This window comes from Felis catus, chromosome B1 (genome assembly GCF_018350175.1).
Source record: "Felis catus isolate Fca126 chromosome B1, F.catus_Fca126_mat1.0, whole genome shotgun sequence".
NCBI classification, from domain to species: domain Eukaryota; kingdom Metazoa; phylum Chordata; class Mammalia; order Carnivora; family Felidae; genus Felis; species Felis catus.
The window spans coordinates 128,925,482-129,069,660 of record NC_058371.1 but is presented as its reverse complement, the minus strand read 5'-3'; the positions used below and the strand labels follow the sequence as shown (position 1 = coordinate 129,069,660).

Here is a 144,179-nt window from a genome sequence, read left to right as displayed (position 1 = left end):
CTATACTGTAGGAATTGATGAGTCCATTCTACAGTTTACATGGAAATGTAAAGGACTAAAGTTAGCCAAAATAATTTTGAAAAAATAACTGAAGAACTTATGCTATATGATATCAAAATTTACTACAAATCTGCAGCAAAGAAGATTGTATGATATTGGCATTTAAAAAAACACCTAGATGAGTAGGAAAGAATAGCGTCAAGAAATTGGCCTCTACATATGTTGTCGTTGACTTTTGTCAAAGATGCCAGGCAAAGCATTGAAATAGACCATCTTTTTCAAAAAAATAATTCTGAAACAATTGGATGGCCATATGAACAAATAAATAAATGAGTAAATAAACACATATATACATGCTTAAATAAAAGAACATCTGGGGCGCCTGGGTGGCGCAGTCGGTTAAGCGTCCGACTTCAGCCAGGTCACGATCTCGCGGTCCGTGAGTTCGAGCCCCGCGTCAGGCTCTGGGCTGATGGCTCGGAGCCTGGAGCCTGTTTCCGATTCTGTGTCTCCCTCTCTCTCTGCCCCTCCCCCATTCATGCTCTGTCTCTCTCTGTCCCAAAAATAAATAAAAAACGTTGGAAAAAAAATCTGCTATTTCCTCACATTATTTATGAAAGTTAAATCAAAATGGATCATTGACGTAAATATTAAAGCTAAAACTCTCTTGAGGAAAAATGTTAACTAAGGAGTTTTAAAATAGCACACATAAAACATTGAAAGAGGTACTCAATGAAAGACAGAAAAGCATGAGGAGCAGATTGAAAAGAGCCTGTGGTATAAATGAAGGAGATTTATGACTAATCTTAGAATGTGTGCCAGGGGCAGGGATCTGCAAGAGAGTTACCTAGGCACAAAAGTGCTAAGGGCAATATTTCTGTACCCCTCCCTTAGGCCCCAGACTAGTTGGATGCTTGCAGGAGCCAGCGCTAACTTTCCCCCATCTACTTTGCTAGCACCATGTGCCCTGCTCAGAATTGCCCTGCAGACCCACTCCATCAACCAGCCCACTTCACCAGGCCTACTGCCAAAGTGGCTCTGCCTCCATTACACTCAGCAGGCAGCCCAAGCCAGGACATGTGCCACTCCAAAGTAACTCTTGCCCTGATCAGGTGGGCAGAGAGAGCAAGCCCCATCCTTTAAGGTGCCTACAGTTGTGGTAGAGAGGCTAATTACAGACAGCTAGGCTGAGTGCCAGCACCACCCACCAGGGAACCTGCTGTGGCCATAGCCAGGCCTCTCAATACAACCAAACCCAGGGACCAAACCCTGCCGAGTGCACCCACAGCAGGCAAATCAGGTCACTGCATCTGGCTGCACACAATTGTAGCTCAGTCACAACAGGAAGGCACACAAAGCCCACACAGGGGACACTTCTGGAGCACTTGGTTCTGGTGGCTGGGGTGTTTGGCCTATAGGACACCACAGGAAGGTGGTGTCCTATAAGGCTCTTTTGCATAAGGCTACTACTTTCAAGATAAGATGATGCACCTGACATAACTAATACATAGAAACAAACACAGAAAATTAGATAAATGAGCACACAAAGGATATACCTCAGAGGAAAGAATAAGACAAAATAAAAGTAAAAGAGCTAAATGAAATGGAAATAGGCAATATACCTTATAAAGTATTCAAAGTTATAAAGTTACTTGTTGGGCTTGAAGAAAGGGGATAAACTCAGTGAGGACATAAACAAAAGATATAAAATATAAAAAAGAACCTTTGAGAATTGAAGAATACAACATCTGAAATGAAAATACACTAAAGGAATCTATAACAGACTATAGGCTGCAGAAAAATAGATCAGTGATCTGGAAGACAGGGTAATAGAAAGCCATCAAGCTGAACAGAAAGATGAAAAAAAAGAAGAATAAAAATAATAGATTAGTGGAACTCTCTGACATCATCAAGATGAATAACATTTATATTATAGATCTTCCAAAAGACAAAGAAAGCGAGAAAGCAGAAGAAAACTTATGTGAAAAAGTAATAGCTGAAAACTTCCCTAATTTGAGGAAGGAAGAGGTATACAGGAATTACAGAGAGCCCCAAAAAAGATGAACCCACAGAAGTCTAAACTAAGACAATACAATAATTAAAATGACAAAAAGTAATGATAAGCAGAAAATCTTAAAAGCAACAAGTGAAAATAGAACAGTTACATACTGTTCTATGAAACCCCATAAGGCTCTTAGCTGATTTTTTAGCAGAAACTGTAATCCAAAATGGAGTAGCATGATGTTTTCAAAGTGCTGAAACAAACAAACAAACAAATAAACAAGAAAAAACCCTATAACAAAGAATACTCTACCCTGTAAGGTTATCGTTCAGAATTGAAGGAGAAACAGTTTATCAGACAATAAAGTGAAGGAAATTCATCACCATTAAACCATTTTTTCAAGAAATGTTAAAAGGAATTCATTAAGTGGAAAGGAAAGGCAATAAATTATGAAAAGCAAAAACTGTGCAGGCAAAAGCAAAATATACTAGAGGTAGGAGATTAAAGTGTAGAAGTTAAAACACAAAAGTAGTAAAATCGGGGTGCCTGGGTGGCGCAGTCGGTTAAGCGTCCGACTTCAGCCAGGTCACGATCTCGCGGTCTGTGAGTTCGAGCCCTGCGTCGGGCTCTGGGCTGATGGCTCAGAGCCTGGAGCTTGTTTCCGATTCTGTGTCTCCCTCTCTCTCTGCCCCTCCCCCGTTCATGCTCTGTCTCTCTCTGTCCCAAAAATAAATGTTGAAAATAAACATTAAAAAAAAAAAGTAGTAAAATCAATTATATCTATAAAAATTAGTCAAGCGATACACACATATACAAAAAAATATGTAAAATATAACATATCCATAAAGTGAGAAGAAGTAAAAATTTAGTGCTTTTAGAATGTGTTTGAACTTAAGCAACCATTAACCTCTAGACTACTATACACATTAGCAACCATACATGCTACTATGCATGGGATATTTATTATGAACCCAACAGTAATAACAAATCAAAACCTGTAATAGATAAGAGAGAGGAACCCAAGCATAATACTACAGAAAGCTGTGAAACCACAAGGGAGAGAGCTGGAAAACAAGTAAATAACAGAAAAAAAACCTACAAAAACAACTCCATAAAACAACTTATGTATTGACAATAATTACATACCTATCAATAATTACTTTAAATATAACTGGATTAAATGCTCCAGTGAAAAACATAGGATGACTGAATAGATAAAAAGTAAAATCAATCTATATGTTGCCTACCAGAGACTCACTTCAGACCTAAAGACACATGCAGACTGAAAGTAAAGGGATGTAAAATGATATTCAATGCAAATGAAACATACATACATACATACATACATACATACATAAATATTTTTTAAAAAAAAGTCCAGGATAGCAATACTCATATCAGACAAAATGGACTTTAAAACAAGCACTGTTAGAAGAGACAAAGAAAGTCATTACACAATGATAAAGGGGTCAATCTAACCAGAAAATATAACAATTGCAAATATCTATGCACTTAATATTGGAGCATATAACTCATAAAGCAAATATTAACATAAAAGAAGAAATAAAGAGAAAATGGACAGTAATGCAGTCATGGTAGGGAACTTTAATACCCCCACTTAAATCAATGGATAGATCATCCACACAGAAAACCAGCAAGAAACAGTGACTTTGAACAACCCAGTAGACCAAATGGAATCTAACATATACAGATATATAGAACATTCCATTCACAAACAGCAGAATACACATTTTTTTAATCAAATTCACATTAAATTTTTCCAGAACACATCACATGTTAGAATGCAAAATAAGTGTTCATAAATTTAAAAGATTAAAATAATGGCAAGCATATTTTCTGACCACAAAAATAAGTAATTAGAAATCAATTACAAGTAAAAAAAAATATAAGAAACTCAAACAGAGGGAAGCTAAAAAAAACAAACATGCTACTAAACAACCAATGGGTCAATGAAGAAACCAAGGAGAATTATTTTAAATACATGGAGATAAGGGGCACCTGGGTGGCTCAGTCAGTTGGGGGTCTGACTTCAGCTCAGGTCATGATTTCATAGTTTGTGAGTTCAAGCCCCAAATCAGGCTCTGTGAGGACAGCTCAAAGCCTGGAGCCTACTTCAGATTCTGTCTCTCCCTCTCTCTCTACCTTTCCCCCACTGTGCCCTCGCTCTCTCTCTCTCTCTCTCTCTCTCAAAAATAAATAAACATTTAAAAAATACATAGAGACAAATGAAAGTGAAAAGAGAGTAGCTCATAATCTTTACGATGCAGTAAAAGCAGTTCTAAGAGGGAACTTTAGGGGCGCCTGGCAGGCTCAGTTGGTTAAGGATCTGACTTCAGCTCAGGTCATGATCTCACAGTCTGTGAGTTTAAGCCCCGCATCAGGCCCTGTGCTGACAGCTCAGAGCCTGGAGCCTGCTTTGGATTCTGTGGCTCCCTTTCTCTCTGCCCCTCCCGCACTCATGCTCTGTCTCTCTCACTCTCAAAAATGAATAAATGTTAAAAAAAAAATTTAAAAAGAGGGAACTTTATAGCAGTACAACTCTGCCTCAAGAAACAGGAAATGTCTCAAATAAACAACCTAAACTTACACCTAAAGAAACTAGAAAAAAAAATTAGCTCAAAGCTAGTAAAAAGAAGGAAATATTAAAGATTAAAGCAGAAATAAATGGACATTTAAAAAATTTTTAAAAATCAATAAAAGCATGAGCTTGTTGCCTGAAAAGATAAACAAAATTTGTAAATCTTTAACCAGACTTATCAAGAAACAAAAGAGAGAAGTCAAATAAATATAATCAGAAATGAAAGCAAAAAAAAATCACAGGAATATAAGAAAATTTATAAAAAAGTACATGCTAACAAATTTAACCACTAGGAAGAAATGGATAAGTTTCTAGACACATACAATCTTTGAAAACTAAGTCACATAGAAATAGAACATTTGAACAGATTGGCTACTAGTAACAAAGTCGAATTGGTAATCAAAAAACTCCCAACAAACAAAAGTCCAGGACCAGATGGATTCACAGGTGAATTCTATTAAATATTTAAATAAGAATGAATACCTGTACATCTCAAATTATTCCAAAAAGTAGAAGTGGAAGGAAAACTTCCCAATTCATTCTTTGAGGTCAGTGTTACCTTGGTACCAAAACCAGACAAAGATACCACAAAACATAAAACTACAAGCCAATATCTCTGACAAGCAAAAATCCTTAAAATATTGGCAAACCAAATTCAATAATGCATTAAAAGAAAAATTCACCATTATCAACTGGTATTTATTACAAGCATGCAAGAGAGTTTCAATATTTCAAATCAATCAGTGTGATACATTACATTAAAAAAAGGAAAGTTTAAAAACCATATGATCATCTCAATAGATGCATAAAAAGTATTTGACAACACACAACATCAGCTCATGATAAAAATTCTTAACAAAGTGGGCTTAAAGCGAACATACCTCAACATAAAGAAGGCCATATATAAAAACCCACAGCTAATATCATCCTTACTGGGGAAAGACTGAGACATTTTCCTTTAAGATCAGGAACAAGTCAGGGATGTCCACAGTCATCACTTTTATTCAACAGAATAGTGAGAGTCCAAGCCATAGCAATCAGACAAGAAAAAGAAATAAAAGTTGTCCAAATCTGCAAGAAAGAAGTAAAACTTTATTTCCAGATGATATGAAACTATACATAGAGGGGCGCCTGGGTGGCGCAGTCGGTTAAGCGTCCGACTTCAGCCAGGTCACGATCTCGCGGTCCGTGAGTTCGAGCCCCGCGTCAGGCTCTGGGCTGATGGCTCAGAGCCTGGAGCCTGTTTCCAATTCTGTGTCTCCCTCTCTCTCTGCCCCTCCCCCGTTCATGCTCTGTCTCTCTCTGTCCCAAAAATAAATAAACGTTGAAAAAAAAATTAAAAAAAACCAAAACTATACATAGAAAACTCAAAGACTCCACCCTAAAACTGTTAGAACTGATACAAATTCAATAAAGTTGCAGATTACAATATCAGTCTACAGAAATCTGTAGCATTTCTTTACACCAATACTGAAGAAGCAAAAAGAGAAATTAAGAGATCAATCACATTTACAACTGCACCAAAATGAATAAGATACCTAGGAATAAACCTAACTAAAGATGTGAAAGACCTGTACTCTGAAAACTAGAAAACATTGATGAAAGAAGTTAATGATGACTCAAAGAAATGGAAAAATATTGCATGCTCATGGACTAGAATAACAAATATCATTAAAATGTCTATACTACCCAAAGCAACCTACATATTTAATGCAGTCCCTATCAAAATACCACCACCATTTTTCACAAATCTGGAAAAAACAATCCTAAAATTTGTATGGAATCACACACACACACACACACACACACACACACACACACACAAATCTTAACAGTTAAAGCACCTTGAAGAAGAAAAGTAAAGCTGGAAGCATCACAATTCTGGACTGAAAGCTATATTACAAAGCTGTAGTAATCAAGACAGTATGGTACTCGCATAACACCAGACTATTTTATCAATGGAACAGAATAAAAATGCCAAAAATAATCCCATGACTATATGGTGAATTAATCTTCAACAGAAGTGGAATTAATATCCAATGGCAAATAGTCTCTTCAACAAATGATGTTGGGAAAACTGGACAGCAACATGCAGAAAAATGAAACTGAACCACTTTCTTACACCATACATACAAAAAAAAATAAAAATAGATTAAATACCTAAATGTGAGATAGGAAACCATAAAAATTCTAGAGGAGAACACAGGCAGTAGCCCCTTTTATATTGGCCATAGCAACTTCTTACTAGAGATATCCCCCAAAGCAAGGGAATCAGAAGCAAAAATGAACTATTGGGATTTCATCAACATAAAAATTTCTGTACAGTGAAAGAAACAATCAACAAAACTAAAAGCCAACCTATGAAATTGGAGATATTTGCAAATGACATATCTGATAAAGGGTTAGTATCCAAACTATATAAGACTTTATCAAACTCCACACCCAAAACAATCCAGTTAAAAAATGGGAAGAAGACATGAATAGACCCTTTTCCAAAGAAGACATTCAGATGGCTACCAGACACATGAAAAGAGGCTCAACATTGCTCATCATAAGGGAAATACAAATCAAAACTACAATGAGATATGACAAGTGTGACACTTGTCAGAATGGCTAAAATTAACAACTCAGGAGACAACAGATGTTTACAAAGATGCAGAGAAAGGGGAACCCTCTTGCACTGTTGGTGGGAATGCAAACTGGTGCAGTCACTCTGGAGCACAGTATGGAAGTTTGTCAAAAAGTTAAAAATAGCTCCAGCAGTTGCACTATTAGGCATTTACCTAAAGAAGACAAAAACACTAATTCAAAATGATACACGCATTTTGTTTATAGCAGCATTATTTACAATAGACAAATTATGGAAACAGCTTAAGTATGCATCAACTGTTGAATGGATAAAGAAGATGTGGTATATATATGCAATAGAATATTGCTCAGGCATAAAAATGAATGAAATCTTGCCATTTGCAACAACATGGATAGAGCTAGAGAGCTTATGCTTAGTGAAATAAGTCACTCAGAGAAAAAAATACTATGTGATTTCACAAATGTGCAATTTAATAAACAAAACAAATGAACACAGAGGGGGAGAAACAGTGAGTCAAAACAAGAAAGACTTTTAACTATAGAGAACATACTAATGGTTACCAGAGGGGAAGTGGATGGGAAGATGGGTTAACCAGGTGATGGGGGATTGAGAAGTGCACTTGTGATGAGTACAGGATGTTGCATGGAAGTGCTAAATCACTACATTGTAAACCTGAAAGTAATATACTGTATGTTAACTAACTGGAATTTAAATAAAAACTTAAAAATTAAGCTAAAACTGTAAAAAAAAGTATAATCTTGATGAAAGAAATTAAAAATGACACAGATAAATGGACAAACATACAATATTCATGGATGGAAATAATTAATATTGTTACAATGTCCATCCTACCCAAAATAATCTAAAGATTTAATACAACACTTATCAAAATGCCAATAGTGTTTTTAACAAAACTACAAAAAATAATCCTAAAATTTGTATGAAACCCCCAAAGACTTTGAATAGCCAAAGAAATTTTGAAAAAGAAAAAAAAGCTGAGGTATCACAATCCCAGATTCAAGATATACTACAAAGCTCAGTAACCAAAACAGTATGCTACTGACACAAAAATAGACACAAAGATCAATCTAAAAGATAGAGACCCCAGAAATTAACCCATGCCTATACAGTCAATTAGCTTATGACCAAAAATGGAATAAAATACAATGGAGAAAATACAGTCTTTTCGTAAATGTTACTGGGAAAACTGGACAGCTATATGCGAAGGAATGAAACTGAACCAGTTTCTTACACCATACACCAAATTAAACTAAAAATAGATTAAAGACCTGCATGTGAGACCTGAAACTATAAAACACATAAAAGACAACATAGGCAGTGATCTCTAGAACATCAACCTCAGCAATATATTTATGGATATGACTCTTTAGGCAAGGGAAGGAAAAGCAAAATAAACTGTTGGGACTACACCAAAATAAAATGCTTTTGCACAATAAGGGAAAACATCAAAAAATAAAAAGGTAACCTAGTGAATCGGAGAAGGTATTTCTAAATGATATATTTCATAAGGGTTAATATCAAAAATATATAAAGAACTTACACAACTCAACACCAAAGAAACAAACATTCAGATTAAAAACTGGGTAGAGGACTTGGACAGTCATTTTTACAGATGTGAACATACATACGAAAAGATGTCCAACTTCACTAATCATCAGGGAAATTCAAATCAAAACCATAGTGAGACATCACTTCACACTAGTCAGAATAGTTAGTATCAAAAAGACAAGAAATAATAATTGTTAGTCAAGATGTGAAGAAAAGGTAACCACTGTGTATTGTTCACAGGAATATATATTGGTGCAACCACTTTGGAAAATAGTATGGAGTACCCTCAATAAATTAAAATAGAAATACAATATGATAAAATAATTGTATTTACACAAAGAGAAGGAAAACATTAATTTGAAAAGGTTTATGCACTCCAATGTTTATTACAGCATTACTTACAACAGCCAAGATATGGAAGCAACCCAAGTGTCTACTGATAGATGAATGGATAAAGAGGAAGTGGTATGTATACAATGAAATAATACCCAGCAATAAAAAGAATGATATCTTGCCATTTGCAAAAATATGGGTGTAGCTAGAGGATATCTTACTAAGTGAAATAAGTCAAAAGAGAAAGACAAACACCATATGATTTCACTTATATGTGAAATCTAAAAGTCAAAACAAACAAGCCAAAAAGCAGAGTCTTAAGTACAGAGAACAAACTGGTGGTTGCCAGAGGGGAGGTGGGTAGCATGATAGGTGAAGTAGATATAGGGGATTAAGAAGTACAAGCTTCTAGTTATATAAATAAATCATGGAAATGAAAAATACAGCATAGGGAAAACAGTCAATAATATTGTGGTAACATTGCATGGCAAAGGATGGTGACTACACTTACTATGGTGAGTACTTAGCAATGTATAGAATTGCTGAAATCAATATGTTGTACACTTGAAACTAATATAACATTGCATGGCAATTATACTTTAATATAAAAAAAACAGGTGGAAGCAAAAAGTCAAAAAAGAAAGAGTTCAAAAAAAGCATTAAAAAAAAGAATCACTAAATTAAACTTCACAAAATTTAAAAACTTTACTCCTAAGATTTTATAAAGAAAATAAAAAGACCAACTAAAGACTGCATAAAATATTATCTTATACTAACAAAGAACTTGTGTATAGGATATATTAATAACTTTTATAATCTTTATATAAATCTATATGTAAAAAATAACATAAAATAAAATAATACATGGGTTCAATAGACCCTTCACCAAAGAAGATATATTGATGACAATAAGTATATAAAAAGAAGCTAAATATCATTAGTTGCTGTGACTTTTTAAAATTAGTATTTGTTAATGAGAGCCCACAGAGTGTTGGATGGCGAGACTTGTTTCAACAAAAGACCACAGAGAATTGAAATAGAAACATGTACCACTCACAAGTCCTGGAGAAATTACACAGCATGACCACACGGGGAAGTCAAGGCAGTGTGCAGGCAGAAAGTGTGCCACAAGCTGGGGCACCTGCCTATATTAGGGACCATAGGTAGCATACTTTGGGGCTCTTGGACTAAAGTGGTCCCACTCCACATGGGTCTTATCTAAGGGGAAGGCCCTAGGTGGCAGAGGAGACTGTTTACCACAAGGGCCTGTTAAGTAGATCATGTTGGGAACCTACATTTACTTGTGACTCTATGGAATGACATCTAGTGCACATAGTTGCATGAGAAGCTACCGTCATTGCCAGGATCCTGCTGGCCTCTTGACAGAATAAGTGGATGCTGAGACAACAATACCATGAAGTAGCTTAACTAAACTCTCAACATTAGTTTTTAGGAAAATGCAAATTAAATATTATTTTATACCCACTGGAATGGCTAAACTAAAAAGACTGATCATTCAAAGTGTTGGTAATAATGTGGAGTATCTATTACTCTCATCCTTCCCTCCTGGTGCGAATGTGAAACTGTACAACCACTATGGCATTTTCTGAAAAAGTTAAACATATACTCAAGATGTATTTCAGTTATTCCACTCCTGAGTATTTACCCAAGATAAATAAACACATATATCCTACAAGTATTTGTTCGTGAGTGTTCACAGCAACTTGGTTTGTAACAGTGTAAAAACTGGAAACACCACAAAATTTTATCATAGGAGAATGGAAAAATAAATGTGTCAAATTCATGTAATAGAATACTTTTCAGAAATAACAGCAATTGAAATATGCAACATGGACTAATATAAAAATAATTATTCTCTGTGAAAAAGTCAAACAAAATTAAGTACGTGTTGTTTGATTCTTTTTATAAATAATTTGAGAATATGTAAATTAATCTTTGGTGACAGAAAGTGTACCAGTGATTGCTTAGGTTGGAGGGGATGGATCAAAGGAAGGGGCTTGACCTTGATGGTGGAAATGTTAATTATGATATGAAATACATTTATTTATATACAATAAATATATTATAGTTATATAATTATGCATATTATTATATATGTTATATAATATATATTTTACATAAAGAAATGTATTTCATATCATCACAATGTAAACACCAAATTGCAAACTTTAAATATTTTCATTTTATTGTACTATAATTATACTTCAATAAAGCTGTAAATATAAGAAGGTACTAATAATACAATCTCATATTAACTGGTAAAAAGTTTCAAACCACTGCTTTTCTCAATCTAATACTAGCCTAAAAAAGATAATTAAGCAAATTAAAATGAAAGATGAACCCAAGATAGCAGGTAGACTCTCCAGATATATCTATTTGCTCCCTGCCTTAGATTGATATAAAATATTATTATAATCCCTATTTCATAATGTAGACAACAGAGGCCAAAAGAGCCAAGTAACTGGCTTCAGTCATTCATTCAATTCTACATAAGTAGAGATTGAAAGTAAGACTTTAACCCATTTTCATTCATGCCCATGAGGTACACTTTTCAAAAACCATATCTCCAGTGACATCAAAATATCATATTATCAAACTAACATATCACACAAAAAAGTAGAAAACATTAAGCCATTTTTGAATAAATATGCAAATAATAGTAACAAAAAAAACCCAAAAAACAAAAATCAATTCACAACTCCGATGTATGCAATGACACTTCCATCTGTTCTTTTAAAGTTTCAATAAGAAAAAGAAGTCTTTTGTTGGATTCAATAAAGATATTCCCATTTAATAAAGGGAAGGTCTCTTTTATTAGGTAATATTTTCATAACAAGGCACAGAGAACACAACAAGGAGTATCTTACACTAAGTAGTCCAGGTAAAGGCAGTCACAGTTATGGAAAAAAAGTAAGACAGAGATGAATACTTGCATGGCATATTCTAGGCACAAGGAGGCTGGTGTGATCAGAATGAATAAAGTGGAGAATAGGAGTTGTAAAGGGGTAGGTTGTGAAGTCTGAAAGAGAGAAGATCATAAAAAGTTTGGTAAAGAATTTGGATTTTTGTATAAAAATAAATGCAATTTGCATTCAAAGAATCTCTGGTCTAAATGTCACTAGAAAATAAACGTCACTAGAAACATGACTAACATTAAAAGACAACTAATAGTTGCTTAAATGGAGCAATGAGCTATCTTCCTGAGATGTAACTCCTGAGACTGTTCTGCTCATGTCTTAACTACCTCCTATTCCCAATACATTATCCTTCAAATTGATTGATGGTAGAAAATGATATGGGTTTTCATCTTCTGACTATAATAATAATAATTATTATTTAGTAGGAGATGATACTTGAAATTCCAAGGGGGCATGTATTAATTAGCAGGATTAGAGATTTAAGCTCTTGATCACAAATGACAACACATGCCATTTGGAGAGATGTACACTTCTGTTTAAAAAGCTTTGTGTAATAAACCAAATTTACTTAATGTCTTCATTAATAATAGTTACAAAGTTACTGAAGCAAAGAGTATCAGATAGTTTGCTAAAAGGGACACAGGTGGAAGCAACTTGAGAATGATATAGAGGTACATGAATAGGAACTCATGAATCTTTAAAAACTTAATGCATACTTGTTACTATATATGTGAAACTAATGGATAACTTAATGAATTGGGGTCTTTTTAGTATATTCGAAATTACTAGCAAATTTGCTCATGTAATTCTAGGGTGACTAACCCTCTTAGCTTGCCTGTGACTGTCCTGATTTTATCACTGAAATATAGCGTTCTGGGAAACACTTCAGTTCAGGGCAAACAGGAATGGTTGATCACCCCATTTCTAGTAATACTAAAGTGTATGTGCTATACATGGCTATGAATCATCTTTTTCAATTTTGTTCAAATAGTGTGCGTTACAAAATAATACGTAACCTATCAGTAGTATATAGTGAATGAATGACACTGGGACCCCCACCAATTAAAATATTTGAAATAAATGCTCCCTTTAAAGTCTCCTGTATGTTTCCTGCCACTTTCCCATCTTCCAGCCTTGCTCTAAGGTTATTGCTTTGATGAAACACATAATTGCCTTTCTGCTTTATTTTTAGTTTTACCGTAAATTTTAGTATACTCAAACACTATCTTATTCGAATTATCACTGTTTTTGCAACTTTATATTAATGGTGTCATAATGTGTATATTTTTTCTGGCACATGTTTTTATTATTTAACATTATATTAAAGAATGTCATTCATTTTACCATGTGACCACCCATGAAACATGTTTATTTATTATCATCAGTGCACAAAAGCAATATGAAAATAACTAGTGCTACTATAAGACTTATTATCTTCCAGAAACTGTTCTAAATTCTTTGCATATACAAATTAATTCATTTCTACAAGAACTGTAAGTGCTGGAAATTCTCATTATCAATATTTTATGTATGAGCAAACTGAAATATAGAGAAGTGAAATAATTATAGAAAAATTGGTAGGATACCTGGGTTTCAAATCTATGAATTCTGACTCCAGAGGGCTCATTCTTAGTCACTAAAATAAGACATCACATTTTACTGTATAAATATGTGATAGATATATCCATTATATTATCATTGGATGTTTGGGTGCTTTTCACAATTTTTTTTTCTCCAATTACAAACAATAACTTTGTGAACATTCTTGTAACAGGTCTCCTCATTCAGACAAGTAAGATAAAGTATATTCCAAGAGTCACAAACTATATATGTTCTCAAATATGTCTGTATTTCAACCAAAACCAAATAAAAATGTTTCTTATCCCATATCTACTACTACATATCTACCTACTCTGTAGTCACGCATTTTAAGATTTTTGCCAAATTAGTTTTTGGCTCAATTTGCATTTCCAGATTACAAATGAGATTGAGCATATTTTAATTTTATTCATCAATTATATGTAAGTAAAATTCTTACTTGGCCCCTAGATATTTTTCCACTTGTTTTCATTTTACCGATTTTTAAAAACTTTAAAAATAATTTTAAATAACATAAAACCATATATTTTTGTTTCATCTGTTACATTTTATGTTTTATATACATGTCATATTTCACATAATATATAAGTATATATGTTCTTGTTATATGTGTTGCAAAAACACCTGTCAGTTTTCATGCATTTTCATTTCATAGATTTATGATAATGCAATTTAGTAACTTTCCAATATTGCCCTTTCTTTAAATCTCATTTAAGAAATCTTTTCCCAAACTATACTCATATTTGAGTCTTTAATCCTTCTAGAATTAAGTTTTTAATTTTGGTAAGAGAAGACCATTAAATTTCTTTGTTTTGTTCCCATATGGATTACAGTTTTTTCAACAGTGCTATGGATCATTGTTGCCTGTTGTGTCATATATTATATTTTCATAAATATGTGGATTTCTTGGATCTATTTGTCTAAATAGACATCAACACCAATTTCTTTTCTACAGTTTTACGTGATAGAACAAGACTCTACCCGATGTTCAATTTTTTTTCTTAGTTAGGCACCTGTAGAAATATGAGGATAGAAAGAACTCTCTGAGTAGGAAGGCATGGCAGCAGTGATTGAAGGAGGCAGGTGGGGAGACCCAGTATACACTGGGTCAACTGGCTCAGAAATTAAGAGCTGACTGCAAATGGTAAGGGTGATGAAATTAGATTTGAACAGTAATAGGTGGTGTTTATCACAATGAAATAATAATAAACCAGTAATGAAAGATACTAAACCTTAAATATTTTAAACCTCCTCAGAGGCTCTTTTCTTATATGTTGATTATTAATCACGATGCCTAATTTAAAAAATACATGCCCCTTGAGGAAGCTCTGAAATAAGGTTCTCTTCTTCATAACTCTTAAAAATTTCATGTGGTTTATTCTTTGAGATTAATTTTGGTACTTATTCGGCATTTTTTGAATCATTATAAAGAGTTTAAAACTTAGTGTGAAAAAGCTGTTTGGTTGTTGTAACTAGCCATGCTTTTAATTCTCAACTACATATTTCTATAAACTAAACTTGTAACCATTACTACTTGGTAAAACAATTGCATGGGGCCCTCTTTCCACTCCTGACATGTTTGGATGATATTATGACAGAAATGAGTAAAAATTTATGTCATAATTTATGTCCTGATCACTGCCATGTTTCACACTTTCATCATTCTTCATGGGTAGGTCTTTCTAACTAGTCCAGATTGCTTATGATCTGATTACAATCAAATTTGTGAGAAAGATAAAGTATTCTCTCTTAGTTCTTAAACATTAAAATCTGAAGCTCATAACTCTTAGATTATTTTCCCATATCCTGTAATCTTTGGGTTTGTAATTAAATGCTTTACTAATATATTGCACAATAGTAGACTCCTCTGGTAATCTAAATAAATAGGAACTTCAGGAAATGGCTCAAACACTCTGATTTATGTTGAAAGCAAAAGTCAAATTTGTTGTGATATTTCTTTCACTTTTACCTCAATGTGGAAGTAAATAAAGAGTTTCAAAAATAAAATAATAATTTGCTACAATTTTATTGTAATACAAGTGAATGTAGAGAATTTCTAAATGTATGATTATATAAAATTAAATGCCTGTTTTTTAATAAAATGCTACTTTATAAATTATACGTGTATAAATTTTGGATGAAGTGTTAAGAGTGCCTACAATTCCAAGAAGAAGAATGCTTTTGTAACTTCAATTATTTTATAGACTTTTTTTCTAACTTTACCAGGAAAATATTCTTGTTCTGAGAAGTAAAACTGCTAAAGAGAAAATATCATGTTTCAGTTAATTTTCAATTATTATTTTACTCTAATCAAAATGTTAGACTTCAGGGGCACCTGGGTGGCTCAGTTGGTTGAGCATCTGACTTTGACTGAGGTCATGATCTCACAGTTCATGGGTTCAAGCTCCACATCCAGCTCTGTGCTAACAGTTTGGAGCCTTTGATTTGTCATTAAAAGTATAAATACATGATAATAAATTGTTTTAAGATGACTACAAAGGAACAATTTCTATGGAGGATGGTTTATTCTAGATGTGAAATAACTTATGTGATGCTGGAAAGAAATAAAAACAGCTAAGAACACCTTTGTTTAAATTGTTTTATTATTTTGGTTAGTATTTTCTAGAGTACTTAATAGTATTACTAGTATTAATTTTTCCATTTCTAAAATTGACCTTAGCTGATATGAATATTTAACATACACATATATCTGTCTCTTATGGAAAACATCTTGCAACCTTGCATAAATGAACCGAGTTCAATACTGTTCTTCGATTATTACACAAACAAGCCCAAAGTCTTCTCTATTGGCTGAAATGTACTCAGAGCTATAGTAATCACTTATGAATGGCAAATTGGCAACTGCAAGATTAAACTATTGTGCTATTCTGTTTTTAATTTTTTTTTTAGTTTATATATTTTGAGAGAGAGAGCACATAAGAGACAGTGGGGGAGGGGCAGAGAGAGAAGGAGACAGAATCCCAAGCAAGTTCCACACTGTGAGCACAGAGCTCAATGCAGGGCTCAATCCCACAAACAGTGAGATCATGACCTAAGCTGAAACCAAGAGTCAGATGTTTAACCAACTGAGCCACCCAGGCAAGCCATGAAATTTTGTTTTGCATATTCCTTGGATGATGATGGTGATAATTAATGGGAATGAAAAAAAAAGTCTATGACACACTCAGAACCTAAATAACACAAGTATTTCAGATATTAAGTGTACTTGATATTATTTATTTTTTACAATAATTCTACTTAAGATACTATCTGGATTCTGCATGTGAGAACTATGGGATCATTAAATGACATAATGTAAGGAAAGTATATGTGCTTTCAGATTTCCTCTTGCCTGTAGGGTCTCCTTTGGAAACGAATACCTACTCTTTATTAAATAACCACTAATTACCAACTATGTTTTATATATTATTATAATAATTTTATAAACAAGATATGAGGCTCAGTGGAATAAATTATTAATTGGTTAGTAACACAGTTAAGAACTGGCATAAACAAGTCTGAAACTGAGATCAGTCTGTCTTTAGAATACAACATATAATCCATTCTGACATCAGAACAATCAAGATATACTATCTTGAAAACATAATGTCACAGGGAGGGGCATGTGGGTAGCTCAGTGTGTTAAGTATTTGACTTGATTTCAGCTCAGGTCATGATCTCACAGTCATGAGATGGAGCCCAACTTTGGCTCTGTGTTGGGCAGGGAGCCTACTTAATATTCTCTCCCTCTATCCATTCCCCACTCTCTCTCTCTCTCTCTCTCTCTCTCTCTCTCAAAAAAAAAAAATCACAGGGAAAAGTAAATGGCATATGAAAACAAACAAGCAAAAAAGGCTTATTTATTTTCTACATAGAGATCAGGAAGACAGGGTAATGAAAAACACCCAAGCTAAATACCAAATAAGCAAACAAACAAATAAATAATGATGATAGGTTAAAGGATCTCTGGGAGAACATCAAGTATAGTAACATTCACATTCACATTACAGAAGGTGGGCTGATGGCTCAGAGCCTGGAGCCTGTTTCCGATTCTGTGTCTCCCTCTCTCTCTGTCCCTCCCCCGTTCATGCTCTGTCTCTCTCTGTCCCAAAAATAAATAAACGTTGAAAAAAAAATTAAAAAAAAAAGCAGCTCTAAGAGGGAAGTTTATAGTGATATGGGCCTACATCAAGAAACCAAAAGAATATCAAGTAAACAATCTTACACTTAAAGAAACTAGAAAAAGAAAAAAAAAAAACAAACTAAAAGAAATCCCAAAGCTAATAGAAGGAAAGAAATAATAAAGATACAAACAGGAATAAATGAAATAAAGACTTAAAAGATCAGCGAAACCAAGACCTGGTTCTTTCAAAAAATAAATAAAATTCATAAAAGTTTAGCTAGACTAGTCAAAAAAAAAGAGAACTTCAAATAAAATCAGAAATAAAAGAGAACTGACTACTGACACCACAGAAATACAAATGTTTATGAGATTACTACGAAAAGTTATATGCCAAAAATTAGACAACTTAGAAGAAATGAATAAATTCCTACAAATATACAACCTTCCAAAACTGAATCAGGATGAATTAGAAAAGCTAAACAGACCAACTGCTAGTAATAAAATGGAATTGGTAATCAAAAATGTGCCAATAAACAAGTCTGGGAACAGATGGATTCACAGGTGAATTCTACTAAATATTTTTTTAATTTAAAATTTTTTCATTTATTTATTTTTGAGAGACAGAGCACAAGTGGGGGAGGAGCAGAGAGAGAGAAGGAGACACAGAACCCAAAGGAGGCTCCAGGTTCCGAGCTGTCAGGACAGAGCCCGACGCAGGGCTTGAATCCACGAATCATGAGATTATGACCTGAGCCAGTCAGACGCTTAACCAACTGAACCACCCAGGCACCCCAATTCTACCAAATATTTAAAGAAAAATTAATACCTATTCTTCTCAAACAACTCCAGAAAATAGAAGAGGAAGGAAAATTTCCAAAGTCATTCTATGAGGTCAGCATTACCCTGATGCAAAAACCAAAGACACACAAGAAGGAAGGAAGGAAGGAAGGAAGGAAGGAAGGAAGGAAGGAAGGAAGGAAAAAAGAAAGAAAGAAAGAAAGAAAGAAAGAAAGAAAGAAAGAAAGAAAGAAAGAAAGGAAGAAAGAAAGAAAGAAAGAAGAAAGAAAGAAAGAGAAAAAATGCCAAAGGTCAATAGGCCTAATACATAGATGAAAAAATCCTCAACAAAATATTAACAAACAAAATCAACAATACTTTATTTTTTATTTTTTTTAATGTTTTTATTTGTTTTTGAAGGAGAAAGAGAGACAGAGCATGAGCGGGGGAGGAACAGAGAGAGAGGGAGACAGAATTTGAAGCAGGCTCCAGGCTCTAAGCTGTCAGCACAGAGCCCGATGCGAGGCTCAAACTCACGAACTATGAGATCATGACCTGAACTGAAGTTGGACGCTTAACCGACTGAGCCACTCAGGTGCCCCTCAACAATACTTTAAAAGAATCATTCACCACAACCAAGTGGGATTTATTCCAGGGTTCAAAGAAGGTTAAATATCCACAAATCTATCAACATGATACATTGCATTTATAAAAGGAAGGATAAAAAATATATGATAATGTCAAAAAATGTAGAAACAGCATTTGATGGAGGAGTTAAGTTGGCAGAGAAATAGGGAGACTGGGATTCCCCTCATCCCTCACACACAGCTGTATTGAGGTCAGAACACTTGGAACACCCAGGAATACAGTCTGCAGAGCAACAAAACAATCTCCACAGGTAGACAGATACAGCTTGGTGGGACAGAGGTGCGTGTTTCGGAAATGGGAGAGATAAAACATGTGGCATAGGCACATGTTTGTGAAGAAACAAAAGGGAGAGAAAGAGAGGCTATGGAAGTGTGGTATTATATTTGGACAAGAGAAAAACCTTTCTAGACCATGGATTGGGGAATGAAAATATGAGCACCAGTTTCTACTTTGCAAATGACCTTAGGAGATAAAGATCAGAGTTTTCAGGGGTGCACAACTTTCTCTTGACCAGAGATGCTTCAATGTGCACATGCCTGGGGTGAGGAGGGGAGCCAGCTCTGGGGCCCGGTAGGGATCTCAGGGACACAGTGAGAGACAATAGTTCCTTCCCTCTAATACTGTGGGGAAAAGGTTTATTACTTCCCCACCCCAAGGACAAAAGGCACCAGCCAGAGCCAGGTCAGTGGGGAGGAGTGGTGCCACCCAAGAAAAGGTCCTTGTGGTGCAGGATCCTTTAAAACATCAGGTTTTGAATCCCAGTCAAGCAGGTAGGAGGTATGAGAGACTGTGGAGCATGACAGGCTGACATCCTGCACTATTCGGTGAGGTCTACCTGAACAGCATGGTTTGAGACACCTGGTCCCAGGGAGGAAAGATTGCGGTGTCACCATTTTTCTCCCTAACACAAACAGGGTGGGACTTCAGGGAGCAGGACAGCAGCCCTCAGTGGAGGCAGGACCTGCTTACACCAAACCCCACCCCTCAATGCTTGGCAACTGCTTATCCACTGGAGTAAAATTGACACTGATCCAACCAGAGGGCCTCCCCTCCAGACCAGCACAGTCACCACCCGTCCCAGGTACCAACAGACAACTGTCCTGCTGTTTTGTATGTTAGCCTGCTTTTTTTTTCCTCTTCTCCTTTCTTTCCTTTTGTTGTTTCCCTTCTTTTTCTTTTACCCTCCTCTTTCTTTTCTTTCCTTAGGAATTAGGCTCATAGTTTCTGATTTGATTTTTGGTCAATTCTTAGTGTGTGTGTAAATATATAGATATACCCATATATATATATTTTTTTCTGTTCTCATTTATTGTTTGTTTAATCAGGCATTTTTACTCTATTCCTTTTACACCTTTTTGGTATTTCCTTATTCTTTATTTTCCTCTCTCTCTCTCTCTCTCTCTCTCTCTCTAGATCAAGCCTATTAATTTCTTTGATGTGTCTGTGTGTGTGTGTGTGGTCTTTGTGTGTGTATGTGTCCCTTTCATTTCCCTCTTCATAAGGGATAAGGTACCCCTCTTTTTTCCTTTATTCCAGGGTTACTTCAATGAACAAATCAAAGGACACCTGGTGAAAGGTCCAAATAGTCCACCACTATGAGCAGTGGGATAGAACAGCCAAAGACACAACAACAGAGTACATGCAACATACTCCAAAAACACTTCCTGAAGTGCCAGGCCCTGGCAGTGTATGACCCTTTTTTACTACAGTAGTACTCACAGGTGCAGGACACATCTATTAAAACATGTAAAAGACAGAAACCTAACCAAAAAGACAAAATGGAAGAATTCTCCTCAAAAGAAATTCCAGGAAAAAATGATATCCAGAGAATAGTTCAAAACAGACATAAACAATATATCTGAACAAGAATTTCAAATATTAGTCTTCAGACTAATGGCAGGGATTGAAAAAAGCATAGAAGACAGCAGAGAATCTACTGCTACAGAGATCAAAGACCTAAGAAATAGTCTCAATGAATTAAGAAATGCCGTCATGAGATGCAAAAAAAACACTGACGGCAAAGATGGGAGATGCAGAGAAGAGAAGAGGTGAAATAAAAGATAAAATTATGGAAAGTGATGAAGCTGAGAAAGGGGAAAAGAAATTACTAGACCACCAGGGAGAACTAGAGACCTAAGTGATAAAGATCAGAGTTTTCAAGGGTGCACAACTTTCTTTCTTCAGAAGAAGAGAGAAAGAAAGGGGCAGCAAGTTTATCTGAACAACTTATAGCTGAGAACTTCCCTAAATTGGGGAAGGAAACAGACATCCAAGTCCAGAAGGCGCAGAGAACTCCTTTCAAAGTGAACAAAAACAAGTCAACACCATGACATATCATAGTGAAACTGGCAAAATACAAAGATAAAGAGAGAATTCTGAAAGCAGCTAGGGACAAATGGGACTTAACCTCCAAGGGTAGACACATAAGGGTAGTAGCTGACCTGCCCACTGAAAGTTGACAGTCCAGAGGGAGTGGCAGGAATATTCAATGTGCTGAACAGGAAAATATGCAGCCAAGAATTCTTTATCCAGCAAGGCTGTCATTCAGAATAGGAGAGATAAGGACTTACTCGGACAAAAAACCTTAAGGAATCCATGACCATTAAATCCTTTGGGATGCAGCAAAGGCAGTCCCTAAGAAGAAAATATATTGCAATTCAGGCCTATATCAAGAAGCAAGAAAGGTCCCAAATACAGAACCTAACCTCACACCTAAAGGAACTAGAGAGACAGTAGCAGAGAAAGCCCAAAGCCAGTAGAAAAAGAAAAATAATAAAGATTAGAGCAGAAATAAATAATATATAATTTTAAAAAACTAGAACACATCAGTGAATCTAAGAGGTGCTTTTTGAAAAGAATAAACAAGACTGTCTAGCCAGACTTATCAAAATGAAGAGAGGACCCAAATAGATGAAGTCACAAATGAGAGGAGAGATCACAACCAACACCCAAGCATTACAATTATTAGAGAAAAATATGAAAAATATATGGCAGCAAGCTGGACAATTTGGAATAAATGAACCAATTCCTAGATACCCACATACTCCTAAAACTCAAAAGGGAAGAAATAGAAAATTTGAACAGACCCATAACCAGCAAAGAAATTAAACCGCTTATCTAAAATCTCCCCAAAAAATAAGAGTCCTGGGTCAGATTATTACCCAGAGGAATTCTATCAGATATTTAAAACAGGGTTAATACCTAGTCTTCTCAAGCTGTTCCAAAAAATAGAAGGAAAACTTCCAGACTCATTTTATGAAGCCAGCATTACCTTAATTACCAAACCAGATAAAGACCCCACTAAAAAAGGAGAATTACAGGACAATATCCCTGATGAACATGGATGCAAAAATTCCCAACAAGATACTAGCAAATCAAATGTAACAGTATATTAAAAGAGTTATTCACCATGATCAAGAGGGATTCATTCCTGGGCTGTAGGTCTGGTTCAATATTTGCGAATCAATCAATGTGATACATCACATTAATAGAAGAAAGGATAAGAATCGTATGATCCTGTCAATAGATGCAGAAAAAGCATTTGATAAAATAGCATCCTTTCTTTGAAAACCCTCAAGAAAATGGATAGAAGGAACATACCTTGGGGAACCTGAGTAGCTCAGTCAGTTGAGCATCTGACTTCAGCTCAGGTCATGATCTCTCAACTTTTGGGTTCAAGCCCTGCATCGGATTCTGTGCTGACAGCTCAGAGCCTGGAGTCTGCTTTGGATTCTGTGTGTGTACCTCTCTCTGCCCCTCCCATGATCACTCTCTCTCTCTCCCTCAAAAATAAATAAACATTAAAAAAATTTAGAAGGAACATACATTAATATTATAAAAGCTATACATGAAAGGCCCACTGCTATATCATCCTCAATGGGGAAAAACTAAGACCTTTTCCCCTGAGATCAGGAACATGACAGGGATGTCCACTCTCATCACTGTTGTTTAACATAGTGTTGAATTCAGACAACAAAATGAAATAAAAGGCATCCAATTGGCAAAGAAGAAGTCAAGCAATCACTTTTCTCAGATGACATGATATTATACATGGAAAACCCGAATGACTCCACCAAAGAACTGCTAAAACAGATACATGAATTCAGAAAAGCAGAATATAAAATCAATGTACAGAAATTGGTTGCATTTCTACACACAAATAATGAAACAACAGAAAGAGAAATCAAGGAACTGATCCTATTTACAATTGCAGCAAGCTCCATGAAATACCTAGGAATAAACCTAACTAAAAAGGTAAAAGATCTGTATGCTGAAAACTATAGAAAGTTTATGAAAGAAATTGAAGACAAAAAGAAATGGAAACATCCCATGCTCATAGGTTGGAAGAAAAAATATTGTTAAAATGTCAATACTACCCAAAGCAATCTACACATTTAATGCAATCCCAATCAAAATAGCACTAGCATTCTTCACAGAGCTGGAACAAACAACCTTAACATTTGTATGGAATCACAAAAGACACTGAATAACCAAAGTAATGTTGGAAAAGAAACCAAAGCTGGAGTCTTCATTGTACTGGACTTTAGCCTGTATTACAAAGCTGTAATCATCAAGACAGTATGATATTGGCACAGAAACAGACACATAGACCAATGGAATAAAATACAGAACCCAGAAATGGACCCACAAATATATGGCCAACTAATCTTCAACAAAGCAGGAACAAATATCCAATGGAAAAAAGACAGTCTCTTTAGCAAATGGTGCTGGGAAAACTGGACAGCAACATATAGAAGAATGAACCTGGACCATTTTCTTACACCATACACAAACATAAATTCAAAATGGATGAAAGACCTACATGTGAGACAGGAAACCATCAAAATCCTCGAGGAGAAAGCAGGAAAAAACCTCTTTGACTTCGGTGACAACAGCTTTTAATTGATATGTCTCCAAAGGCGAGGGAAATAAAAGCAAAAACGAATTATTGGGAACTCTTCAAGATAAAAAGTTTCTGCACAGCAAAGGAAACAATTGACAAAACTAAAAGACAACTGATAGAATGTGAAAAATATTTCCAAATGTCATATTGGATAGAGGGTTAGTATCCAAAATCTATAAATAATTTACCAAATCAACACCCAAAAAAACAAATAATCCAGTGAAGAAATGAGCAGAAGACATGAATAGACACTTTGCCAAAGAAGACATTCAGATGGCAAACAGACACATGAAAAGATGCTCAACATCACTCATCATCAGATAAATACAAATCAAAACCACATTAAGATACCACCTCACACTGGTCAGAGTGGCTAAAATTAACAACTCAGGAAACATCAGATATTAGTGAGGATATGGAGAAAAATAACCCCTTATTCCCTGTTGGTGGGAATGCAAACTGGTGCAGCCACTCTGGAAAAGAATATGGAGGGTCCTAAAAAAAATTAAAAGTAGAACTACCCTGTGACCCATCAATAACACTACTAGGAATTTACCCAAGGATACAGAAGTGCTGATTCATAGGGGCACATGTACCTCAATGTTTATAGCAGTGCTATCAACAATAGCCAAATTATGGAAAGAATCTAAATGTCCATTAACTGAATAATGGATGGATGGATGAAGATGTGGTGTGTGTGCATGCGTGTGTGTGTGTGTGTGTGTGTGTGTGTGTATGCACACAGACATATATATATATATATATATGTATATATACACACATATGTATAAATACATATATACATATGTATATATACATGTGTATACATACACATATATAAATATGTATATATACACATATATATACATACAGACACACACACATATATATATATATGTGTCTGTATGTATACACACATATATATATAATGGAATACTACTTGGCAATGAAAAATGTGTGTATACACACAGACATATATATATATGTATATATACACACATAGGTATACATACATATATACACATATGTATATATATACATGTGTATACATACACATATATACATATGTATATATACACACATATGTATACATACAGACATATATATATCTGTATGTATACACAGATATATATATATATATATATATATATATATATATATATATATCTGTATGTATACACAGATATATATATATATATATATATATATATATATATGTATACACACATATATATAATGGAATACTACTTGGCAATGAAAAAGAATGAGATCTTGCCATTTGCAACAATGTGGAAGGAATTGGAGGGTATTATGCTAAGTGAAATAAGTCAGAGAAATACAGATATCATATGTTTTCACTCATATGATTAATTTGAGAAACTTAACAGAAGACCATAGGGGAAGGGAAGGAAATATATGTTGCAAACAGAGAGAGAGTCAAACCATAAGAGACTCTTAAATACAGAGAACACAATGAGGTTTGATGGGGGTTGGGAGTTAGGGAAGGTGGGGAAAGTGGGTGATGTGCATTAAGGAAGGCACTTGGAATGAGCACTGGGTATTGTATGTAAGTGAGGAATCACTAGAATCTACTCCTGAAGACAAGACTACACTGTATGTTAGCTAACTTGACAGTGAATTAAAAAAAATCAAATAGATATAGATCTGAATTTTGTAAATAGTTTGGTTGTATCAAATAAAGTTTTATATCATACTGTTATATGAAGGCTTTAAATGGTTTTAGAAGAAATGAAATAAACTATCATTATTTTTATATTGCAATAAAAATAAAGAAAAAGCATTTCACAAAGTTTAACATCTGTTCATGATAACCCTAAACAAACTGGGTATAGAGGGAACAAATCTCAACACAATAAAGGCTACATATAAAAATTCCCCAGCTAACATCATACTCAATCATGAAAAACTGGGAGCCTTCACAAACTAGATAAGGATGTCCACTTTCACCACTTTTATTCAACATGGCACAGCATGTACTAGACATGGCAATCAGACAAGAAAAAGAAAAGGCATCGAAAATGGTAAGAAATATGTAAAACTGTTTCTATTTTTAGCTGACATGATGAAATATATAGAAAGCCCTAAAGATTCCACCAAAAAAGTGCTACAAATCATAAATTAATTTGTTAAATTTGTAGGATACAAAATGAATGTCTAGTAATCTGTTGCAACTTCCATACACAAATAGCAAAGTAGTGGAAAGAGAAATTAAGAAAATAATCTCATTTACAACTTCACTAAAAAGAATAAATATAGGAGTGAAAGACCTATACTCTGAAAACTATATAACATTGATAAAAAAATTGAAGATGACACAAACAACAGAAAGATATACTATGTTAATGGATTACAATAATTAATATTTTTAAATTTATTTACTACCCAAAGAAATCTACAGATTCAATGTAATCCCTATCAAAATGTCAATAATATTTTTCACAGAACTACAACAAATAATCTTACAATTTGTATGGAAACACAAAGACCTTATGTAGCCAAAGCAATCTTGACAAGGAAACAAAGTTGGAGGTATCACAATCCCAGATTTCCAGATACACTACACAGATACAGTAATCAAAACACTATGGTACCGCACAAAAGTGCAGATATAGATGAATTGAATAGGATAGAAAGGCTAGAAATAAACCCATGCTTATATGATCAATTAACCTACTACAAAGAATGCAAGAATATACAATAGGGAAAGGACAGTCTTCAAAAAATGCTGCTGGGAAAACTGGGCAGCCCAAGCCACCCTCTTACAGCACACACACACACACACACACACACACACACAAATTCAAGATGGATTAAAGATCTAAATGTGAAATCTGAAACCATAAACCTCCTAAAATAAAACATAAGCAGTAATTTCTTGGATATCAACTTTTAGTGATGTGTTTATGGATATATTTCCTCAGGCAAGGGAAACCAAAACAAAATAAAGTATTTTGGGACCATGACAAAATAAAAAAACTTTTGCACAGTGAAAGAAATAATCACCAAAATAAAAAGGCAATCTACTGAATTGGAGAAGATATTTGAAAATTTTATGCCCAATAAGTGGTTAACATAAAAACATACAGAAAACTTATACAACTCAACATCAAAAAAAAAAAAAAAAAAAAAACAAAAAACAAAAAACACACAATAATCCAACCAAAAATGTGCAGAGGACCTGACTATACACTTTCTAAAGAAAACACACAAGTAGCCAACATGCACATGACATGATGTTTAACAACATTAATCATCAGGGAAATGCAAATCAAAACCATAATGAGGTATCACTTTATACATGTCTGAGTGGCTAGTATCAATAATAGAAGGAACAAGTGTTTGCAATGATATGGAGAAAAGGTAACCCTTTTAGTCTTTCAGTTTGAATCTAATTTGGTGCAACCACTGTAGAAAATGGTATGGAGTTTCCTGAAGAAATTAAAAATAGAAATACCATACAAACTAGTCATTCCACTACTGCACATTTACAATCACCAAGGTATGGAAACAACCTTAGTGTTCACTGATTATATATATATATATATATATATATATATATATATATATATATATATAAAATACATGTATACATACATACAATATATACATACAATGGGATATTATACATCCATTAAAAGAGAATGAGATTTTGCTATTTGTGACAACATGGATGGACCTAGAGGGTATAATGCTAAGCAAAATTAGTCAGATAAAGAAAGACAAATAGTATATTATTTCACAAAACAAAACATATTTACAAACAAACAAGAAAATAGGAACAAACTCATAAAAACAGAGACAAACTGGTAGTTTCCAGAGGGGAGGGAGGGGTTGGGCAAAATGGGCAAAGAGGATTGGGAGATACAGGCTTCCAATTACGGAATGAATGAGTCACGGGGATGAAATGTATAGCATAGGGAATATAGTCAATGGTATTATAGTAGCACTGTATGGTGACAGATGGTAGCTACAACTGTGATGAGTAATGCATAACATATAGAGTTGTTGAATCACTATGTTGTACACCTAAAATTAATGTGACATTATGTGTCACCTATAGTTCAATAAAAATGAAATAAAATATGCACATGGGTGGGTCAGTTGGTTAAGCGTCGGACTTCATCTCAGGTCATGATCTCGAGATTCCTGAGTTCAAGCCCCACATCGGGCTCTGTGCTGACAGCTACCCTGCCCCTATGCCACCCGTGTTCTGTTTCTCTCTCTCAAAAATAAACATTAAATAATAATGAAATTTAAAAAAATATTATTTTTAGGTGGTCAAAACTTATTTTTAGAAATATCCATATTTTCCTTTATACAATGTAAAAATAACTTCAATAATGTTTTTATCAATTTATATGTTTTCATAGCTCAAAATATTGAAATGTATTTATTGGCTATAAAGCATATATTTACAATGGTATCTGATCAGCTTGAGTGTTATAAGGCATCCTTTGCTGCAATATGAAATACCTCAGCCTTCAGTCATTATCATTGATGAATACTAAATTACCTTATTAAAAAATACAGTATCTTGATATTCTGTACTGTGTGATCTTTATTTTTTATTTTTATGTTATTTTATTATTTTATTATGTTTAAAGATTTGTATTTATTGTGGTAAGAACACTTAGCATGAGACATCCTCTTAACAGGGTTTTATGCGAAAAATACAGTATTGTTAACCATAAAGAACCACAATGATCCACAATAGGTCTCTAGAACTTCTTTGTCTTGCTTTAACGGAAACCTTATTCCTATTGATTAGCAAATTCCATTTCACTCCAACTCCAGCTTCTGGCCACCATCATTCTACTCCTGAGTCTGAGAATTTTACTATTTTAGGTACATCAGAAAATGGAATCATATAGTAGTCGTCCTTCTGTGAGTGGCTTATTTCACTTAGTGTGTCTTTCAGATTCATCCAGATTGCCACATAGTGCAGAGTTTCTTTCTTTTTTTTTTAATACTAAATAATATTCCATCATATATATGCCAAATTGTCTTTATCCATTTATCTGTCAGTGGACATTTAGTTTGCTTCCATATCTTGGCTGTTGTGAATAGTGCTGAAATAATTATGGAAGTGTTAATACCTCTTTGAGATACTGATATCAGTTCTTTTAGATAAATATCTAGAAGTGTGATTACTGGACCATATGGTAGTTCTATTTTTATTTTTAAATTTTTTCTGATGGGAGATTTCTAAAAGGTTCAAAATAGTTAACATTTACTGTATGATCTTTAGTTCATTCGAGAATGAAGTTTTACTTAGGGAATATTTTACACATTTTCTATAAATGAATCTTATTTTTTATAAACAAAGTGAAAACATATAGTGTCTCATGTGCATTTCAGATAATTTTTTCCAGTGGTCCTGTAGATATGCAAATAGGTGGAAAATAGGATGTGAACAAAGAGATATTTTAAGTTGTAGATTTCCTTAAAAGAGAACAAGAAATATGAGTTCAGGAAATAAATAATAAATGGCAATTTATGGAGTACTCTAGATACCAATTTAATTAGAGATAAATGTGTTGTCCAAATAATGAGACTGGCATGTGCCAAAAACTTTTTTTTCCCTTAATTGCTTACTTTCCCTTTTAATTGGATTTTGAAATTGTTTAATAATACAAGCAAGACCTTTCAAATACTGATCACTTGAGACCAAATCCAGACTGCATTTTGTACACTCAATGAGCACAGCAGAGATTTCAGTTTGTCAAAGTACATATCAAGTTAATCAAATGCTGAAATAAAGTGAATTATCTCTTAAATTTATGCCTGGCTATTGTGAAGATTAAATGAGATAAAGTATAAAAAGTGCTTGATAGTGTAGCTGGCACATAGTAGGGGCTTAGTAAGAAAAATATTACCATACACCAAATATTATTCAATAATAATATGCCATTTTAACACATATAATCATATCTTTGAGGAAAATATATAATCCAAGATTTTCTCATCTTATCTTTAGTAATTTTTTGAGTTGGCTGCTGAAACATTGGGCACACATACATTGTCCTATTTCTTTACCTGAACATTCATATCTCCACAATCCACCCTAGCTCATCAATTCAAACTAATCTCATTTTCTCTTTGCTTCTTAATGCTCCCCCATGTGCACTATGCTTTATTACCAGCAATTTCTTTTTAATCTTGCTCAATTTTTATCTTATCTTCAATTTTTTGCCATGACCAAATTTGGCTCTTCCCCAATTATATCACAGTCAACGTTGCCTTTTCCTTCTATTTCTGTTATTCTATACTTTGCAAAGTCAGCTTAATCACTAATTTAACTACTTTCCTCTAAACGCCTCAAAGTGAATTCATTTATTTGATTTATGAATATAATTTATTAAGTGCTTTCTGTCTACCACGTAGTATTCTAGGCCCTTGAGATATACATCAGTCAACATAACAGAGAAAAATCTTCGCACAGGGGTAGCTTTCATTCTAGTTGGGGGACGATATAGACCGCAAACAATAAATATAAAAATAATAAAATTATAATGTTATTATAAATTATTATAAATCAAATAAAAGTTAAAATTTTATGATTTATAATAAATTTTAAAAGAACAGAATAAAGGGGATATGCATGAGCAAGTAGGTTCATAGCTGGAGAGGAATTTTACCTGGGGATAGATTGCATGTTGAGTCTCACTCATTTCTGATTTCGATGATATTTAGATGAGACTTTGGACTTTCGACTTCAAGGTTGATGCTGGAATAAGTTCAGACTTTTGGGACTGTTAGGATATATTCTGCATGTGAGGAGGATATGAATTGGGGTGGGAGGGTAGGGGCAGAACACAATGAATTGACTGGTTGTGTCCCCTTCATATTCTTATGCTGAAATCTAACCCCCAAAATTATGTGGGGGTTTTAGGAGGTAAGCAGGTCACGAGAGAGGAACCCTCATGAATGGGATTAGTGCCCTCCTTCTAAAAGGTACCCCTGGGAACTCTCATCCTCTTTCCCCCATGTGAGGATGCAGTAAGAAGTCTGTAGTTTGGAATAGGGATCTTGCCAGAAACCAACCATGCTGGCACCTTCATCTCAGACTTCCAGCCTCCTGAACTATGAAAAAAATAAGGCTGTTCTGTATAAGCCATTCTCTATGATACTTTGGTATAGCAGCCTTAACAAAGACAAGAGGGTGAATTTCAATTTGAAATGGAATGGTCAGAGCAAGGCTTATTGAACAAAGGGAGGTGGAGAAGATAAAGGCTTTAATTTAGCCTCATGGATATTCGGGGGAAGGGTGTTTCATGTAAAGGAGAGAGCTAATTTAAAAGCTAGGTGTTTATGAGAATCGAAGAGGGAATTGTATCTCGAATAGAGAATAGAGTGAGTAGAAGGTAGAGTAGTTAGTTGGAAGGGAATTCAGGAACATAAACAGGGGTCAGATCTTATATAGTGGACAAGGCCATGAGGCCATATCCCATGTTGTTCCTACAAAGATGAAAAGAGAGGTATTGGAGGGTTTTCAGCAGAACAGTGTTAAGATCTGTGTTACATTTTGGATATTTACTTTGTTTACTTTGGTGAGATCAGAAAATACTGAGGATGGGGTGGGATCGGAAAGATGAAAAAGGACCAAAGCTTCTATTTCATTTATTCCCATTTGATGTCCACATCATCAATGTCATAATCTATTTATTATAAAGTTCACTTTTTCTACTTTCTAGGTAAGTCTTAGGTTATATTTTTCTTTTACTGCATTTCCTGTTGTCAGTATCAGTAACTACAACATCCATTTCTATCATCTATTAAATAGCTGAACATCAAAGGTCCCTTACTCATTTTACTCCACTGATATTTAAATCACTTTGCACCCTGCCCACATCGTAAATCCTAGAAACACAAAACGTATCCCACCTCTGAGAGAGTGAATTTGTTCCAAACTTTTCCCCTTAAAAGTTCGTATCTCATCTTCCAAAATCATTACAACTTTTGGATTAAGTTATCAGAACAGACCTTGATATATGTTACCTAATTTCACCAAGATTGTTGATATTCCCAGCAGCAAGAAATTATATCTTAATATAAATTTCAGAGTCATCTCTAACAAACACACTCTTAGTACTGGATCCTTGTCAATTTATTAATGTCATTTCCGTGCTTCAAATCCTTTCCATTATATTTGATCTCATTTCCTCAAGGCCTATTACATGTTTTACCTGCTTCATGAAGATTCCTCTCAAACTTCCAGCCAGCATAGATCTTATCTTCTCCCATCAACAAATTAGTTGAGCAACATATATTTACTGAGTACCAGCTAGGTTTCTGGCACTGTACCAAAACTTGAGGAGTCACTAATCACTAATGAATTTGTGATTACAAACTAAGGGCTCATAAGGAAAAATGACAATAATAAAATAAAAACATATAATCAAAGAATTTGAGATAACCAAGGAAGCAAGAAGCTGACAAATGATGTGAGATGGACAAATGAATTGGACTTATTTAGATAAATGAGGTCAGAGATGGACAGGGATCTCTATCTGGTGTTAATCAGCAATATGTTAATGATACATCAGGCTTGTGCTTACATTCAGTGAATTATCTTATTTTCCATCACCTCCTTTCCTTACATTTCTGGGTATTGATTTTTTTTTCTCCTCTAAGGCCTTCTTGATGGTAAAGTCCATGTCTCACTTAGTTTGACTTTCCTATTTTATCACCAATTCCAATTCCTTATTTATTTATTTATTTATTTATTTATTTATTTATTTATGGTCATCTCTGTGCTGAGTGTGGGACTGGAGCCCATGATCTAGAAATCAAATGTCACCTGCTCTACCTGTTGAGTTAGCCAGGTGCCCCTCCACAATAATTTAAGGAGAGTTAGGTATATATTGAGTATTTGGTAAATAACTTTTAGAATCAAATTAAGACACCTGTCTTTTGAGCATTTGTTTGATGTTTAATTTAAGTGTTGTCTACCATCAAGTTATGGTTCAGATAAAAACCCATCAATATTAATTAAAGCATGGAGTGAGATAATGGGTTTGATTCAAAATGGAGGATCAAATTTTTTAATCCATTGCTTCATTTATTCTTCTTCTATATTTCCAGTACCAAAGTCAAAATTATATTTTCAGAATGTTTTGTATCCTGAGGAGATAATACAAGAGAAGTATAAAAACAGGCGCACATGAATTTCATTGCACTGTTATTTATGAGATATAATAGAAATAAACTAAATATGAAGCAGTAGGCAAAGAGTAATTATATTATACTACATCAACTTAATGAACTATTATATAGCCACTAAAATTAATAGTTATAAAACTCTCTGCATAATCTTAAAAATACATTTAGTAAAGAACATCTAAAAACTTAATACTCTATCTTTTCAATGATTGATAATATTTAAAAAGTATGCATGTGGCCAAAAACAAGAATGAGGAATAGAAAAGACAAACATGATGTATTAAAGTGCTCAGTTTACTAGTGATATTTTTGATAGTTATTTTTATAATATATTGGTAACAATATTTAACAGTACTAAGGAAGTGTTTTAAATTTAGATAGTTAATACGTTACTGGTTAATCAAGGGGTGTATATGTACACTTGAATATATAGAAAAGACTAGCTCTGGCATGTATTTCTCCTTGACCATAAAAATATTTAAAATTAAAAAAATTTTTTAAGGTTTATTTATTTTTGAGTGAGAGAGAGAGACAGAGTGCCAGTGGGGGACGGGCAGAGAGAGAGAGAGGAAGACACAGAATCCAAAGCAGGCTCCAGGCTTTGAGTTGTCAGCACAGAGCCTGACATGGGGCTCAAACCCGTGAACCCTGAGATCATGACCTGAGCCGATGTTTGATGTTCAACCGACTGAGCCACACAGGTGCCCCCAAAATACTTAAAATTTTAACCATCATATATATGTCCAAATCCCATCCTCCAATATTTTCTCTTTTGTTTTTATTATAAATGATGCTTTTATCTCCAGATTATCTACTGCATTTCAACTACTCATAGCCTTCAAATCAGTTTTGTCATCTTTCCCATATCATACGCAGGTTAACAAAACGTTTTATACATTATTGGTAAATCTATTTGTTTTGTTACTTCTAACAGGTGTGAAAAAATTCCTAACACTATTTTTACTTTAACTGATTAAAATTACTGTTATTTTGACAATTTTGTATACTTTTCGAATCAACAATGCTAGATTTTGTTTACAGATTATTTATGAAGAATAGTATGAAATCTCCATACCAGCTGCAATATATTGTTGAGCTCTGCAAAGAACATTTGCTATTATTTTTCTCTCTGTGCTTTTGTCTTCCTTTTTCTCTCTGGTTTGACAACAGGCTACACTATTTTTCTGGAGTGAAAATGATGATCATAACTGTTGTAATTCTGAAGTTTCTTCAAGAGGAAAAGGATTTATAACTCTTACATTATCTATAGTCCCATCTGTATTTGGAAAACAATGTTAGTAGATTAGCATTGAAAAATGATTTTTTTAAATGTTTCTATTTCTTTTTGAGACAGAGAGAGCGTGAGCAGGGGAGGGTCAGAGAGAGAGGGAGACACAGAATCCAAAGCAGGTTCCAGGCTCTGAGCCCGATGCGGGGCTCGAACCCACAAACCGTGAGATCATGACCTGAGCTGAAGTCAGATGCTCAACTGACTGAGCCACCCAGGCACCCTGAAAAATGATTTTTAAAAAGCGTTTCTTATGCTCCATAATTCGTTTTTATTTATTTTTTAGGAGATTTAAAAACATTTTTATTGTATTGTATTGTATTGTATTGTATTGTATTGTATTGTATTGTATTGTATTGTATTTTTTAAAGTTAGTTAACTACAGTATAGTCTTGGCTTCAGGAGTAGACACAATGATTAATCTCTTACATATGACACCCAGTGCTCATCTGAAAAAGTGCCCTCCTTAGTGCCCATGAGCAATTTAACACCCCACCCCCACCAACCTATCCATCCAGAAACCCTCAGTTTGTTCTCTTTATTTAAGAATCTCTTATGGTTCACCTCCTGTTTTTATCTTATTTTTTCTTCCTTCTTTTCCCCTATGTTCATCTGTTGATTTTCTCAAATTCCACATATGAGTGAAATCATAGATACCTGTATTCTCTGACTAACTTAGTTAGCTTAGCATAATACCCTCCAGTTCTATCCATGTTGTTACAAATGGCAAGATTTCATTCTTTTCATCACCACATAGTATTCTAGTGTGTGTGTGTGTGTGTGTGTGTGTGTGTGTGTGTGTGTGTGTACACACACACCTTCTTAATCCATTCATCAGTTGATGGACATTTGGGCTCTTTCCATACTTTGGCTATTGTTGATAGTGCTGCTATAAACATTGGGGTACATGTGCCCCTTCAAAACAGCATACCTGTATCCCTTGGATAAATGCCTAGTAGTGCAATTGCTGGGTCATAGGTAGTCCTATTTTTAACTTTTTGAGGAACCTCCACACTGTTTTCCAGAGTGGCTGTACCAGTGTGCATTCCCACCAACAGTGCAAAATTGTTCCCCTCTCTCCACATTCTTGCCAACATCTGTTGTTTCCTGAGTTGTTAATTTTAGCCATGCTGACCATTGTGAGGTGGTATTTCATTGTGGTTTTGAGTATACAAAATCTATAAAAAACATTTTTATTGTCAAAATACACTTCTTTAATATAAACCTACATCTCCTAATATATTTTTGCAGCAAATACCCAATCTTTACAAAATTTAACTTGAACATATTTTTATACTATTTCTCATCCTTAGTATTTCTTCTCTGACTATTAGACACTGAAACATAATCTTTTTTGCACATGTATTTTCCTTGAAATTTCCAGGTTACTTTATACACTGCATTTTAAGTTAATCAAAGAGTTTTTCTGATACTGGTCCAAAAACTTCAACAGAAAGTAATATTGCATGCTATTTATATCTTTTCAGATTTAATAAACATGCAGGTTTGTTGGCTTACATTTTTGTAATCATGTTATCACTTCAATATATAAATTGTACCCACCACTTAATAGCTTAACATACAATTTTAATAAAATCATATTGGATTATTGAGTTTCAGTATGGTAGAAACCCAAGTAGGAATATATAACATCTAGATAACAATATTAAGAATAATTTTAAAAGTCTACTCCAAATTTATCCTTTAAAGACTGGCTTTAAAAAATAAGCATAAAATTTTAACTATATTTTAACTATACTTTATCTGTCAAAAATGTATTTTTGAATTTCCATCATGTGTAAATTTTTTTTTCAGTTTTGGTTGTAATATATCAGAATTCTCTATAAGCGTAATTTAATATTTGAGGATTTTCATTAGTATTTTCAGAACTATTAAATGACAAGCAAAAAGATATATACCATGGTGTCTATATTATAAAATCTGGACTAGAGGAATGTCCCCCATTTCTAAAACCCTTTCAAGGACATTGTTCCATAGTTTCCTATGGCTCTAGTCATTTCTTAATACACTGATGGCCCATGCTGCCTAACACATGACTTTGCTCCTGGGACCACAGCCAATTAGGCCAAAGGAAGATCAGCCACATATTGGGCAGTGGACTTTATAAAATTTCTTGTAAGGAATGTTGTAGTTGGCAGGAGAGGTGACCAAATTAAACCTATAAGATTCTTTTGGTGAGGAACTTGAAAGTGTTATGGTATGCAAAGCAAGTCTTTACTAGCAGCTGCTGAACATGAAAGACACAGGAGAAAAGGTTATCAGAGATACATGGAGAAAGAGAGAAAAAAAAATTACTACTACTGCCGCTACTACTCCTACTGTATAGAGATAACTGGAGAGCAGCAATAGAAAGGTTGACGGAATGTATAAATCAAATATATATATATATATATATATATATATATATATATATATATATGGTAGGGAAGGATTTTGCAATCTACTACAATTTATAATAGTGACATTATTGGAATGATGGAAGATATTTTAGATATATTAAACACATATTTCAGATTTGAATAAATATTACAGCTTTTGATTTTTTAAATAAAAATAGAATATTTACGCACAAAAAAAATCATATAAATGATATAGTACTAAAATGAGGAAGGAATTCTTACTGCCGATTCCAAAGCAAGATACTATTACCACAGGGTATTCTGGTTCCTAGAGCAACTCTGGATCCTGAATTACCTCCTGGTTCCTGTCATCTAGTTTAAAAGAAGCCTGATGGTATTACAGTACTGAATTCTATTTGCATGGCCTGGTCTATCTACTATTTTTGGATTCCTGTGAGGCCTGTCTAAAGCAAGGAATTTTACTCTCTCTTTATTTCCTTATTCATTTCCTTGTCTATTTCCTTGTTTTTTCAACCAACTCCCCTTTTCTAATCTAAATAACTTGAAATCTAAGGAAGTTTAATACAGGTCCAGCTAATCTAAAGGGGAGCGTCTACATCTTTAAGTGTTTCTTGGTCCCTTATTAAAAGTTTCATGACCTTAAACTTATTTCAAGTTGAAGTGAAACCATTAAAGAGAACATAACAGCAAGGTGAAATACAATCTACTGCATATAACTATATAAATATTACTAACCCAACCATTTGCTCAATAAATCAGCTTTTTAAAATGTAATTGCCCAATAACAGAGTTCAAGCGCATATATGATCTAATTTTTCATCCTGTAGAAAGTGATTGTACTTGTAACTAACTAAACACTTTGCGAACGATTCATAAACATCTATGACCTCACTTTAAGAAGTTCTCCAAGGGGCTCCTGGGTGGCTCAGTCGGTTAAGCCTCCGACTTCGGCTCATGTCATGGTCGCGTGTCAGTGAATTCGAACCCCACGTCGGGCCCTGTGCTGACAGCTCAGAGCCTGGAGCCTGTTTCAGATTCTGTGTCTCCCTCTCTCTGACCCTCCCCCATTCATGCTCTGTCTGTCTCTGTCTCAAAGAATAAATAAACGTTAAAAAATAAATTAAAAAAAAGAAGTCCTCCAAGAAAGAATTCTGTGCATAAATGAAATTCTTTCGTATAAGGAATTGCCATCAGCAGTGCAAAGAAATATGCCAATATAAGAACAAGGAAACTTATAGTGACTCTGTAGTCATATTTCAATTAGTTATTTCCATATCTTTATTGTCCTTCCTAAAAAACAAGAGGGAGTTTCCTCTTTTCCTATAAATATTCATTTTTAGCTTTATCTTAAAGAATATGTATCTTTGGGAAATCAGTGGGAATGAACAGTTACTCTTCATCTGGCATTAATAAAAATGAAAGAACATGATACATATATTTGGAAATTAATTTAAATAATAGTGTGAAATGAAAGCCAATAATAATAGGAAAATTTTAAAGGTAATGAAGGCAAGAGAGAAATAAATTGTAAGAGGAATTAAAACAAAGGAAAGAAAAATGTAAATGGAAACCATATTGTAAAAGCTTGCAAAACTAGAGTATTTAGAATTCAAGTAGAACAGTAAGGGGAAAACAGTATGTGTGTGTATATATATATACATAGAGAGAGAGAGAGAGAGAGAGAGAGAAAGAGAGAGAGACAGAGACAGAGACAGAGAGACAGAGAGAGAGAGAGACAGCCTGAGATATAATCAATAACACTGAGTATCTATAATTCAAGCATCTTCTCAAGCCTTAATAAAGTATTTGTGGGAGGTATCTCTTATAGTTACACAGGGTTTTGATTGTACTGTTTTGATTTATGTTATTATTTTTTTAATATATGAAATTTATTGTCAAATTGGTTTCCATACAACACCCAGTGCTCATCCCAAAAGGTGCCCTCCTCAATACCCATCACCCACCCTCTCCTCCCTCCCACCCCCCATCAACTCTCAGTTTGTTCTCAGTTTTTAACAGTCTCTTATGCTTTGGCTCTCTCCCACTCTAACCTCTTTTTTTTTTCTTCCCTTCCCCCATTATGTTATTATTTTTAAAACAAAAAAAAAAAATACAGTCTCTCAGCTTGATAAACTGCACTGAAAGCCTAGTATCTTAATCACTATACTGGCCTATTTTTTAAAGCAAATCCCTTTATCACCTTCTCAAGATTTTGTAAGTACTTACTTGTTCTATTTAGACTGATACGTTTTCTACCTGATTTGTGGAGTTCTTTGTTCCTGCTATCTGGATTGCTTGGAATTTAGGCTTGCTGTACAGTTATCATTCTCAAATGAAACAATACATGTCTCCCAGGTTCAGTGGAGTCTTTCCTGCATCTTACATTTTTCTTATATATTATTTACCCTCATATTTTTTATTGGATAGATCTTCAAAGAACTTCTTAATTTTCCAAGTCTTTTCTAGTCTGAACATATCTTTTTTGGGCTTTCACGCCTGACTGATAATTTTGGAATCAAATTCTCATTTGAGTTTTCCTTTACCATACTAAAGATATTGTTCCTTTTTCTTTTTTCCAGCTGTATTGAAATATAAGTGACAAAATTGTGTAAATTCAAATTGTAAAATATGACAGTTTGATACACATATATAGTGAAATATTTATGACAATCATGCTAAGTAATACATCCATCACCTTCCAGTTATATTTTTGTGTACATGTGCACTAAAAATGCTTAAGATATACTCTCTTAGCAAATGTAAAGTATACACTATAGTACTATTACGTATAGACACCATCCTGTACATTAGATCCTTAGAACTTACTCATCATAACTGAAAGTTTGTACTGTTTTACCAACATTCCCCATTTCTGCCACCACCACCCCCAACACCAGGCCTTGGCAACAATTATTCTACATTCTGTTTCTATGAGTTCAACTTTTTTTTTTTTTTTAAGATTTCACATATAAGTCATATAACACAATATTTCGGTGTTTGTCTTTTTCTGTTTGGCTTATTTCACTTAGGATAATGCCCTCCAGATTCATCCACATTGTCTCAGATGACAGGATTTCCTTTTTTTAAAGGCTGATTAATATTCCATTGTCTTCCACATACCCTATTGCTGATGACAAATATCCTTCTAGTCTAAGTGTAGTCCTTTTGGGGATGACCTTATTCTCTCTTTGCTGCCCCATTCTTCAAGCTTGTGGGGAATTTTCATTATCCTCATTGTTCTGAAATTTTAACCTGGTATGTTGTGTCCATTTGTGTTTATGAGATCTTGATAGGATTTCCAAATCATTCAGCTCTGAGAAATTCCCTTGTATCATTTTAATTACTTTTTTCTATTTTCTCATTATTTTTTAATGTTCATTTTTTATTTTGAGAGAGAGAGAGTGGGGGCGGGGGGATGAGAGAGAGAATGAGTAGGGCAGGGGCAGAGAGAGAGGGAGAGAGAATCCCAAGCAGGCTCCACGATATCAGCCCAGAGCCTGACGACAGGGCTCGAACTCATGAACTGTGAAATCACGATTTGAGCCAAAACCAAGAGTCTGACACTCAACTGACTGAGTCACCTAGGCACCCCTCCATTATTTCTTTTTGAAATTTCAGTAGATGGATGGTGAGACCGCTGAAAAGAACCTCTATGATTCTTCTTTTTCTATGTTATTTTTCATCTCTGTTTTTTTTGCTCTGCACTATTTCTAATATTCTAATATTTTTATTTCTTGCTTAGTAATTTCTGCAGTTGCGTTTTTCATTTGCTCGGTTATCTATTCTTAAATTGTTCTATCATTGTGAATGGCACTAATTAGCTAGAACAAGTGAACACTCAATTATCTATTTTTGTTTTAATAGGCTATGACACTTAAAAAAAATAATGCTTCTATTAACGTGGACATTCTGGCATATGTCCCCATGTGATGATGAGGAAGAAAATCTCAAGGTTCTAAGCATTAAGAGGTAGAAATGAGGAATTATGGATCATGCATCTCAATTTAGACATTATTCTCCAGAGTGGCTGCATTTCCCCTTCACCTCCAGCAGCATGTAAAAATTCCCTTTCTCTACATACTTATTTTCACACTTTCAATTATTTGCTAATCTAAGAGATCTGAAATACAATGTGGCTTTAATTTACATTCCCTTGAATTTTAGAAAAGTTGAGTCTCTTTGTATGTATTATTTATCTGTATTTCTTCTTCCATGAATTGACATTTTTACTCATTTGGTTTTGCTTATTTGCTTGTCAGAACACTTGTCCCAATCAAGGAATAATCTATTTTAGTTTCTAAATTTGAGGTGTCCTGGATCATGCTGTTAGCAAAAATTTGAACCTCATACCAATGTGTACTAAGACATACGTTTATAATTTTTTAGGGAAGTTTCTTTATTTCTCTAAAAGAAAAAAGACTAGGTAAATTATGGAATGGAACCTGAGACACGTAAGCATTTTTGCCATCTCTGCTTGCTGGCAGGTTGATTTGTCTTTGTTCACCCTAATCTTTGACAGTCCCAGCTTGCTGCCAGGCATCAAAGTTCCAACTATACAATTTGTGTGCCCCAAGAACTTATCTTCTTTTCCTCACATGGAAGCAAAAGCAATAATCTATGTCACAGAATTTGGCAAACGCCTGAATGTCCTTTTAACTTCAGTGGCAGTTTATTAATATGATGTCTGCTCATTTAAGAAATACCCCCCTCCCCCTGAAAAAAAAAAACAGGAAAAAGAGAAAAAAGAAAACCATGAAGAAAAATAAAATATAAAAGCTAATTAGAGCTCTGGCTAAATGGGTGGTACCTAAGGTAAAGCACGCACAGAATGAGAAAGTCTTTATTCTGGCTTTAACACCCAGAGTGTCTACCTTAGGTGTCTTCCAGACATTTTGTTTTGTCAATATTGAGAAAAACCTTCCCACTTTTGACTGGGATGTAAAAAAACTGGCCTCTGAGTGTTCCATACATGGAATAAAAGCAGATTACTTACAGTTGCAAATAAACATCTGCACATAATGTTCTGTTGTCATGATCAGGTTTCATCTTACATGGCTTTTATCATTTTATTTTTTTGAATGTTTATATATATATATATAAATATATATATTATATATATATTTATATATATTTATATATATAAATATATATAATATATATATTTTATAAATATATATAAATATTTATATATATAAATATATAAATATATATATAAATAAATACATATAAATAAATATATATATATATATAGAGAGAGAGAGAGAGAGAGAGAATATCTCAAGCAGGCTGCATGCTTCTGCACAGAGCCCAACACAGGGCTCAATCTAATAAACTGTGAGATCATGACCTGAGCCAAAATCAGGAGTCAGATGCTTAACCAACTGAACCACCCAGGTGGCCCCTGGCATGTAATTTTAAAAACCCAATCTTCAAAGATTCTACAAGGCATGCCAGGTCTTCCCCAGCTGTAGCTCCTTCATGTATACTCTTAAATTCCTTGTGTTCTGTTTTTCATGAACAGTCACTATTTACCTAATCTTGTTCAGTTTTCCAGAAATTTCTAGAAAGATGTTTTATTCTGTTGCTTGCTCAATTTTCTCATTCATTTCATGTTTGTGTGGTTTCATTTCTTTTTCATGATTATTTCTTACTATTTTTTACTGCCAATTACATGGATTTTGTTGGGGGTGGGGTGCGCTGTAGATAAACCTATGTACTATGGCCAGTAGCTAAAAAAGATTCTGCTAACTAGTTATCTACAATTCTTAATATTTCCTTGAAGGTAAAAGTATTAATAAAGTAGTGATCCAGGAATAGGCTATGGTGACTTAAAAATTAATTCCTCTTCCAATGGATAGCTACTTTTTTAGATCTATGCAGGAATGAAGATTTTGTGATTTTTAAGAATACATCCACTGTCAGAATTTTTATATAAGATTTCCTAATTTCTCAATGTTAGCATATTATTCTCCTATATTTTTGTTAGCACTATGTCAGTTGAATATGTCTGCAACAAGTATCCAGAGGGCATGATCCTATTTTATGGTCTTTTTTTAGACCCTCTATTTTCTCAAGTATTAAAAAATCCTGAGAAGTAGTTACTATTCCCCATATTCCAGATGCTACTTGACTCTTCCTTCAAGTCCAGGTTGCCGGACACCAAAGCCCCATTCTAGCCGGAAGAACAATCTATGTTGTTGCCATATAGATGATAACTAAAATAAACCATACACTTATTTCACTAAATAGAAGTATTATTGTATATATTTTATGCAAATGTTACATATGTTGTTAAAGTTTATGTTGATTTCTGGGAGTTTGAAGATTATATTCTCTTCTTCATGGAATAACTTGAAAGAGGAGCCAATAGTAAATGCCTTCAGTCTTAGCCTCTGACTCATTTCTCAGGGTCTGGCTATCTGATCTCACCCACTCTACTCCAAAAAAGACAAGGGTAACATTTTAAGGGGCGCTTTAATTCTATATGCGGTGAGAGGGAATTATTTCTCATTAGACATTTCATGAACATGTTTAATAACGAATACACTAGTTGGCGAGTGAAATTGTGTTAGTGTATGTGTCACCTATTTCTACACATGAGGTTTTAATGAGTTAGGCTCAACAAGTCAAGAATAATTTGAAATACTCAGTTGCAGATATTCTGCATGACTCCCCAGAAGTGTCAATTGTCAGCAAATTTTTGCTACTTACAAAATATAAATATTTTGTTTGATGATTGTATAAATGTAAAGGTTATGCTTCTATTTTTCTTTAAAACATTTGAAGTTTGGATGAATAAATATTGCATGTATTCATTTTGAATGTTTCAAAATGAATAAACCCTGTTTATTTTATATGTTCTAAATGCTTCAAGCAATTATTTGACCAAATAATTAGAAATTAGTTTATTTTGTGGCAAATATGCTTATATTTATGTTTATGTGTATATGTATGCATATATTATATATACATATATACAGAAATAATTTAAAATATGTGCTTTCTTACTAAATACAAAGTGGCCACCTGATTAAATAGACTCAGTTTAATTAATACCTACACTGGTAACACCGAAGTCCAAGCCTCTATCATCTCTCTTCAGGTCTAAATAATATCTCTCAGCCAATTTTACCCTTTTCCCCCACTCACATTTCATTGTTCAGACAGAAATGTTTTTCAAACATAACTCACATCTTGTCACTCCTATGCTTTACACTCTTTGAATACTTCTCCATCAGGCTTAACATAAAAATACAAAGATCTACCTACATTCACCTAATTGGCCCTACCTAAATATCGCACTTATTTTTTTCTCCAACTCATCTTGGTACATTCTCCCTCTCCTTATTACATTCCAGACACAGTGATGGTATTGTCATTCATCCAAAAACCTACCTTAGAGCTGTGGCAATTTCCACTCTCTGTGGAGTAATTACCACCAGGATATTTGACTCAAGTCCTTGCCACTTTTCTAACGTAGCACCCTATTTTGTTTGTATCTTAGCACACAACTTATTTTTCTTTAAGATTTATTTATTTATTTGTTTGTTTGTTTGTTTATTTATTTATTTTAGTAATCTTTACACTCAGTGTGGGACTTGAACTCACAACCCTGAGACGGAGTCGCATGCTCCGTCAACTGAGCCAGCCAGTGGCCCTCTAATCTGATTTTTTTGGCTGTTGTTCATAATAATAATCTAACCTTTCATCTCTACATTGGTTTTATTTTTATTTATTATAGAGTGTAATATTAATATAGAAAAGTACATAAATCATAGTGCCTATATTTCACTTACAAAGTGAACACATCTATCTAACCACCACTTAGCTCAAGATAATGGACATTATCCTCACTCCACAAATCTCCATTATTTGTACTCCCAGGCATATCCTCCTAAAGATAAACACTGTTTTGACTTTTATCTCCTCAGATTAGATTTCACTATTTTAACTTAAAATCAGTGTATTATACATTATGTATTATTTTGTGGCTGATATATTTCTAATACTCTGTTTTCGGTATTATTGTGTCTGATATTTTTTTAATGTTTATTTATTTTTGAAAGAGACGGACAGACAGACCACAGTCAGGGGAGGGGCAGAGAGAGAGGGAGGCACAGAATCTGAAACAGGCTTCAGGCTCTGAACTGTCATCACAGAGCCCGACACAAGGCTCAAACCTGTGAAAGTGAGATCATGACCTGAGCCCAAGTCGGACATTTAACTGACTGAACCACCCAGGCACCCCGATTTCTTTTTTATTGTAGAAAAAAAGTAACGTGAAATCTACCTCTTAATAAAATTTGAAGTATGTAGTACAGTACTGTTAACTGTGCATATGTTAACCATATGCACAGTGTTGTAGAACAGATCCCTAGACATCCTTCCCTCACACGACTAAAGTTCTATACCTATTGAACAGTAACTCTTCATTTCCCTCTCTCACAGACTCTGGAAACAACCGTTTTATTTTCTGTTTCTAGGAGTTTGGTTATTTTAGATAGCTCATATAAACTGGATCTTGCAATATTTGTCCTTCTGTGAATGCCCTGTTTCACTTAGCAAAACAACCTCAAGATTCATCAGTGCTGTCACACATGTAAAATTCCCTTTTTTTAAAGGTTGAATAATATTGTATTGTATGTATATAACACATTTCTTTTATCCAGTCATCAGTTGATAGAAATTCGGGTTGTTTCCACCTATTAGCTATTGAGTAATGCAGAAATGGACATGACAGTGTGAGTATCTCTTCCAGTTCTGATTTCAATTATTTTGGATAAATATTCACAAGTGGGATTGGTGGATTTTATAGTAGCTCTATTTTTATTATCTTTTTGATGGACTTCCATATGGTTTTCCGTAGCTAATAACACTGTTTTACCTTCCTGTCAAAGTATCACAGGCGTTCCAATTTCTTCCTATATTCATCAGCACTTATTTCCTAGTTTTAGGAGATGTTATTTATTTGTTTATTTGTTTATTTATTTATTTATTTGATGGCCATTCTAACAGATAGGAGGTTATATTTCACCATGACTTACATTTCTTTGATGATCACTGATGTTGAGCATCTTTTCATATACCTGTTGGCTATTTGTAATATCTTCTTTGGAGAAATGCTTATTCAGATTCTTAGCCCATTTTTATACCATTGTACAAGTTTCTTATATGTTTTGGCTATTAACTTCTCATTTGAAGAATATTTTGCAACTATTTTCCTCATCTCCTAGGTTGTCTTCCACTCTATTAATTGTTTCCTTTACTGTGCAGAAGCTTTCTATTTTGATGCAGTCAATGTAGGCAATAATTTTTTTTGGATATGATACCAAATGTACATGCTATAAAAGCAAAAACAGACAAGTGGGACTACATCAATTCCAAGTTTATTTGGATTTTGAGTGACTATATCTGCATACTGTCAGTATTCTCAGTGCTCCACTAACTGAAGGCAGAAATTAAATTTCAAAAGAGATGTGTATGCGTGTGTATGATTTGTGTTTATTTGTGAGTGGAGTTAGTGTGCCCTTATTTGGTTACATGGCTGCTTGTAGTAGATAGAAGGAATGGAAATCTGTGGGGAGAGAACCATTCCATGAGTAAAAACAATCTGGCTTTTTATGAAAAATTATATGCAAAACATTGGAGTTATAAACAGAGGTGCTTTGGGAAGGAAAAAAGTTTTTATCATCTATCTATCACTGGAGCTAAGGAGTAAGCATAGTGTTGGAAATTCAAGATATCTAACTTCGCCAGCAGAGATCGTCCTCCTCCTTCTCCAGATATTTTTGATCCAGACAGAAAACTGTGGATACACTAAATGACTGAGGGTAGATGAGTCAATAAAATAGCCTCAAAGAAAGGGCAAATATTTTTTTAAAAAGTGAAGCAGAGAAAACATCAATGATTATGCATTCAGAGCATAATGTATTAAACTGATGGAGATTATAACATAAAAATAGTCTTCAACTGGCTGCATGGGTTATGGAGGAAAATAAAAAATGCAGAAAGAAACTGGTGCACTGTAGAGCTCTCATACAACGTTTGGTTGTAACTGTAGTATTTTCTGACTTGAGATATTGGTAAAATTAAATGATCTGAACTTCATTTTCATCATTTGTAACATGGAAATGCCAACTTCATTTATAGTTGTTATATTGATTATAAAATTATATATATGTATGCATATATATATATATATATATATATATATATAATTTTAGGGAGAGAGGTCACAAGCAGGGAAGGGGACAGAGGGAGAGAGAGAGAGAGAGAGAGAGAGAGAGAGAGAGAGAGAGAGAGAGAATGTTAAATAGGCTCCATGCTCAGCACAGAGCTGGATGTGGGGCTTGATCCCATGACCCTGGAATAATTACATTAGCTGCAATCAAGAGTTGGACGCTCAACTAACTGAGACCCAAGTGTCCCTATATTTTAAAAATGTTAAATATCACAAGGCACACAACAATAATGGAAATAATGTAAATAAGAAAACTCAATTTGGACCATTGTAACCAAAAAGTTTTGCCAGCTCCTTCATGCCATCAATATTCTTATGTATTCCATGTATTGAATCTAACTGCATTAACACATATATTTGGTATAATGAAAATATTCTTGTTGCCAATATCCTTGGTTAATCTTTACTAATATAATGTAGAGTGCCAAATATAAGCTCCTAGTCTGATGACAATAGGAAAATCTTTGATTATTCTGAAATCTTTCCTCATTTATAAAATGAAAGGATTTGAGCTAAGTAATCCAGTCAAAACATTGTAAGACTTCATAATATTTAACAAGTTCAAAGCACTTCAGAGTTTAATTCAACTTTTGGAATAAAGCAGGATAAATTAATGTGAAATATTTAATGTAAGACTTAATATTATCCATGTTTTGTCATGTCAATGTTAGACTAATAATTTTTGTTATCAAATTTCACCATAAATTTAAAAAAGAAGTTTGTATTACTAAGTTGTTTTTAACCTAATCTATTCTGCAGACATTTTCTGCATTTAAGGTCTCCTTTTTTTGGTAGAAATACTGCTACTATTATGGCATGTGTGATGATAATCATTATCATGCTTTAAAAAATAGTATAAGGGGAGTGATATCACCAAGATGGTGACATAGGTTGTTTCTGACTTCACTCCCTTCACCAGAACAATTAATAACTATTCAAGAATATCTCTCTCTCTACCACCAAGTGAATCCTAGAACACGAGATGAGGCTGAAGCACATACCTCTGCACTTCAGAGACCAAGACAGACTGTAGTAGAAGGGTAAGAGAAGTGCCTTCACACTGACTGCATTGCCCCTCTCCCAGGCCAGTGCAGCATGATGAAAGGTCTCTCCTGAGCCTTTGGATCCTCCAGTGGAAGAGGAGAACCCAGGGGGACAAGTGAGCCAACCCCTAGCATTGGGTCACTTCGTCAGATCCCCTGATCTAATCCCGTACCATGGGAATTGCATTGGAATTTGTGGGACTCAACCATGAGGAAGTCTGAATGGGAAGAGAAGGGAGAGGTATTTGCAACAACCAGCACATAGATCTTAGTAACCCCAGTTCATACCTGTAGTGCCCAAGTAGTAACCCAACCAGCAGTTTTGCTCATTTGCAGAACTAAGTCAAGATACACTCTGACCAGGGAACTTAATGGGGGAGAGACGTGCCTAATTCAGATCCTTAAATAAGAAGATTTACTGGCCCTGGAGTTTAGTGTGCCCATGCCGAGGCAAGGAACAGAGTTACTGTCCCAGCTGAGAGGCATTGGGAAGAGCTGATCATCCCCTGAGCAAAGTCAGTTCTGAGACTGGAAAGTTCCTGTACTGTATACAACCAGAGGGATTAATTAATAGCTAAGGCTGAGGGTAATTCCTGGCCCGTCTCAACAAGACAACCTGTTTGAGAAATTGAGAGTAGCCTGGAGTGGACCCTTCCCCTCCCACCCAGTCAAGGGAGATAAGACACAGTCCCACCTGCTGTAAAAAGTGTCCTCAGGTCCCATCCAACCAAAAAGGCTTGACTTAAGAATATAAACAAAGAGCTTTACTTGTTTTACAGCGGTGTCTCCCTCTACACCCAGGCAGGTAATCTAATTTGTAGCACTGCTCATCTCTGAATGTAGCCTTTAGTATGTCTGACCAGTAAACCTAACAAGAGCACGTGGAAAGGCACATAGCCCATTCAAGAGCACTGCATACAGTGGCACTTGAACAGAGAGCACAGCCTATGGCTTTCCCATATGCAGATAAAAACTAGTGACCTCACTGGACCAGGCAATTCAGTGCACACTCTGACATGATTTGGGTTCCAAAACAATGAAATGTGGGGGCCCCATGTCCCTTCCTGCTTCCCTGCCAGGGCATGGAAACTAATTCATAGGCCCATTTATTATTAAATATAGTACTCAGGCCTAACTATCTGATAAACCTTGCCAGAGAATCCAGACAACCTCAGCACTCATCCTATAGCCCTACTTGGGTAGGGAACTAAGAGAGAAGCTCTATCCAATGGTTCTCAGCCAGAGAAGCAGCCCTTGAACCTCATCCTTAGAACTCAAACAGTTGTTTTACCCCCAAATAGACCCTAATAGCAGGTCATACCTGCCCAAGGACATTATGAGCAGACACACCTACAAACCTAAACTGAGCTCTAATGAAGAATGAGCTAGGCCAAAGCAATCTGTAAAGTCTAGAAGAGGAGACTGATTATTCAAATGCACAGATACTAACATTAGGAATAAAGGATCATGAAAAATCAGGTAAATATTACGTGCCAGAGGAAACTGATAAACCTCCAATAACTGACCCCAAATAAATGAAGATCTTTGAACTGTCAAACAAATAATTCATAAGAGATAGACATCAGCATTATGTGTCAGATCACCTAAATATAAAGCAAATACTAACAGAGCTAAAAGGAGAAAAGAAACCAATAATACAATAATAGTTGAAGACTTTAATATCCCACTCTCAACAGTAGATAGATCATCTGGACATAGAATCGATAAGGAAACAGTGGATTTGAACAATACTATAGACCAAAATGGGCCTAACAGAGATATAGAGAACATTCTATCCAACAACAGCAGAATACACATTCTTCTTAAGTGCATATGGAGCATTTTCTAGGATAAACCATATAATAGGCCACAAAACAAGTCTTTACCAAATTAAAGAAGATTAAAATTACACCAACTATCTTCTCTGACAATAATAACATGAAACTAGAAATCAACAATGAGAGGAAGAATGGAAAATTTATGAACACATGGAAATTAAATAACATTCTCCTGAAAATCAATAGATCAATAAATAAATTAAGGGAAAATAAAAATGTCTCTTCATAACATACCAGAACTTATGGGATGCACTAAACACAATTCTAAGAGGGAAGTTCACAATAAACTCATAGGTTACAAAGCAAGAAAGATCCCAAATAAGCTGCATAACTCTACACCTTATGGAACTAGAAATAGAACAAATTGAGCCTAGAGTTAGTAGAAGAAAGGAAAGGATAAATATTAGAGCAGAAATAAAATAAATAACAGAAAACAATAGAAATAAAGAACCGAAAAACAAATAGCTAAACTAACAGTCAGTTCTTTGAAAAGATTTTTAAAAATTAACACAACCTTGACTAAGATTAAAAAGAGAAAGTACCCAAATTAACAAAATTATAAACAAAGAAGGAGACATAACTGATACCACAGAAATTCAAAGGATCATAAGAGGCTACTCTAAACAACCGTACACCAAGAAACTGGACAACCTAGATGAAATGGAAAAATTCTTAGAAACATACAACTTACCAAGACTAAATCAGAAAGAAATAGAAAATCTGAATAGGTCAATTACTACTAACAAGTTGAATCAGTAATAAAAAAATTCCCAACAATAACAACAAAGTCTCCCAACAAAGGAAAGCCCAGGACTAGATGGTATCACTGGTGATTTTTTTTTTGTCACTAGTGAATTACAAAAAACAGTCAAGAAGAATTAACACCAATCTTATTAAAATTCTTCCACAAAACCGAAGAGACCCGAACACTCCCTAACTCACTTCACGAGGCCAGCACTATCCTGATACCAAAACTAGTAAATGACACTATTAGAAAAAGAAACTATAAACCAATTATTTGGATAAATATGTATGTAAATACTCTCAATAAAATTCCAACCAATTCCACTGGCACATTAAAGGGATCACTCGCCCTGATCACGTGTAAGTTGTCCCTGGAATGCAAGGATGGTTCAACATATGCAAATTAATGTTCAAAATCACATTGATAAAATGAAAGAAAAAGAATGATGTAATCATTTCAACAGACACAGGAAAAACATTTGGAAAAATACAACATCCATTCATGAGAAAAACTCTTTAAAAATTAGGCATAGAAGGAACATATCTCAATGTAATAAAAGTCATTTATGACAAGTCCACAGCTAAAATCATATGGTGAAAGATTGAAAGCTTTTTTTCTAAGACTAGGAACAAGGGTTCCCACTCTCAACACTTCTATTTCAACATAGTACTGGAAGTCTGGGCTAGTTCAACAAAGCAAGAAAAATAAAAGTATCAGAATTAGAAAGAAGTAAAATTGTCTATATTTGTAGATGATATGATTTCATATATAAAAAATCCTTAAAAGGCAGCCAAAAAACTGTTAGATCTAATCAATGACTTTAAGAGTAAGTTGCAGGATACAATACTAACATAAAAATCAACAGCATTTCTTTATACTAACAATGAATTTAATATAAAAATATTTAATGAAATGTAATATAAAGAAATCAGTGTCATTTACTATAGCGTCAAAAAATAAAATACTTAGGAATAAATAAAGATCTCTACTCAGAAAGCTACAAGACATTGATGAAAGAGATCAAGGAAGACACAAATTAATGGAAAGTTATACCATTTACGGTTTGGAAGAATTAATATTGTTACAACTTCAATACTACTACCAAAAGCCTTCTATGGATTCAATCCAATCATTTTCAAGAGTCCAATGGCATTTATTCTAGAACTAGAGAAAACACGCATTTACATGGGTTCCAGAATTTACATGGAACCACAAGGACCACAAAGAGCCAAAGAACCCTGACAAAGAAGAACAAAGCAAGAGGCATCACACTTCCTAATTTCAAGCTATACTATAAAATGATAGTAATCAAAACAGTATGGTACTGGCATAAAAACAGGCCAATAGATCAATGGAACAAAACTGAGAACCAAGAAAAAACCCAGGCGTATATCATCAACTGCCATAACAAATATTTGACAAGGAAGCCAAGAATACTCAATGGAGAAAAGAAAATCTCTTCAATAAATGGTGCTAGGATGTTACGATATTCACATGAAAAAAGAATGAAATTGGATCCCTATTTGTATCACTCACAAAAATTAACTTGTCATGGATTAATGTATGACCTGAAAACACAGAAGAAAACATGGGAATAAATCTCCTTGACATGGGTCTTGATAATGGTTTTTTGGATATAACACCTAACACACAAATAACAAAATAAAAAACAAATAAGTGGGACTATACCAAACTAAAAGCCTTCTGCACAACACAGAAAACATCAACAAGGAAAAAAGCTTGCAGAATAGGAAAAATATTTACAAACCATATATCTGATAAGGGGTTAATATCCAAAATTTTAAAGAACTCCTATAACTCAATGGTAAAAAAAAAACACAACAAAACAAAAAATAAACAGAAACAAAAAAACAATTTTAAAAATGGACAAAGGACCTGAATAGACCTCCAAAGAAGATATACAAAAGACAAACGGGTATATGAAAAGATGTGCAACATCACGAGTCATTAGGGAAATGCAAATCAAAACCACGAGATATAATCACATACCTGTTACAATGGCCATTATCCGAAAGACAAAAGATAACAAATGCTGGTGTGGATGTGGAGAAATGGGAACCCTTGAGCATCGCTGGTGAGATTGCAAATTGATACAGCCACCATGGAGAACAGTAAAGAGGATTCTCAAAAAATTAAAAATAGAACTACCATATGATCCAGCAATTCTACTTCTGGGAATAAATCCAAAAGAAATGAAAACACTAACTCAAAAAGATATCTGCACCCTCATGTTTATAGTAGCATTATTTACAGTAGCCAAGACAGACACAACATAAGTGTCCATCAACAGATGAATGAATGAAAAAGTTGTGATATATATATATATATATATATATATATATATATATATATACACACACACACACACACACACACACAGACATATATATATGCATATATGGGCAAAAATAAGGAACTCCTACTCTTTGCTACAACATGGATGGATATTGAAGGCAGTTAACTAAGTGAAATAGGACAGAGAAAGACAAATACAGTATAATCTCACTTGCACATGGAATCTAAAAAAAAAAAACAAAACCTTATAGAAAAATAGATCACACTTGTGGTTACTAGCAGTGGAGGGCAGGAAGGAGGGGAATTAGGGGAAGACAATCAAAAGGCACAAATTTCTACTTATAAGATAAATAAGTACCAGGGATGTAATGTAACACATGATGACTAAGTGTAATATTAAATATGTACTTAAAAGAATAATAAGTATATGTCATTGAGAACAATGTCTCAATAACAATGAAATGAGAATATTATGTTGTTTAAATATGTCACTTAAACAAACAAAATCTTCTATATGGAACAGCATTATCCTTGTCTTATTTTTTTTAAAGTATTTCCTAATGTGAGATTAATAGGAAAAATGCTTGGGATTTTTAATATTAGATTTATATTAGTTTTCTAAGGTTGCCATAACAAATAAGCATAATGGGCAGCATAAACAATAGAAATTTATTCTCTCACAGTTGTGAGGCAGGAAGTCTGAAATCAAGGGTTGGCAGGATTGGTACATTCTGGAGGTTATGAAGGAGAATCTGTTCCATACCTCTTTCCTCTTTTCTGATTGTTGCCGGGAATTCTAAGCACTCCATGGCTTGTCAGTGCTTCACTCTAATCCGCCACCATTATCATATGGTGTTCTCCCTGTGTGTTCTCTAATTATTCATGTGGCCTCCTTTTAAGGACACCAGTCATTTGATTTAGGGCCCATCCTAATCCAGTATGACCTCATTTTAACTATTTACATGTACAAGACTCTATCTCCAAACAAGGTCACATTCCAAAGTTCCTTTAAACATGAACTTTTTTTGGGGGGGGGAGGTACTACTCAACCTAGTACACAGATAGAATTTAAAGGAAGTTATAAGCATAATTTAAGTATAAAATAGTTGATTCATAAAATGAACTATTAGTTTCCTATGAGATGAATAATATAATTCAATAAGTTATTCGTTTTCTGAAAACATTTAATGTATTTATAAGCCAACTTGTACTGTTTTCACTTATGAGGGATATAGTCTCTGACTTATAGTCTCATATGTTTAGAAAATAACATTTGAAACTATGTATATTCACTGTCTTTCTAAAAATCTGCTTATATTTCTGAGGTACACAAATATTCATGTCCAGATTTTGGCATTGCCAGTAGCAAACACTGAGATAGAAAGAGTTTGCATATATTACAAGAGTTTTTAAATGAGCTGCTATTATATGCCCACCATGTTATTGAAGAAATTCCTACCTCATTCCTAATCTCGCATTAACAAGTACCTCTATATAGTTGTTAATATTTTACCCTTAGTGATATTGAGATTAGGGTGTATTACTGAAATATAAACTCCAGGAGTTACTAGAACAGGTTAAGCCTATCCTGTTTACTACTACATCCCTGGTATTTGGAGTATCACTAGCCCATATTGAGCTCAATAAATATTAACTTAATGAAAGAATGACTATTTTAGTAAGATAGCTCCTTATTCCTTAAATAAGCAAGTCTAAAATTTAGTGTTTTGTTCATCATTTATTAAGGAAATCCTCATTAAAGTTGATTATAAACATCCTAAATCTATTCATTTATTTACTTATTTATTATTTATTTATTTAGTGTGTGCACATTTAGTTTTATTGTAACAAAGCAATGTGTACACTTTTAATGTTTAAAACTTAGCCTCCTTCCTTTCCAGTGAAACTAAATTTAAAAATAAACAGGAACAAAATTACAAGAGAATGTCAATTCCAAATAAGATCCTACAGGTTCTGCTGATCCTCCCATCGAGTGGCAGGGCTCAAGTCATCATTAGGAGAGAATGTTATTTTAAAAGTGCCATGTTCAGCTGCAAGGATGTCCATTAAACATCACAATTAAACATGCCAAAGGAGAAGCCATGTTGTCAAAATGCCCACTTAACCCACCCAAACATCTCAAACCCACCCTTTGCTGACCTTCTATAAACCATTTTTTTCGTGTTTTTTTTTCAACAAGAGAAATCAGACAGATAGATACATGTTGGTAAATGTTAACTGTCCATATTCACATAGAGACACAGTGTAATTTCTGAGCCCAATATACAAAGAAGGGGAGGAAAAAGCTAGAATTCTATGCCCTACTACACAGGAGCCTAGCACCCTCCAGCTTCCAGCAGAGCTAGGGGAGCAGAAGGTTTTTCTTTTTTCCCACAGAGCACGGTGGTGTTGATTCCATAAAGTTTTTGTTGAGACAGGAAGGGATTAAAATGAATTTGGAACAGAAAGGGGTAGAGATTCTTTTCCCGCTGTATCCTGCTCAAGATTATTTCCCCCCAAAATAAGTTGAGAACCATGGTATAAAGGGAGAGAAAAGAGACTTCAAAAACAGGGTGAATGAGCACAAGAGGAGGAGGGGAAAAAAAAGACTGAAAGTTGCTCCCAGGAACTGGAGAAAATTAAAAAAGGAAGCTTGGAATCCATCAGTGTTCCATTAGTCATCTTCTCCTTCATCCTCTTCTCCTTCCTCCCCCTCATCATCATCTTCATCTTCAGCTTCATCCTCATCTCCTTCTTCATCGATATCTTCCAACCCTTCATCATCATCATCTTCTTCTTCTCGTTCCCCTTCATCATCCATATTGGGAACCAGGTAGTACTGTAATGGATTTGGCCAAATATCACCTTTGATGACCTCTCCTAACTCATCTGCACCCACATCAGAATGGTCAGTAAACCAGGTGAAGAAGCTCTCTGGTTCCTCATGCTGTCTCTTCCTGCTGGCCTTATTCTATGTCTGACTTGAACGTTTGTCAAATCCTTTCCAGATTTCCATTTGATTTCAGTGGACTTTGAAGATAGATGATCACTCTCATTCCTACGATATTCTTTGGAAAGAACTTTATTTTCGAAGTGAGGGTTTTCATCAAAATAAAAATCTATTCTGTAACCTGATGTAACATCTTCAAATTCTGTCACTTCAACTCTTGTCAAATAATGCAGCGCCTCTTCATCCTCCTCCCAAGCAGTAAAAGCACTTGTGGATGGTTCACAAATGTTGTTACCCCAAAATTTTGGATTTGGGCGATCAATTCCGACCTCTTCTGAAAAAATGGTTGGCACGGTTGGTTATATTTCTGTTCTACCTTCAAAATCTCCCCACTGGCTTTTTCATTAAGTCTGTCTATTTCATTTTGTACTTCATCAATATGTTCAATTGCTTCCTTCTGTTCTTTTTCTCCTTTTGTCAAGTGCTGAGAGGTGGACGTCTCTTCTGGCTTGGGGGCAGCAGGCGGTCTCGGCTTCTTCGTTTGAGGTGGAAGCGAAGACTGGCGTTTGGGTACATGCCGTGAGGGAAGTCCACAAAACCCGGGCAGACGCCGTTCTGGAAGAAGCTCTGATTACTCTATTTTTATTTATTTTTTTAAGTTATCTCTATACTCAGTGTGGTGCTCAGATTCACAACCCCAAGATCAAGAGGCACATGCTGTACCTACTGAGCCACCCAGGCATCCCTAAACATCCTAATTTTAAACCTATAGTTTTTTGCTAATAAATTATTTTTTTCTTTAGATGCCAAAGTGTTTTTTTAAGGATAGATGTATAGTTTTAATGGATACATCTAAATCAATTGGTGATATTTTCATTTTCAAGTAAATATGTTTTTTCCTGGTTTCAAGAACTCTTTTCTTATCAAAGCTGGTACAATCTCTGTTCCAGTATAATCAAGTCTTTAAAATACCAATCTGGGCTTTTCCTGAATTCTATGGCACATAAAAATAGAGGAAAAATCTAGAAATGTTTCTGGGGATATTTAAATACTCAAATGCCTTTATCTTTTTATTAAAAAGCACATAAATATTCAATAAGCAATCTCAAAAGAGTGGAATTAAAATATATCTAATGTTATAGGGCGCTTGGGTGGCTCAGTCATTAAGTGTCAGACTTCAGCTCAGGTCATGATCTCACAGTTTTGAGTCTGAGCCCTGAGTAGGCCTCTGTGTTGACAGTGTGAAGCCTGGAGACTGCGTCAGATCCTTTTTTCTCTCTCTCTCTCAAAAATAAATGAACGTTAAAAAAACATTTTAACGTATCCAATGTTAGATTGTTCTAACAAGAATTGTTAGAATTCTTGTTAAGAAGGATCTTAGAATTTAAACAATTAACTCCAAATTCACTGATACTCTTTGTGTAACAAAATATGTCTTTATAAATTAATACTTAGGAGAGTGGAGTACACAATTTTGTTTTATTATGCATAAGCAATATTGAAAGTATGAATTATAATCTAACAGGAATTGATATCTCCAAAGTCTTTTTGTCAACCTACCATGAATAAATTTCATTAAGTGAGTATCATTGTGTGTTTGGTAGAGCATTGGGCCCTGAGATAATACTTAATGATTTATTTATAACTGAGATTTTCCTTAAGTTAAATTTTCATTAAGGAAGTGATATATTTTAATAAATTTAAATACAGTGTTTATTTACTAAGCACTGAAAGAAGAACAAAAAAATATGGATTTGTTTTGGTGAGATATTTACCTTAACAGAAATAACTTATATTTTCCAGATGGTAGAAAAATAAATCTGATGTATAAAATATTATTTATAAATCTATATATTCAAATATAAACAATGGTATCATAATTATTAAAATGATAAATATCTAGGTCTTTAAAATATTTAATATTTAATTTGTTAAACATATAGATTTAAAATTGCAAACTAAATTGTATAGGAGGTAACAATCTTAAGTATTAAATCAGTCATTTATTAACCACTGGTTGAAACTATAATTAGAAGCATTCTTATGTGTAATTTAGCTGTGTTTTGAGATAACACAGTACAACAACTAGATATCACTTTCATCAAATATTTTTCAATTTTCTTTTAGGAGAGAAAAAATAAATTATTGCTAATAGAAAATTAATACTGAGATTGATAATAGGTGAATTATGTAGCAGAAAAAAACATTTCAAATGACTTAATAAAAATGTTTCTTATCTGAAGCAACTGGAAACCTAGGCAATCAACCAACAGAGCTATCGAACACCTGTTTCTTTCATCTGTGCTGTTCTATTTTCCCTGTTATCCCAAGGCTGGTAACCCACATGGTAGAGAGATGACTACCTGTGAAAGTGTTTTTGTTTTGCTGTGTTGTTTTTTCTTTTTGTGTCTAATGGGAATGATGAAGAGAAATAAGAGAAAACATGTTCTCTAAAGTAAACTCTAAATTCTTCCTTTCAAGTTTATGAGACCAAGTTCAGTCACATGACCATTTTTGGACTAATACCAGCTGCTAGAGGCAGGACACATATGGTTACTTTAGCGTTTCTTTTACTGCTGTTACTATGGCATACTTCTAAGTTTTTTACCGTCTCCCCTCCTTACAATGCATTTATTCCTTGAATCTATGTTTACATAGAATGTAACAGGGTTTTGCTTTCAAATCCAATCTGACAATCTCTACCTTTTAATAGCTGGTGTTAAAAATTGTACATTTAAGTGGTTATTGATACATCTGGACTAAAATGCATCAATTTCCCATGTGTTTCCAATTGGTTTCTTATGTTTTTTTTCTTTTATTTTTCCTCTTTTATCTTTTTTCTTCTTTTTTTGTTTCCCATTTTATCAGTGCTGTTCACTCAAGCTATAATTGTTTTTTTTTCCCTTTTCGTGGTTTATAGTTTATAAAATCCATACTTATCACAATTGTTTTTTTATATCACTTCATGTATACTACATGAACTTTCCAAGAATGTACTTAAATTTTTCTCCCCATGGTATTTATGCTATTATTTGTCATACATTTTGGGACATAGGTACACTATGTTCCTTCAAAGAATTTTAAAGTTTTAGCACTTACATTTAGGACATTTAACCATTTAAAGTTTTTTTGTTTTGTTTTGTTTTGTTTTGTTTTGTTTTTATGTGGTAGGAGGTAGGTATCCAAATTCATTTTTGTTGATGTTGCTATCCAATCCTCCCAACACCATTTCCCTTATCAAATGACTTCCAACCCTTGTCAGTAATCAATTGACCATAATATATAAGCTTATTTCTGGACTCTCAATTCCATCCCATTGATCTATATGGCTATTTTTATTATTTATTGGGAAGTGTGGCTCTTCCAACTTTGTTCTTCTTTATCAAGATTATTTTAGGATAATTTCTCTGCATTTCCCTCTGAACTTTAGAATCAGCATGTCAATTTCTGAGAAAGGGTAGTTTTAATTTTTTATAGAATTGAAGAAAGTCTGTAGACAGATTTGGGGGGTATTACCATCTTAACAATATTAAAACTCCCAATCCAAGAACATGGATGTTTTCCCCACTTATTTATTATTTACCTTTTTAACAATGCTTTGTAGATTTCAATATACATTTGCAATTATTTTTGCAAATTATATTCTGGTATTTTGTTCCTTTAGATCTGTTATAAATGGGATTTTTTTTAATTTAATTATCAGATTTTTCATTACATCTCTAGAGAAATATAAATGATTTTTGGCTATTAATCTTGTATTCTTCAGCATTGCTGGGATCCTTTAATAGTTCTCACAAAGTCTTTATTCCCTTTATACTTTTAAGATTTTGTTTTTGACTTTCAATATTTTCACCGTGATGTCTATAGTTGTGAATCTGTTTAATTTAGTCTACTTGGAGTTAATTGAGCTTTTTGAATGTATAGATTAGTATTATTCATCCTATTTGGGAAGTTTTTAGCCATTATTTCTTCAAATATTTTTCTGCTCCATTTTCTCTCCCTTCTCATTATGAGTATTCCACTTATGCTTATAATGGTGTGTTTAATGATGTCTTATAATTCTCTGAGGCTCTGTTCAGTTTTCCTTATTCTTTTTTTTTCTGTTCTTTTGACTACATAATCTCTAATTACTTCTCTTCAATTTTGATTTTTTCTTCTGCCACTTCAAATCTACCATTCAGCTCCTCTAGTATATGTTTCATTTCAATAATTTTGTATTAACCTCTAGAATTTCCATTTGGCACCTTTTTTTTAAATAATCCCCATCTCTTTATTGATATCCTGTATTTGATTCTTTCAGCATAGCTTCTTTAGTTTCTAACACATGGTTAAGGTGGTTGTTTTGAAGTGATTTTCCTTCACCTGATCTAGGTACACCTATCAATATTACATGCGATTCCATAACATCTCCAGCCTGCTTATATGGAAAGCCTGATTTGTGACATTAAGAATCATGTTACATCCAGAAAATATCTCACAGCAATTTTCTTCAGTAGTTAAGATACTTCCTTTCAACATTTGCACAATGGTTGAAACTTTCTTTGAATCTGAAGTACAGGCTGATTTCTTCTTCTGCCCAATTCTGTGTCCTTCCCTTCCTTTGAAAGCATTAATCCTCAGAGCATCTTCTAATAAATATCTTGCAGACCAATCTCTGCTCAAAGTCTGTTCCTGAGAAACACAACCTGCAAATATTTGTCTGCTGTATAAAATTTTCAAAAACATAAAGTTGTAGAGAAGAAAGTAAAAATAATCCATATAATTGACCATTCAGTTATTAAGTATACATTACATGTACCTTTAATAATTTTTCTGAGGTGCTTTTATAGTTACCTATACCACAAAAATATGATGGTACTATATATTTTGTTTTGTAACCTGCATTTTTATTTAACATATTGTGATTATCTCCTCGAACTTTAATTAATTTGAACTCCTACGAGCTGTTTCTGAAAATACTTCATTTACTTTATCAACATTAACACTGTGCATCACCAATAAAAATATTTACAATCTTGGCAAGAAAATAATATTTATTATTTTTATTACATTTTTAACATGCATGTTTTGATAGGTGTACCCAAAAAGGAATACATCTTATTTCCAGAGTTTTCTTTATCATTTATATTGTCACTATTTCTTTCCCTTGTATAAAACTCTAGTAACGACTGAGCTGCATAAAAAGTTCAACTCATTACCTCATTCAATGTCCTATAAATATAGCCCACATGATTCAGTAGATTCCCCTACTGAGAACATGATTGTGACATTAAAAAGCATGTTGGATATTTGGAGAAAATACCTTGCTGCAATATTAATTGGCATTGCATTTAACAAAATACAACATTCATTCTAATGAAAACTCTCCGATACATGGGCACATCCTCATCTCATAAAGGGAAGCTAGGGAAAAGCTACAGGGTTCTTTCTTTAATATCCTTCATTGTGAAAAAGTGAATGGTTTCCCTCCTAAATTCAGGAACAAAGAAGGAATAACTGCTCTCAACACTTTACTAACATTGTATTTATACTTCTGGGCAGTGCGGTAAATTAGAAAACATTAAGCACATCGATTTTGGAAACGAAGAAGTAAATTCTACTTGTTTGAAAATGGAATGATCATCTATGGAAAGAATTCTATGGAACATGTTAAAAACTATTAGAAATACTGTTACTAATTTCACATACAATGTAATATACAGTAACAATTGCATTTCTATGTACTAACAAAAAAGTCAAAAATGAAAAATAATACATTTTAAAAGAGCGTTAACATTTTGGAATAATTAAAGGTAAAAAATGACCAAAGTTGTAAAAAATGTATACAGTAAAATCTATAAATCAAATCTAAAGAAATTGAAGACAGGGACCTAAACACATTGAGAGATAGGCAGCTTTAATGCAACAACATAGATAAAAGGTCAGTTCTGCCTAAATTGACTTATAGGTTTAGTGTAATCCCAGTCAGAATCCCAGTAGGCTTTGTAGATACTGACAAGCTGACTTATTACAAAGGTAGTCATCAAGAGAGTGAATACTGTGTTAAAAATGGACAAATAGAGCAGTGGAACACAACATTAAATCAACCAACAGACCCATACATTATTTTTGACAAAGCTCAAAGGCAATTCTTTGCAGAAAAGTAACAATTTCAGCAAATATATACAAACAAATTTTGATCATACTTCTCCCTGTATAGAAGTCTTAACTCAAATTGGATCATAGATCTATGTGTAAAACTAAAAACGTAAAATTTTGAGAAAAATACATGGGAGAAAAATCTCTTGAGTTGGACAATATTTTTTAGACACCAAAAGTATGATCCATGAAATAAATAAATAAATAAATAAATAAATAAATAGATTTCATCAAAATTAAGCTGCAGGAAAAACACTAAGAAAATGAAAACAAGTTCAAGTCACACACTGGACAAGCTATAAGCCATTTAAATATGTACAAAAGATCTGAAGGCACACATAATGAATGAAGATACATGGATTACAAACAAGCAAATAAAATATGTTCAACACCATTAGTCATTAGAAAAATACCATTTAAGGGGTTCCTGGGTGGCTCAGTCAGTTAAATGTCCAACTCTTGGTTTTAGTTCAGGTCAGGATCTCATGACTTCACAGGTTCATGGGTTTGAGCACCTGCTCTGACAGTGTGGAGCCTGCTTGTGATTCTCTCTCTCCCTCTCTCTCTTTCCCTTCCCCACTCATGCTGTCTGTCTTTCAAAATAAATAAATAAACTTAAAATAAAAAGAAAAATACCATTTAAAATGACAATGAAATACCACTACGTACCTAGTGGAATGATTCTATAATAGAACCACTCCACTGCTAGGAAGAATGTAAAATGGCACAATATTTTGCAAACAGTTTGGGAGTTCCCCAAACTTTATAGGTACTAATCATTTTACTTCAAGGCATTTTACAAAATAAGTGAAAGCATATGTCCATAGAAAGATTTTTTACATGAAACAGCTTTATTTTTAATAATTTCAAATTGCTAACAACAGCCAAAATATCCATGAACAGGCGAATAGACAAGCAAGTGATGGTATATTCGTACAATGGACTACTGCTCAGCAATAAAATGGAGTGGCCTATTAATATATTCAGCAGCATAAATGACTCTCCAAATAATTATGCTGAGTAAAAGTAGCCAGATAATAAGGAGTAGGTATTTTGTTCCATTTATATAAAATGTTATATATTTTATTCAAACTAATATTCAGTATTCAAATATTCAGTAATATTCAAGCTAATCAATATTAAGAGAAAGCAGGTCAATGGTTGTCTGGTGAAGGGTATGGGTTATAGAAGGATGAGAGGAAGAGATTAGAAAAGAGGACTTTTGGATGTAATAGTTATGTTCATGATCTTAATCGTGGTGATGGCTTCAAGGTACATATGTATATAAGAACTAATCAAATTGTGTAATTTAAACATTTACAGTGATTTTATAGCAATTATACTTCAAATTTTGCTTTAACTTTGCGTAATACAATCCATGAATTAAATGTTACCTATATTACTTATATACTATAGTTATTTAAAATATATAGGTTTTATATTATTATAGAATAAAGAAATTAATCTGTACAAATACAGAATAAACCATTAATTATCTCTCTTTAATAGCATAATGAACCAGTAGGAAAAAATTAAGACAATAGTGATAGATAGGAGTTAAAGCACTTGAGATAGCATGTCATTTGCAGAGAAACACGCATATCAAGCACTAATATATATTACTGTGTGCTGATACATGAATGAAGCATTAGTGTATTTTAACTACATATGGTGTTGGAGGTCACCAATGAGGTCACCAATGGCCTTTATTAAAAATCAATATTTCATGCACCTGTGTGATATTCTGAGTATATATTAATAAGCCTAGAAAAGTGCCTGGCACAATGTAGACACTCAGTAAATATTTGTTGCAGAAGTACTGCTTGAAGCCTTTAAAAATCACCTTGAAATGTATTAATTCTTAAAATGGAATACTTTAATACCAATTAGAAGTAACATTTTTACATAGGTGAACTATTTAAAAGATGCATCTTGAGTTACCTATAATAGATTATTTCTTCCTTGTCTAAAAACATAAGATTTCTCATTCTCCCAACCAGAGCTTGTCTCATTAATTTTCCCTTGAGTCTGAATAGTGTTTAGTGATGCTATCTTGACTACCTCCCTGGGTACCCTATTAGACTGCTTCATTGACCTCATGACTAAGAATTTCTTCATCTTATCTAGTTTAAGTATTCTCTCTTCATGTTTCGGACCATTACTTCTTGTCTTACCATCTTTAACTATCTTGAGTAATTCATCCCCTCGGGAATTTTAGCTACCCATAAATATAATAAAAAGAAAAAGCCATATCTCATTGGATGACAGTTTGTGAAAATTGAGACAACTCTATTCTAGTGATAGCAGTACTCTAGGGCATGCAGAGAGCACTGGTGAAGGAAAAAAAATATCCCTAGTGTGCTGACTTGAGGCAAGGTCACTAAATTTTATATGTATAGATCCCTGAAGCTACTCTTCATTTATCAAACAGATAATTTTTAATTTTTAATTAAACAATTTTTAATTATGGCTTTTATGATATCTATTTTCCCTTTGAACTATGCCCATAGGTAGTACCGCTTCTTTCTAAATGATGATTAAAAAAAGAAGAGAGGTTGAGGGATGTCAGAATGAATTTTATTGTAAATAACTAAATATTATCATTTTGTGGCAACTTCTCTATAGATCTTATTTTTGATTTTTCAAAGGATTCCTTTTGTTTTGTTTTGTTTTGTTTTTTGTAGATCTTAGTAAATTCAAGTCCATATGTTTTAAAATAATGACCCACTGGAAAATATTTTGGCTTGGGAAGTAGAATTTAAGAAACAAAATAAACGAGCAAAGGGGAAAAAAAAGAGAGAGACAGAGGCAAATCAAGAAATGGATCTTAACTATTGAGAACAAACTAATGTTTACCACAGGGGAAGTAGGTCAGGGGATGGGTTAAATCGGTGATGGGGATTAAGGAGTGCACTTGTAATGAGCACTGGGTGTTGTATGGAAGGGTTGAATCACTATCTTGTACACCTGAAGCTAATATTATACTGCTTGCTAACTAGCTTGAATTTAGATAAAAACTTTTTTTAAAAAGTTTCAGTGGACTGTAAACTCTTTTGAAAATTTCCCAAATATGAAAGCTTAAAAATATACTATGTGTGCTGAAACCAACATACGTATATTTCCTAGCATACATTATTTGTCCCTGGCAGAGTAGACTTTATCTAAACTATCTTGCTCATCAAGTTTCACTTCAAGTTTCTTTCCACATGGTATAAAGCAATCTAAACTATAGTGTCAGAAATTCTACACAATTTTGATCTGTTCCCTGCCTTTTAAGACCCACTTTCAAATCTCCCAGCACAGGTCCTCATTCTATAAACACTTTTCTCTAATTTCTTGTTACATATTTATTTAGTTAGTTTTTATAAATCATGACATTTAAAATATATTTGTGGGAGAGAGAGAAAGCACAGCGGTAAAAGGGCGGAGAGAGAGGGAGACAGGATCCCAAGTGGGCTCCATGCTAACAGCAGACAGCCGATGCAGGGCTGGAACTCACCAAATGCGAGATCATGACTTGAGCCAAAGTTGGATGCTAAGCCGACTAAGCCACCCAGATGCCCCTCTGATCTCTTCTTTCTGAGACTCTTTTAAGATCATCAAAACAATATTTTTCATTAACACAGTAAGTCCACTACACTTAGTTTTGCTTGCTTACCAGGTTTTTCTTTTTTTATTATTAAAAAAAATTAACATTTATTTTTTTTTTGAGAGAGACAGAATGTGAGCAGGAGATGGACAGAGAGAGAGCGGGGAGACACAGAATCTGAAGCAGGCTCCAGGCTCCGAGCTTTCAGCACAGAGCCTGACACGGGGCTCAAACCCATGGACCACAAACTCATGACCTGAACCAAAGTCAGTGGCTTAACCAACTGAGCCACCCAGGTGCCCCCTTTACCAGGTTTTTCTCATGGCCATGTAAAGTGTTGACAGGTGACATTTACATACCACACATTCATCTAGTAATCACTCTGATTTTTAGATATGGAAACAACGTAAAATACTTTATGACAGTTTGAACAGAAGATTACACACTTTCACTGGTAATAGTTTTTTTGATGTTCATGATACAATTTTGTGTCCTGTTGTAGGTTGAGTTATGTCCCCACCAAAGATATGTCCAAATCCTAATCATTGGTACCTGTGAATGTGACCTCACTTATAAGTAGGAACTTTGTAGATATAATAAAGTTAAGATAAAATCACACTGCAACAGAATGGGCTCTCATCTAATAACTGGTATCCGCATGAGAAGATATTCTGCCTCAAGACTGACGTATGAACTCCTACATGAGTTTCTGGTCTGTCAACATGCCCTAAAGATCTAGCACTTACCAATTGCTACAATCACAAAGGCCTGTTGCTTAAAGTCTCTTCATGGATGGATGGACAAATGGATGGATGGATGGATGGATGGATGGATGGATGGAGATAAATGATACAGAACTATATATAGACATAAATAAAGATATAGCTATAGACACAGGGACAAATATAGATAGATATATAGATACAGATATATTGATACAGATATAATCTCCTATTGGTTCTGTTTCTCTGGAGAACCTTAATACATATTTTGTCACTGGGAAGTGGAAAACTACTCGAACAGATACTTCAAAATGTGTAATTGGATTTGGAATTGGGTAATTGGTAGAAGCTGGTAGAGTTTTGAGGCACATTACAGAAAAAGTATAGCTTGCCTTAAAAGGATTGCTGGTAAAAATATGGACATTAAAGTAGATTCTGGTGAAGAATCAGAAAGTGAGGAGAGCTACAGAGAAGCTTTTATCTTAAAGAATATATATGTGGGGCGCCTGGGTGGCGCAGTCGGTTAAGCGTCCGACTTCAGCCAGGTCACGATCTTGCGGTCTGTGAGTTCGAGCCCCACGTCGGGCTCTGGGCTGATGGCTCAGAGCCTGGAGCCTGTTTCAGATTCTGTGTCTCCCTCTCTCTCTGCCCCTCCCCCGTTCATGCTCTGTATTTCTCTGTCCCAAAAATAAATAAACGTTGGAAAAAAAATTAAAAAAAAAAGAATATATATGTATGTATGTGTGTATATTTATATTATATATAAAATAAAGAACAGAATGGTGCTAGGAATATTGAAGATGTTTCTTGTGAGTCTCAGATGAAAACAAAGGACAGGTAATGGGCACTGAAGGAATAGGGATCCTTTTGATAAAGTTGCAGAAGCTGGCAGAATTGTGTTCTACTGTTCAATAAAATTGAACATTTACCTTAGGAGATTTCCAAGTAAAGTGTGAAAAGTGCCACCTGGTTTGTCTTTGAGGCTCCTTAGGACTTCCAGAAGGAAATAGCAACCCCCAACAACGTCATGATTTTGGATTTATAGCATCCAAAATTGAAAGAGTAAATTACCATTCCCCTTTTGTGGTAATTTGTTACAACAGCCCTAGGAAGTTAATACATGGTCCATATAGTAAGTTTTAGAGATAGTCTCCTTGTAAATCATGAAAATAAAGGAAGAGTTAGAAGGGAGAGATGAGATAGAGTAGAGCATGGGTATAGTTCATTGAAAGAAAAAAATGATAAATTAGACTTTATTAAAATGAACAACTTCTGCTCTGTAAAAGTACACTTTAAAAATATCGACAAGTCACATACTTGGAGAAAAATACTGTACTTGCTAAACACATATCTGATAAAGAACTTGTGTCCAAAATATACAGAGGACTTTTAAACTCAATAGTAAGAAAATAAATATGTCAATTAATAAATAAGCAAGAGATCCTGACACCTAACTGAAGAATATATGCAGGTGGCAAATAAATATCTGAAACACCTCAACATATGTTATTTGGCAATTGCAAATCAAACAATGAGGTATCAATACACACGTTAGAATGGCTAAAAGTTTTTTTTAAATGTACAAACTCTACTAAATGTTGGTGGGGATGTAAAGCAACAGGGAACTTTCATTAATAGCTGTTGAGAATGCTAAATTGTTTAGCCACGTTAAAGGGCAGTTCAGTAGTTTCTTACAAAGCTAAGCATAGCCTTATATATTATTCAGCAACTGTGCTCAGAGGTATTTCCCTAAATTAATGAAAATGCACACACACACACACACACACACACACACACACACACACCAGACATTATTTCATAGTTGCCACAAACTGAAAGCAGCCAAGTTTTCCTTCCATAGATTAATGGGAGACAAAAATTTGGGTACATCTCAACTATAGAATACTTCTCAGCACTAAAAATAAGTGAGTCTCAAGCCACAAAACACATGGAGAAAAGTTACATGCAAACATTAAATGAAAGAAGTCAGTCTGAAAAGACTATTTCTGAATGATTCAAACTACATTAGAAAAGGCAAATGCTATGTAGAAAGTATAAAAACCAGTATTTTCCAGGGATATCAGGAGATGGGGTAAATAGATGGAGTACTGGAGGTTTTAGAGCAGTGAAAATACTGTTTGATACTATAATATGAATACATAACATTACACATATGTTAGAGCTCAGAACTTTATAACACAAAGAATGAACCTTAACAAAAATTGTGAATTTTAGTTAACACTAATGAATCAATACTGGTCCATTAATTATAACGAATAATGCCACATGTTAATAGTAGAGGAAATTGCAGGAGAGAGGGGAGAGCCTATGGGAACTATACACTCAATTTTTCTATAAATCTAAAATTCATCTAAAATATTGATTACTTTAGGGTTGGAGCTTGGGAAGATGGTGGAGTAGGAGGACCCCAAGCTCACTTATGTATCATGCATATCTAAGTCAATAAACTGGAGAATGAGTCAAAGAGTGATAGAACAAACTCTACCACTAAATATAGAGTAGAAGCGTCAAGTTCTGGTGAACAGGGGACACCGCACTGTAGTGCACTCCAGGACCTCTTCGTCATAAAGCCACTACATTCAAGAGTAAAAAACACAGCTGTCACAGAAACAGACACAGAGAGGCAGAGAAAATGAGGAGTCAGACAAATCTGTCCCAAATGAAAGAACAGGATAGGACCACAGTCAGAGATCTAAGCAAAATGTTATAAGTAACATGCCTGGTTGAGAATTTAAAGCAATGATCCTAAGGATACTCATTGCACTTGAGAAAAGAGTAGAAGACATGAATGAGACACAACACAGATATAAGGAATAACAGCAGAGATAAAGGGCTCAATAAATGAAACATGCTTGATAAAATGAACAGCAGGGTGGAAGAAGTACAGGGATACATTAGTGACATAGGAGACAGAGTAATGGAGAGTAGTCAAGCTGAACAAGACAGAGAGAGAGAGAGAGAGAGAAAAGAGTTATACAAAATGAGAATAGACTTAGGGAACTCAGTGACTCCATCAAACATAATAACATTTCTATTACAGGAATCCCAGAAGAAGGAGAGAGAGAAAAGAGGGAAGAAAATTTATCTGAAGAAATAACAGCTGAAAACTTCCCTAATGTGGGGAAAGACACAGATTTCAAATACAGGAGGCATAGAGAACTCCCATCAAAATCAACAAAAGCAGATCCACACCAGGATATATTATAATACTAGAAAAATATAGTGATAAACAAAAAAGTCTTAAAAGCAGCAAGACAAAAGTCAGTCACTTACAAGGGAAAATCTATAAGGCTAGCAGATTTTTCAACAAACACTTTGCAAGCCGGAAGGGAATGGCATGATATGCTCTAAGTGCTGAATGGGAAAATTCTGCAGCCAAGAATACTCTATACACCAAGGCTATCATTCAGAATAAGAAAGATAAAGAGTTTCCAGACAAACAAAAACTAGGAGTTCGTGACCACTGAATCAGCCTAGTATGATATACTAAAGAGGACTCTTTGAGTGGAAAGGAGAGACCAAAGGTGACAGTTTAGAAGTAGGAAAAACAAAAGTAGTCAAATGAGTATTCCTGTAAAAAAATCAGCTAAGGAAATTACAAAAAAAGGATATAAAATATGATAACATATACCTAAAACATGGGGAGAAGAGGAGAAAACAATGGGTTCACACTTAAAAGACAATCAATATATATAGACTCCTATTTGCAGAAGAGGTTATATACCAACATGATGGTAACCATATATCAGAAACCACTGTAAATAGGCAAAGAATAAAAACAACTAAATCCAAATATATCACTAAAAAAGCAAAAAAAAAAAAAAACATAAAAGGGAGAAAGAGAAGAATGATATCAGAGGAATCTTCAGTAACAACCACAAAACAAGTAATACAATGGCAATAAAAACCTATCTATTAATAATTACTTTGAATGTAAATGGACTAAATGCTCTGATCAATAGACATAGGTGACAGAATAGATTCAAAAAAATCTATATGCTGCCTATAAGATCCTCTTTTTAGACCTAGAAACACCTGCAGATTGAAAACGAGAGGATGGAGAAACATCTTTCAGGTAAATGGACGTAAAAGAAAACCAGAGGAGCAATACTTATATTGGAAAAATACACTTTAAAACAAAAACTGTAACAAGAGACAAAGAAAGACACTATATAGTAATAAGGAGATAATCCAACAGGAAGATATAATAATTGTAAATATTTATTGGCACAAGAACAGACACTCAGATCAATGGAACAGAGTAGAGAACCCAGAAATGGACCCACAAATGTATGGCCAACTCATCTTTGACAAAGCAGGAAAGAATATCCAATGGAATAAAGACAGTCTCTTCAGCAAGTGGTGCTGGGAAAAATGGACAGTGACATGCAGAAAAATGAACCTGGACCACTTTCTAACACCATACACAAAAATAAACTCAAAATGGATGAAAGACCTAAATATAAGACAGAAAGCCATCAAAATCCTCAAGGAGAAAGCAGGCAAAAACCTCTTTGATCTTGCCCGCAGCAACTTCTTACTCAACATGTTTCCAGAGACAAGGGAAACCAAAGCAAAAATGTACTGGGAACTTATCAAAATAAAAAGCTTCTGCAGAGCAAAGGAAACAATCAGCAAAACTAAAAGGCAACCGACAGAATGGGAGAAGATATTTGCAAATAACATATTAGATAAAGGGTTAGTATCTAAAATCTATAAAGAACTTATCAAACTCAACATCCAAAAAACAAATAATCCAGTGAAGAAATGGGCAAAAGATACAAATAGACACTTCTCCAGGAAGATATTCAGATGGCCAACTGACACATGAAAAAATGCTCAACATCACTCATCATCAGGGAAATACAAATCAAAGCCACAATGAGATATCACCTTACACCTGTCAGAATGGCTAACATTAACAACTCAGGCAACAACAGATGTTGGCTAGGATGTGGAGAAAGAGGATCTCGTTTGCATTGTTGGTGGCAATGCAAGCTGGTGCAGACACTCTGGAAAACAGTATGGAGGTTCTTCAAAAAAGTAAAAATAGAACCACCCTATGACCCAGCAGTTGCACTACTAGGCATTTACCCATGGGATACAGGTGTGCTGTTTCGAAGGGACACATGCACCCCCATGTTTATAGCAGAACTATCAACAATAGCCAAAGTATGGAAAGAGCCCAAATGTCCATCGATGGATGAATGGATAAAGAAGATGTGGTATACATATATACAATGGAGTATTACTTGGCAATCAAAAAGAATGAAATCTTGCCATTTGCAACTATGTGCATGGAACTGGAAGGTATTATGCTGAGTGAAATTAGTCAGAGAAAGACAAAAATCACATGACTTCACTCATATGAGTACTTTAAGAGACAAAACAGATGAACATAAGGGAAGGGAAACAAAAATAATATAAAAACAGGGAGGGGGACAAAACAGAAGAGACTCATAAATATGGAGAACAAACTGAAGGTTACAGGAGGGGTTGTGGGAGGGGGGATGGGCTAAATTGGTAAGGAGCATTAAGGAATCTACTCCTGAAATCATTGTTTCACTATATGCTAACTCATTTGCATGTAAATTTTTAAAAATGAAAAATAAATTAAAATAATAATAATAATAATTGTAATATTTATGCACCCAAGATAGAAGCACTCAAACTAATAAAATTGTTCATAACAAACATAAATGAACTAACTGAAAGTAATACAATAATAGTAGGGGACTTAACGCCCACTCATATCAATGGATACATTATCTAAACAGAAAATAAACAAGGAAACAATGGCTTTGAATGACACACTGGAACAGATTGATTTAACAGGTATATGCAGAATATTCCACCCTAAAAGAGCAGAATGCACATTTATTTCAAGTGCACATGGAACATTCTCCAGAATAGATCATGTATTAGGCCACAAAATAGGTCTCAACAAATTCAAGATGGTCACAATCATACCATGCGTATTTTTTACCACAATGCTAAGAAACTAGAAGTCATCAACAACAACAGCAACAACAACAACAAATCTTGAAACTAGAAGTCACACACACACACACACACACACACACACACACACACACACACACCTGGAAATACCACACATACATAGGGGCTAAATAACATGTTAACAAACAGTGGATCAGTCATCCAGGAAATAAAAGAAGAAACAAAAGCATACATGGAAACAAATGAAAACACAATGGTCAAAACCTCTGGGATGCAGCAAAAGTGGTTCTAAGAGGTAGGTTTATATCAATACAAGTCTACCTCAAAAAGCAAGAAAAATCTCAAATAAACCACCTAACCTTACACCTACAGGAGCTAGAATAAGAACAACAAACAAAACCTTAAAAACTAGTATAAAGAAGGAAATAATAAAGATTAGAGCAAAAATAAAAGATATAGAAAAGTTTAAAAAAGAATAAAACAGATCAATGAAACCAGGAACAGCTTCTCTGACAAATATCAATTAAACTGATAAGCCTCAAGAAAAAAAGAGAAAGGACTCAAATAAAATCACAGTGAGAGAGCAGAAATAACAACCAACCTCACAGAAATACAAATAATCATAAAAGAATATTATGAAAAACTGTATGCCAATAAATTTTACAACTTGGAAGAAATGGATAAATTCCTAGAAACATATAAATTAACAAAACTGAAACAGGAAGAAATAGAAAATTTGAACACACTGATAGCCAGCACAGAAATTAAATCAGTAATCAAAAAGTCCAGGAGCAGATGGTTTGACAGGGAAACTCTACCAAAGATGTAAAGAAGAGCTAGTACCTATTCTTCTCAAACTGTTACAAAAATAGAAATGTAAGGAAAACTTCCAAATTCATTCTGAGGCCAGCATTACCCTGATACCAAAACCAGATAAGGAGAGAACAAAAGGCCAAGATCCCTGAAGGATATGGATGCAAAAATTCTCAACAAACTACTAGCAAACCAAATCCAACAATACATTTAAAAAATCATTCACCATGATCAAGTGGGATTTATTCCTATGTAGCAAGGAAGGTCAACACTCACAAATCAATCAACCTGATACATCATACTAATAAGAAAAAATAAGAACCATATGATCATTTCAACAGACACAGAAAAAGTATTTGAAAAACTACAACATCCATTCATGATGCAAACGCAAAGCAAAGTAGTTTTAGAGGGAATATACCTGAACATAATAAAGGCAGTATATGAAAAGTAAATAAATAAAACACAGCTAACATTCATAATGGGGAAAAACAGTATTTCCCCTAAGGTCAGGAATAAGACAAGGATGTCCACTCTGAACCCTTTTTTTCAAGATGGCCCTTGAAGTCCTAGCCATAGCATGACGACAAAAAGAGATAGAAGGAATCCAAATCAATAAGGAAGAAGTGTAACTTTCACTATTTGCAGGTGACATGGAACTATATATAGAAAACCTGAAAGACTCCACCAAAACAGCCAGAACTGATAACTTCAGTAAAGTCACAGGATACAAAATCAATCTACAGAAATCTACTGCATTTCTATACACCGATAATAAATAAGTAGAAAAAAATAAACAATCCCCTGCACAACTGCACACAAATGAGTAAGATACCTAGGAATAAGCCCAACCAAAGAGGTGAAAGAACTATACTCTGGAAACCATAAAGCACTAATGAAAGAAATTGAAGACTACACAAAGAAATGGAAAGACATTCCATGCTCATAGGTTGGAAGAAGAAATATTGTTAAAATGTCTATATTACCCAAAGCAATCTATACTTTTATTGCAGTCCCTATCAAAGTATCACCAGAATTTTTTACAGAACTAGAACAAATAATCCTAAAAATTGTATGGAACCACAAGAGACTCCAAGTACCCAAATCAATTTTGAAAAATAAAACTCGGAGACAGTTACATTACAAAGCGATAGTAATCAAAAAAGTATAATACTGAAAAAAAATAGACATAGATCAGTGAAATAGGATGGAAAACCCAGAAATAAGCCCACAACTGTACAGTCAATTAATCTTCAACAAAGCAGGAAAAAATATCCAATGGGAGAGAGACAGTTTTTTTGACAAATGATGTTGGGAAAACTAGACAACAACATGCAAAAAATGAAACTGAACCACATTTACACCATACACAAAAATAAAGTGAGAATGGATGAAAGACCTAAATGTGAGACCTGTACCATAAAAATTCTAGAAGAGAGGACAGGCAATAGTGTCTCTGATATCAGCTGTAGCCACTTGTTTCTAGATATGTCTCCTGAGACAAGGGAAATGGAAGCAAACATTAGCTATTGGGATTCCATCAAAATAAAATCTGTAGAGTGAAGGAAACAATCCATAAAACTAAAAGGCAACCTACAGAATGGGAGAAGATATTTGCAAATGACATGTCTAATAAAGGGTTAGTGCCCAACCTATATAAAGAACTTATCAAACTCAACACCCTAAAACAAACAATCCAATTAAAAAATGGGCAGAGGACAGAAAAAGACATTTTTCCAAAGACATGCAGATGGCCAATAGACACATGAAAATGTAGTCACTATCACTTATCATCAGGGAAATACAAATCAAAACTAAAATGAGATATCACCTCACACCTATCAGAATGGTTAAAATAAAAAACACAAGAAACAACACGTCTTGGCAAGGATGTGGAGAAAAAGGAATCCTCTTGTACCGTTTGTGGGAATAGTAGCCACTATGATGTAGTAGCAGATGTAGCCACTCTGGAAAACATTATGGAGGTTCCTCAAAAAAAAGTTGTAACTGTAAGTACCTTATGACCCAGCAATCCTACTACTGGGTATTTACCCAATGAATACAAAAACACTAATCAAAGAGATACACGAACTGCTATGTTTTATAGCAGCATTATTTACAATAGCCAAGATATGGAGCAGCCCAAGTGTGCATCAACTGATGACTGGATAAAGATGAGTGTGTATGTGTGTGTGTGTGTGTGTATATATATATATATATATATATATATATATATATATATATATATCTACATATATATATATATATCTACAAAGGAATATTATTCAGCCATAAAAAAAAGAATGAAATCCTGTCATTTACAATGACATGGATGGAGCTAGAGAGTATTATGCTAAGCAAAATAAGTCAGTCTGAGAAAGACAAATGGGATACAGTTTCACTCATATATGGAATTTAAGAAACAAAACAAATTAACAAATGGAAAAATAAGAAAGAGAGAGACAAATCAAGAAATAGATTCTTAATTATAGAAAACAATCTGATAGTCACCAGAGAGGACTAAAGGGGAGGGGCTAAATAGGTAATGGCAATTAAACAGTACATTTGTCCTGATGAGAACAGGGTGATATATCGAAGTACTGAATCACTATGTTGTACAACTGAAAGTAATATAATACTTTATGATATCTAACTGGAATTAAAATAAAAACTAAACTAAACTAAAATGTAAAATATTTATTAATTTTAAAAAATCTGTAAGTGCTTACATAGAATGACAGAATTATAGTGACTCAGTTTCTAGCCCTTGTTTTTATAATCACTTTATTTTGAATTTCCCACTTACACACACACACACACACACACACACACACACACACACACAAATCTAGGTCTGGGAACAGGGGTCAGGGAGGATTACATAACCGATTCCTCAGAGTAATTCTTTACGTAGAATACAATGTTTATCAAAAGATAAGTAATACAGCTGTATTTGTTTGAAATATACATGCACAAACCAATATATATATAATAGACATGTATATATATAATATTTATATATGTATAAAAGATATATATATATATGCATACATAAAACTCAGAGATAAGTACAGCATTTGTTTTAATTAGACCTTAGAACACAAATGATTTTGGTTTTTTTGTGAATGAGTATTTTATTACTGAAAATGTTTAGAACGGCTGGTGGTAATAAAAAGCAAACATACTTTTAATTGGGTTTTTATTGTTTTCAAATTCTCTACAGACAATACTACAACCCCTTCCCTTTGTTTTCCACTACTTTAGTTGAATCTCTCTAATAGCTGCAAATTGTTCTTAGACTGACCAAAAAAGTAAATAAATAAATGAAGGAAAACATCAATTTCAGCACTTTTAAATAATCTCTTAAGAAAGTCAAAGGAATTTCAACTAAGATTTTCCTCTTTCACATAGCTTTCCACTTTTATGAACTGATTGGCTAGGAGCTAGAACTAATTGATAGATTTAGCAGTGTAAATTTCATTGCTAGAGGCAGCTCTGGGGGAATATGCGACTGTGTAAATAGAGTACTTGATTAAGTTGTAGAGCCCCAGGGAGCAGCCTGGACTCTGGTTATGTAAATATAACAGATGGCTAAGCAAATGCTCTGCTGTACTAAGACTAGGTTTATTGTAGTAATCTATGTTTATATAGAAGATTTAAGAGGCAGGCTATGCAACTTTTTGAGACCAAACCAGTATCATTCTGTCACGAAAATTATTTTAGAATGGGTTGTAATTTTTTCAAGTTAACATCCTCTAGATAAAATTACACTATTTAACTGTTCCCAATCATTTTGTTATGCTTTTTGTGTTTTAAAAAGTGTTATTTCGTGAAGAATAGTGCAAAATAATGGCTCAGACCCAATTTGTTGAGGGTTATGCCACTTAATCAATTACAGAATTGATAAACAATTTCCATTGATAAAGAAGTTTGTGAATGAATACTCTTTGAAACTCAGCCACTATTTGTCAACCAGAGCACTGTGCACTGGTTACCAGTCCCAGGGAAGATGACAAACCCTTCTGCCCACTGCACAGGTATCGGAGTGGCCAAGGAAAACACAATGCAGCCAAGAACTGGATGGAACAAAGTTTCACTCACATAAGAAAGAAAAAGAGTAAGATCATCTCCAAGGGTGTGAGTCAATATCTCATGATTAGCTCCCATATGGAGTCTGGAATCTAAGGGTGTGCCTGTGGGCCAGTGATTTACATGCAGAATAAAGGAATCTTTTATGAGCTTGCAACAGGGAAAGATCTTTGCACACAAGGTAAGAAGCCTGGCAATGACTGTAAGAGCTCTTTATCTCTTCGTAAGGAAGTGACTCAGGCCCAAGACATATTCATACACAGTCAAATGGGGGTCAAAAGACTGCACAACTGCTTTTCTCAGTGCTATGTGCTCTTATTTAACCTTACCCTCAATGTTCAAGTTAGGTGCAGATATTTCCCACTCGAACTGAGGAAAGCGAAGATAGGAAAAAATGATTTTAAAAAATCATTGGGGGAATTCTGTACACTAAATAGACAACAGAAGAATAAGGACGTACTGGAGGAGCCATGATAAAGACTAGAGATTGATGTACATGTAAATGCTCCCATTTAAAAGACTTCAAAATTCAGGGGCTCCTGGATGTTTCAGTTGGTTGAGCATCTGACTCTTGATTTCAGCTCAGGTCATGATCCCAGTGTTGTGAGATCAAGCCCCATGTCAGGTACCACACTCAGCACAGAGCCTGTTTGGGATTTTCTCACCCTTTCAGTCCCTCTCATGCCTTTTCTCTATCTAAAATAAAAATACATACATACACACATACATAAATAAAAGATTTTAAAATTCAGAAAGTGATCCCTCTTTTTTTCTTTCACTGGACTGAGAAAAGAAAAACAACTAGGAATGAAATGTCATATAAATGTGTTTTGGTATGACTTACTTGTCATCGTGAATTCAGAATTAGAGGATCACACAGGAAAAATACCTTGCAAGAGGTTTGGAAACAACCTGAATTATATGTAGATGAAGAGAGTATAACTACCATCCAATAGGGGCACCTGGGTGGCTCAGTCGGTTGAGCGTCCGACTTCGGCTCAGGTCATGATCTGGCAGTCCGGGAGTTAGAGCCCCACGTTGGGCCCTGTGCTGACAGATTGGAGCCTGGAGCCTGCTTCTGATTCTGTGTCTCCCTCTCTCTCTCTCTGGCCCTCCCCCACTCATGCTCTGTCTCTCTCGCTCTCAAAAATGAGTAAAATGTTAAAAAAAAATTAAGTACCATCCAATAAACAGAATGGAATTCTTAAAACATACCCTAAAACTCAGGCTTTTATTTACTACAGCTTGTAGATGTCAATCACTGCTTAAGCTGGTAATCTTTATTAGAAGCAGTACTATCCTGGAAAACGAATTATGTGTCTTAATGTCATTCATTCTAACATATATATTAAGCACTTACTGTAGGTAGTCAATGGTTCCAGGCCACTTGAATCTTAGAGTCTAATGTAGTATACTGCTAGTATACTTATGAGGAGGTATATCAAGTGCCCCTTTTAAAAACAAAGGTTGTTAAATTCTCTCCTGGAATTTCAATTCAATGTGTTAGAAAAATCTCAGGAAACCACATTTTTATTCAGCACTTCATGTTACTATTACCAGATGTGTGGAAACCCCGTCTAAGTAACTTACAGATAAAACCAAAAGCATCATTACTTTAACAAGAGGAATCACATTGTGATTATCTGAAAGAAAGCAAGTTAAAAGCAGTATTTTTTAATGTTCTCCTATTGTATTGTCTATAGACAATTACACTGTTTGTTTTTAAATAACCAATTCATTTTAAGATCTTGCAAATTATATTATTCTCCATCTAATCTACTTAAGAGATTCCTGCTGAAACTACTCAGTTAAATTTGCCACCTGGTACTAACATTTAAGAATGTAACCAAAATCCCAGAATGCTACCCAAGATCATGCCTAAGAGGGCATATAACCTAGAACCTCCTCATAAAAGTTCCAATTCCTACCAAATAACACTATTTTGTATTCTTGGATAGATATAAAGACAATCTACCTAAAAATAAGTTATCAAGGGCCTTATGCTTTGGGGAGGGAGGGAAGACAGCATCTCCACGATTTGCTTCTATAAATAGTGGTTATGCTAGCACAGTTGACGTGGGTGATATACATGTTTGTGCACTCATCTACATATACACACATATATTTGGCACAATTTATTTTCAGTGCTAGCTGCCTGGTCATGAAAAATATGATCTTTTTTTTTTCACTGAAAATTTGGTAAATAATTATTTTACCATGCAGAAAACTTGAGTTTGTGGACATTTTTTCTCTATGACCTTAGAGAAAAGAGAAAAGAAAAATAACTAATGATATCTTTAACTATTTTCTAATTTCTGGACAGATGTTTAAGAGACACTTAACATCTTATATGAAGGACATGGCCTAAGGCAATAGATCATGTCTAGTTTTATACTGCATGGTCAGCAACTAATAGTGCGGTCTAGAAATAATTCTTTTAATAGATGAAAGATATTGCCTCATATTTAGTCTTATAATCCAGACTCATAGTGATATTGGAATTCTAATCCTCTATTATAGTTTAATATTATAGTTTAAAGGGAGTTTAATTTCTTCAGGAAATATATGCTAACCCAGCTCTCTATTTGATCTACTGTACCAAAATATGTTCTAGCATTTCTAGTTCATTGAAAATATGCAAGTGTATTAATTGTAGGCAAAATGATGCATCAGTAGAGTTTAATGTTTTATATATTTGTTTGTCAGTACAGGAGCCTTCAAATTCCTTACCAACATAGTTATAAAGGAAAGTAAAATTCATTTTGAAACTAGGCAAGGTCAAAAATTTTACTTTATTGTTATGCAGGCTAACAGAGTACAAAGGAAGTGATTTCCTATTCATAACAAAAAAAACTGGTAAAATTTGCTAGATGAACTCTCTACAATTTAAATAAAATAAAATATAAATACAACTTTTCGTTCCTAGAAGAGTTACAACTGAATTCCTAAATTGCAGTTCCTCAAGGGAGTGATAATTAGATTCAGTAAATACAGTAAAACCTTGGATCTCGAGTGACTTGTTCTGTGAGTGTTCCACAAGATGAGCACACATTTCTAATAAATTTTAACTTGATAAATGAGGGATGTTTTGCAATACGAGTAGTATGTGATGCAAAATGTCACATGATCACAATGGTTCTTGAAATGCACTTTGATACACAAGTGCTTTGGATTACAAGTATGTTTCCAGAATGAATTTTGCTCACAAACCAAGGTTTTACTGTAATTTTAAATCTATTTTTACTAGTCTTTGTTGATTATTAGAATGATCCAAAACAATGTTGTCTTTCATCTTCTTATACATATCTAAGGGCCTAAGTTTCTTTTTAATAATTATTTCTTCTAAAATAATTTCAACTCTTTTCCTTGAAATTTATTTTAGAAAGAACTAGCACCTAGTAAGTCTACCAACTAGATATTATTTAACTCTAAAATTAATTTACATTTCTGTTCATTGAAAATTTACTGCCAAAAACATCTAAAAATTTGAACATTTAATATTTTATTCTGTGATTATACTTTTGGTAAACAATGTGCTCTAGGTAATGAAAGAAATGGGTAAAAGCTAACAGCAGTGAAAGCTCAGGGCTACTGCTACTACTATGATCTGGCCTAAATAAAAATGTTGGTAGCCATAATAATAGTGAAATCACCAAGAAAATATAATAGATTACTTTTGGGGGAAAAATAACACTATGTAATACCATGATGGTAACTGAGATAACTGGAAAAGTAGGAACCAAACATGAAAACTGAGGCCAGAAAAAGGGGACCAACACATAGGATCAGTGATCACAAGGATTTTTTTTTTTCAACGTTTATTTATTTTTGGGACAGAGAGAGACAGAGCATGAACGGGGAAGGAGCAGAGAGAGGGAGACACAGAATCAGAAACAGGCTCCAGGCTCTGAGCCATCAGCCCAGAGCCTGACGCGGGGCTCGAACTCACGGACCGCGAGATCGTGACCTGACTGAAGTCGGACGCTTAACCGACTGCGCCACCCAGGCGCCCCAGAAGGATTTCTAAATACATGAGCCATACTGACCTTTCTTTTCCTCCTCTCCCCAAAAGCACTTGGAAAATGATTATTTAAATTTCCACCTGATCCTCCTTACAATTTGGAAACAATGTTGCTTTGATTACAATGTGAAATTGCTGTTAAGAGCATATTTGCCTTGTTGAAAAGTCATTATGGATTCTTCGATGACTTTTCTGTCATCAAAGACGACAGAAAAACGTTTTCCTGTTTGCTGTGACTAAATAGATTCTTATTGGCCGGGCCATGGCAGAGAGTCTGGAAGCACCAGAAGTCCGAAGATGCTGAAAGAATTGCAGCATTGAGTATGCAACAATCTGGGAAAGTAAAATTTACTTGGATTTGAGTTATTTTTTAAAGAGAAGCCTTGATTCATTTAAGCTGTCTTAATACACGGAGAGAGAGATATCTTATAAAGCTATTTGATGTTGCTATGAATCTTTTTAAATGCCTAAATAGAATACATAAAACTCCAAAAAACAGAAATTTCAGAGTGGATATTAATTCAATTTGAATAGACCCTGGCATTTGCATTGCAGAAGGAGCAGCTTTTTAAAATTAATATTGGTATCTTTTCCAAATGATTAGAAGAAAGCTTATCCTTTACGTGGCCCCGGTCCCTAGTCGTATTTTAAGGGACATCAAAACTGTTGTCACAAATTATCTGAATGCTATTTTCCAGATTATTGTTCCTTTGGACTTCAATCTTATAGGATTAGATTGCATAACCCTTCATTAATGACATAATTTCATCCAGAATCCATGTGCAGCAATGTGTGGACACCTCACCCACATGCTCTTAACAATTACCATTCCAGTTCTTATTAATGACCTCTCTCCGAAGCACCAGTTTACTCTCTGCATGATGGCTTTTCCTAGCTGCAGGAAGAGCATACAACTAACAGAGTTGGTACTGGAAATAGGGTTCCAGGAAGTAGACCCCTAGGATAGAATTATAGAATTGTATCATTTCTTAGCCATATTCAACAAGCATACTTTTACTGGGGATGACTGCAGTGATAATAACCTCCAATGTGCTGTATCTTCACCATTATTAAGACTTTCAAGTGTGTTGGGACTAAGGATAGTGGTGGAAGGGAATTTCCTAAATTATGCAAAAAAAAATTATGCAAAAAAAACCCTGTAGCACTTGAGAAAATATGGAGGCAATACTATTTATCTATTTAAATTTGTTTATTTTAGAAAGAGAGAACATTAACAGGGGAGGGGCAGAGAGAGAGGGAAAGAGAGTATACCAAGGAAGCTCCATACTGTTAGTGCAGAGCAGGCCCGGGGCTTGAACTCACAAACTGTGAGATCATGATCTGAGCCAAAATCAAGAGACAGAGGCTTAACTGACTGAGCCACCCAGGTGCCCTGGAGGCAGTAGTATTTAGAAGGATCAAGTATGGGCTGACTATTGTTCCTCTGTAGGAAGAAAATAATAGGTTCATGTACTCAAAGCATAGTGTTAAAGTCAAAAGGCCTCCATTACAACATTTTAAAATAATCTTTTTTCCTGCAGTGCAAGAGCAGAGTGTGATGAAAATCAGACCCAAGATCTTGCTGTAATAGCGGTATAGTAAAAAGAAACTAAATTCACAGCCCCGGAAAGTCTACTATGCTAAAGTTCAGACTCCCAGTAAGAAAGGAATAGTATCCTGAGACCAGGAATGGACAATAGGGCACAAATGATCATCTTAAGCATCTAGATTCTGTTAAAGGGAATTGGGCTAGAGAAGGAGGTCTCCTAACCCATGCAATTGAGCAGCTCATTCTCATTGCTTAAAATTGGAATAGTTTTCATCAGAGGTGATTTCCTCATATAATAATGCTTGTTCTTCTTAAGATCTGCTACCTCCTCCACTCATTGCTTCTAGACCAATAGTTAGGGTCAATTATCAACATAGTCTTATGAAGGGAAGAAACAGGCTATTTCCCAAGAAGAACCAAAACCTAACTGATATGTAACCACAGGAGAACAGATATTGAAGGGACTGGAATGCAGTGGCAGGACATATGATTGGATATGCGAAGGTTTAATGATGTGGAGTTACTCTTGTGACCTAGTGTGTAACATTCCAGTGAAGGTTCCTGGAACTGTCCTAGTATACTGTAAGAATAATCCATGAAAACTGGGAACAGTGATTTACATTAAATTAATGTAACTAGGCAGCATATTGAAGAAGAGGTCAAATAGTTCTGAAGGTAGGACATCAAAATGGATTTATTATATAAGATCAAAGAATTTACCAGCTGATAATCATCTCTAGGAGGACCAAAGAAACATTCCCTTCACTAAAATGATAAGAAATATTCTAGTGTGGGGTTCTAGCATCATTGATATATTCAGTGATGACTGTCCTTTAAAAGCCAAGGTTGACATTGAGTTGCTGCTATCATATTGGGCTCTCCAGTGACAATTGTGGATGATGGGATTCCAAAATAGCAGAGGCCTTGTGGCAATATTTAAATATCATAAGCAAGGTCTATATAATGACTGCATGGCAAATAGATCAATGAAACAGCCCAGAAACAGATTTACATAAATATAGTCAACTGATCTTTGACTAAGGAGCAAAGACAATGCAATGGAGCAAAGACACTCATTTAAACAAATGGTGCTGGAACAATAGGATATCCACATGTAAAAGAAAAGGTCGGGGACATCCATAGACTTCATACCTGTCATGAAAATTACGTTGATGGATCACAGACTTAACTGTAAAAAATAACACCATAAACTCCCTAGAAGATAGTGAAGGAGAAAACCTAGATGATGTGGGGTATAGTGATGCCTTTTTAGATAAAACACCAAAGACATGGTCTGTGAAAGAAATTATTGATAACCTTGACTTCATTAAAATTAAAAACTTCTCTTTGAAAGACAATACCAAGGGAATTAGAGGCCAAGCCATAGATTAGAAAAAGATATTTGCAAAAGACACATTTGATAAGGTACTGGTGTGTGAAATATACAAAGAACTCTTAAAACTCAACAGCAAAAATAATAAATAGCCAAATTAAAAAATGGCTGAAAGACTTATTAGGCACCTCACCAAAGAAGGCATGTAGATAGAAAATAAGTATATTAAAAGATGCTCCATACCATATATCATCAGGAAATATAAACCAAAATGATGAGATAACACTACACAGCTATCAGAATGGTCAAAATCTGGAACACTGACATCACCAAATGCTGGTGAGGATATGGAACAGCAGGAAATCTCAAACACTGCTGCTGGTAATGTAAAATGGTACAGCCAATTTGAAAGACAGTTTTGCAGTTCTAAACATGCTCTTACCATATGATCCAGTAACCACCCTCCTTGGTATTTACCTAAGAGAACTTAAAACTGATATCCACACAAAATCTGAACACAGATGTTTATAGCATCTTTATTAATGATTTCCAAAACTTGGAAACAACCAAATTGTCCTTCAGCAGGTGGATGGATAAATAAACTGGTACGTCCAGACAATAGAATATTATTCAGCAATAAAATTAATAATCTATCAAGCCAGGAAAAACATGAAAGAAATTTAAATGCATACCTCTAAGTGAAAGAAGACAATCGAAAAAGGGTATATATTGTATTATTCCAACTATTTGGCATTCTGTAAAAGGCAAAACTATGGTAAGAATAAAAAGATCAATGGTTGTCAGGGATGGAGGAAGTTAGAGGATTTTTAGGGCAGTGAAAATACTAGGCACTATAATGATGGATACACATACTTACTATTGTCTAAACTCATAGAATATACAAGCCCTTGTAAGACTGAACCCCAAACTATGGATGCTAGGTAATTGTGATGTAGGTTTATCTTTGATTTAAAAAAAAATGTGACATTCTGGTGAGTAATTTTGAAAATAAAGGAGACTATGCATGTATGGGGACAGGGAATATATGGGAAATGTCTATACTTTAATCTCTATTTATTGTAAACCTAAAACTGCTCTAAAAACAAAGTGATTGCAAATGCAAAATCCCATTCTTTTGAATGGCTGAGTAATATTTCATTATGTGTGTGTGTGTGTGTGTGTGTGTGTGTGTGTGTGTATGTGTGTGTGTGTACACATACTACATTTTCTTTGCCCTTCATCTATGGATGGGCTCTGTCTATTGTAAATAATTGTAAATAATGTTGTAATAAACATAGGAGTGCATATATGTTTTCAAATTAGTAGATTTTTTTCTTTGGGTAAACACCTGTATGGAATTACTGGATGGATGGACCTTAGTTTATAATGCTAAGTGAAATAAGTCAGATAAAGAAAGACAAATGCCATAAAATTTCACTCATTTGTGGAATTTAAGAAACCAACCAACCAAACAAACAAGAGACAAACAACATAGACTCTTAAGTACAAAGAACAAACTGGTGTTTGCCAGAGGTGGTGGGGGTGGTAAAATAGATAAAAGGGATTAAGAGTACACTTACTGTGATAAGCACCAAGTAATGTATATAATTGTTGAATCATTATATTGTACACGAGAAACTAATATAACACTGTTTATTAATTATTGTTAATAAAAATGAAGTCTTAAAAAATAAAAAACACTGATATAAACCAAAAGAGAAAGAGAGAAGCTGAAATATTAATAAAAATAGTGGTCAATGTAAGAAGTCAGTTGAAATAACAGATATTAGAAAGTTGGGACAATAAAAATCAATGTGCAAATCAATAAAACAAGGACAAATAAGATGAACAAAGTCAAAAATTTGGTTTTTTTTTTGAAGTGTTAACCAAACAATCCATTTGAAAGACTGATCAAGAATAAAAAAGGAATATGGAAAAAGGTGTTATGATTCAAAACATAGAAAAATCAGAGGTAACAAACATTAGACAAATTAATGAAGCTATCACAAGAAACCTAAAAAGTGTTTTGTTTAGCTTTTCTGAATTATTTACTAGAACCTACTAAAAAAAGAAAAAGTCCAAATATCAATAGATAGGAATGGATAAATTTTGACAAATGTCCTATCAGAATCTGTAGAGATTATCATAACCTTTATTTCTTAAAACTATCAATATGATAAACTTCATAATAGCTCTTCTAAATCTGAATGATCTTTGCATTCCTGAAATTAACCCAAGTTGGGGACATAGTATATTTTTTAATATTCTAATATTTCCCAGCTTTTTTTATTTAAGATCTTTGCATTAACATTAATAAAATGTTTATCTGCGTGTAGGGTTTATTTGTTTGAATTCTTATCTTTTTGATAAGGGAAGAGGTAGAACAATGGTATATTCACTTCATACAAATGATTTAGAAGTTGTCCTTTCTCTATACTGCAGAATACTTTAGGTAATGTTGTAGACATCTGACATTATAGACCTGGGAGAATGGCCCCTCAGAAGGCATCTGGGCCTTGTCTAACATCTCTTTTTTAATAGTATGTAAATCCTTTATAGAAGTCCACTGAAAATCTCTCCTCATGTGTCCTATAGTTTCCATAAAACAAACATAATAACAAGGAATGTGGTCACTATGACCTATTCGACTTTTACAGAAGTTAGCACAAAAGTACATGGACTCTTGCAAAAGGGTTAAAATATATCAGGGTTCCGTTTTCCAAAAGGAGACAGAATGGAGGACATGTGTTGGTCAATTAGAAGATCACAGAATAACTGTGGTCTAATACCACAGAAGAACTGTGAATTTTTCTCTCTTTAAACTTATTTTATTTCAACTTCCATAGAAATTTTACTCTCTTTAACTCGCAGCACACTCGATTTATTAGCTCAAACTTTCTGCATTTTTTAGTGTCACATAGGAGTAAGATTTCAGATGATTATAGAAGTATGACTAAGCCATGAAGACAATCTAGTCTGAAAGCTCAGTTAGGGAGAAATAAGAAGATTAACTGGTGGAATATAATATGCACTATGAGAGAGCTGCATCATTACCAAAGGTTGTTAGTGAGGCAGGAATAAAAAATGTGATGAAAATAGAAAGTAGAGTGAAAAGAAGAAATCCAGGTAGAGGGCATGTAGATGAATACAGAGACCACACAAATTTGGAAGGCATACTTTTTAAGTAGGACTGAAATATTTGTCTTACGGTCTTCACCGTGTCGTCTTCAAAAGCTAGGAGTGGGAGGCGCTATTACAGACCTACTATCCCTTATCAGAAACTCATGGGGGCAGATGTACTCTAAATTTCAAATGTTTTCAGGTTTTTAAAAATATACATCTTGTATGGAGTAACACTTTCAGCTTAGTTCAGCAGTATCTCTTAGTGAAACACATTCAAAATACTCCAGCAAAATAAAAGCACATCCACACTATTGAGCTCTATAAAAACTATAAATGGATTTACTCCTGTTTGGTTTGGTTTTACCATTACCTGAGTTCAAGTCACCCCAGTGCGAGTTCAAATCCCAAAATAGTTAAGTAAAACAAAATCAATTTTTAGAACATTTGGGTTTTGGCTTAATGAATACAGTGATAATGCAAATTCCTTTAGTAGAGAAAAAACTAAGATCACTTTTTAAATTTCTTTTTATTGAAATTTAGGAACAATACAATTCTAACATTCGAACTATATAAATATTTGAGTTTCAGTCAACTTACTTTCAGAAATAAATAAGGAGTATGACACACAACATTTCTGTCTTTCATTCCCCATCAATCAAATGAAGAACAGAAATGAGCCCTACCTTGTCCTTAGAAAGATATCACTTAAAAATAAATGGCTTGCCTAAAAATGAGTAAATTGCTTCATGAAATCTAAAATCTAATCCCTTATTAATATTATCTAATTTTAAATGTTATTTAGACCATAATTAGACAACTAAGTGAAATTATTATGAATGAATTACAAATCTATGTAGTTTTACTCCTTTGAAAGTCTCACACAGCTTTGATAAGGAAACATATTTGTTCAGGGAGTTTACATTGCCAGCATTCATTTCATCACTATAAACTTACTTTGGAGTTTTTGAATATACTTAATAATTATTAGATATTTAAAAAGTGATTTTTAGAAAGCCCACTCTGATAACCAATTTTTAGCTATGAAGCCTGAATTTGGTTTTCTTGTGCAAATATAGGTTTAAACGATACCAAGTTAGAAAATAAAACACAATAAATTGCCCAGTCCAGACTTTCTGAGGTTTATAATTTCTTCAAATTATCTTAATTGTCCTATTTATTCAATTGTCCCAAACATTAAAAGAGATTTATATAGTATGTAATATATTTATACTAGAACATAGAGAAAGGATAGTAAGTGGAAAAGAATAAAATGGGAATATATTTTAATTTCATCATTTAAGTAAAAAGTATTTGTAGTAAGGTTATAGGTATTAACCTAATAATTCATTCCTCTATCAGGGCTGGCATGTTTTTCTTAAGCTAAATACCAATGCTACCAAAAAGCTTTTTCTTGGAGTCAAATAAATGTATTATCTTTTCTGGGGGTAGATAGATAGATGATAAATGGATGGATGGATGGATAGATAGATAGATAGATAGATAGATAGATAGATGATAGGATTGCCATAGCTGCATTCTAAGCATCAACTGATCTATATGTGATCAGTTCTTCAAATTAAAATGTTTTATATATTTGTATAGGTGCAATGATATATTTATATTAATTATATTTATATTAATTATATTAATTATAATTATATATTAATTATATTTATATTATTATATTTTATATATTTGTATAGGTGCAATGATATATTTATATTTATATATTTGTATAGGTGCATTAAAATCATTCTTAAAAGCCTGCACGTTTGGGGCGCCTGGGTGGTGCAGTCGGTTAAGCGTCCGACTTCAGCCAGGTCACGATCTCGTGGTCCGCGAGTTCGAGCCCTGGGTCAGGCTCTGGGCTGATGGCTCGGAGCCTGGAGCCTGTTTCCGATTCTGTGTCTCCCTCTCTCTCTGCCCCTCCCCCGTTCATGCTCTGTCTCTCTCTGTCGCAAAAATAAATAAACGTTGAAAAAAAATTAAAAAAATAAATCCTGCACGTTTATCCTTTTAATCTTTCTTGATTATTCAATACATGCATAATTCTATTAAGTAGGAAAAAAAGGAAATTTTTTTTAAAAGTGAAATAATTGAATGGTTCATGCTATGATGCGATAATTACAAATAACAATGCTTACTTTAGTTATTGAATTTTACTTAATCAAAATGCTTAACCACCAGGATCAATTGGTAAAATAGTATTTGAAACACAGCTTAGGACTTACACAGAATTTGGACTTTCTTCTACTTCTGCCTGTATTGAACATGTGCACTCAGTCACAGAGATGCATATGTCTGTGCTACTGCTGTATCTTATTCTGAAAAGGGAGGAGCAAATACGATGTGGAAGGAATAAATTACATGTTAATTCTTGACAGAGAGGTTGAAATTTCCTATTTGGGGGAGAAAGACAGGAAATTGGAAATCCTGCACTGCACCAATGTTGATTCAAAACCTCAGGAGATTCCCAGGGAAATCCAAAACTGGCACCCATACTTGGAGGGCAAGGAGAGACTGAAGAATGAGGCAAGACACTCCAGATGGCAGGTTTAGCAAGCAAGGGAACTTACATATGAGGCTTGTCTTGGGAAGGCACAAGACAAGTAAATCTCCACACCTGCCTGACAGAACTTAAAAGTTTATACAGAGGCTTTAACTGGATTCAGTATCAGTATACCATCCAGATGGTCTCAGCAACACACTGCTTTCTCCAGTTTGTGATCTTCAAAATGGTTCCCACTATGGGAAAGTTGGGTGGAGAGTGCCTTCCAAGGAAGAGATAGGGGTGATGAGTCTCTGATTGCCAGGCTCCAGCTTTCAGGTCAGCTGTAGGCCATGTCTTCTCAATGACCCCTTCAGCAACTAAGTCACCACACAGGTTTAGAATGTTTATATTATCTCAAAGGTTTGTGTCTAATTTTAACAGGAAACTATCAATATAATTTTAAGATGTTCTGAGCTTGACTAAAGCCTTGTTCCCTAAAGGAATGGACTCTGTTAATGACCACTCTGACACCAGCAACTGAAGGCAAGGAACAGGCAACACAAGAGAATAACTAAGTCCAGGGTCTAGAATAAGAATGATTTGTTCTACAACTAAGTTCTTTATTTTCTAGCTATGTGGTCATGCATGTCTAACCTTAATATTATTATCTTTATAACAGGGATACTGATAATATAAAGTTCCCTTTAGGATTAAGTGACCAATATAAAAGCAATTAGATGACTTCCTGATATATAAATGTTAGTTGTTGAAAGTTCTATTAGTGTTACTCTTTTCCATAAGTTCAATATATATTTGTTAATTTATATTTACTGCCAGTATAGAAACCTATATGCATGTAAATGTGTCATATACCTATACATGCTTATGGATAGGTATAGGGATATTATAGTCTGAAATCTATTATATATATATACATGTTATATTTTATATATATTATATATTTTTATATATAAATCTATTATATATATATAATATACACTAAGATATATTATCTTCTATATAAACAATATCTCCTAAGTGTCTGCTGTTAGCTTTTTCTTCTGGAACATGGAAAGAAACAACATTGTAAAATAAAAATGTTGGTTGGGATGGCAGAGAAATGTGGGACCAAATAATGTTACTTATCTGTCGTCTTATAAATCATACTCACATTGCTTTTCTATAAAATATAATCTAGTGTCAAACTCAATGACTAGTTATGAAGATTGGGATTATAAATCTAAAATGATTATCTGAAAATATGAAACAAAGTATGTCTCAATATTGTTTCTGTTCCTCCTCTTATCTCTAATATTATATTCTTTACATCTAACATTGTTTTATTTATAGATGATTTCATATATCTCAACACTATTTATATCCTTATGCATTCATAACCCACACTAATGTGGGGGGGGTGGGGGGGTGTGTTTCATTGATTGGCTACAAAAGTCTATGGAAGATTTCTCCAGCCTCAAAGTTTCTGAACAATATAGATAGATAGATAGATAGATAGATAGATAGATAGATAGATATAGAAAGAATGTTTCCTGTCATTTCAATTTTTTAGTAAGATTATATTTTAATTCAGTATCATATTGAAAGTTTTACTAACTGTATATAACTAATTGTATTATTTTCCAATAACTAAAAGAGCACTTTGTGGTGGTGCTTCCTTTTTTCATAATCAATGTCTTCTGAGAAAGAAATTCTTCAATAGCAGCTGTTGCTTTTTGTATTAAGCACCACATATTATGTATGAACATGCAGGATTCACAAAGAGATTGTTCTACAAACATTACATTAACTTTTTATATCTTGACCATTGTTTCTAATCCTACTGTAGTTTCTGCTTTACAAATAAAGTATTTGAACTAGTATAAAAGATGTAACACTTATTGTGGAAAGTGGTACTTCCTGAGGAAATGGTCAATATCAGTAATAATAGTTGAGAATTATGGTTATTAAATCATTTTATTTAATGTGTGCTTAATTGTGTTTAAAATCTTGTGTGATCTTTGAATCTTTGTGGGATCTTTGAGACCCAAAAGGACTAAGGAATTAGCTGAAAGTAATTTCTGAAAATGAAAAAAAAATAATAGCTTGAAGAAAAATTGAAATGTAAGGGACGTTTTAGTGATTTTAATTTGACTTGGAACATATTTTTCCACAAATTTTAAAACTCTCTTAAATTAACATTTTATGTGCTAATTTTATACTGAAATTTATATAAACACAGGAAATTAAAGTTCATTACATTGTATTTAATGGGTGAGTACAATTATATGCCTTAAAAAAGAAAATCCCTAATGATTTTTGGTGTTTATAATTTCAAAAGACTTAGCTCTTTTAACTTCACCAATAGGTATATTGAGTTTTTTGTTAATTGTTCCAGTTTTGAGACTTTGTAGGAGTCCTTGTTATTTTCTCTACTACTTTCTACACTTCACATAAATGCATAAATATATAATCTTATTAATATGGAAAGTAATATATCTCCATATTTCAAACCTCTACTACTTTATGTCCTGGACACTTTGTTTCTTCTTGTTTTTAGCTGAATACATTTCTACTATATTCCAAAGAAAAACTTTGAGATTGTGGCAAAGGAGAAAAAAAGCAGTGGACCACAATAGTTTTATTATTTATATTATTCTTTGCAGCAGTATTTTCAATCATTCTCAATCCACTTGAAAGACTACAAACTACAACGTGATAGCAAAGAATAAGTACTTCCTCTAAAACTTTAGTCACCAAATCAGTTTGTCCTGGAGCACATTTGGGGAAATCCCTGTTTTGTGGTTATTAAGGGAAACTTTCGTTGTGATTATTTTGTTCAAGTGTTGACTGCTATCCTGAAAATGTAACTGTTGCTGTAGCTTCTGCTGCTATTTCCTGTCCATTGTTAACAATGGCTTTATGATATCATTCATTATTATAGCACTTTTAACACCTCACATTTTCCTTCCCAAAAGAACATATTTTTTTGATGGTGTAGCTACATAGATATACAGCTGCTTCTAAATTTGATTATATAGAAGAAATCTTGATTCTGCCATTTTATGTAACTTTGGCTACATTATTTAATGCTTCTAAGTTTTATCATCTCTATTTTAAAATTGAGGTATCAATAAAAAAAACTCATAAAGAGTTTTTGAGATTGTAAATGAAAATGCTTATTAATTATTAGTATAGATCCTGCCACATCGGATGCATTAAACCATGTTAATTATATAATATGCTTATAATACATCATATATGAGTTATATATAGATATATGTAACATCTAATGTAAAATGTTATTTTCAACCTCATCATCGTTATTCATGTTAGTCTTTTTATAATGCAGAAATCATATACTTAGATCTTTGACTTTTGACTAATCCCTTGTGAGCTAACCTGATCTTTCCCAGTAACTTTCTAAGAAAAGTTACATGAGTTACATGACAAAGTTACAAAGTGTTTCTCCTATTCAGCAGTAATCCACAAAAAGAAACTCCTTCTAACAGAAACTACTTATAACTAACACAAAGGGGACAAGTCCTTTCTGAAATTTGTACTTTTGCCCCTGCTAGTAAGGGATCCTCATAGTAAATAAAAACCCCCTAGATGTTTACACATTAAAAGTAATTCTAAGTGAATCTCCCAATCCTTATAATTGCACTTTTTTAAAGTTTATTTATTTATTTTGAGAGACAGTGTGAATGCAAGCAGGGGAGGGGAAGAAAGAGAGAGAGAGAGAGAGAGAGAGAGAGAGAGAGAGAGAGCGAGCTCACCAGCTGTGAGATCATGACTTGAGCCTAAATTTCAGATGCTTAACTGACTGAGCCACCCAGGCAGGCCCCCCTATAATTGCTCTCTTTATTTTCACTTTAGGCTAGTGGAAATCAGATTGAAAGAAGGTATCTGAAGAAAATGAGAGATAACTTGGATTATTTATGTTGTGTGCTTTACTTCTAGTTTGTAATTTTGTGGTTAATATCATAAGAACAAAATCTAGAGAAGAGCAAAAACTTGATTTGAAAAACCTTAGCATCATTATATTACATTTTATAGACATTTATATACCATTTTGCAATCTCTATATTGTTATATTTTTCTTCTATGACTACCACACATACTAGGTAATGTGTTCTGAGGAAATAATGGTTGCGAAAATATTGATATACCACACTTTATTCTACCTGAAGTATACTATTGATTAGATTCTAGGCCACAATATTTTAGCTCCCCAGAAGTATGACAGCCACAATCATGAATTTTAGTATGGGTTATAAAGGGATACTATATAAACTTCTCACTCAAAAATTGTTCCTCAGCAATATATATCTTTGGTGTAAGCACCTAAATAACACTTTTCTATGTCAGTTGTAACACTCTCTTCAAGGTTCTGGGTCAAGTACTAAAAGCTATGGTGATAAAAGCTTAATTCCTATTACTCTGAAAGGCTATTGTCATCACTTATATTTTTAACTGTGAATAAACTGAGTTGTACACCAAAAAAAAATATGTAGTTCAATGTCAATTTTTTTTTGGTTTAACCTACTCAAACTCTTAAGAACATTTATAGCTTCGGCTTTATAAAATCTAGATAAAGGAAAGCACTATCAATAGTAGGTTATAAAATTATTTTGCTTAGATCAAACAAGACCATAAAGCTTTAGACAAATTATATTTGGGAATAAAGCAATTCAGACTGACTATACTTCACTGCTATGAAATTTTAACACATTTTCTTGGAACTAATGGTAGGATTTCTTTTTTTTATTATTTTATTTTGACTAGTTTGGTATTATATTTGTTCCTAGTTCTCTCAAGTGCCAGTCTTAAAAGTCAGGTGCCTAGGGGCGCCTGGGTGGCTCAGTCAGTTTAGTGTCCGACTTCGGCTCAGGTCATGATCTTGCGGTTCCTGGGTTCAAGCCCTGCGTCAGGCTCTGTGCTGACAGCTCAGAGCCTGGGGCCTGTTTGGATTCTGTGTCTCCCTCTCTCTCTGACCCTCCCCTGTTCATGCTCTGTCTCTCTCTGTCTGAAAAAATAAATGAACGTTAAAAAAAAAAGTTGGGTGCCTAATGTAAGTTATGGACCTTTTACTCCTCAGACAGAAGCTCCAGGTTTTGAGCTCCCTTCAGAATGTGGGTTCCTGTGCTGGGGGTAGGATTTATGACAGGACTGTGTCTTAGCCTTTCCTACCCACTTTCAGACCGTTTCCCTCTCATTTGTAGGATATGAAACGGTTCGTTCACCAATTTCCACATTTTGTCAGAGGAAATTGTCCTACATACAGCTTTCGATTTTTTATGTCTATAGAAGGAGGTTAGCTCATGGTCTTGAACAGGAACCCTGTATGTTCCCAGTTCTAACACCAACTTCAACATTGTCTGGGGTCACATGGTTACACACACAGCATCTGCTATTCAAAGTGCTGAAAACTTGGAAGACTTCTTTCCTACTGTTAAACTCACTGCAGAGACTAGGAGCCTCGCTAGGTTATTTTACCAGTAGGAGAAACCATTTTACAGGTTTGTAGCTCATTATAAGCAAGTATTTGAGAGTTTTAAATAGATTTTATGTTACAAATTCTAAAGACAGTTACCAGGTAACATACGGCAAATTCAATTTCGTCCTCTCTAGTACTTTTAATCTACTCTTGTTCTGATGTCATTGTTATGCAAAAGCCTCTGTTTCTTAACACTGGACATGCCCATTCCTTCGTTGGCATGTCTCCATGTTATGTAGTCTGCATCATTTCTTTTTCATCACTGTTAGTAACAGCTCTTGCAAAATGGAAAAAAAAAAAAGGCACATCATTTTTATACATATATACTTAAAAGATTTACATTTATTTCATTAATGTAGATTGATAACTTAGTTCATAAATTACTAACAGGTTATTCATTTAACATAAATTTTATACTTCCCCACATATCACTAAGTTGTAGAAACAGAATATCTGTATTCTAGCTTACTTACAAAATATTTCATCCTGTAGAAAACCTTCAAAAGAAGTACACTTTTCTTGCTAATCAATTTGCTAATAAGGCTACCTGGGGTTTTGTGGTTGGCCAATTTTCTGAAAATAATCTATCAAGAGTACAATAGCTCTAAAATTCTAAATTTATTCTTCATTTCTTGAAAGCTTTCATCTATTTGTAAATGAACCCATAGGACCACCCCTTAAAGGAAGGATAATGAATAAATGGAGACTCTTTTATTGTATAATTTTGGGCATTTTACTCAACTCTTTCTATAAAGACTCCACGATGCCAGATACAATATTGAAAATGAGAAAAGCACAGCTGAGAGTCCATATCTAGACATTAGTTCTCAATCAGTATGACATCTAGTTAAATTAAAAACAAATTTTTTTCTACAGTGAATATGCATAGTTATAATGATATCTATCCACTAGAACATAAGGTAGGTAGTATACTACTTGTGGCTCACAGTGAGAAAATTGGTTCAGTATCAAGTTGGCACTCAAAAAATGATCTTGTGATTGCCGGCACACATAAGCATCCAGGGCAAGAGTTCTATTCAAATGGTAAGGGAATGCTTAGGTAGACAAAAAGAAGAAGGCAATTAATACAATGGCTTTTATAAGTAATGCACAACATTAGATCATCGTATTATTGTTAGATTTTCATTATTCTTCTTTCATTTAGTGGGTTTAAAATATTTGTCAAGTATATTATCAAAATTCTGGTAATCAGGAGTGTAGCAGAAACATACAAAAGGTTGAAAACTGTTATCCTAAAGCTACAAGTGAGGATATTTCACATGTATTTATTGACTTCTATAAAGCTTTAGAAATAATAATAAATGTATATCCCTAAGTGTAATTTGAAGGTTGTGTGATAGTAATAATTTAGTGTAAGAACACTAAAAAGTGGGATTGGAAGGGCACCGGGGTGGCTCGATCGGTTCAGCTTCCAACTCTTTGTTTCGGCTCAGGTCATGATCTCATAGTTCTAGCCCTGCATCGGGCTCTTTGCTGACAGCACAGAGCCTGCTTGGGATTCTCTCTCCTTCTCTCTTTTCCCATCCCCTGCTCACACTGTCTCTATCTCTCTCAAAATTAATTTAAAAAAAAAAACTAAAAAAAAAAAAAAGCAGTTTTGGAGTTGTTAATTTTACTTGCTTATTCCTATGCTATAAAATCAGAAAAAAATATTTCAAATACATGTACCAGGTTTGCTCTTGTTATTTGAATTCTTAATAAAAATCAGTACTTTGGGGCACTGGGATGGCTCAGTCGGTTAAGTGTCCGGCTCTTTATTTCAGCTCAGGTTACGATCTTGTGGTTCATGGGGTCAAGCCCCACATCATGCTCCACAATGACAGTGTGGAGCCTGCTTGGGATTCACTCTGTCTTCTCTCTCTACTCCTATCCCTCTCTCTTTCTCTTTCTCCCTCACAATATACTTTTTAAAAATTAAGAAAAGCAATCAATACTTTGAAACAATGTACCTTTACATTATTTTACAGATTAGTCATACTTTTGTAATTTTCACTCTTCTAACCTATTCTCCAAATTCACCCCCTGGCAGTTACAATTAAGGTGATTTTAATAAAGGGTGCTTGGGTGGCTCAGTTGGTTAAGTGTGCAACTTCAGCTCAGGTCATTATCTCATGATTTGTGAGTTCAAGCCCCACAACGGGCTCTCTGATGTCAGCACAGAGCCCATTTGGGATCGTCTGTCCCCCTTTCTCTCTGCCCCTTCCCACTCATTCTCTCTCTCTCTCTCTCTCTCTCTTTCTCTCTCTCTCACTCTTTCTCTATTTCTCAACAAATAAACTTTAAAATTATTTTAATAAAGAAGTAATTTTTGTCCAACTGCATGTAAGTCTATCTTAACATTTCAGATACTTATACACATGTATTAATAAAGAATATGGTGACACGAACCACTGAGGCAGGGAGAAATTAATTGTGATATTAGTTTTTTACTGGATTATACATTTATAATAATGGAAAAACTGCAGATTATTTCTATCATATATAAATAGTATAGATCATTTCTTAGGTTTCTTAAAACCTAAATGACTTCAAAATTAAACACTTTTAGCCAGCCACAAAAATTACATATGACTTTGAAAAGAAGAGCTTTTGCCAACATATTTTGTCTGTTTTTATTGTAAATAATGTATCTCATGAAATTTGGTATTTTACACATTCTGTTGATGATCATGTTTACTTTCACAGGAAATATTATTGGTATTAGTAACCTTTTATATGCTTTTTATATGAATTTGAATTTATGTTGAATTTATTTGAATTTCCTCTTGGAAATCCAAAGCTAATTACCATTTTAAAATCCTTTAAAGTTGCTATATTAAGTGCAGGACATCAAAAATCACATGTTATTTAGAACCAATCACATATGTGGGGTGCCTGGGTGGCTCATTAGGTTGAGCCTCCGATTTCATTTCAGGTCATAATCTCACCATTGGTGAGTTCGAGCCCCATGTCAGGCTCTGTGCTGACATCTCAGAGCCTGGAGCCTTCTTCAGATTCTGTGTCTCCCCCTTCTCCCCTGCTCATGCTATCTCTCTCTCTCTCAAAAATAAACATTTTTTGGGGCGCCTGGGTGGCTCAGTCGGTTAAGCGTCTGACTTGGGCTCAGGTCATGATCTCACGGTCCGTGAGTTTGAGCCCCGCGTCGGGCTCTGTGCTGACAGCTCAGAGCCTGGAGCCTGCTTCAGATTCTGTGTCTCCCTCTCTCTGACCCTCCCCCGTTCATGCTCTGTCTCTCTTTGTCTCAAAAATAAATAAACATTAAAAAATAAAATAAAAATAAATTGTTTTTAAATAATAAAAATAATTAAAAAAAAGAACCAATCATACAGAAATCCATGCTAAATTCTAAACATAGACTCAGGTACAATATGCCTTTTAGTAGCCTACTTCTGTTAGAAATATCTTTTTCTTTTCGTATTAGAAATGTCTTAAAGTATATGTCACTAATGCATCAAGATGATTAGTAAATTTCTAAAACTCATATTTATTATCTACTTTTTTAAAGTTTGTTAAGCTTATGAAAGAAATATTTGTTGTAAGGAACTATCTCTGAAGAGTGACATAATAATTAAAATTTGTTTAGCACCTCTGTTTCAGAACAGTTACATTTATATTTTCTCACTTGATATTTTCATTAACCTTAAAAATCTGGACTTAAGTTATCTCATTATTTAGAGAAGAAAACTGACATAATAGAAAGGCAAAGTAAAACAGAAGAACACTGGTAACATTTCAATCATGGCAGCCACAAAAATGCACTGCTCAGATCTCATTTCAGGAGAGACCTCCTGCAAGAAGCGTAAGTGAGCTCATAGCCTCCACCTGCTCTACCTCCTGGATTCACTCTATCTTCTTGGCTAGGCCAAAGCCATTCTCTCTCTGAATGTTCCCAGCCAGTGATGGAGCGCAGTAGGATTCCTAGAGCTAAGCCATCCCTACCCAATATGGGACTATTCTCAAGGTAATCTTTGTCCTGGGACTCCTTGTTGGCCTGGCTGAGACTTTCTCAGAACTGCACCGCTGTCTGAGGCTCTTTCCACTCAATGCTCCTTTATTTTCTTCTTTAACAGCTGTCAAACTTGCATTGTAGTCTTCAGGCTCTTCCTGCCCACTCCCTACTCCCTGCTCTTCCTCCACTCCATCCTACACAGGAACTGCCCCAAGTAATTCCTTTGCAAATGCAATCCTGTGCTGATGTCTGCTACATGGAGAACCTCAGATGATACAATGGCTAAATCTTCATGGATAGTAGATATAAGCTAACATTGGTAGGACCTGTGGTAATTGAGAAATTGTCTGGCTGAAATATTCAATACTTTTCTTGTTATGTAATTAGAGTTCTTGATAAGGATTTCTGCTTCTAGGAATGGTAAAGAAACATTTTGCAGGCTAACCCAAGTACAGGGAACATCTAGAAAAATTAGGCAAAATTTAAAGAAAAAATATTTGAAGAAATCAGAAAACTAGCAAAATATCAACAACTTTAAGACCAGATCTAGAGAGAAATGAAAAATGAGATAAGCCCAACATTCTGAGTAATTTTACAATAGAAGCATTTGAGAAAGGAAAAAATGGACCAAAGGTGGGGATATAATCCCACAAAAAAGCTATTCAATTTCTAGATAAATACTGCTTATTATCAAGAGATCAAAGATGAGATTTTGTATTTCAATGTGTAATAATTTTGTGTGAATTTGGGCAAGCTACTTAACCTGTCACATTTTCCTCACTTTAAAATAGTTGTAATACAGTAAAACCTTGGATTGCAAGTAACTTTGTTCTGGAAGTGTTCCACATTTCTAATAAATTTTAATTTGATAAGCAAGCAGTGTCTTGCAATATGAGTAGTACATGACCCAGAACACCACATGATCGCAACTGAGCCAATGGTTCTTCTCTCTCACTGTGGGATTGTGGGTGATTTTCTCCCACGTGCAGATGCTCGGTCTCAGACCGTGGTGTTTGGCAGCAGTCAGTAATTTTTCAGAACATTGAAAGGTTCCTAAACTGGCACTAGTGTATATTTTGTCACTTCAAAGCACCTATGAACACCTTTGCTTTTCCATAAAAGAGTAAGCTTAGGCATGCTTTGATTCCTTCTAGGTCAGGCTACCTGCAGATATAGACCCTTTCCTCTGCTGCCTTATTGCCAGTTACATTAAATACAGTATATGACAAAGAGTTTATTAATACTATACTGTAGTCAGCATCTATGTGAGAATATACAGTGGCCCCCAAGCAGAAAAAAAATTCCATTGAGCCAATAGATAGCAGTGATTTCATTAGTCATAGTAAAAGGCACTCTACACAATAACCCTCCTCTCTCTTATCTCCCTCACACCAGCCACAAAGGTTTTCAAAGGTAAGTGCAGGTTAATTTTTTTTTCTTTATATTTTATATATATATATATATATATATATATATATATATATATAATATTGTTTGATTATTTTGTATTATATTACAGTATTGTAATCATTTTTATATGAATATTTTTGGGTTGTGGAGCAAATCATCTGAGCTTCCATTATTTCTTACCGGGAAATTCGCTTTGACATACAAGTGCTTTGGATTACAAGCATGTTTCCGGAACAAATTATGTTCACAAACCTAGGTTTTACTGTACTACCTTTTAAGTGTATTGTGAGGCTATATTAACATTTACTGTGCTCTTGAAAGACTGTCCAATACACATTAAACACTAAGATTTTGTTACAGATCTGAAGAAGTACAATTTACACAGACACACACGTTTTCCAGAAGACACTAGTTTATTTAAACTGATTATATTCAAAAAGTGATTCTCTCAAATGACATTTGAGGTTAACCCACAAAACTTTATCAATATCTATTCTTGGCTGAAAGTACAAGGTGATGATACTCTCATAATGTTCTCTGCTATATGTACAGAAACAGTATATTCTCTAAAGTAGTATTTCAGAAATTTTACTTAGTGGCATGTCATTAAAAAAATTTTTCGGGGCACCTGGGTGGCGCAGTCGGTTAAGCGTCCGACTTCAGCCAGGTCACGATCTCGCGGTCCGTGAGTTCGAGCCCCGCGTCGGGCTCTGGGCTGATGGCTCAGAGCCTGGAGCCTGTTTCCGATTCTGTGTCTCCCTCTCTCTCTGCCCCTCCCCCGTTCATGCTCTGTCTCTCTCTGTCCCAAAAATAAATAAACGTTGAAAAAAAAAATTAAAAAAAAATTTTTTTTCAAGTGGTTGCTTATTATTTTGTATATTTGAATATATAGTTTTTATAATGCAAATTTAACCATAAAGTGATCAATTAATTATGGGATATGACTTGATTATACTAAACACCACTGTTGTTATTCAATTTGAGGCTAGAATCTTTTGGATATCCTGCTCTGTTTTGGAGAAAACGCTGTGCACATAAACATAAACATACTAAGTTGGAGTGGCTTGCCATATTCTTTAACAAAGGAATGGGTTAAAAATTCTATAATGCTTAAATACCTTTTTTCTACTAAAACAATTTATGTTGTAATATTGATTTGATAACGGATGGTTTCTTAAGAATGCACCTGATTGCAATGGAACAGAAGGTATATAGCGTTTTTCAGTTTTAAAATGTCAAAATTATTCATTAAGTAGTTCCTGCAATTATCCCATTAAGTCAGCATTAATATTTCCATTATGCAAATGATGCATTGAATCATGTAAATTAAATCATATAAATAAATGGAAAAAAGTATGAATAATAAAACAAAAATGAATGACTGTAGTGTGTGGTGGATGGTTTACCCTTCTAAAGTTTCACTGTTTCCTGGGTAATGATGGTAGAGTAGAGTAAAACTTTCCTCACACACACAAAAAAAGTAATGATTTATGACATTATTAATTGTCTAAATGCCATCTGGACAGATGCATTTCATTCTGAAATTAATTTCCAGAAAGTTTTCAGGAGTTTCAGAAATCATAATTTATTTCTATCTGCATACCCTATTTGGTCAGCTGGCTATTATTTTCTAGCCTGTTGGCACTGATCATTTGGATCAGTTTATATTTCAAACCACTCAGGCACTTAATAGCTTATAAATGTTTATACTGGGACCAAAATAGAGAAGCAAACAATTTTTGAAGGAAAACATCAGTTTGTATACCAGCCATGGACAATACCCAGTAATGCTGGCTTCATTTTTTATTATTAGTTTCACTCTCTCCGTTGTTGAAGCCAAATCCTCATAAGGACTCCCTTTCCATACCAGCCCAGTCTTTGGCAAAATAAACTTTCACGTAATGTATCTTTGTGGGAAAAATCAAAACTACTGAAAGGTGTAAAATTTCTCATAGATTGTTACATTTATTCAGGTATCCCAATATCTCTGCCCTCAGATAGTTGCCTCTCATAATGATTCTGAGCATTGCCATGCAAATTACTTTGGCTAATGGATAAGTTTGAGGCTATCCTAGATCAACCAGTTCTAGATGATCTGCCAGCTGACATGAATGTTGAAGCAGAAGCCTGTCCAATCAACACAGAGATTCATAGGAAATAATAAAATGATGGTTGTTTAAGAAACTAGATTTTGGAGTGATTGATTTCGCAGCTAAAGTTAATTGTTACAATATAGTTTGTATGGTCAGTCATGAAAAAGTTTCACTCATTGGGCCTGTTTCCAAAGTCCCAAAGCAAATATTCATTAAAAAATGTTTTAAATAGTGACATCCAGGCTTTTTTTTTCTTTTTACAAGGAAATACATTGGAACTTTATGTAGAGTCTTTTGCTCAGAATTATGGTAGCCAGGAGATCATTCTGAAATCTTGCTTTTAATGGATATCAATGGCCAGTATCATTAAATACTTGCAATACACTAATGATGCTTATATTCACATCATATGTGTTTGTTTAGATGCATTTTTGTATTTCTTTAGATATTAAGTAATTTTTAGTTTTGCTGAAATTTTTCAGCGATTTAAAATCTTTCTTCCACTTCTACATCTGACCATTTCATTTAATATACAATGCTACTAAAAGTTACATTAGGTAAAAAAAGAAACAGCATATTTTCCTTTATTAGGTGGATCATAGGTAGCTATTAGTAAATTTTCCATTACAGTTTTCCATTACAAATTTCCCTGGGTCTGAGGGGAGAGTGGAAAGATATTCACCGGAAAAGTTCCATGTGGTGTATTGGTTGGAATTTGCTTTATAGTTTTATTTACTTTTTGTGATAAATTTATCAGTTTATTTTCTAATAGCAAGAAAAAGACCAAGCTATACTTAATGATGAGTACATAATTACATTTGAAGATTTTACTGAACATTTGTAGATTTCAATGATATTTTATGACAAGTATAGGTATTATGTCATGATATAAGATAGTTTATAAATATAAAACACTACTGGTAAACACAAACAATGTTATTATATATTAATAGGAAATTTCCCGAATTTAAAAAATAAAAAGTCTATTGGAAGATTTAATAAGTCAAATACGCTACTGGAAGGGATGAAAGTTGTAATGTAAATAGGCTTTTTGGCCAAGCATACATCCTAAGAACATGTATCAAATATACACATAAAGTTATTAAGCCCTCGTTGTAAGACCTCACAAGGGTAAAGTTTTTTATATAATTATTATGATGTGTTCATGTAAACTTCAACTTGTTCACTTTGTAGCCAAGTAGGCAATAAACATAGGAACTTATGCCAGAAGACCAAAAAAAAGTGATAAACTGGCTTGGCTAAAACAATTTTAATCTGTGAATTATATTAAAGTTGAAACTATAATCAGTGTATTTTGACCACCATCAAATTGCCATCTCCATTTTTCTCCACTTTCCATATATTTTAAAAAGATAACTCTCAGAATGAAAGTATTTGCAAATTATATATTTGATAAGGGGTTAATATCCAAAATATATAAGAAAATCCTACAGTTTGATACAAAAAAGAAAAGAAAAGAAAAGAAAAGAAAAGAAAAGAAAAGAAAAGAAAAGAAAAGAAAAAAGTGTTGCCAAGGATATGGAGAAATTGGAGCATGTCTATACTGCTGGTGGGAAGGTAAAATGGTACAGCCACTATGGAAAACAACATGGAGGTTTCTCAAAAAATTAAAAATACAGCTGCCATATGACCCACAAATGAATACCACCTCTGGATAAATGTCCAAAATAATTTAAATCAGGAGGATTTCAAGGAGAAATCCTATTTATATAAGTCCAAACTCATCAAAATGTGTACATTAAATATGTGCAGTTTTTGTGAATCAAGTGTATCTCAACAAAGCTGTTTATTTTTTTTTTAAAGAAAAAACTCTATAGACAAACGTGCACATTTTCCCAACTCTTCCTTCATATATTTTTGAGATTATGTTCTTTTTAAAAAAATTTTTAAGTTTATTCATTTTTGAGAGAGAGAGAGAGACAGAGTGTGAGTAGGGTAGGGGCAGAGAGAGAGGGGGAGACACAGAATCCAAAGCAGGCTCCAGGCTCCGCATTGTCAGCACAGAGCCCAATGCCGGACTCAAACCCACCATCCATGAGATCAGGACCTGAGCCAAAGTTGGGTGCTTAACTGACTGAGCCACCCAGGCACCCCGAGATTCTGTTCTTAACACAATCACTCTATATGGTCTGAAAGTGGCTCTAGCTTTATGCAATGGCAGTATCATAGACAATGAGGTTTATCTGAAGCGTGATTTTTGCTAATTGAAAATTTTCCCAATTACCCCACTGTGACGACTTGGAAAGTGGTTCTAGGGGAAAAATAATGAATTTAGAAACCAAGTCTTTTTATATCATGTATATATGCCTACAAAACAATTATGTGAGCCTTTGGAAGGCAAATATTTTCCAACAAATTCATGTAATAATCAATCATCCAATAATTTATAATAAACTTAAGACTAGTTTTAAATTGTTAGGATATTTCACTTAAAGTCAGAAATGCGTATCGTTTACAAAAGTGTTGAGATAAGAAATGAAATAGATCTAACATTTAAGTTTGTCACTGATGGTACAGATACAAATATATATGAGCAAAGTATATAATGTGTATGGAAAATTAATATTTAGAAATGTCATAATCCATGTAATCCAATATTCAATTACTTGTCTTAAAATTTCTTGTGATTAATTCCTCCTTTTAAACTCTCACAGTGTCTGGTAATTATATCTATTATATACTTTGGCATAATAATGCAATAATTTAATATTTACCTTTTCTCTGACTGTGACCTTTTGAAGATCATACTTGTTTCTGGTTTATCTTCTTATCCCTAGTATCTGGCCCAGGAACTCATAATCAGTTGATGCTTTAAAAATGACTGCTCAGTGAACTAACATCCCCTTGTCAACGTTCACATTTTTTAAAGAAATATTCCACTATATTTCCATCTTAATTCCATAACACATTTCCCATCTCTATCTGAGAGTCTCCATTTAAACTACTCTGTTTAAGGAGGAAGGTAGGAATCTAATAAGAAAGACCAGAAAGAGATTAAAAAACAAAGAAGTAGATGACAATAAAAGAAATAGAAAGACAATCCAAAGACAGAATTATGTAATAGCACCAGGATATCACCGTATAATATGTAGGGGGAGAAAATCTAAAGTTTTGGATTTTATGAATCTATCAACTGCATCGTCCATACAGTAAGATAAGCAGGCTTTCATAGTGTTTGACTCTGTTAACTAAAATTATAAAAACAGTTGATGAAAGAAAATAATATTTTAGACAGGCTAATAAAATGCAATTAGAATGGAGACTTCATCTAAATAACTGTAATATCACTACATTGATTCTAAAATATTTCCAACATAAAGTTCTCAAAAGTTGATACTAACCCAAGTGAAATTCTCATAAATCATTAGTGAATTTTCATGAAATAGTCATTGACCTGAGTTTATAAACATTAATTAAAATTCACAGATGTGTGCTTATGGACAAGCTATCAAATCTGAAAACATATAAGGCCACATTTCAGGTACACGTGAGTTCATGTACCTTATTGGTAAGTTATTTTTTATGAAAATTAATGCCTTAGCCATCCAAAATAAACACATTCTTGCTATGCTATGTTCCTGAATCCTTGTGAATAATTTGGATGACGCTTTTGTGCCAAGTAATATGCAATTTAATGAAAAAAAATGGTCAATGGCTGTCTATAGAATTACTCAGTTTATATGCACTAAGCCAAAAGATTTAAGGTACTATTAATGGAAAGGACATCTTCAATGCTAAAAAATAAAAAACAAATGAGACATAGTTGGGCCAAGAAAATTTTGTGACCCAGGTTTTTTTGTTGTTTACTATTTGTTTTTATTTATGTAGATGGTGATGACCCTTAATTGGTAATTACTTCCCCAAATCTATACAGTAGTGCTTCCCTTTACTTTGTGATTTATTCCTGTCCTAGGAAAAACATTTAGAACCTCTTTACATTTCCTTTCCCAGCTTTACATACTAGCATGAATAAAGACCATGCAAAATATCACATCTCTAATCTCCTAGCTTATATTTGATCACATAAATTTAATATCCCTTTTGAAATTTATAAACAGGATAATCTAATTTACTGTTAATAAAACAGGTAAATCAGTTCAGTTCAGTGAGCATTTATAAAGGACCTACTGTGGGTAAAGCACTACATCAGGTTCTGATTATACAAACATTCTATGATGTTTTTGAAAGTCAACTGCTTATTGGAAAAATAATTCACATTTAGTGGGAAATGTGAAGTTGAAAGTCTAAATATTACATAATGAGTTGTACCTCAATAAATCTTTCAGAGTGCTTCTTCCTTCAGAAGAGGCTGAGCCAAAAGACTTGTAATGGCAACAAGTCTTCCCTTAAAAGTAAAGGAGACAGTGCACTCTGATGTCAATGTCAGTTAAAATGCCCTCGACTATCAGTGCAGGACCACCTAGGTTAGAGAGAAAGCCTCTATAGTTTCTGAATTTTGACATGTACACTATAATGTACACATCTTATACTTATGTCCTTTCAGCTGGAACCAATTGTTTTCCTGTCAAAATGCTTCAAAAAGATTCATTGTTTACTTTTCAAAGACTGAAGCTTGGCTCTGGGCTATCAGTTCCTAGACAGTTCTGCTTATAAGGATCACAAAATAAATGTCTCTGCCATACCCAAGTTTCAATATCTAACAGGAATCACCTGCTTTTCAGTCTTCCAAAAAGATGAGATCCTGATAGCATGTATTCCCCCACAGCTGATTCAAACTCCAGAAAATAAGAGTTGTAGAATTATCCTATTGTATTTGGGGAAATCTGCTTTCTAGGTCATAGGAGAAGAAACTGTATGCATGGTGCTCTGTCCAATATGATGTTGGGAAATATATTAGCAATGTCTGGTGGGGAGGTGGAGATGCTTCTCCAATAGAAAGAATAGGTATGGAAGAGGCTTGGGAAAAGAAAACGGAGGCTAAAGATGCTAGAGGCTAATCAGGGCCTATGAATATCAGTATCAGGTGTAACTGTTATTCTAAAATAACTTGTAGATAAGTGGACACCAGTACAAAATAATCAGGTCAATGGCCCATAATAGTCATACTCCAATAAAGGGTTACAGGAACTTGAGGACAGGCCATGGATCTATAAATATCCCCTGTGCCTTGCTTACAGCTCTACACCCTGCCCTCCTACAGCCACTGCAACCGGTTTCTTATACATGTTTCTAGAAATATTCTAAGTTGGAATAGGTTTTGTGTGTATAGGCATTTTTAAAAATAATTACCTCTATTTTAAAACTACATTTAAATGACCATATTTTAGATCCAAGAAAATGAAAATACTAATTCAAAAATATATATGCAATCCTATGTTTATTGCAACATTATTTGTAATAATAAATAGTCAAGATATGGAAGCAACCCAAGTGTCCATCCATAGATAAATGGATAAGGAAAATGTGGTACACACACACACACACACACACACACACACACACACACCCCTAGAATAATATACAGCCATGAAAAAGGATGAAATCATGCCATTTGTGACAGCATGGATGGACCTACACGAAATTATACTAAGTGACCTAAATCAGACATAGAAAGAAAAACACAATATGATTTCACTTACATGTGGAAAAAAACAAATGAATAAACAAACAAAAGCAGAATCAGATCTATAAGTACAAAGACCAAACTGATGCTAGTCAGAGAGGAGGGGAATGGGGGATGGCGAAAATGGGTGAAGGGGAGTGGGTGATACAGGCTTACAGTTGTGGAATGAATAAGTCATGAGAATAAAATACACAGCCTAAGGAATTTAGTCAATCACGTTGCAATAGGGTTGGGTGGTGACAGATGGCAGCTCCACCTGTGGTGAGCACTGCATAATGTATAAACTTGCTGAATCACTATATTGTACATCTGAAATCAGTGTAACATTGTGTGTCAACTAAACTCAAATAAAAAAATAAATACATATTTATTTTCTATTCTGTATTACACATTTTTCTGCATCACACTTATTTACATATCTGGTAAATTAGTTCCTATTAATGCAAATAGAACTGCCTCATTTAGTTTTGAGGATTACAGCTTTCCATATTATCAATGCTCCATGACTCACTTAAATCTCCTTTATCAAAGGCTTTTAGTTTTTATACAACATGAATTTTTCTATTACAATGATCAAATTAATTATTTTTGCACATACGTTATTCTACATACCTATATGTAGAGAGAATACCATTATTAGTGCAATTTTTGATAGAATCCAATTTGCTTCTACAAGCATCTTTGTAATTGCTCCTTGAATCATTGAATAATTCCAGGAATCTAGAAGCTTATCAAATTATTTTTAATGGACAGATAGTAATATTATCTCCTTAATTTCTCTTATAAAGGGATTCAAACTTGTATTTTGAACATATATAAGCTTTATCATCTTCTGTTACTAATAATGTGAACTATCTAATTTAAAACTATAATTAATCCATTTTTAATTTGTGTGTGTGATGTAAGAAAGTGGTCCAGTTTTATTTCTTGCATGGTGCTGTCTAGTTTTCCAGACACTATTTGTTGAAAAGACTGTCTTTTCCCCCATTGGATATTTTACCATGATTTGTGAAAGACTAATTGACCCCATACATACATTTCTGAGTTTTCTATTCTGTTCCATTGATCTATATGTCTGTTTTTGTGCCAATACCATACTATTTTGACCATTACAGCTTTGTAATATAACTTGAAGTCTAGAATTGTGATACCTCCAGCTTTGCTTTTCTTTTTCAAGGTTGCTTTGGCCATTCAGGGTCTTTTGTGGTTCCATACAAATTTTAGGATTATTTGTTCTAGTTCTGTGAAAAATGCCATTGGTATTTTGATAGGGGTTGCATTAAATGTGTAGATTGCTTTGGGTAGTATAGACATTTTATATTAGTTCTTCCAATCCATGAGCATGGTTTGTCTTTCCACTTCTTTGTGTCAACTTCAATTTCTTTTATCAGTGTTTTATAGTTTTCAGAGTACAGGTCTTTTACCTCTTTGGTTAAATTTATTCCTAAGTATCTTATCATTTTTGGTGCAATTGTAAATGGGATCAATTCCTTAATTTTTCTTCCTGATGTTTCATAAAAAATAAATTCAAATGGATTAAACATCTAAATGTGAAACCTGAAAGCATAAAAATCCTAGAGGAGAACACAGGCTGTAACCTCTTTGACAAAGGTCATAGCATCTTCTTTCTAGATATGTCTTCTGAGGCAAGGGACACTAGGCAAATATAAACTGTTGAGGCTTCATCAAAATAAAATCTGCACAGGCAAGGAAACACAATACTAAAAGGCAACCTACAGAATATGAAAAGATATTTGAAAATGACATATCTGATAAAGTGTTAGTATCCAAAATACATAAATAGTTTATAAAACTCTACATCCAAAAAATGAATAACCCAATTAAAACATGGGCAAAAGACATGAACAGGCATTTTTCCAAAGAAGACATACAGATGGCCAACAAACACATGAAAAGATGCTCAACATCACTCATCATCAGGGAAATGCAAATCAAAACCACAATGAGATATCACATCACACCTGTCAGAATGGCTTAAATTAACAACACAAGAAATAACACGTGTTGGTGGGGATGTGGAGAAAGAGAAACCCTCTTGCACTGTTGCTGGTGCAGCTACTTTGGAAAACAGTATTGACATTCCTCAAAAAGTTAAAAACAGAACTACTCAGGGAGCCTGGGTGGCTCAGTGGGTTAAGCCTCCAGCTTCAGCCCAGGTCACGATCTCATGGTTTGCATGAGTTCAAGCCCTGCATTGGGCTCTCTGCTGTCAGCACAGAGCCCGCTTCAGAACTCCTCTGCCCCTTCCCTGCTCGGTGCTTTCTGTCTCACTCTCCCTCAAAAATAAAACATATTTAAAAATTTTTTAAAAATAGAACTACTCTATGATCCAGCAATTGAACTACTGGGTATTTACCCAAAGAATAAAAAATACTAATTTGAAGGGTTACATGCACTCCGATGTTTATAGCAGCAGTATCTATAATAGCCAAATTGTCGAAATAGCCCAAGTGTGTCCATTGATAGGTGAGCGGATAAGGAAGATGTCCTACACACCACACACACACACACACACACACACACACACACACACACACACATACACACACACGTATACATATACAAACTATGGACTGTTACTCAGCCATAGAAAAGAATGAAATATTGTCATTTGCAACTACATGGATGGGGCTAGAGAGTATTACGCTAAGTGAAATAAGTCAGAGAAAGACAAATACATATGATTTAACTCATATGTAGAGTTTAAAAAACAAAGCAATCAAGCAAAGGGGGCTAAAAAAGAGAGAGAGACAAACCAAGAAAGAGACTCTTAACTATAGAGAATGAACTCATGGATACCAGAGGGGAAATGGATGTGGGGATGGGTTAAACAGGTGATAGGGATTAAGGAGTGCACTTGTGAAGAGCACTGGGTACTGTATGGAAGTGTTGAATCACTATATTGTACACCTGAAACTAATATTCCATTGTATGTAACTCACCAGAATTTAAATAAAAACTTTAAAAAAAATTAAAAACATTACAAATCTTACTAAAAAGATATGTGGAATGAATGAGAAGACCTTTGTATTAATGTTACCATGTCCCTAAATTAGTCTGTTTTTTTTTTCTTTTACCTTGGACTAACTCTTTAAAAAAATCTTGGGGTGCTTGGATGGCTCAGTCAGTTAAGCATCTGACTTTGGCTCAGGTCATGATCTCACAGTTCGTGGATTCAAGCCCTGGGTTGGGCTCTGTGCTGACAGCTCAGAACCTGCAGCCTGATTCAGATTCTGTGTCATGCTCTCTCTTGCTCTCTCTCTCTCTCTCTCTCTCTCTCTCTCTCTCTCTCTCTCTCTCTCCCCCCTGCCCTCTCTCTCAAAAATAAATAAACATGAAACAAAACTTATTTTAATCTTTATTGGGGTAAATTGGTATACCAAAACACACACACACACACACACACACACACACACACACACACACACACTAACAAGAAACCGAAAAGCCACTGTATATTCCCTCTGTAAAAATGAAAGCCTTTTTGCCCACACAATAAATATTTATAAGTACAAATTTTCAAGATGTTTTCTAACTCTAAATTATAACTTTCTATAAAGAACTAAATCACACTCTTTGATATTAGCCATAATAAATATGCTCTAAATCAACCTAAAATAATATAAATTTCTGTAAGCATTTATTTATAGCAATTTCTCTCTTCAGAACATAGTCCCAGCTTTCAAGTATATTAATGATATGGACTCTCAGAAGACAGAAAGATTATAAATATTTTGTTCCAAGAAATAAATTAATATGATATTGAGACTGATATTTGAAAATTATGATTAAACATATTGTGAAAGTGTAAATAGAGGCGCAAAGCAATTAAGTCATATCTCTAACACATTCCGTTCATGGGGCAACATTAGTTACCAACTGTATTATCAGAACATAACACATTTACAGCAATACCATTGCACTGTTTATGATGAAATCCACCCTGTGACTGATAGTGCCCAACAATATTAGAAACAGAAATGATTTTTTACTGAACATTTATTTGGCGTAACAAAGGTATTTGTTTTGTTGCCATGATCAAGGTATGTTTTCTTTCTTCTTTTGTGTTTTTTGTTAATGTGTCTTACTTTAGTGGTTACCTTAAGTACTTTGCACTATGCTGCCTTGTTAAGCATTTTTAATTAACTGTCTAAAAACCTTGCTAGAACAGTATATTAACAGCTCAAGTCATAAGAAATTAATATATTCAGTGCCTCTGTAATACCTATAATACCTTAACAAGTGCTCCTGGGAAGTTCATTGAAAATTAATTAAGTCTTGCCAAAGTAACACAAAAAAAGTCAACTAGAGGACTAAAAGAAATCACTGTAACCTTTTTATGTAAATATATATATTATTGGATAAGAAGAACATCTTGTAAATTTGATTAATTATCAGATCAATGATTCCTAACGTTTATATTTGAAATATCAAATAAGACATCACTGCTAGTTGTTATGCCTAATCTAGTTTTCTGAGTACCTGAAATCATATTCCTTGATATATTTCTCAGTTAACTTTGTTTAGGCACTCAAAAATTCTATTAATATCATTGTTGTCGTTAAAAAGTTTGAATTAAGTGGAATTCTTTTACAGTGACCTAACATTTCTGCCTTTTCTGTAATCCTCTCTCTCATTATATGTTCTCACTCTTTTTTGTTCCATTCAAAATATACATGCCTGCATGGTTGTAGTTTTCTATAAAGTGGATATCACATCCTTTGACACTTAAAGAAGTTTAATGAATGCATTTGTTATAACTTAATGCCTAAATGAAATTTAAGTGCACATCTCCTTGAGATAACCTTTATAGATGAATGTTAAAATTGTTGATTAGAACAACTAACAAGACTGTGGGAATATGTTTGAAATAAGAGACGCCTCAGTAATTTTAAAAGCTGGCCTTTAATATGTGATAAGCACTAAACCACGTGCTTTAGGAGAAACAAAAATTAATCTTTATGTAACTCCTATGGGGTATATCATCCTAAAGCTATTTTAAAAATATAAATAGATGAAGAATAATGGATAGGTAATTAATAGGTACAGAAATTCAGCCTCCAAGAAGTTACTTAAGTTACTCAGGGTCATTTGGCTAGTAAGTAATAGATTTAGGATTTGAACCAATGTAGTCAGAACACAAAGATAAAGGGCTTAAACACCATGCATAATTCCTCAAATAAAATTAGGCTGAATGCTACTTACTCTGCTTAAGTATAAGGACAATCCTGCTTCCTGATGGCTAATGGACTGATAGATGTTAAGCAGAAGTTTAATAATGACTATCTGTGGGTAACATTTCAAATTTTGTCTTTATGAGTTCTTTTCCTTCCAACAATTGTCCACATTAAGTTGAAGAATATCTTTCAAACTAAACCAGAAATGGTCAATAAAAAAGCTTAGGGCTAGAAATTCTTTGCAAGCTTATAAGAAAATTTATTTAGAAACAGTAGATAAACAGAGTGAGATCAGCTCAGGCACTTATGCCTGTATTCATCAATTTATTCACCGCCAGAAGGGTATTGTGACATCATGTAAACCTGTCATTAAACAATGTATATCCTGTGTAGCGCTTACCTTCTTCAAAGGAATGTCTGAATACATTTGGCACTTTAAATGCCAGGAGTTCACCTTTCATATTTCCCGATAAAACTTTCACAATGAATGTTTAACATACTTCTTTGTCGCTACTTTTATACTCTAACAGAAGGGAATATTTTGAAATAAAATTATTGACACAAATGTGATACTAGATTATATACAATTTTATCTTTATTTATATATCTATATAAAACTATGAATTGCCATATGGCTAGCACTTTGTTAGATACTAGAGAAAAAAAGATTGTTGCAATAAAACATATAATTAATGCATAAATGTACGTAATAATGATAAATTAATTATAGTTTTGGTATTTTTCAGGATTAAGTAAAACAAAATTCTAATCTAGGTAATTTAAGAAAGAGGGAATTTATTGAAGGATATTAAAAGATATTAATTAGATATTATTATAACATACCAGAAGGCTTAAGAAATCGGTGTGAGGGCTGAAGAAGGAAATGCAGGTTGAATTTCAAGAACAACTATTCAAATCACTCCAGGAAACACAATGCCAAGGAAATTTCTTTTAAGATCATAAACTTATAAACCCAGAACCACATTTACACTGTCGCAACCAGGAACTACCAAAATCGAAATCCACCATGATTAGGAAATCACACACTCATACACCTACCATATATATATATATGGTACTATATATATATAGTACTATAGTTTTTGCTCTTGTTCCCAGAACCATACCTCCTGCAACCTGCACCAGCAAAATTGGTGTTTGTCCCTGTCTTTCTGCTTTCACATAACCCGTTACTGAACTATGGTACAACTGTTGATGTGTTGTGTAAAACAGCAAATTGCCTTAATATACATGTTTGCCAGGTGAAATAGCAGAAGAAGCTGCCATATGGCCTCCATTTCACTTCTGTCTTCCAATGTCTTTATGTATGCATGTGATCGGCCAAATCTAAATCACATCTAGAAACCTGAATCCAAATAAGTTTGGAAAATGTAGTTTTTATTTCTCCAGCCTCTGCATTACACAAAGGCGAACTAGAAATGGGTGGAATGGAAGCTGAGTGGATAACATAAGACATACAATCAGTGTTACTAAAAATGAATTATACATAATAATGACTTTATCACTTAGATTCTGATGTGTCTCAAAAGTGTTTTCTCATCTACTTTGTTTTCTCAAGCTCCTCATCTTTGCCTCTACATTCAGAGGGTTTCTCTGTATTAGACTGTTGCAAAGAAACAAAATACCACATTAAAAGTGACTTAAATAAAAGTAGATAAGTATTACATCACAGATAAAGAAGCTCAAAGCCAGAACAATGTTGATGTTGACGAAGTACCTAAAACATGTTATCAGAAACCTGAGCTCTTCCTTCTTTACGTTCTGCCATCTCAAAGCATTCAGCGTGTCAGGCTTACCTCTCATAACTTAAAGATCTAAGATGCACGTTGACAGGGCTTGTTGCAAAGGCAGAAGCTGGGGGGTCAGCTTCATCTCTTTTCCTATGAAACCCTGCAACTCCCATTTGCTAGAGGGGAGTGAAATGCCAGGGCACACAGGGAAACATTTGGAAAGCTACTGCATTTCTCCAGGAAAGAAAGTGAGAAGGACTTAGGAGTTCTATGCAAGTATCTCCAAATCCACTGACCAGGTCAGAATTACCTTTCTTCTATACCACACCTACTCCTTTCCTTTATCGACTGTTTCCCTTGAAGGATATCCTCCTCTCTTCAGTCATTTCTTCCTCTGCTGTAGTACCCAAATTCAGTTGGTCACCAAGTTCTATCTATTTCAATTTTTAATACATCCGAAATCCATTCCCTTCTTTTTACTTTCAATGCTTCTGCTATAAGTTCGAACCTCATGGCTACATTATTGCAAAAGTCTACTCAGTCCCCAAATGGGGGTCTTAAATCTCTTCGATGCCAGAATAATTTTATGAAGTATAAATTTCATTATAGTACCCTCCTACTTCAAGTTGGTCCTGTCTACCTATAGCTTTTAGCATAAAGTATAGACCAATAAGTTAGCACACAGTTTTTTATCTTGCTATTGCTATTTCTAGGCCTTCTTAATTTGCCATTTTACCAAATGAAGTTCAAACTCCAACCATATCAGATTTTATAATGTCACCTATATTTTTCACCCATATGATTCTGAACATATTAATCACTCTTTATAAAAATTCTCTTCCTATCATTTTTCTCTAATGTTGCCTGTCATTTAAGGCTCAGCTCAATGCCCCTTCAACAATCATTTCCTGGGGCACCCGGGTGGCTCAGTTGGCTAAGCATCTGACTCTTGGTTTCAGCTCAGGTCATGATCTCACTGTTCATGAGTTCAAGCCCCACATCACGCTCTGTGCTGACAGTGTGGAACCTGCTTGAGATTCTCTGCCTTCCTCACTCTCTGTTTCTCGCTTCCTCTCTCAAAAATACATAAACATTTAAATAAAATAATTATTTCCTGATCTACAAATATAAATTAGACAAGATGTTTTCCCACTTCATCTTAGATACACATAAGTCATAATTTATCATATTCCATTGGAATTTTTATCTGTATATGTCTTCAATATCATTAAGGAACTTTTCTGGGAACCAGAATGCTACCTTTTCTCATTCATGGGACACTAACAAATTAAATCACAAAGTATTTGTTGAGTGGCTACTGTATAACATAGAATGGATGAGATGTGAAGAAGTAAAGGTAAGATGTGGTTCCTGTTTTTAATGACTTAAATATGAAATTTAAAAAAGTTTTGTTGGGATATAATTGACATAAAATAAGCTGTATATATTTATTGTTTAATTTAAAAAAAAATATTTAAGAGACAGAGAACATGAGTGGTACAGGGGGAGACAGAGAATCCTAAGCAGGCTCCATTACCAATGTGGAGCCCAATATGGGGCCCGATCTCACAACCCTGATATCATGACCCAAGCTGAAATCAAGGGTTGAGTCAGACACTCAACCACCTGAGCCACCCAGGCACTCCAAGCTGTGTATATTTAAAATTTTAAATTTGACAAATTTTGATGTGTGTATAATCTCATGAAATCATTGCAATTAAGATAATGAACATATCTATCACTTGAAAAGTTTTCTTTGTAATCTTTCCTTCTCAGCCTCACCCAGACCATCTCAATTCCCAGCAACCACAGCTCTAATGTTCTTTCAATGCAGATTAACTTGAATTTTCTAGAATTTTAATAAATACAATTGTATAGCATAGGCACTTTATGGCTACTTTACTATATTTAGCATAATTATTTTGAGCTAGTCCATTCCTTTTAATAATAGAATATGATTCTATTTCTAAATATGCCACAATTATTTATCCATTCTCCCATGACGGATTTAGGCTGTTTCCTGACTTATTTATTACAAATGCAGCTTCTATGTAGATTCACATGCAAGTGTTGGTGTAGACACGTGCTTTCTTTCCCTTGGATAACTAACTTGAGGGAAATGTCAGAGTCATGTGTAGGCATATGCTTAACTTTTTAAGAAACTGTCAAACTGTTTTCCAAAGCAGCTGTGCCATTTTGTATTTCCACTAACAATGTATAAGAATTTCAGTCCTCCCATATCTTTTCCAATATTTGATATATTCAAACTCTTAATTTTAGATATTCTTGCAGGTGGGTAGGAGTATCTATTGTGCTAACTAGCATTTTTCTAATTGTTAATAATGTTGAGTATCTTTCCCTGTGCTTATTTTCCATTAGTACATCTTCTCTAATGAATTACCTGTTTAAGCCTTTTGTCCACTTTTTAATTTAATTGCTTACTGTTGCATATAGAGAGTTGTTTAAACATGTTTTGGACATCAGTTATTTGTTGGATATGTGATCTATAAGTGTTTTCATTCTAAGCTGTGAATTTTAAATAAGATCAAAATACACGTGAACGTTAAAACAAATTTTCTTTTCTCCAAGTGGATGCCCTTCCTCGAAGTAATAGGAACCAGGCTTATCCTCTTATATGAGATAGTAAAAAAAAAGAAAGAACAAAAAAAGAAAAGAAAAAGAAGTAATGGAGCAGCAGTTTCAACCAGACCCTAGTAAGTGCCTTGAATAGCATTTCAAGTTGTAAAATAAATGTGATAAACCCTATCTTCATCCCAGATTATTGCCATGAGAGTTTCCAGACCACATTTCAGAAAAGGAAAACCAGGTGGAGACTGACAAGAGACTCCATAAATTTTGGAGAGAGAGATGATGGTCCGGAGCGAACAAAGCAACTAGAGTTCAGAAGAGATAACTAGAGAGGAGAGAACTACAAACTCGAGATTTGCAGAGCCTCCCTGTTACATATTTTTCTGAGTGGCGCTCAGAATGTGGATTTGAGGAAAGTAATCAAAACCAGGAATGAAAACAAACAAGCAAAAATGAGTAGTGTCTGGTGCTCACACAGTGCTGAAAAGCTTCATAATTGGGGAGATGATACAGAAGTTTCCTATCTCTACAATGGAGATAATTAGTCCTAGATTGAACACTGCTCCTGTCCCACTTCATATACCTGAGAAACAAAACTGGAAACGATCAGACTATTTCTAAGCAACTTAACTGCATCTCAAAACAAAACTCAAGAGTATTTACAGGAATACAAATATACCCAACACCCAACAAAGTAAAATATAGAATGTCTGACATCTAACAAAAAATACCAGCCATGTAAAAGTACAAGAAATATGATATAGAATTAGCAGAAAAATCAATCAATTGAAACCAAGCCAGAAGTCATACAAGTGTCATAATTAGAAAAACAAAAATGAGGGATGCTTGACTGACTCAGTCAGTAGAGCATGCAACTTAATCTCAGGGTAATAAATCTGAGCCCCATGTTGGGTGTGATTACTTAAAAATAAAAAAAAAGAAAAAAGATGGTATTTTAAAATAGTCATTATAACCATATTCTTTCAAAAAGTTACAAATTAAATCTATTTGTTTGAAATGAAAAATATACTAGATGGGATTAATAGCAAATTAGATATTAAAAAAATTAGTTGACCGGAAGATGTAGTAATAGAAACTATCAGAAAATGAGGGTAAAAATAAAGATAAAAAATAATAAACAGTGAATCATTCAGTGTGAATCAGTGGGAAAACTTTAAGCATTCTAATATATTTGAATTTGGCATTCCCAAAGGAGAGACAAAAGAATCAGGAAAGGATTTGAAGCAATTATGACCAAACATGTTATATACATGAAGAAACCTGTAAGCCTCCAGATGCAACAAACTCAACGTACTCCAAGCACAAAAAGCATGAGGGAAACTGTGCTAAAGGTGCATAGTATTCAAATTCCTCTAAACCAATACTAAAGACAAAAATCTTATAAGGAGTGTATAGAACAAAAAGCCATTATGAACAAACGGATGAAGTTAAGGATGGCTGCACACTTGTTGGAAACAATACAAATGAGAAGAAAGTAATGCCACATCTTTAATGTATTAATAGAAGCTATCAGCCTAGAATTCTATGCCCAGCAATAGTTTTTTGAAATAATGTCAAAATACAGATTTTTAAAAGATATACAAAAGCTGAAAAAAATCATTGCTACACACAGTACATGAATTTCTTTGGGCAAAAGGAAAATGACTCATACAAAAAATGGATCTACAAAAACAAAACATATCATCGGAATAGTTGCCTAAATTTAAAAGCCATGGTTCTTGTTCTGGTTACTCCTATGCTGTATATCCTCATTCAGTAGGTTAATATAAACATAAAGCATCAATGATGGTTTTTCTTGTACCTTCCATCCCTCCCCAAGACATGTTAACAGGGAATGAGAATGAGCAAGTATTTCTTATAAGATACAGTTTTATGATAAACGTTAACAAAAATATATTCACATTGTGTAGACAACTGGACTTAACAGTTTCTTTTATGTTTTCCTGCCTCCTCCTTTTTTAGAATCTGCAACTATGGAAACTTCTCAGATATGGGCTTTATTCTCCACTCATTAAACTTCATTCTTGTTGCTTTGAAAAATATATCCTCTAATATGACTTCAGCTGCCACTTCTTTGTCATTAACTAGCACATCTAGAATCCTAAATACTCATTTCATGATGACATTCCCAGGAGTCATCTCCACTTCACTGGCTCAGTCTAGGCTCCTTCATTAAAAGTTTGCCCCCAATTTAGCCTCTCTATTTAAACCTAATTTCCTGAATCACCATATTTTTACATCTCATGACTTATACCACCCTTTTGGCTGCTTTTTGTTTACTGTCCTAACTGTTCGTTGCAACCTTAAGTCTTCCTTTCATTGGAGAACTCTACATGTTTTCTGGTACCTCATGATGTAATTTTGCCTCAATATTCTCATGCACAGCTTTGAAAAGTATCTCTTCTAATTTATCTGGTACCCTATTTTCCATATATTGTCACAAATGGACAATTCTTTAATTTATACATCTTAGCTTCACTAGTGAATCCAGAGATCTTGCTTAACCTCTACCTTTTTATTCACAGCACTATAGTCTAAAAACTTGAAGCCATCATTGTTTCTAGCTTTCCTTCTGCTCTGTGTTAAGCCAAAACCTAAAATTTATTTTCCTTCTCAATATCTCTGCATTTACTCCCTAAATTACTCTTCTTACCTAACACCTATTACAATCAGCAGCTTTTTTTCTGTCTACAGAGCCATCTTATCAATTCCTATTACAAACATTGCCTATTAACATGGATAAAACACCAAGCTGTCATGTTAAGTCCTGGTGAAGAATGTACACACTGCTCTCCAACTTTGATTATATAAACACTAAATTCTTCAGGTTCCTCTTCAAGGTCTTTCATGATCTAGTGCCACGTTATTTTAGATAATAATATTCTACTTCTAATGACAATTACCTTAACCCAATAAGTGGAGATCCTCATTATACTTTCTCTACCATACATTATCACTATGCATTCACAGTGTAGGTATTTATTTTGCATCTGTGTGTTTATGCTCTGCCTGAGTCACTTGTGTCCTTCAAAGCCTACATCATATTCAACCTTCACGCAGTTTGTGAATAAGCCATTAACTGATATTGCTTGGTCATACTGGCTTTTCAATCAACAATGAATTTGTTAGTGGAGAAATTAAATTTCTCTCTTCCAATTTTTCAAAATTGTCTTTCTTATATGGAGCATTTTAACATTTACTATTTTGTTCTCTAATTGCATATATACAACATTTAGCACTTCATTCTTATAGGATAAAAATGATACATAAAACCTATATTAGCCATTTAATTGGAATTTTTATAGGTATCTAATGTCTACACACTTAGATGTACATAATTTTAAAACATGAGTATTGTAACTTTCAATACCTTTATCTATGTTACCTCATATATGATTTTTTACCTCCAGAAATAAAAGGCTTAACTTCACCTTGTGACCCACTACCCACTCCTTTTCTACATGACAGACATCTGGATGATATTGACCAGACTCCCTTGTAAACATGCCAATATCATTTGTGAGCAGAAGGATATGGAAGCCCCTATCTAAAAATGCTTTTCAGCATAATACATCTGGTGTGTCTATAAGATATATTATAAAGAAACCTTTATTATGGATTTATGTCACATGGACGACTGGAAAATAGGAAATACAATATATTCTTCAATGTGTGTAACTAATAAATTAGCGACCTAGGAGTAACCAAGACAAAATGACTTACTTTGCAAACAATTTTCCTATATACACTATTCAAAACTTGTCTATATGAATTCAAAAACAGTCTTTAATATGGGATAAATGTACATTTTTGGAAGCTGTGCTTGATGGGACTCTTCCAGAAGAAAATGCTACAACTGTACATGATTCTATCTTGGATACTTGAAATCATTAGTAAAGTTTGATGTTTAGTAAAATGCATGAGTTGCATAAATCAGCTTGACAACTCAACCCTTTGTATTAATACAACTTCACTGTGCCAAGCATAGTTTTGACATATAGAATATTTTCAGAAATGCTCCAATATTGGCTGCTGATATTCCGAGATAAAAGAAGAGCATCCATTTCTTCATCATTTCACAGATAATAGGCAACCAAATGTGCACAGATATGATACAATTTAACCTATCATATGAAATATATATAATGTAATAAAACATTTTATAATTTGCCATGTAATTTGCAGCAGTATCTTCAAATTGAGTGATGCTTTGTACCCTGATATAAAACTTGTGACGTGCACATATTTACTGTGGTTAAAATTTTATAAATATAGAAATTTCTAACCTTAAAATTATTTCTAAAATATGTAATTTATATTTAGTACCTCAGTAGTCTAAACTAACTATATTTTGTGGTACTTGTTTTAGTGTGTGAGGAATTATAGGCTTTTTTTTTCCATGTCCTTTTAATAGAAAGTCCCAATACCTGGGACTCTAGGAATTTTGTATCATTTTGGTTCAATGCTATTCTGGATTCAGATAGAGTGGTGTGAAGTTTGATGCTGTTTGAAGAAGCTGGGGTTCATCTTGTGTAATGCTTTGAAAATGAGAAGAAAAGACTTTCTTATACTTGGAAGTGTCCTGGCAATGAGCAAAGGCTAAAGAAAATCACTGCAGAATGCTGTTTGTTCAATTCAAAAAGCAGTCTGCTATTTTATGGGCCATTTTTATTCTTTGACTGGCTTCCCTGGAGAGATTCAAATAAAGAGGTTTGAAATATACCAGGTTGAAAGGCTGAATATGTCAAGAGTATGGATCACTGAAGCAAGATCTTCATCTTGTAGCTTAATTTTCTGGCTAGAGCACTTTACAAATGAACAGAGACATTCATGGTTACTGCTGATGCCTCAGACTCCAGGAACATCAATGAGTCTCCAAGGGGTTCAAAATATTTCACCACATTGAACATCAATGGGGAAGCCTCTTTGTAGCAGAAAAGATGCTACAAACCTTACCAAATTTCCAAATTCCTCCTTTCAATAATATAGACACTTTTACACTCTACAGCATTAGCCAAGGCAAGCAAATTGTAAACAGATTTGTTTGTCATTTCACACAATAGGGAAACCAGCAGTTTTACTACACAATATGTGCCTTAAAAATAGGTAATATTGAGCTCTGTATCCTGTTGAATAATTCTACTTTTTCTTTTTATATCGCCAATCCCCCTGTGGTCTCTTGAGCAGAAAGTACAAGTGATAAACTCTATGGTACTTCACATTTGAGGTGATTCAGTATGTATGCTATACTTATGTAAAGATCCAAAATACTTTTCATGCAAAATTTATTGATTGACAGTAAATGTACTCTCCAACTCTACCAGAAAGACCCTGGATGAAATAGTGAATTTAAAATTCAGTTTTAGGAAATTAAAAGCTTTAGATTCACAGGAGTAGTTTTGTCTCCTCTCCCACTAAAAATTAATTATTCTGAAAAAGATGTGTGACATGGGTAGTTTGCTACAATGGTGAGAATCCCCAACCCATGTACCAGAATGATGTCCTTCTTGCAAAGAAAGGAATTACTAAGCTTTGTCAAGAAAATCCCCTTTGAATTTTGTAAGTTTCATTAAATCCATAGAAAAATAAATATAACTCCATGGGCAGAAACATGAGGCTAGAAATTGACTCAGGGGAAACGTCATACAAAATTTTGATAGTATTATCACAAAATACCTATGAGAGCCAAAACAGTGAGTCATCTAAAGAAATGAACGTGATGATACCGTAAGTTCTTTGCAGAGCTCGGTTATAAAAATGGCTTGGGCAAAGTGTAGGAGGAGGGAAGCACAAGAAAGGGCAAATTTTAAAATATTAAACAGTATCTAATAATGTCAGAAGACTAAAGGTAAAACAAAACACAGATACAGAAAAATAGGAAATGATTAAAAGGAAAAGCATAAAGAACTAGTTAGTCTGCTTATTTGGGGTCAGTGGTAAAATGTGTATGAGGACATAGAAAGAATTAGGTCACTCATATCTTTCTGCTATTTTATGAATTATCATTTATTCTATTCATTTACATTTATATTTATGTATTGTATTTTTTATTGCACACAAACTATATGCCAGAGAAAATATAGCATTCCATCTGGGATGGATAATGTTCAACCAAGATGAAAATAAACATGAATAAAACAATTGAAATTTATCTTTCGTGACTAGTAATAGGGCACTTAATTTCTCAAGAGAATCATCCATTATTCTTATATTATTTACAGCCTACATTTATTTAATACTACCACTTAACCTGAATTAGGCCAAGATCTTAATTGTGTCATCTGACTTAATTTTCATTTCAAACTGTTATCCAGAAATCACAAATGAGGAAAGCTAAATTTCTACATTTGCTATTTTCTTCAAAGCAAGAGTCTACACCCTGCTCATTTTCTGGAACCCTACAATCTGCTGACCTCCATGGAGTCCTACCTACCCCTATGGAAACTTCAGGGCCTTCTCAGTAGCTAGAATGCAAAAACAACCAGCACAACTGGTTAATTTTCCCACATGTAGACTCTTCTAAGACTTCAGCAAAAATGCAAACTTGCAGGTTTGGAAAATAAAGGCCACACCACCAAAGGCCTTTCCTGATGTGTGTCTTTCTCTTCCTACCTCCCCTATTGTACCAAGCCATTTTATTTTTAATAATTTTACTGAAGGTTATTTGAAAATTTTCTGTGTATATGTGTGCACGTGTGTGTGTGTGTGTGTGTGCATACGTGTGTGTGAGTTTATTACATGTTACCCTCCCTAGAATGGAAGCTCTATGAGAAGAAGGGCTCTTTTTTTGGTCTTTTTCTATAATGCTCACCCAATATCAAATCAATGCCTGTCATCTAGTGGGAACTCAATATATATTTAGTTAATTAATCTATGAATTATGAGAGAAAAAGACACATGAGGGCATTTAGAACTCCCTATCTGTACAAAAAAAGTAAACAATTTTACAATAAATTTCATATTAAAAAATAGTAAACTAAAAGCAATACCACAATCGTAGGAAAATATAATATTACTATCACTATAAAAGCATTGCAAGATGCAAAAATGGTCATTCCTATAGCAAAATATTTTTTCACTAGATTGGCATGTGAGATAAAGAAAAGGATAGGTTTAGAAGTCTGTGTTTGAGAAATAATTTTGACTGGCCTACAGGGTCCCAATAAAGAGTGGCACAACAGATGGCCATATGTGTGCTTCTTCCCTTGAATAAGAAGTATCTAATACACCTTGTCTGCCAGAAGGTCGGGCTTGCCAAACAGGCCTCCATCATCATGTAGGGTATATGCCTTTCCTGTTTAGGAATGTCTCTTAAGAGCAGTAGAGAGAGCCAGTCTTCCACTGGGCCAATTTATCCACCTATACCAGAAAGATGGATAGCTTAGTGTAAGGATACATTCCGGTTTATACTTGCTGCCTAAATTTTGACAAGAAGACCCAGATAATCAGGGATATGGAAAGAACAAGATTGGCCATTTAGTGACAAGGTTTAGAAAGAAATATGAGACTGTATTTCTTAAATGAGTTTTGCCCATAATTTTCATCCCCAAGTTAGAAGCACCACCCTTGGGCATATTGAATGCCTCATAACACATGTTCTCTGACAAAACATTTCTCATTTTCTAGAAAACAGTAGATCAGAGTCTGATGCCTTAGGAGTTTCAGGTCTTCTAATACACCGTGTATCTTACAGATAGGCAGTATATAATCGTGGAGTGACTTATTTATTGGATACAAATGCATTCTAGATTGCTCAGGAGACTCTCTGTCTACAGATGTTCTTTGAGTATAATCATCAAAAATGTCTTCTGACTTGTAAAAATAGTGGTTTGGATAGAAAACTATGTGATATCCTATCTGGTGAACATATATTTAGATCTACCCAGGAGACAATGTTTTATTTCTATATAGAGTGATAAGTTTTATTTGAAGTGCACTATAAATTTACATAGTTTACTATAAACTTTTATGGTTCTCATCCCTCAGAATTAAGGTTGGGCTTGTGTTACCAGAAAAAGAATGTTGGCCAACAAGATACTACTAACCAGTAAAGAGTACATACAATGGGCAATGATGAAGGGAATTATAAATTAGAGCTTTTGCCTTGTGACTAGAAGCAAAAACAAGAAAACTCTTTCATCAGTCTTCCATGTTACTGTGTCATAATTATGTCTATATTTTTACAAATTTTTCTGTCAATATTACACAAAAATAATATTTAATGGTAGTTTCCTTTACAAGTTAGTCTGTAAATTATATAGCATGTAGAAATGATTTCAACTTTAACTAGAGGAGATGTCCAGCTATACCTAGACTTGTAGCTGGACAGGGGAATTCACTTCTTTAGCTCTCTTTGGAAGGGATGTTTGCATTGTGTTTTATGGGAACCTTGTGTTTTGCTGTTATTTTTGTTGTTAGTTTAAGATGTAATTGTGAAAGAGAATATATATGAATAAATGTTAGCCCCCCAGAAAGGTGGACATTTTTTTGTCTAAAAGTCATTTACTCTCCCTTTCTATAGAGGGGAAAAAATTCTATTGAGACTTCTGCCTCCCATTACAAAAGTTGAATGTGTTATATATCTCCTGGCACTTAGGGAGTAAACATCTGATAGAGCTTGACAGTAGTTGCTTCAACTCAGTATTGTGAATCTTGAGCAAGTTATGCAATCCTATATGAACAAATGGATATTCATTTAAAATTTTAACATATTCCCTAGCATCAGTGTATACAGTACCAGAATATTTACTGTTAACAACAACAGCTAATTCCCATTCTGACCAAGGTATTTCTGTGGCTGGGTCTTAGGTGTTGCTCCTGCTCCCATATGGCTTTCCATGAATTATTGAATTATCAAATAATCCTTCAATAATTCTCTTTTATTCTTGAATTATACAGAGCCAATTTTTGTTTGCAATCAAAAATTCTGACTGACACACATTATTTGAAAAATAATAACACTATTCATATACATAAACTTTGCTGCCATAAAAAGTCAATGTAACTTTAACATAGTACCTTACAAATAATAAGATCTAATGAATATAGCTGATACAAAAATTAATGCAAATAAAAAATATGATGTATCTTACAGAAAGTTTAGTGAACACATAACATATGTTAATAAAACATGATACACAAGGAAGGCATAATAATATTACCAAGCTATTCAGGATCAAAAATTAGAAGTTATAGACCTGATGATCTCAGCTAAATACCATGCAGACTATTTAATAAGTTTTTAAAGAATGGAATTATCTCACTTAGGGGACTGTGTAGTAAAATGAGACTTTGTCCTAGATCTTATTCCCTCATCTAACACTTACTGCCCATGTGATTTTCAGCAAATAACTTTCCTAAGATAGTGTCTTCATTTATATAAAGAAAAAACTATAAGAACAAAAGAAGTCTTTCCACTTTATTGTTTTCCTCATTTATGAATTAAATAAATCTTTGACACATGATCATTCTATTTGTGTAAGAGTTTTTAACTTTTAAAAAATTGTGCTTTGGCAGTAAGGCGTCCAAGTGGACTCATCTTGTAGAGCCAATTAAACTGTGTAGCCCAAAAATGTATACCTCATGGACTGCTTAAGTCCAGGCATGTCTTTGCTTGGTTTCTAGAGTAAATCACAAATAGAAAAAGAATTTTGCCTCTGCTGCCTCTCTGATTCTGTTTTGTTTGTTTTTGTTTTTGTTTTTGTGTTTTGTTTTTGTTTTGTTTCTGTTTCTCTGTTTTTATTTATTTTTTATTATTTTGGCCAAGTTTAGTTTGGATTCTAGTTTTAACATGGCTTCCCCATTGGTGGTAGTCGTTTTGGGAATTGTATTGTACATTCTGAACATTTAGTGATTTCTACTGAGTTTCAGGGACCTATTTGTTGTCACACGATATACTACTGAAAGTCTGTTTTTTTTAATTTTTTAAATTTTTTTTACGTTTATTTATTTTTTGAGAGACAGAGAGACAGAGCACAAGTTGCGGAGGGGCAGAGAAGGAGACACAGAATCCGAAGCAGGCTCCAGGCTCCAAGCTGTCAGCACAGAGTCCGATGTCGGGCTCAAACTCACAAACCATGAGATCATGACCTGAGCCAAAGTCAGACACTTAACCGGCTGAGCCACCCAGGCACCCCTGTTTTGTTAATTGTGTGTGTGTGTGTGTGTGTGTGTGTGTGTGTGTGTGTGGTCTGCTTATCAGTGTAACAGATTACATCCAGAGATGGTCACCAACAATTCTCCCATTCCTATATCCTCATACCACTCCTTTAAGAGGTGTATCCTTTTTCCTCTTGAATCTGGGCTGGCCTTATGACTTAATTTCAGCAATAGCATATAGGAAAGTAATAATGCACCAGTTCCAGGCCAAGACCATGTGGTGTTGGACAACTTCTACTTTTGCTGTCTTGATACTGTAGGTCAACATCTAAGGAGTCAAATTATTATGTTAGAGAGATACTAAGCCACAACTGTTGCAGCCATCCCAGATTAGACATGAAACATGCAAGTAGAGTCATTTTGTGTATTCAGGCCCCAGCTAGTTATAGCCCAATGAGTGACCCCAGATAAGCCAAATGATGCAGAAGAACAAGCACACAAGCCCAACCAAAGCAGAGAATTGTGAGAAATGATAAATTATTTTTATCTTAAAGCATTAAGTTTTGGGTGATTTGTCATGCAGAAATAAATAAATGAAACAGAAATTCACTTAACTTTTATTAAAATGTCTGAAAGATCTAAGACACTCTAACATAGACATTCTCAACTAGACAAAAAGACCTGTGAATTACAACCAAATTGTTCAATGATAGCTTGACACACCTAAGTAGAGAGAAGTCTGCTCAGAAAAGATTATGAATGTGCCTTTTAGGACATGGAGTGAAGCACAATAATAGTCATAGGAATATCCACAAGTTTGTTTTTGTGGATGTCCCTCATTATTTTTAATACCTCATTATTTTTTTGAGTGTGTGTGTGTGTGAGTATTAGAAGGAGGGGGTTGTAGTTCACAAATCTTTAGCACAGCGAAACACAGGCATCAAGATAGTCATACTATATGTTTGCTTCTATTTAAAATTGTAATTATACATCTGGGTTATGTTAAAAACGATTAGTATTGTAATTATTCATTTTTACCATTTGAGAAACCGTAAAAGGAAGTATGTGGCTGTAGAGGGCTTTATTTTGTGGGCTTATGATCTTTGCAGTTCTGCTAAAATGTTTATGTATGACAGCTAGCTCTCAAATAACTAGCTGACAGGTTATTTTTTGAAAGACAAGTTAGTTACTTTGGTTAAAAGTTATAATGTACGGTGTTGCAACTATGATATGAAGGAGAATAGCAAAGAGTGATGTAAAAAGAACAGTGAAGGCAATCACTACTGACATTAACAACATAATGTGAATATGGAAATTTTGTCATTAACACATTATTTTTTCCAGTTTTCTTATAATTCATTTTTATCTCATATTCTTAATGATTTTTATTAAATCATTCAATTTATATTTGAACAGCTGATTTAAATTCAACACAAGTACACAATACTACGGTAGATGAAGCGCCTCTCTTGGATTTTATTAAAAAATCTCTTTCATTTCTAATGAGGATTTGAGTTTTGTTCCTTAAAAAAAGCAAAAAATATGTGTCTATGTCTTTGTGTGTGGGCATTAAAACTGATGCTCTTTCATGAATTCACATGTGGCAAAAATTAAGCCTAAAATAATTGTTTGTCAATTTACAAATTTTCCATTTAAAAATTTAAGTAGCACTAATTTTGAAAAATTAAATTTATCCTTAATTCACTGTAGATATCAGATACCAAATGTCTGATGGACAAAGTTTCTTCAGAACAAGGACATCAACTCTGCATGACTCTGGTGTACTAATAGTGCATCCTTTCATGCCTGTCAGTTTCTAATAAAGTGTGCCTTTTTACCCCTGAGCTGTGATAAGCATATGTCATACCACAGTTGAAAAAGTACTGATTTCACCTTCATCGTAGATTCCTTTCCTTTGTAAATAATATGTCAATTTCTTTACTATACTTAATTCTCATTATAGTTTAGTTTGTGTGATACATATCTCTCTATAATCAGATATCAACCATGATCAGGAGCTTTGATCATAGAAACAGACAAGACATTTTTCTATGTGGGATACAATGGCATTTCTACAGTGAGGCATCAGTCTTCTAAACTGCGTATTTGATTGCTTTAGCCCTTATCCAGGAAACATCTGGCAAAGTAAGCCATTGTTGCAGTACTAAATCTGAAAGTTTTTGTTTTTTAGGTTTCCTTCCATTCTAATTTTGAAAAATCATTACTTTCTCTGAAGAGGAAAGAAAAAGCTATTACTATTAGAAAAGCATGATTACACATTGTGAATTTTTAAAGTATTGACCACAAATCTCAACATGAATGTAGATGCCTACACTATTAGAATAGTTATATTTGGTTTTGCTCTTCCAGGTTTTCTAAAATGTCTTCATATGTACCAGTTTATTTGTAGGTTATATCATCCAGAGAATCATTGTACAAGGCTAAAATTCTCATATTTTACCTACACTGAAAACTAACAGAATATTGACTAATGTTCTGCTAAAACAGCAAATGCATTCATATGTCTAAACTACTAGTATTGGTGTGTTTATGTTACATTTGTGTGCAAATGTATGGTCTTACATATACTTATCTTTACCCTATATCTCTATCTCCATATTTTTATGTATACACACACACACACACACACACACACACACACACACACACACACTTCCAGTATTCCTTTCTATGTATGTAATTAAATTACTAAATATAAACTAGGAGACATTTAATTATATTGTAAGTTTATCCATAGGTATTATTAATCATTATTAATCATTATTTAACAACCATTATTTTACAGGTATATCTATATCTATATCTATATCTATATCTATATCTATATCTATATCTATATCTATATCTATCTATCCATATATAGCTGCAATATTCTTACTAAGCATGCTAGACATAAACAGGTTGCCTAGAATCATAGCTATGACCAAAGAATAACTTTTCTTGTTTTTGGTAGCACACTCCCCAATGACTGTATTATTAGTTCCAGTGGGACCAATTTAAAACCATATAGCCCTGTTCTCATGGATTGAATAAAGCAGTGTATGATTTCCTTATTTTAAGTTTAAGTGTACTACTCAAAAATTTGGAACCCAGAGGGAAAACATAGGAAGATTGAAAAACCAAAAAACAAGCACCACCTCAAAAAATATTTTTATACAGTTTGAGAAGAAAATTCCTTGTAATTTATCATGTTTAAGGTATTAAAAATCAGGCATCAGAAATTAATTTATGTTTTTCATATTTTCCCTTGAGAAAAAATTCAATATTTGTACCATGTGAGATATTTTACTACAGTAAGCCCCAAAGAAAAGGAAAGAGAGATAATATTCATAAACAGTTCCTAGCATATGCAAGTTATTCTGTTTATATACATAAAACGCTTAAAGGCTCACAATAATAGTATGAATATTGCTCTTATTCTTATTTTACAGAAGAAATTGAGATTACAGTGTTATTTGAATCACTTTCTATTGGACTCCAAAAATCACAATATCCCCTAATGAACATAACTTGCTCCTTCCTATCTATCCATATCTTTGCACAATCATTGCTCTATGCAGTTTATGTGCATATTCTCCTTTAGCAATTATTTAATGGCTATTTAATATATACTAAAATGCATTTACCTAGAACTTCATGCAGCTGCTGCATTTGAATATTTGCAGAAATATTACTCCAATATCCCTCTCTTTCCTATTTAATTTTGTTCATAGAACTACTTCTTGAGTTATTATGTTTATGTTATATATTCATTTCATGTGTTTATTGTGAGTCTTCCACACTAGATTTTAAGCACTCTGAAAACCCAGACACTGTAATTCACTGCTATGTATCCAGTATTTAGAACAAAGTAAACACTAATGAAATACCTGGCAACTGGCAAGATAAATAAAAGTGTGTGTAAATGAGTTCTAGGAACTGTAATAAATGAAGTTAGATTGCCTTTAACTCTGTAATGGTGCCTTGCAACCAGCTGGTAGACAGCAATTCTCAGGAGCTCAAATTGCATAAACCCAGAAAGTTTTAAATTAAAGGTCACCATCTGGAATGAGATCTACACATACTTAGCTCCAAAATGCTGGTTTATGGGGAATTATTACATTCCAAAGCTTTTCACTAATTCTTAAAATTGTTTATCTTGTTTACCAAAAATTATAAGTTGTCATTGGAGACTTATAAAAGGCCAATAGCTCCACCTTATCTTCATTTAGTATTGTGTCAAACTCAAAACCTTGTTTTGACTACAAATAACAAAATTATATATAAATGAAAAATATAACCGCATATTTTTTAAAAATTAGAAATAAAGGAAAACAAAATTATCTACTTTATTGTTAAACATTTCCAATGGGCATACGAGTAAGCAAAATTAAATCATTTAATGAAATTAAAACATACAAGGCTTATGTTACCTAGTAATGTATCACATGAAACAAAGTTCATAATTCATTTAATTATACATATTTATTAGTACTATATTATTATCAAAGTTCCATAAAATCTTTCAACTGAGTTCATGCTCATAAAAACACTTCAAACTTACCATGGCAGATATTATCTTATTGTCCCATTTTGTAATTTAAAAAATAGTTTCAGACATAATATTTTGCTGATTCATTTTTTAAATAATATTATTTGAATGCTTATCAGGTACCAGGAAATAGAAAAACAGACATGCTTATTTTTAGCCTTTAAATAGAAACACACTAATCAATGACACAAAGTTATTTTAAATAAGCTGGCAAAAAATAGCACTAAAGTGTGTGTGTGTGTGTGTGTGTGTGTGTGCGTGCGTGCGCGCGCACAAGCGCACAAGCGCACAAGCGCACATGTATAAAATTGGGAGAAAATTATCTCGCCTGAGAGTTTGGGGAAGGCTTTCTTAAGTAAATTATATTTGAACTTAAACCTCTTTGAAGAAATTTACCGGGAAAGAGAGTACTATGATCATATTACAGAAAGAAGAATCAGCAAGTACAAATAGCCTAACATAGAAGAAAGCTAGTATGGACAGCCATCTAAATCCTCTAATTTATAATCCAATATTATTATAAAATAACAAAGGGAGTAGTTGCAATTCATTTAATTTGATCAAATAAACTAACCAACAAAGTAGATGATTTTCTATATTAATTAAAATACAGACTAGCTACTGTAACAAAGATCAAGTAACACTGACATTAAGCGGAGCATTGTAATAGTTGTGCCATGGGGCACTTGTATGCCACTGGTAGTAGGAACCACCGGGCCTATTACTTCATCTACTTAACCAGAAAAATTGTACAGATAGTATTTTCTAACTCTGCCATATGTCAAAAATAGTATGAAGCACTGGCTTAAACAAGAGGGAGTTTTATTTACATCTTAAACAATCAACTCAGGATCAGTCCAGGACTCTTATTGAAGTATCTCTGTATCAGGGATCTGGTCCCCATTATATGTTTCACACTGACATTTGTACAGTGCTGCCCCAAACGAATGGTCTGATGCCACAAGATTATTGTTGTATTCTAAATTGTTTGTAGGTTCATCCCTTCCCTATCAAGGTCATAGTGAACGAGTTGAACACCTTCTGGTTACCTCCTATTGGCCAGAAGACGATCAAATAATGAGAAGATGGACCATGATTAACTTCAAAGGAATCTGAGAAATATAGTCTTTGTTTTGGGGACACTTGTTTGTTTCTGCAATGAAACAGTTTATATTGTTTACGACTCATTTATTCCACCTGTATTATTGAGTGACTTCTAGGTATCAGCAGTTTTCTAAGTACAGATGCAAAAGAGAGATAACACTAGTGAACAAAGTAAAAATGTCTACCCTTGTGTTTAGATTATAATAGGGAAGACAGACAATAAATAATAACACAAAAATAAGAATATCAACATGTATTTTAGAAGCTCATAAATACTGTGAAAAAATAGAGAAATAAAAGGAATTGGTAGTCGTGTGCTGGCAAATGTTTAAAAACCACCACTGGAAAAAAAAAATCCTACTTTGTAGTACTTTCTAATTTCCATGGAGTAAATGTTCCCACCAATTTTAAGCTACCAGTGTGATATCAACCAACCCAGAAATTTTCGAAAATATTAATGATCAACTATCATAAGCCTGTAATAAGTTGGCTCCAGCATATGACTAGAATGCTGGGAACATGAGGTTTGGAATTTTAATATGGTGATCAGGAGAAGATATATAACTTAATGATATGTGAGCTATCTGGGTATCTATGAACAAAATAACACTGAGAAAAATTAAGAATCTGACATTTCTGAGGAATGCTTTAGGAGTACAATTTGACAGGCTTTTGTTTATTTCCATGCATTAGTCATTTAATCTCTTCAACATTTGTGTGCGTTAGACACTCATTATTCTTGTTTCACAAACAAACTGAATCACAAATTCCAAATTCACCTGAGGTTTCAGAGCTAATGGCCACAGTAGGTGGCTGGGCTTCCACAAACTCTCACTTCAGAATTCCCACTCTGATCCAATGCACTGTGTAAAGGATTTAGAACAGTCACCAAATTTAATATGTCTCCATTGCTATTGCTATACGTGGTAGGCATATATTCCCCCTCCCTACCAAAGTGTCCACATTCTATTCCCAGACCCTATGAGAATGTTAGGTTGCATAGCAAGAGGGAATGAAGGTTACAGATGGAGTTAAGGTTGCTATCAGTTGATGTTAGTTAATATAAGGAGATTTTCTTTTATGGTGGAAGGGCGCTATAATCCTTGAAATGTGCAAGAGGAAGACAGAAGAGTTAGAGTCAGAGTGATGCAATGTGAGACATGACTGGTCATGGTTGGCTTTGAAGATGGAAGGGGGACATGCACCATGCCTGTAGCCCCCAGGGGCTGAATGCGGCAAGAACAAATTTGTTTAATTGGTTACAGTAGCCACAGGAAACTAAAATAGTATCTATGTTCATGTACAAAGTTAGCTTATACATGTTAGGCTGCTGGGTTTTTTTTTGCTATGATGAATCACAAAATATTTCATTTTATTAATTGATCACTCATATTTTAAACAGAATAATATTATATTGAGCTATTAAATATTATGTGGAGTTAATACAGGAAAATTATAGTTGGCATTTTGGGGGAGGGTGATCTTGCCCATCTTTATGTTTTTATGGTTTTGTTATATAGGTCGATACAAATTTTCTATATGATCTCAAGCTTTCTTAAAACATGTAGAATTTTTTTCCATATATTGTTGCATTCTTATTTCCATATATACTTTTAATTATGTTTATGTTCATTTTTCCTTTATAAAGAATTGCCATTTTTTCTTACTCTTTCACTATTTATTTCAAAAAAACAACTTCTATTTTTTTAATGTTTATTTATTTTGAGAGAGATCAAGAGAGTGTGAGTAGGGGATAGGCAGAGAGAGAGGGAGGGAGAGAATCCCAGGGCAGAGCCTGACGCTGGGCTCAGTCTCACAATTGTGAGATCATGATCTGAGCCAAAATCAAAAGTCAGATGCTTAACCAACTAAGCCACCGAGGCAGCCCTGAAAGAAAACAAAACAAAACAAAACAAAACTTTTAGACCTACTTACAAAATCTATTTTTCTTGGTTTAATTGTAAATTAATTTAAGCTTTCATCTTTATTAATTTCTACTTCCTACAGTAGAAATTATACTAGTTGTTATTATACTAGCTTCTCCAATTAAATGTTTAGATTATATATATCCAATATTTTCTGTTTCACATCAACTTATTTAAGGATTTTTTTTTTGATGACTGTTCCCACAGGTATATCAAAAGAAGTGCTTTTATTTTTTTATTTTCTTTTTATCTTATAGATTTTTAGATTTACAGAAAATTTTAGATTTATAGAAACAATTTTAGATTTACAGAAAAATTCTGAAGACAGCACAGTGTTCCCTATGTATCACACCCAACTTCCCCCATTATTAGCCTCAATAGTATATTTCTTACAATTAATGAAAATATTGATAAATTATTAAAGTCCAAACTTTATTCAAATGTCCTTAGTTTATCAAACGTCTTTTTGTTTGTTTTCTTCAGGATCCCATCTAGGATAACACTGGACGTATGGTAGTCATGTTTTCTTAAGCTCCTCTTGACTCTGCCAGTTTTTTAGACTTTGTGAGATTTTAACGACCTTGACAGTTTTAAGAAATATTGATCACATATTTTGTAGGTCTCTTAATTGAGATTTGTCTGATGTTTCTCTCATGATTAGAATGAGGTTATACATTATTGAGAGGATGACTACAGAAAGTGCTATCTCCATCATTACATATCATGTGTGTCAATGTGACTTATTGTTCATGTAAACCTTGATTATCATGCTGATGTAGCGTTTAATTTTCTTCAATGTAAAAGTACTAATTTTTCCCCTTTGGAGGAAGGCAGTATGTACAGTCCACACTTAAGGAGTGTTTAGTTACCTGCCACCAACTTGAGGACAGAATTTTCAATACAAATTATTTGGAAATGGAAGATCTGTCTCTTCTTCCTTATTTATTTTTATTAGCATGAACTGATAGGTACTTAATTTATATTTTGGGTTAAAATGTGATATTTTATTGACATTGTTGCTCAGATATTCCAGTTTTGATAATTGAGGGCTCTTTGAATTGGCTCATGTATATCTTTGTCATACCACCATCATTGTGGTTTTCTTGGTTTCTAAAATCCTTCTCCATGAAAAAGAACCTGGGCAAAAGAGACAATTCTAGTATTCAGAAAGGAATTAAAAAGGTATGCCTGGAGTAATTTATAGTCCCATAAATTAAGGAAGTTTCCCCTCCCCCACCCTCACCCCAAGAAAAGCAAGATCTGAGTGCTAGGTGTGCTTGTAACTACTAGGATTTCATTGTTTCTAGGCCCTCTTGATTAACAGAGGAAAGAAATATATGTGTGCATACTAAGCCAGACATATATATACACACATCTAGAAATATTTGTATATATATTGTGGCTCTATTAAGCTGATGTAGAATTCATACTAATGTCTATAACTACTATACATTATTACTACATGAATCATTCTAGGCTGTTCTGCTTGCTTATCTGTTATCCTCTACTTCAACAGTGGGAAATCTGGTTTCCATCATCTGTCATTCCATATACTTAATTGCTAGATCTAATATATAAATATAGTACTATCAGAATTGTAAGCCACTCCCCATGGGAGCTATCAAAAAGATTACAATTCTTGTGCACAGGTTTTTTTGCCTTTACTCTTTACAGACTACATTCATCTCCAAAATTACTTAGGTTAGCATCATTTTCCCCCATTCTCCTTTGAGTGAGGTTGTTTCATACATTTATAACACAGTTAAGTCATTTTGTACTATACTGCATTCTATTTTGGAATCCCTCAATCTTCTAGACATAAGCATATTCTTTTAATTTACGTACGCTTAGGTTTGTTTTCAAACTCTCAAGTTCTGTGGATTTTGACTAACACATGATGTCATGTATTCACCATTACAATATCATACACATTAGTTTCCTTACCATATAATTTTCTTTGTGCTTTCACCACTCTCTCTAAACACTGATAGTTATATAACCTTTATAATTTTGTTTTTAGCATATTGTCAAACAATTGAAATTATAATGTGTGGGCATTTTAAGCTGCCTTCTTTCACTTAATGTACATTTATAGTTCATCCACATATTTTTGTGGATGAACTTAATAAGCTTAATAAATTAAATAATAAATAAATTTTTATGGATTTTTATGGATTTTAATAAATTTTTGTGGATGAACGGCTTAATAGTTCATTCTTTAACTATTTGGTAGAATTCACCAATGAAACCATCTGGGCCTAAGCATTTCTTCATTGGGAGGTTTTTGATTAATGATTCCATCTCCATATTCATTATTGGCTCATTCAGATTTTATCACTTGCCATGATTATATATTTCTAAAATTTATCAATTTTTTCTAGGTTGTCCAGTTTGTTGGTGTATAATTGTTCAGAGTAGCCTCCTAGGACCCTTTGTTTTCTGTGTTGTCAATTACAGTGTTTCCCCTTTCCTTTGTAATGTTGATTGTGTAATCTCTTTCTAAAAGTTTATCAATTTTGTTATCTTTTCAAAAAAGCAACTCTGCTTCATTTATTTTTTCTATTGTTTTTCTAGTTTTATTTATTTCTCTTCTAATCTTTATTATTCCTCTCCTTCTGCTAACTTTGGTTTTTTAATTGTTCTTTTCTAATTCCTTCAAGTGTAAAGTTAGTTGTTTGAGATCTTCTCTTAATGTAGCCATTTAATTCTACATGTTTCCCTCTTAGAAATACTTTTATTGCATCCCATAGGTTTTAGTATGTTGTGTTTTGTTCTCATTTGTCTCAGGATTGTGGCTGATTTCTCTTTTCATTTTTTCTTTAACCTATTGTGTTCATTAAAGTATTGTTTAATTTCATGCATTTGTGAATTTTTTCTATTTTTCTTCTTCTATTTATTTCTAATTTCATACTATAATGATTGTGAAAGATATTTGGAATGATTTAAATCCCTTTATATTTATTAAGACTTCCTTTGTGGTTCACATATGATCTATCCTAGAAAATAGTCTGCATATGCCTGAGAAGAATGTGTATTTCTGATACTGTTGGATGGGAATATTCTGCATATGCCTGTTAAGTCCATTTAGTCTGAAGTCTAGTTTAAGCCCAATGCTTCCTTATTGATTTTCTATGTGGGCAATTTAGGTAATGTTGAAAATGGGATATTGACGTCACCTTTTATTATCATATACCATGTCTCTCTTCAGTTCTGTTAATATATGCTTTAAATATCTAGGTGCTCCAATATTAGATGTGTGTATATTTGCAATCATTATAGCCTCTTGATGAATTGACTCCTTTATTATTATACAGTTCTACTTCTCACACTTTTTGTGGTCGATGTCATTCTTTATAATTTTAAACTGTGCATCAATTAACAAGTTATTGTAGCTATAGTTGCTTTTAATATTAACTTTTATACTTGAGATTAAAGTCATTTATACATCATAATTACAGTATCGGAATATTCTTAATTTAACTATATATTCACTTTTGGCACTGAGTTTTATACTTTTATATGTTTTCATATTGTTAGGTTTTTTGGTTGTTTGTTTTTCATTTCACATTAAAGATCTCCTTTTAGCATTTTTGTAAGGCACGTCTACTGGTGATAAAACTCCCGTAAGTTTTGTTTTCTGGAAATGTCTTTTACCTTTCCATTTCTTTTGAAGTTTTCATTTAAATTCCAGTTAGTTAACATAAAGTACAATATAAGAGTCATGTATGTAATGTAGTGATTCAGCATTTCCATACAACATCCAGTGCTTGTCACAGCAAGTGCACTCCTCAATCCCCAGCACCTATTTTACTCCTACCCCCCACTCACCTCCTCTATGGTCACCCTCAGTTTATTCTATATAGTCAAGAATCTGTTTCCTGATTTTCATCCCTCTCTTTTTTCCCCTTTGCTCATTTGTTTTGTTTCTTAAATTCCACACATAAGTGAAATCGTATGGTATTTGTCTTTCACTTACTACCTTATTTCACTTATCAAAATACTCTCTAGCTCCACCCATGTTGTTACAAAGGGCAAGACTTCATTCTTTTTTATTCCTGAGTAATATACTGTTGTACATACATAGCACATCTTTCTTACACATTCATTGAAGCTATGACTGGGTCTGCCGTGGGTCCACAGCTGGTACGCTTGCTAACCATAGGCACTGGTAGATGTGCATCCTCTCTGATCCCTGGTGAATAGGAATAGCTCTACTACCTTGTTCAGTAGGGAAGCACAGTCCATAGTTGGATTTTTAGCCAGCCTGCCTAGTACCACATTCATGGACAGGTTTAGCTCCCGTCAGGTCCCTGAGAAGTCTCCTGCCTTGTCGCTTATTTCCTAGGTGGGCAAGACTGATCCTAGATTGTGGCTGAGAGATGGTAGAACTGAATTCCAGGGCTGTTTCAGGCCCCATAGCCAAGACTGAGGTCTGCCGATCTGACTCTGGAAATACAAATGGGCGTGTCTCCCACCAGGTCCCTGGGTAGGCTAGACTGCTCCCTGACTATGGCTAGAGGAACCAGAGCCAAATATAGAGCCTTTTCAGGATCACTGGTAGGCAAAGACAAAACTGTCTCCTGCTGGGTCTCTGTTCCAGTAGGACTCTTCACTGACAGCGGTAGCATGAGCTGGAGCTCAGTTATAGAGGCCTTTCAAAATTTATAGTCTAAGTTTGGTAGGCTTATCTCCCAGGGGTTCCTCAGCAAAGTGGGCTGGAGCCAATTCATAGGGAACTTCAGGGTCCACAGCCAAGATCAAGTTCTATATGCCTGTTCGTCAATGACTCCTCCCAAGTCCATTGATGTATGATGCTAGTGAAGCATCCAATGCCAAAGACATGTTTTTAGGGGTGTAGAGCTATTTTAAGGTATGTAGCAAGACCAGGGTAGGTGAGTCAGCTGCCAGGGTGTGAACCTGCTTTCTCAAAATGACTCTACTTGGTCTTAGACTCCACTGGAGTTTTATAAGCTCCTACCTAGATCCCAAAGTGGCCACAAAGGCACTTTGTCCATGGATATATATCAGATTTTTCCTGAACGGGGATACACGTGAGACATGTCTTCTCTGGCCACCTTACTGACATTACTCCCCATTTGGTATATTTTACATTTAACTTTGTTTACCCAAAATAACTATCTTATAAGGGAAATGTATCCCATTTCAATTTAATAAATACTATTTTTTTTCTAATAACACTATCATGTTGGGTTTTTGTTGTTGTTATTTATTCTTTATTACCTTTTTCATATATCTTTCTTCTCTCATCTTTACTTTTTTTTTAATTTTAGCATTTTGAAAGCTATTCCTATTACTTTTATTTGGTAGACAACCTGAAATGTGCAGTAGCTATATTAAGACTGCTTGTTTATTACAGTATCAATATCATCTTCATCCTAAATGAGACAGGACTTATAGCACATCAGAATATCTTGTTCCTTTTATCTAGAGTTTAAATTCCTAGTTTTCATCAATTTTATTTGCTATTATACCTTTTTCCTAGAAATAAATCCTTAATTATATTAAGCTTCACAACTATTTCAATAATCAGGACTGATTATATGCTTTACTGATGCCTTTTCTCATACTGGGTGTGTGTGTGTGTGTGTGTGTGTGTGTGTGTGTGTGTGTGTGTGTGTGCGTGTGTGTGTGTGATTATAACTATATCTATAAATTATTCTTTTAAAATATAGAATTTGTTCTTGAATGCTAAACATCCTCAGTTCTTGAATTTCTTAAATAATTTTTATTTTGTCTTTTCACTCTTTGATGTTCATTTTGTTAGACATAAAATTACAGGTGCAAAAGAACATTTTTTTGGAACTTTTAGGACATTCCTGACCCAGTATTTGAAAACAACTAACACTTTTTTTCATTGTTGGTAGTCTTTTTGTTTTCCCCTGAAACCTTTCTTTTTTTTCTTTTGCTCCAGGAATTCTAACATTTTAACAGATGTTTCTGGATATAGTTTTTACATATTTACTTCTGTTGAACAGTATTTGAATCTAAAAACTTGAATATATATTTTTTCTCTCATTGCTTTTATTATTTCCTCCGTTCTGTGATCTGTTATTAGTTTTTAGAAATTCTGTAACAGGAATATTGTCACCACATTCTATTTTCAATGCACCTAACTTTTTACTGATTAACTTTTAGCTTTTTTGCTTGTCTCACACAGCATCGGAAGAGGATCTTTGATATTCTAGGTCAGTAATTTATTATTTAACAATACTAAAATTTTGTTTATTCATTTGTTTATTATAGCTGTCTTATTTATAATTGTAGATAACTGTTTCTTTGTCATTGCTAAATTACAATATGTTCTTTCTTTATGAATCTAATGTATTCACAAATGGTTACTGTAATAACTCTATTATATTTCCTGAATCTCTTGGAGTTTAATTTTGTCCTGTTTTATCAGATTGGCGATTCTATTTTTTTTTCTTAAATGTTTCATCACTTTTAGTTCTGTCTCCATATTTTCAGATGAAGTAATAAAGTGCTCAATATCAGATATCAACTCCCACCCATTAATATTTGTCTTAATAAAAAGGGTAATAGAGTATTTAATAAACACTATGGTAATATTAATAAGCATACAAACCAATATACATCAAAATTTACAAATAAGAATTTTAAATTTTAAATTATATGTGATAAATATATATTTTATATAATTAACATTTACTTACATAATAAATTGTGGGTATTTTCTAAATAACAAAAATATAGAACAAGTTTTTAGGAAAACTGATATTTTATAAGTTGATGTTGTAAGTTTATTTGAATTCTATGTACGTATATATGAGACAGACCTAAGAGTAGCTAATAATGGTGCCTTGTGCAATTATTTGGCATAAAGCACCATATGAAACTCTCCCAATAACTTCCTCATTACATTGAAAATTATTAGATTACTTGTGGTCTCAAAAGGTACAGAATTTTTCTTAACATCAATGATAGTGTTCATGGTGCTGAATCATCTTTCCCCTCTACTTAATTTCACAGCAATTATATTCAAAATGTTCAACCCAGTCTGTGATTTTTTTCAGTGTTCAATATCTCTATTATTGAAAAAGTCATGAAGGTAGTTTATTACAGTGCCATATTTAATTTAATAAAATATGACCCTGCAAAAGCAGCATAGCATGGCATTTAAGAGGCTAGACTTTGTTATCAGGCTGCTTATATTGAATCCCAACTCTGACATTTATCTTTTAAGTCATATCTTTGTGCCTCAATTACCTCAACTGTAAATGATAAGATAAAATTATAGTACTCTTATCATTTAATGTAAATTTATAACAGTGTCCTGCATAGAGTAAATCCTTTGGAAAAATTAGTTATTCCTTTTACTGGTAAAATTAAACTTTGGTAATGTCTATTAAGGATGGGAATTTTGATGGTTTTGCCAAATATATTGAAGAGGAACAAAATCCTATAGGAATGATGAAAAGGAGAAACTACATTCTGAGATTCTTCTGAAACCCAGATGCACAGTTGGGAACAGGCTTTTCCCTTAAGTCCTCTCTTTTGCAACAGAAATGCCACTCTACTGGAGGATCCATAGGAAGAAGGGCCTGCAGTTGTCCTTGGTGCTGCCTTTTCACTTCTTCTCCCTCAATCAAGGATAAAGCTCAATTTTGTCAATGAGTTATGTAGGATTAACCCCAGGGGAGCAATAGTTACCAGTGGCAGTCATACTGTATGAGGGCTTGAGGCATTCGAACCATCTGTTTCCTAGATGTCAGAACTTCTATAAAGATGTAAACTATTCTCATTCCTGAGTTAAGATAGTGGCATAGTAGGAGGACCTTATGCTTGTTTCACCCCATGAACACAGCTAGATAAATGTCAAATCATTCTGAACACCCAGTAAATTAATCTGAGGACTGAGAAAACAAACTGCACAACTAGAGGGAGAAAAGAGCCCACATTGTGGAAGGTAGGTGGGGTTAAGATGATTTGAGAGAGAAAAGAAAGAATCAACAGTGCTTCAGAGGGGAGAGAACCCTGATTAGGGGGAGTGGAGAGAAAGAGGGAGAGAGAGAGAGAGAGAGAGAGAGAGAGAGAGAGAAAGGCAGGGTGCAGGGCATACCACAAGAAAAACACCTCCCCAACCATTGACAGGGAAAACAAAGGGGCAGATAATTGCAAGTTTTTATAAGCAGCAGAGCTCAAAGTCTAAAGTTTTAGAAGTCTGCACCATCACCAGGTTGGAGCCTGGTGGGCAAAGAGGTGATCCTATAGAGAAGGAGGGCAGAAGTCAGGAAGTGAACAGTGTTGTCTCAGGATGCCATGGGTCACATGGGGAAAGACAGGTCCCCTTCTTGGAGTGCAGTTAGGAGACTTGGCACTGCCTGTCCAGGGACAAAAGACATGGTGGGAGCCATTGAGCTCCCCGCAGCGCACCTCCCCCCCCCCAGTCAATTAGTTCATTAGCATAGCAG

The 144,179-nt window shown here is 34.0% G+C and overlaps 1 non-coding gene and 1 pseudogene across 1 annotated transcript; one reads left to right on the top strand and one right to left on the bottom strand.

Annotated features, from left to right (window-relative positions):
* Positions 1 to 55,790: 55,790 nt before the first annotated feature.
* LOC101090688 lies at positions 55,791 to 140,146 on the bottom strand (annotated as a pseudogene).
* Positions 105,051 to 105,190, top strand: LOC111560242. The gene has a single exon (XR_002742004.1). It is a non-coding gene; the product is annotated as a U4 spliceosomal RNA (small nuclear RNA).
* Positions 140,147 to 144,179: the final 4,033 nt, after the last annotated feature.